The 144,179-nt window shown below is 41.3% G+C and overlaps 1 protein-coding gene, 1 long non-coding RNA gene and 1 pseudogene across 6 annotated transcripts; 1 reads left to right on the forward strand and 2 right to left on the reverse strand.

The window, feature by feature from the left end:
• Positions 1-41,955: 41,955 nt before the first annotated feature.
• On the reverse strand, positions 41,956-73,092 carry LOC104066617 (potassium voltage-gated channel subfamily A member 5). 5 transcript variants are annotated; one of them, XM_054050806.1, is made up of 5 exons: positions 69,982-73,092; positions 69,773-69,886; positions 52,659-53,517; positions 49,032-49,162; positions 41,956-42,714 (listed from the first exon to the last, which is right to left on the reverse strand). In XM_054050806.1, exon 1 carries the CDS (start codon positions 72,952-72,954, stop codon positions 71,239-71,241), a length of 1,716 nt encoding a protein of 571 aa, XP_053906781.1. In that variant the 5' UTR covers positions 72,955-73,092; the 3' UTR covers positions 41,956-42,714; positions 49,032-49,162; positions 52,659-53,517; positions 69,773-69,886; positions 69,982-71,238. The 5 variants fall into 5 exon arrangements, with proteins under 5 accessions (XP_053906781.1, XP_053906760.1, XP_053906770.1 ...); XM_054050785.1 differs by having other exon boundaries at positions 41,959-42,714; positions 69,773-73,092; XM_054050795.1 differs by lacking the exon at positions 52,659-53,517 and adding an exon at positions 47,790-47,936 and having other exon boundaries at positions 41,964-42,714; positions 69,773-73,092.
• A 1,623-nt stretch (positions 73,093-74,715) lies between these two features.
• Positions 74,716-95,955, reverse strand: LOC104066618 (elongation of very long chain fatty acids protein 4-like; annotated as a pseudogene).
• Positions 91,928-113,310, forward strand: LOC128849666 (uncharacterized). The gene is made up of 4 exons (XR_008447456.1): positions 91,928-92,406; positions 93,052-93,230; positions 103,815-103,899; positions 105,109-113,310. It is a non-coding gene; the product is annotated as an uncharacterized LOC128849666 (long non-coding RNA).
• Positions 113,311-144,179: the final 30,869 nt, after the last annotated feature.

Below are 144,179 nucleotides of genomic sequence, written 5' to 3' on the forward strand. Positions count from 1 at the left end.
CTGAAGACCTTAGACAACATCCTCTCTAGGAGGACAATGCCCTGGGACAAGAGATACCCAAATAAGATTTCTTCTCTAAATATGGCAAAATTATTATTTGATTCAGAGTTTTCAGTACATGAACTTCCTGCTACAATGCAAAAATCTGGACTAATAGGCTCAGGTGTCCATGGCAGCAGATGGGAAACGTTTTCCTACACTACTAAACAATTTTGATATGGTGATTTTTTTTTCCTGAGTTAAGATAAAACCCCAAAGATCTCAAGAAGGGTGATCTTTTGCAGGAAAAATAAAAAAATTACAGATTAAACTTGAGAAAATATTATACAAAGTGGTTTCAAGTGTGTGAAAAAATCCTCAAAACTGTTCAGTGACTGTATAGATCATCTTGAAACTTTTTACTCATAATATATTTGAGTCTGACATTTTTTCAGAAGCTAAACTTTTCTGTAAACATTTGAAGTTCTTATATCCGCATTTTTCAGAAACAAAGATAGAGGTCAGCAAATGTTCTCTAAAGTTTAAATTTGCAAGGCCAAAAGTGGAAGAAATATTAAGTGCTTACATGTATGCGTTCCCATGGCATGTACAGGAGAAATGATTCAGAACAGAGTGCGAATCAGAAAGAAGTAAAAAATTACATATTTGTTTGCCAAAATTTAGGAAAGCTTTGTTATTCACATTGCATCCTACAGAACTGGTTTTTTTTTCCTGCTTAGAATTTTACTTTGAAAACTATTTTTAAAGTTTGCATCAAGTAGAACGTCTCTAAAGATTATTTTGCTGTATTGCATAAGGTCACAAAATCACATTAGTGGGAAATCACTGGCCACTCAGGTTTCACCATACCAGCCTTTCTCCTGCTTTGGTATCCTGGAAGCCACCGCCTATTGGGGGGATGTAGAACAATCACTCTCCACTGAAGATGCCTAGATGCACATGCAGAATTTGAAGAACTTAGGAGCTCTAGTTACTTCTGTAATGTGATCTATTTAAAAATAAGTAAGTCACTCAAGAATTTAAGTTCTTTTTTTTATTATTATTAAAATCTTAGTTAAACAAAAAGACAAGCTTGACAAAGGTACTGTAGCATGCTGGTTTGCTTAATAGACTGTGGCAAATGTCCAAATTCCAGTCAGAATTGCAACAGGCTCATACGCTGTCAAGAAGTATGACTTCCCTCTGAGAGAACATACTGCAAGTTTTATGAGAGATAATTGAAACCAATTCTTGTAACATCCATTACAGTCCCTCTCAATTTGTCTGTGTGAGGTCTAGAAGAATGAGTTTTCCCAGCCAATTTCCCATATTGGTAACTAACAGCTTCCAAGCTCTCTGCTGTCTCTACCTTTTAAAAAGGCCTTTCCTCTTTACAAATCATTACTGGCACCTTTAAATCATTAACTTTTGTAAAGCTTTCCTGTTTGAGTGTCTAGCAGAGAGAAGCACAAAAATGTGTGCCTAAGACTATAATGAGAATAAGCTGACTTGATGCTGTATCTCACTGGGATGGGGAAGTGCAGAGAAATGGTGGAGATCTCTGTATATGTGGCTTAGGAAAGTATGATAAGGAAAACTGATCTTCACAATATTCTGCATTTTAACAGCTTTGTAAACCTCCTGTAATTAGAATGTCTTGCAAATCAGTTATGGGGCGGATGAGAGTTATAGTACAGACGTCATGAACAGCATCGATGGATGATCCAAGGACAGAAGTGGAAAGGTTTGCAGGAAATGAGGCTCTCCTGTATTAAAGAAGTTGATAGAATTTAGATCTAGCTCTGTTAATGTGTATGAATAAAAGTTATAATGGCTATAAATAAAAAATACACTGTCTCTGAATTGTCTCAGTATTCAGGTTGCAATTATACACCGACACTACTGTGTAAAGACACTCGACCTCTGTCCTTCTACTCAACCCCCTGAACAGCTTGATTCAGCTCTCTGTGTGGCTACCTTGTATGCTGGCTATATGAGACAAAACCACAACTTAAAAAACAATCTTCCATTTATCTCTGCTGAGTGGATGTCTTGTACCTCTGTCCCCTCAGACTACTCAGTAAACAAGGACACACACATCGCAGAAATGTTATAGTAAGTGTTCAATAGCGTGATGTGACTCAGGACATTACTACTGTTCTTGATGACATTATTGGTGGGTTAATACACATGCTTCAAAAAGACTCCCAATGAGAGGCACTACACAGGCCTGCAACTCTGAAAGTTACAAATTCTGATTTTAGGATTAACAAAACTGTGTTTCATTGTACAATATTTACAAATATGTTCTTCATATAAATGGCCAAAGAGGGTTATCGACTAAATCTCAGACTTTCATTACTAGAAAAGAAAGACTCAAAGGAAGGAAAGAAGGAAACAGCTGAGTGATCACATCTTTGTCGGTTTAGTTGTTTGAGACATGAATAATCAAACCAGTCTCACCATCTTCATTTTCAATGCAAAACTCACTGCTTTCAGGATTCTGGATCTCACAGTTTAGGAAGATGTCAAAACTAAAGTAAACTATAACTTATTTTGCAAGGAAATTTGGAAGTCTTAAAAAATGAAATAAGGACCATAGCTTTGTGACCTACAATGTAGTGTTCATTAAATCCATTAATTCAATCACAAAGACTGGCTGGAGGTTTTTTAAACTCAGTTGGCTGCAGAATCTGATTTTGTCCATAGAATCATAGAATCATATGATCATAGAATAGTTTGAGTTGGAAAGGACCTTAAAAATCATCCACTTCCAACCTGGGTAGGGGTCACCTCATACTAGACCAGGCTGCTCAAGGTCCCATCCAGCCTGGCCTTGAACACTTTCAGGGATGGGGCATCCAAAACTTCCCTGGGCAACCTTTGTGAGTGCCTCACCTCTCTCAATGTGAAGAATTTCTTCCTGATGTCGGAATCATAAAAAGGTTTTGATTGGAAGGGACCACGAAGGTCATCTAGTCCTTCAGTCAGCAGGGACATCTTCTGCTAGATCAGGTTGCTCAGAGGCCTATCTAAACTACTTGAAGTCTGGCATAAAAATAGAGCAGTGTTTGGGTTGTTCAACCTGGAGAAGAGAAGGCTCCAGGGAGACCTTATAGCAGCCTTCCAGTACCTGAAGGGGCTACAAGAAGGCTTTTTACAATGGCATGGAGTGATAGGACTAGGAGGGGATGGCTTTAATTTGGAGATAGGCAGATTTATATTAGACATTCGGGAGAAATTCTTCACGCTGAGGGTGGTGAGGCATTGGCCCAGGTTGCCCATGGAAGCTGTGGATGACCCATCCCTGGAGGTGTTCAAGGCCAGGTTGGATGGGGCCCTGGGCAGCCTGGTCTGGTGGGATGTGACCCTCCTCATGGCAGAGGGGTAGGAACTGGATGATCTTTAAGGTCCCTTCCTATCCAAACCATTCTGTGATTATGTGAGGAGACTTTACACCAAAAAGTAATAATTCTATAATGAGAAATTAAGAAGCAAGGGAAGAAAAAAACCACTCTTTTAGCAAACAGTATCTTCCTGTTCATACACTGGAAAAACAATAACCTTCTCAGAATTCGGGATCCTACTATACGTTCATCAGTCTGCCAGCAGCCGTAGAAGGAAGAACGGGCAGCTGCGCGGAGTGGTTTTACACAGTGTTTTTACACCCGGGAGGTGGCGCCGGTGGCCCGTGGCTGCCTGTGAAAGCCCTCGGGCACACTGACACCCACATCCAGCCAGAGCCTTTGGGAGCCCCAAAACGGGTGGAACTGCTTCATCCTGGTCTGTGCTGCCCGCTGTGCCTAACCCGCCTCCCGGGGACACTGGGGACATCTGCTCCTACACACAGGGTGGCAGGCGATGTGAAGAGGAGGCAGCTCTCATCCAAAGTCTATGAGCAAAAGTCTCACATTTCTACAAAAATCTTTACATCCGAGGTTTAATTACATCGAGGTTTAATTACATCAAGGTTTAATTACATCAAGGCTTATGTAAACACATAAGAAAAATGAAGGATGTACTAAGTTCCTGTCGCGAGGCTATTAGTGTATCCTATTATACATTAAGATATTAAAACATAATCCTTCCTCCTTTCTTTGACCTAACAGATATCATCTATGGAAAAGGACGTCAAGGTTTAATTCCTCACATACTACCTTAATCCCACTGCATTGTCCCAAAACAGAATTTCTCCACACTGCTGTTACCCTGGCTATTTGTCCCTGAACTAAAGTCCTAAACTGACAATATGTCTCTTCCACCTTCTTCAAACTCTTCTGCTACCTTCCTCCCTTTTACCAAGCAGGGTCTCCTCCTCCTCCCCGCTCCACATTCCTGCATCACCGAGACCGCTCTGACTCCCGCAGTATAAGCTGTGAGCACTGCCTGCTTGTGGTATTTGTGCCTGGCCAGCCACTCGCCAAGCCCTCAGGCCACCTTGTGCATCTGTCACCCGCTCCTAATCCTGTGCAAGCCGCACAGCCTGCACTCCAGGCTGCCGCAGCTCTGGCATCTGCCTCAGCGAAGGGATGCCCTGCACCCTCAAAGCAGAGAGAATAGCTACAAGATCAGAACCAGCAGAGCTGGGGCCATACTCCAAAAATACCTGCTGCCTCTCCATCTTTTTAGGGGAAGACACTGCATATCAGCCTGATCCTCTGAACACAGTGGTGTGTGGAACATGGCAGAAGAGGGAGACCCAAAACACAGGCAGCACAGCAGAAATGATGCTGCGTGGCTCTCGAGGTCTCCTGTTCAAAGGAATGTGTGCTAGCCTGTAGTCTGAAGTAACTCTCCATCTCTTCTTTCTCACAGAATCCAACCCCCCTTCCTAGCCTTATGCTTGTTTCCCATGGTGCATAAAAGATGAGGAGGGGGGCTGAAAACCTCAAAAGCCAGCAGGTCTAGACTTGAACATACATCATTCCAAATGGTAGGAAAATTAGAGGTATGGGCTTTACTGCTGCAGCCACGGAGTTGCTTTCAATCCCCTTCAAATCCCTTTGATGGGAAATACACGTGACTAAAAGGGGGCAGTGGAAGGTCTTAGGCAGCTTCCATTTCTACTTCTCCACCTAAAAAATCATCAGTGTCCCACGTAGGCTGGAATCCTGTCTCTGTCAACAGGCAGCATCAGTTACCTGACAAAGCCTATTTTGCAGTTCAGCCATTTCTGGTTCACAGTTAACTCTAAGCGGTCCAAGCGAAAGACCATATTTATGTCCTTTTGCATAGATGACATCTGTGATAGGTAAAGGAAAGGAGGAAAGATCATGTTTTTAATATCTTAATATCTAATAAGATACAATAATAGCTTAATGACAGGACCTTAAGACATCCTTGACTTTTTTTTATACAGTTACATAAAATATTAATCTTACTGAGTGCCAAATCTTTTCAAGTCCAGTCATTGACCAGCTACACTACTGCTTTTGGATACTAGCATTTGATGAGTTTTATTTTTTATGGCCAGCAGAATGTGCCCAATTGAGAGGAGATGATACAACCAGGCTACGTGGTGCATTGCCTGAACAAATCCAAGGTCAGAGCTACTAAACTACTGCAAGTCTGGAGCAGGCTAGCTGGCTCTAGCTTCTGGAAGCGCAGTCAATCAGAATAGACTTTGCGCATCTGGGAGCAAATCAAGTCATAAACTTGGAGAGATCACATATGCCTACATCCCCATGGGCAATGTTGAACTGAGTGAGGCAAGATTTAAAAAACAAAATAAAGAAAAAATAATCACACACACACTCCTTACACACACCTCAGGATGGCATAAAAAATAAAATACCATAAAAGGGTGGGTCAGGCCCTGGATGAGTGAGGTCAGATTATTTAAAGAAAGTAATAAAAATAAAATATTTATTTATTCTAATTGAAGGCCTATGAGTTCATGGCAAGATATGTGTTGTTTTCCCTAAGGGTTTCCTTCATTTATACAAGCATAGTCAGACCATCAGTATGATCCTAGATTAGTTTCCTATTTGTGCTTCAGTAAAACAAATGATATATTTGTTGTAAGAGAGATTGTTTCTATAGGTTCAGAAAGAATATTAAAAAAAGAAGAGATTAAATACATCAAGTCAAGGCAAATCTGTTTTCAACATTCTCATTTCCAGTTTACAGACTTTATATTTGGGTTCTTCTTATTTGTCTCTGTCCTTTTTCATTTCATTCAAGCAGCATTAATCATCCTATTTCAAAAACATCCTATTAGAAAAAAAAAATCAAATGATATTTGTATCAGATTTAACCTAGTTTTCAAATATTTTGACAGAGATTCTGTGTTTAATGTAGGCTGCAGCAGAATGATTTCTTGTTACCAGAGAAAGCAAGCTGCTTGCAATTGCTTACAATGAAGTATAGGTCAGGCTAGCCTGACCAACTGCCCTTTTAATCAAAGATTTTCTCAGTTTTGTAGGGTTTTTTTTATTAATTTGGTGCCAACAAGAAATATGTGACTGGCAGACTGTCAACATAGCTCAGCACAGGTTTTATTTCAGCTGCAGCTGGATCACACCACAGAGCAATACCAACACAATCCAGCACTGGCCAGGAAGACAGGCTGTTCAACCTCCTGCCCACCTCTGTTATGACTTTTGTTCTAGCAGAATTTCTGGCAAGAGTCAGCTTCGCAGACTATAGCATGGCTGCACCATAGAGTTCCAAGAGCACTGATTAAATCAATTTGTCTGGCCCAGAGATTCTTAAAGAAGCAACTTGGAGGAACACGGTGGTTTAAGGTAAGGTAGACCCTGCTCCAGACAGCCCTTCATCTGCTTTCAGAAACTAAAGAGAGTTTAACAGACTTGCAGCAAAACAATCTGCCTGGACTGCCACCTTCATCCTGTGCTGTGCACAAAAAACATAATTTGCCCTGATGCCTAAGAGAAATTGGCCTAAGAAATAGAATGTAATATCCCTTCTACAACATTCCTTAATAATTTTAAATAACAACTTGGGTTATTTATGTTATTGCCTATATCAAACCCTTTTAACAATATCCTATATCCTATTAGAAAAAAAAATCCTCTTATGATCTTTCCAATCTCATTGGCCTCCTCCCAGTTTTTTTGCCTTGTTTTGTGCTGTAAGTTATAATTTCTTGAATAAAATGTTTATTTACTTCCTGCTCTGAGGACCACACTTGTATTTGTCATTGCTTCTTTTTTTCTAGTGAGGCGTGGAGTAGATGGCATGGGGAACCTTCCCTCCTCCGCAAGGGAAGACAATAGCTGTGGACTTCAAAAAATGAATCATAGACTTGTTCAACACCTGGATACAGCTAGGAGCTGGAGGACACAGGAGCAGTAGAATTGCTGTCAAAGATGGGAAGCAAGGGGGAAATAGCGTAAAACGTACTGGGAACTAGTAAGAAACCGGAGGATGAAGACGAAGATTAAATGGTGGAAGAAGAAGCAGGGAAGTCTGAGAAGCAAAGTTAAAAGGTAGAGAACAATCTGGAGAAAGACAGGAATTTTTAGCCTCTAATAGAAGCATAGAGGCTAAAGTTCACTCATAATCAGTAGTCAAGCTCTTACTTGAAAGCTTTTCCATCCACAGACATAGCCAAGCTGTAAGTGAGGACAGCCAGAAAAAAAGGGTGAATGTTTCTAGAAGAGAATGAGAGCTAATGCTATTGCATGTGGTATGTCTTCAGTAAGCTTCAGAAGAACTAACAAGGGCCATGGTAGAGCGTTCAATCCCTTTGTTAAAATAGATACACCCCACCAAGTCCTGAGAAGCTGTTTCATTTTGACAGTATTAGGAATGAAAAAAAAATGAAAAAGCCCTATGTGATCACTTGCATCTATATCCCAGTGTAGCCTGAGTTTATGTGTTTGTTTCTAACACTGACTCCCATTAAAACTTGCCTGAAGGTGGAGTGCTTAGGTACAGTTTGAATCCAAAGGACCAATCAGACCTCCAGGTACTCAGGGTCTCAAGCTTCCCTCATCTAGATAGCTTATGAGTGATAGTTAGAATTGTATATTAAATACACAGAAAACCATCACTGTGGAAACTATCGTAGAAAATGCTGACAAAGAAAAACAACAGCAATCTCCAGAAGCATGTGCCCACCCTCTTACCCTACCACCTGCCCCTAGGAAAAACATGAAGCTTGAGGAAAACAGATATTTTCAATAAAATATCCTATATTAACTAATCACCAAAATTCCATTTGGAAACCTCAAGAAAATTCTGGAATTGTCTTAGTCTTGACTACTGTCACCAGACACAGATTCCAACTGAAATAACACCAGGCGTATGTGAAGCAATAAATGATACTCTATATGGACACGGCAGTGTATTGATGCTATGCCAATTCCCAACACTACAGTAAGTGTAGTAGATGGTATAGGCATGTATAGACATGACAGCATAGCAGGGTTGGTTCTTCTGGCGCATGAATAATGATCTCGGTCTCCCAGGACCTGATGATTAGAAGGATACTTTGCTACTATGGCAAACAGCAGACTTACCAGTTCCTGCTGCATTTCACTGCGTAACAGCAATGCTAACTATCTCCAACAAATGTACTTTCCAAATTTGCTCCAGCTTGGAAAAGAAAAAGCCATTTTGTCACACCACTTGATGAAGTCGCAGGCCACTATCCTACACTGACAATGCCTTCCTTGTAGTCCTTTTATAAGCATTTTATGTTTAGCACTATAAACATTCTAAGTTAAAAATAATAGTAATAAAGTAAATAGATTTATCTGATAAATTTACTTCATTATTACATCATGTTGTGGTTTATTACCTCTTTTATGTATTACTTTTCTTCCTCCGAAGGATGCAATGCCTGATCATCTCCATACACATCTACAGGACCAGGATAACAAGTGACAAAGCCTTCTCCTGGAGTCACAGGATTTAACAAACCTGACTGTATTGCTCTGAAAATAGCTGGCCAAATCTCAAGATATGCATTCATCTATTGCCCAGAATAAAAATATATTTAAAAAATGGCCAAACCTGGATACAAGCATGTCAGCTTTGATACTGGACACTGAAGTTCTGTAGAAATTAATCCTCCATTAAAACAACAGATGGCCCTGTGTGTTCCAGGGGCTCAGGGCACACATGAAGGGCTGGATGACTGATGGACTTATGAATGACTGGGTCTGCATAAAACTTAAGTTGGATTAGTATAAGCTCATGCATGTCAGAAATGGTTTGCAGTATTGACATTTTGTGTCAGCTTCATGGAGCCAGACTTCTTTCGGCCCCAAATAAAACTGTGTCACGTGTAGGGGACCATGTAGGAATATGTAGGAATAAACACATTCTGGCAGCTTTACTGACTGCTTTGATGCTTTCAGCCAGCAATGAATGAGGCCCTGCTGATTCATCCTTTAAATCAGTGACAGCTACTTAATTAACAGGCCCGAAGCCAAGCTGCTTAGGACTAGCACTGACCCTTCTTAAGGAATGGAAAGTTGTACAACACATTTTGAAGGGCATCTCCCAACAAACCCATGGTTTACTTTTTCAGTGAGTCAGGTGAGGTACAGTAGCAGAGACAGGTACGAGTCATGCCTGCACCTACTGAGCTAGGGAGGCTGGTTTGAACACAGACTGCTCATAACTGTTTTCAAACTTTGAGTCCATTAGGCGCACAGATATTCTTTTGTGTACAAAGCCATGATTCTCCACAGACTTGCACAACCAAATAATTGTCTATTACACAAGCGCTTTCGTAGTCCAAACAGTATTTACAGGAGTTGTAAAAGATCAGTCAGTTACAAGCTCTTCAAACACCATGAAACCTCCACCTTAGACCACTGAATACCCTCGTGACTACCTGTAAACAGTTGTCACCTAAAGAGTTCTTATATGACATATTCAAAACCTGGCCATTGTGTGAAATGCATGATTTGCGCCCCTTACAAGGACAGTTTGAGAGAGATGGGGTTGTTCAGAGAAGGCTCTGACGAACCTTATAGCAACCTTCCAGTAACTGAAGGAAGCCTACAAGAAAGCTGGGGAGGGACTTTTTATGAAGGCATGTAGTGATAGGACTAGGGGGAATGGCTATAAATTGGTAGATTTAGACTAGACATAAGGAGGAATTTCTTTATGATGAGGGTGGTGAGGCACTGGCACAGGTTGCCCAGGGAAGTTGTGGGTGCCCTGTCCGTGGAGGTGTTCAATGCCGGCCAGGTTGGATGGGGCCTCGAGCAGCCTGATCTAGTGAGAGGTGTCCCTGCCCATGGTAGGGGGGTTGGAACTAGATGATCTTTAAGGTCCCTTCAAACCCAAACTATTCTATGATTCTATGATTAAGGTACAAGCTACCCAGGCTTCAAAGATACCTTGCTGAGGGGGTGAAGAGCCATATACTTCATCTCAGATCTTAGAAGCTCCAGCAGAAGATCCACTGAACCTGAAGAAGTTTTGGAGTCAAATCATAAGAATCCCCTGTGAAGTGTGCATACAGGCAAATAAAGTGCAGAAAAAAATCCCACTGTTTGCACAATTCCTCATAGTCTGTTGCAGAAGAAGGCTGTTACAGGATGGATGGGGGCAGTAAGCACAAAGAAGAGGCCAGGACCAAAGCATGATGATGTTTGTTAGCAACATGATTCTGCATTCAGTCACGCACCTGTCAAGATCAGTAAAGGGGGTGAAAGGAGGCCTGGGCAGAATGAAAACAAATGTTTTGAGGAACTTTCTTTTTTTTCTTTTAAAAAAATGTAATGTTCAAATACTTTTACTTAGGATGGCTTGGAGAGAAACAATAATAACAACAAAAACAACAACAATATTAATAATAATATAAAGAAACTAGTATTTTTTCATGCAATAATGTTTGGCTGTTTCTGTACTTCATCAAGAAGAGCACAGAGTTAACCTTATCTTTTATGTGCACACATACAGATATCCCCACCTGCACTCCCACTCTTCTTGCTCTCCACATGCTTATAGGGCAAATAGAGGAAGGTGAGAGATAATAGCACTTTTCTCTACTAAATACATTGCCATAAAACACAGAATCCCACTTTCCTCCACAGTGATAAAGAAAAAAATTCCCTGTACCATCTCCATCTCATAAAATTCCACATCAAATTCCCTCTCAAGAACAGAATCCAAATCTGTTCCTTTTCCCTATCACTCTGTAAAACTAAAGTGTTGGCCATAGGTCAGTAGAGTACTCCAGTCATACCACATCCTTCACAACAGGAAAAAGAAGAAAGAAGGGCTGAAGCTGAAACTGGGATGTGAAGAACTTAAATAAAATAAAACAAAAAAAGAATGCAAATTCACAGGGATTTCTTCATTATACAGCAGCACTGTGTGTGCTTTTACTATTGCCCATGTAGATGTTGGTTCCAAGAGGTGACTAGGCTGCAAGGGTTTATTTGATGCAAGAGCATTTGGGGTTTCACTCAGAAGATAGTAAGTGAGTGAGCTGCTCAGACAATGCCTGCAGCCACTGCTCTGCCATTGGAAACTGCACTCAGCACAAGATGAAAGCCTTTGGGAGCTGTGTTTGTTAGCAATGTTGCAGGAAACATGATGAAGGGGAACAGGGTTGGTGTGCAGGGCCAGGGAATTGTAGTGCAGATGTGTGGCTCTCTGCCCTGCCAGCCTCACTTGGAACTTGTTTGCAGCTACTTTTCACACTGAGCTGCCATGAGCACCACGTGCTGCAGATATCCCACAATAGGCCTGTCATCTTCCTGGAATTTAGAGGGAAAGAACACATAGAGCAGCCCTTTTGCCATTAAATAGAAGGGAAATATAAGCTACCAATTTATTTGAAGAAAAGGAAAAAAAGAAACACACAAATTTAGCCCATCCAAAATACCACAGAAGGCAAATACCGGAGGACACACAAGCACCATCAGAAGGTTAAAGTTAGTCATGCCAGAGGCCTGAAAAAAAAGTCAAAATAGAGGCAAATGCTAATCCATTTGATGAACTAGCAGCAGAGTTTATTTTTTACTGCAAAGAAACTTGCTAGTGGCAGAACAGAGACAGCCCTGCTGGCTAAAGCCCACATATTTCAACATGAAAATAAGCTGTAGTTACCAAAGCAACCAAGTATCTCAAGACCTGAACTCTGGCTACACAGCAGTCACAGTGCTATAGGAGCAAGGAATGGTGGTGTTGGCACTGACAGCTGACCCCTCACTTGTATAGGCCAGGAGTCTGTTTCCCTTCACACTGGATATCACCCTAAATTAACTTCTGTGATATTCATACCTAAATGTTTGGGGAGCTTTCAAGCACTAAGGATACTCATGTGTAGTTTAGAGAGGACATATAGTACCTAGAAGCCCTGCTAGTTGGACAGCAAAACATACATATATTTTTCCATCAATGAAAGAAGTAGTTGAGGAGGATTTTAATCAGCTCATGGAGATTAGAGGAATAAAAATATTTTTTTAATCCATTATATAGGCACTTTAGTCTTTATTAATGGAAATCTCAAGCACTTCAGAATACTTAGTATTACAAAAGCCACCCTGGAAGGTTCATCAGATACTATCTGCTCTATAGTATCTATCAGATACTATCTGCTCTTCTATTTAACCTCATTCACTCATGTATTTATGGCAAAAAGTGGCATACAATTTAGGAGAAAGAGCAAAGCAAAGATACTAACAGCTCACAAAAATCCAGAGGCTGGAAATTATTTGGCTGAATAATTATTTAATGCATGCGCATGTTACATTCAAAGAGAATAAGATCCAGAATTATTTACTGCCATCAAAAAGAAAGAAATACAGATAACAAATCTTCAGTTATTGGTTTCACAGCAGATATTGATTCCTGCCTTTGTTCTCTGACTGTTAGAATGTATGGGAAAAGCTTCTAGTTATTACGTGAAGATCTATTACCATATCTTTCTTCTCATATCTCTTTAAGACTCTCCCACTGCTCTATCCTTTCTAGACAAAGGACAGACATCTGGTGGCTGCTCATTATACTAATCTTAATCAGTTCACAGCTACCGCACAGTCCTCCTGTCAGTTTGTCTCTCACTGTACATACACGCAGAAGGAGCTCTAGGGCAAGGAATATTTATTATCATATATAAGCACTAAGCCTAGCATGATGGACCTCTAATATCTATCACACGTAGATGCTATCAGATAAACAAGGAAATAATTTGACACAGCTTTGTAATTACCATTAAATCATCAGAGGGTTTTTAATTTCTAAGCAAGAGATCAGCAGCACAGTTCGGCTGTTGTCTCTGCTGTTTTTGTTTGCACAAGGTGCTTTGGATTAGTACATCAGAGGCACAGATATGCTCTACCATTTTCAGTGGAGTCAGCTCTCACATATCCAAGAGCAGGTGTTTGCAAAAAAACAATACTTGGCTTTCATTCATTTGTTTGTATGTTGGGATTTCACATGGAAGCTTAAAAATACACACACAGAGCAAAAGAATCTTGAAATAAAAAGAGAGAAGAAATGCTACAAGGGCAAAACTTTGAGCTAGGACAGGAATTCAAGCCCTGGTGGAAAGTAAAAGAAGATTCATTTTAAAGAAGATTCATTTGAAATTAAAACCATGTTGCAGCATGGTGATGGCAATATGCTTCAGTGTGACCTCTTCCCTTGGCTCAGACTCGCATTTGCAAAGGGAGCATTTGCCCTGCAGCCACTCATATTAGTTGTAAACCACACAAGAGCTCCTGTGCAGTGGCCGTAATCCACTGTGATTGTCTGGCTAGGGGACAGTTTGCTTAGATAGAGAGGCATCTACTTGCCTTAAAATTGCTCAATGGCTATGTCCAAGTTTTCCACAGCACGTGGTTTCAAAGAGACCAAGATTTTGTGTCCATCAAAGCCTTTTTGCCTGCTGGCATTAGTAGCCAAGCACTGCTGAGTGAAAGAACAGCTAACCAGCAGCCTGCTTTTACATAGTGCTGTTTCGAAGAAGGGGATCAGTAGATACTCCTACTAACTTTAACGGCAACTGAAAACACCATACAACAGTAAAGCTTCAGAGATGCAACTCAGCGCCTCCCCTAAGCACCATCATCAGCTCTTCAGGAAAAGCCAAAGCTTTTTGATCACTGTTAGAGGAGCAGCAGATTTACAGCACAGTTCAAAGCATGGCAAAGTCAGATCACAGTTTTCACAATAGCCCAAGATGAGTTTCTGGTCAAAATTCAAGCCCTGATTCATGGACTCACAAGTCTACCCTCCAAAATATCCCCTTTCTGGACAGTAGGATTGAATGCACCCTCAGCAAGTTTGCCAGCAACACCAAGCTGTGTGGAGTGGTTGACATGCTGGAGGGAAGGGATGCCAGCCAGTGAGACTTGGACAGGCTTGAGAGGTGGGCTTGTGCAAACCTTGTGAAGTTCAACAAAGCCAAGTGCAAGCCGGTACCTAGGATGGGACAATCCCAACTACAAATACAGACTGAGCAGAGAATGGATTGAGAGCAGCCCTGAAGAGGACTTTTGGGTGTTGCTAAGTGAGAAGCTCAACATGAGCCACCAATATGTGCTTGCAGCCCAGAAAGCCAACTGTACCCTGGGCTGTATCAAAAGAAGCATGACCAGCAGGTCGAGGGAGGTCTCTACCTCACTCTAATGAGATCTCAGTTGCATTCAAGTCTGAAGTCCTCAGCACATGATATGGATGTGTTAGAATGAGTCCAGAGGAGGCCATGAAGATGATGAGAGAGAGGAGCACCTCCCATATGAGGTCAAGCTGAGAGAGTTGGACTTGTTTAGCCTAAAGAAGAGAAGGTATGAGGGAGACCTTATAGCTACCTGCCAGTACTAAAAAAGGGCTACAGGAAAGCTGGAGAAGGGCTCTTTATCAGGGAGAGTAGTGACAGTATGATGGGTAATAGTTTTAAGCTGAAAGATTTAGATTACATATTAGGAAGACTTTTTTTCCCATGAGGGTGATGAGGTACTGGCACAGGTTGTCCAGGGAAGCTGTGGCTGCCCTGTCCCTGGAGGTGTTCAAGGCCAGGTTGGATGAGGCTTTGAGCAACCTGGTCTCGTGGGAAGTGTCTCTGTCCATGGCAGGGGGATTGGAACTGCATGACTTTTACTCTCCCTTTCAACCTAAACCGTTCTGTGACTCTACATCACTGGCTGATTCGGGGATTAGAGGCAAATGACTGCCAGAATAAAATCCGTAACACTGATACTATAGTTGGAGCAACTTTTAATGGATGCAATGCCTTTAAAATCAGTCTCATTCAAAATGTACAGTTGGCATTCAGTGGAGTGATAGAGAAACAGACCCTTCAGTTATTAGGTTCTTCTTGATAAACATGAAGTTTGTTTGCACTTTACTTGTTTGCACTTTACTTGTAAGAAGAACCACTCTGCAAAGTAATAAAACCCCCTCCGCATGCTGTTGCCAGGTCTTTACAAAGCACTGGCAGGGCTACTTATGTTTTATATTAAATAGCATGTAACCTTGTGGTCAAACTGAATCAAACAAGTTTCTGGGATCAACCGGGTCATGAGTCCCACATCATCATACAGGAAAGGGGAAGACACACTGTAGGGCTGGGCTATGTCTTTGCTGTGAATGGGGCACCTCATAACCCTTGTGCTCCAGGATCTCACCACTGGGAAATCATACTGAAAATGCACAGCAATAACAAAGCTCAGCTATTCCTTTTATTCAAAATTGCCTTTCCACTTGTCAGTGGATGTGAACATATTCACATTATGGTTTCTTCTCTCCTATCCTTAGACTGACTATCCTGCAAGAGGATGACTTTGTGTCCAAGCAAAAAGCCAAACAAGCACAGAAGGCAGGAGTATCATTTTTCACAACTAGGGATTCAGAACACAGGCCTGATATGGCAGAAGTAGATGCAAAAAGCAGTCATAACATTTCTGGGTAGGAGTTCCCACCAGGATTATTTTTTATTCCAAAAAAGAAATAAGCAAGGGAGGCTTCCTAAGAACAAAGAGGACACAAGTGGTACATCCTGTGGCCTGAGGGTAAAATATTTGCCTTTTGCCTTGAGATGAAATTTATAGAAAGAGGATTCAGACACAGTGACACTGCATTTATACACAACAACAGAGGCAACCACAGAAAGGTTTGTCATTTGTCATGTCTGTGGTTGGACTTTTGCAGTCCTGTGCTGGCTGGCAAATTCCAGTTCTTGTGGTGTAATGTTTTCAGCTCCATTCAACACCTTCCCTTTCTAGATTATTCTACCATTTTTTTTCCTCTTATCCCTTTCTCTTAGTTTTTCTTTTCAGTTTCTCAAAAGGAGCACACTTGTTTATCATAACACTCACATGAAGCTTCCTGCCAGCGTACTCTATTCACTCTGTTAGTGCTATTCATACTATCCAGTTTGGGAGCCCAGCCTTTTGCGGGGACAGGAGGAATAAACGCACCCCACAAGTACCATTCAAAACCACTTGAGAACTGAAACGGCTCTGCACATTCCTGTCCCCCATCAGTGACTGAAGAGGGGGTCTAAATGCACCAGACCCCCAAGGTGGTATCAGGGTGTGAAAGAAACAGGGCTGCTCTATGAAGGAAAGCAAGCAAAAAGCCAGGAGTGACCACAACGTGGACAGATGCAGCATCCTAATGACCAGTGCACCATCCCGCAAGTTCTGAGCAGGATGAGCAGAGCAGTCAGGTGGCAGCATCCTGTTCCCTTGATGGTGTTGTGACCATCAGACAGGTCAAAGAAAATTAAGCCCAAGGTCAGTCCTGAAAATCCACTCAGCAAAACAGGTCTAGGTGCTGGCACACCCATAATGTAGCTAAACCACAGTTCAGGCCTGAGCTCACATGGAACTCCTGGCAAAACAAATAGAAGAGCCCAGAGTGTTGCCTTGCCACAGGGTGTTTGGCTGGCTGCAGGAGCACGATGGCTGTGCCCTGTCTTGTGCCCCTCAGTGTCCTCAGTCGCTGACTACCCTGGCTGGTGTGATCTCAAACCTTCCGCATCACTACAATCCTGTTGGGTGATCACTGGATTGTTGACTGACCCACAAGTCTTGGTCACCATCATAGGTCCTCTCTGATCTTCTCGTTTGGATCAGTGGGACTGTGTCCTACTCCCATGGCTCTCCAGTTACCTTCTCTCCTGCCTTGCTGCTTCCTGGCAATGGGCAGAAAAAAACCCATGATTTCTGGAAATGACCAAGCAAAGGTAAATTCCTGAAGATTTTCTCACTCTATATCCAATTATGGCATCTGCAGGTTCATACAGACACATACAGAGACAATGATGTACACATTGTCAATATATTTATTTCAAGTAAATTGCATACAACAACGTCATACAAGTGAGCATTATGTAGAAGGTATGAGCCAATATGATGCCTTACAGGAAACTGGAACCCCAAAGGAATGCCTGAAGTGCTTTGCGGGAGAAGTTCTTCTGCTGCCCCACAATGAGGATTACAATTTAATGAGATACATTATTTATTTCTTTTCTTTCTTTTCAGAATTATGTTTTACTCACAACCCAAAGAACTACTTAAGAGGATGATAACCTTGCTCTTTTTTTTGCAGTTCCCAGACACTTTAATTACACTACCTTAAAGCCCTCAAACTCAGATGGAGTAAGTATAAGAAACAAAAAGAATCAGATTCCAGTAAAGCCTTCATTAAATTTTGCCCATCTAGGTTTCCCTCTGAAACAGATATCAAAAACTACAGAAGCTGAAAGGCTTCAGGTGATGGCTTACAAAGAGTTGCAGTTGGCATGGAACAGAAACTGGCTGAAAATGGTCCTTCCATATTCACTGTGAGAAAGCTGCCAAGAGAGAAAAATCGGAGCATCAGTTATCTTTACCTGACATTTTAAATTGGCTACTTGCATCACTTTCATTGACCTTCTTTTCAGATGCCACTGGCCCTCACTGATTCAGACAAAGCCTCACTCATCCAGGGAATGAGGTTTGACTACAAAAAGAGGAATGGATTAGTCACAGAAATTTACAGAAACTAACTGCAGGAAGGAACAACTGAATAAAATACAAAGGAACAATACATCTCAAAAAAAGTTAAGTGAGAACTGCAGGACTCTGAGAGTACACACTGATTCTTGGTATATGAAACATCCAAGTCTCACATAGTTGCTGTTGGCCAGAGTTGCAGAGGCTTATCTCCTCTGAGATCATCAACATTTGTACACACATTTGAGAAGGAAGATTTAAAAAAAAACAACATTTTAATCACTAAAATTTGTTCCATTTTTATGACAACAATGAGAAAGATCAGAAAAAATGTTCCTAAAATAGCCCTTCAAGATCTTCCATCCTGCCAGCTGCTACCTTTATAGCAACTAATGCTAGCAATTTTCCTAGCAATAAAGAAAATCATTTCAAGTTGCCAGGCCAGGTGGATTTCAAGATCATTTTTTTTGAGTGGAGAGCCCTTAAACAATATTGTGTGCAAAATTGCCAGAGGGAAAGGATGATAGAATTCAGTATTTTTAAAATTCCTAGATTTCACATTTACATCATATGACTATTGGATAATTATGAAAAAGAAAAATAAATTTTCTTGTCAGATTCCAGCAAATTTCCCATGCATTACTGTTGGAAAATATGTAAATCCTACATTCAGCTAAATACCTTACAAAGAGACAGGAGGGTAAATAGGCTTGAGGTTCACAGAAGTGATACTTTGCACTATTTTACCCTTTTTCTGTTCATTATAGCAATTGCAATGCCCTGTCATTAGAATCTGCAGAAGGAAGTAAAACACTTTCACTGATAAAACCACCAAAGTCCCTCCAGTATTATGGTGGGAAGTGAAGTTTCATCATGCTGTTCACCACAGGACAGAGCAGAGGGTTTCCTGACAAGCTGCTCTGCATTAGTGTCTCTATGATTAACTCTAATGAAAGAACGAGAACTATTATGAAACTCAGAAATACTGAGCAGGAATTACAGTTGACATTCACAGGACACCACCTCCTTCTCCAGACACTTCACTTTTCTAACCAGCACACACCTCAACCTTCACAGGCTACTGAGTCTGTAAGTGTAAATTGGAGTCATCCTGATCTACAGCAGCTAAGAAACACTTCTATCTAGTCCTCTTAGGTGCTATTTACATAGCAACAAAATCCCTTTTTTTCACATTTTACACATATCCCAATGATAGAAATTACAGCTGATAAAAAGTATGGAAACATGCTGAGGGTTTCTTCATCTGCAAAACTGGACAATAAACACATTTAAAACACTTGCTGTGTCTTTGCTGGAAAAGAAAGAGTGATTTATTCAATATTTTAAAATGTTTCACATCTGAACAGAATAAAGAGGGTTTGTAGCCATGGTAACTTCCACATTCATCCTTTAAAAAACTATAATATCTCTGAAGATTTGTGACATGATGCAGCAAGCATGTCATATTGTGTAGGCTTTTGTTATATCCTGAAAGCCTGAATGGCTTGATGTGACCTGGCATGATGCTATGGATACTTTAAAAATTTCAACAGGAATTGCAGTTCTAGTGGTAGGTGGAAGGGAACAATTTTGTGATTAGGATTAGAAAAAAACACAATCCAATTACAATCTTAAGTAATTCCTTGGTAAATATGTATTTGCAGAGTAACTTCACAACACAGAACATTGTTGCTGCATAGAAAAAAGGTCATCTAGTCCTCTGGGACTACGCAGATATTGTAGTGAGTAGGCAATGTCTTTTTTTCAGAAAACATAAAATATAACACTATTATTATAAAAACTTATTGCAAATTCAGATTTAAGTACTGGAAAAATTTTGCCACCACTAGAGCTTCAGACACTGGACCAGATTTCTGTTTTGACTATTAGACTAGACACAATATGTGAGGTCAAGTGACTGCCAGTTGAAAAAGATCATATAGTCAAGGGAAAGTCCAAAGGAAATTTGATGTATTTTTATTTTTTAACGATATCACCATGCTTTGCATTCAAGAAGTTCCAATTCAAAAACGCTCCTAGAGAAGGAATAGATTGTTTAGCAAGGGGTCCACAGGCCATGTCTGCAGGTGAAGTACAATATCTATCCTCTTCTTCAAGGGACAATCCAGAAGTCTAATGTGGGTTATTAGATCCATGCATTGCAATAACATGAAATACCTCTGAGAGAGACATAGTATTCCCAAGATAGCATTTGTCATTACATTAGAGTAGGCATCAACTTGACGCGCAACATTTTTTGTTAAGTTAGTGTTTTGTAAGTTGCCTGAGAAGCAGCAAGATATGAGAGACCATTTGTAACCAGTTCACATCTTAATGAAAGCAGTATTGCATAGTATGGACTAAAACTGCAGCGCTCTTACAAACAACAACAGTAGCTTTCTCTCACCAAACAGAGGGAAATCAGTTCTGTGAGAACTCTTCTGTAAGGGGGTTACTAGACAATCAGTTCCTCTACGAATGCCCACTTGGACACTGTTGTCATAAAAGGAGCTGTAGAAATTTCTTTCCTGGACATTCTGGCAAAACTTTGACAAAATATATTTAGAAAAGCATGCTCCATGAAAGAGTCTTGCACTAGTCCTGAAAGGATAACCATTACTTTTTTAAATTTCTTGGAGGAGTATGACTTTGAGTGTGTGAAACTATCAAATAATAGTTAGGAAGGATGATCCATTGCACCTCACTGTCCTGCCAGACTTGGCCGCAAAGATTAAGTCATCTCCGTTGTGTCCATAGACATTATTCTCTCTGCCCTACAGATAAGCTCCTGCCTGTGCAATGTGTTGTCTGTATTACAAAAAGAGCAGACTGCAGCAGTAGGGAGGGAGCATCAGGAAGTGACAACAAACTTCCTTTTGCTTATTTTGACAAGTTGGATTGCTCCAGATATTTCTCATCTGTGCCACTCAGGAGTGTTCAGCACAGCTCAGCCCATGTTTCTGTTCTGATCTGTGACTGGCTCATGCACTATAGGTTGGAGAATATTGAATGAGATAAGATTTTTTCTTTCACAAACCTCAGTCATATTGATTTGTCTCAGGATCTGCCAGAAAATGTTTATATCACCCACTGGCAATAGGTTCTGCCTTAACTGTCTGAGTGTATGACCACTTCATAACTACAAGCAGATTTCCACTCAATAGACTTTAATAGCTAATATTCGCTTGGAGACTTTTGTCTGCCCTCCACACTCAGGACCTACTTCCTTTTTGAGATAAATCGTAAAGAGACAAGCCATAACTGAGACAGAATCTGTCCAGTTAAATTTCTTTTCTTCATCTTGTGAAGCTGTGTAGAACATACCACATGCTCATAGACAATGACATACAGAGGTCTGAAAACATAATCTCCTCCTCAAAGACAAGAAAGTCTAGTCTCACATAGAAACTTCCCACAAACAATTATGACCTGAAATCTACCCAACTTTCTGTCTTTCCTCATGTACAACCATGCCCTGCAAGCCTTTCTCTCACCACTGAGAACCAATGCTCAGATGTAACTTTCTGTGATGCTACCACAGAGATTAAAAGCATTTTGATTGAAAAGGGATTGTTGGCATCATCTGCGTATCAAAAGCCTCAAAAACTCCTCTGAAACAGTCAGTGTTGTGCCTTGATACCAGTGATAGTTTATGCACCCATTGATAAGTCCCAACGAAGAAAAAATATCAAGGAGATTGCAATTGTTCCATAGGGGTTGCACCTGAGAACAGCAGCAGATGAAAAGACCAGTGTCTATTCATCATAAAGGCTTTGAGGCTTTTCTTGGCACTGCTTGGGAGCGTACCTGTTAAATAAACCTGTGCCTTCACAAATTTGTATTATTGTTTTCACTTCCCACTTCCTGTGATTTATTAGGCTAAATCCTCACCCACTGTGAACTGAATTGACTCACTCAATTGCTTGCAGCATTGTTACAGTATTTTAAAATCAATATAAGCTTGTATCTTGTTTGTTCTGATTTGCAACGAATATAGGAGTAAGTTTTAGATGTGCCCTTTGAGATGTTAGTTTTCTTTGGAATCTAAATTTAAACTGAATCAGTCTCTGGTCCCACCAAGGACAAATATTTTAAAGATCCTGCCAGCAATGCCTTTTAGCCAGTTGTCTCCCCTTTATAATATTGATGTTGGCATTATACCAAGAATCATTTTCCTGGTATATCAATAGAGTTATGTTTAATTTGACATCTTACTTTCTGAACAAAAAACCTGGTCTCAGTCATAGCATCAGTTTCAGGGGATATTTACAAGCAATAGAAACGTTACTTATGCATTTTAACAGCATTTTCTTTCCCTGATCTCACTCAGAAAATCTTACAATAATTCTCTACTAAGTGATTTCCAGAAACCAGGAGGTTATTTGCAACAGATCAAATCATGCTGAAAGGCTGAATAGGCCATTGATCCCCATAGCTTTTCAAAGTGAGGACAAAGGTGGATGAGAATCAGCCACTTGGGTCCTGCCTGAAGCACACTCTAAAAAGAAACACTATGATCTCAGCTTAGTTCATAATAGAAGCATTTGGCATCATGTTCCATGAGCAGAAAGAAAAGGCAGTCCTTTTCTTTCCACAGACGTATTCTGATCCTGTTCCCAGATTATGATTAGTTCACTCTACTATGCTATCCTGCAAGAATTTGGGGCAACAGCTGCATAAACTATGTATTAAAATTATATACATCAATGTTATACAGAATTAAATATGCAGTTCCTGCATTCACATTGTATCTATTCTCACCTGCCTGTTATCAAGGATGGGATGATGTCACATGCATGAAGTAAACCTCCTGGCACACCCTGGCAGTAGGCTTATGAGAAGCTCACTGCACAGGGGAGAGCTCTCTGAAGGAAATAATACCCCGCCAACTTCAAAAAGTAGCATTTTTGCCATGTACACCTGCTTTCTTCTCTGGCTGTATCAAGATGCTCTGAATTACTGAATGCTTAAGGAAATAGTTTCAAAATCTTGTTTTTATCTGAACACCCACTTTATGGTGAGAATAGGATGAGGTAAATGTCTCTGTTTTTGTCTCCTGTCTGCTTGTGCAGTCATTTTGCCATAGCCACCTTCAGGACATGAATTATTCACTAGACACGATAAGAATACCAGAGCTCAGTAAAAACCTGTCAAGTTTCTATATTCCATTCAGATGCTAACTTTAGCTTTCATCTTTCAGATAATGCATATTCAAATTCATTTGCTAACCTATTATTTGACAAAAGAAGTACAGGTCACATTAAAGTTGATTTATTAAATCACTCAACTGAAACCCCACACCAGCCTTTGGTTTTCACTTCTCAAAAATGCTAGTAGGCTATATCGCATATCATTGCAAATATTTTTTTATTAGAATAAACAACAAAGGTGACTACAGTGCAGAACAACAGCTGGTTTTAAGAAAAACAAGTCTTAGTCAGCTTAATTTCAAAGGCCCTTGAAACCTGTCTTTGCCATCTCAATGCTATTTCACAAGTCATGGTGTGCATCTGCATGGTGTGCACCTTGCTTTGAAGGCCATAACGGCAATGACGTATCCTAAAACATATTGAAGAAATGTAATCAGCTTTTGATGCAGCATCACAACAGTACTGTACTAACCAGTTCCTCTTGTTACTTGTCTGTATTAAAAACAGGATGGAAATCTGGAAAGCGTTCCTCTGTTAATGCTTTAAATTCACAACTATAACTTTCACAAAATACACATAGTCATGTTGAGATGAGATGTAAGGAAACAGAAACAAACTCCTGTGACCATAGATGCCAGCACACCTTTATATTCCTGCACACATAGTGAAAAAAACTAAGATCAATAGTTGACACAGCTCTTTGTTTTCAAGCTGCAAAATCAATATTTGTGGTCCAAATGAGCTAGTTTCTCCTGAACTTTAAAAAACTAATAATCTCCAATTTGAACAGCTTTTCTCATCACCCCCCCCATCTCACATACTCTGCCAATTTGACCTTCAATTTCCAAGGAATTCACCTGGTGCACTCACAGGACTGGTTCTGCATCTTCACCTTTTCTTCCCTGCAGAAGCTGCAGCATGTTCTTTCTATATTTGCTCATGATGTGCTCCAGGGCATCCTGGTGCTCCTCCAGCAAGACCTACAGCTCACGGTTCTCCCAGTGCAGGTCACGGATCTGCATGTTCTCCTGACGCAGCAGCATGGGCGGGCCACCCCTACATCTGCTGGAGAAGTAGCACAACAAGCTGTAAGCAATCCAGGAGACTCCTAGAGTGCATCAAACATAACATCTTAACACAGGTCATAGACAGCCCTACAAAAATGAAAGCAATACTGGACCTCGTGGTCACCAATGCAAGTGAGATAATTGGTGATGTCAAGACTGGAAGCAGCCTGGGCTGCAAGGATCGTGCACTGGTGGAGTTTGTAGTCCTGAGGTAGATGGGTCAGGCAAAGAGTAGAGTAAGGACTCTGAATTTTATGAAAGCAAACTTCCAGCTGTTCAAGGAGTTAGTCAATAAGATGCCCTGGGAAACTGCCCTCAGGGAGAAGGAAGCAGAACAGAGCTGGCAGATCTTTATGGATTCTTTCCATAGAGAACAAGAGCTCTAGATCCCCAGCTGTAAGAAATCAGGAAAGGAAGGAAGGTAAGAGAGTAGCATGGCTGAGTTGAGACCTGCTGATCAGACTAAAAGGCAAAAAGGAACTGCATAGGCAGTGCAAACAGGGACAGGGAACTTGGGAAGAATATAGGGATGCTGCCCAGTTGTGTAGGGATGGAGTCAGGAAGGCCAAGGTGCAGCTTGAGCTGAACTTGGCAAGGAATGCAAATAATAATAAAAAGGGCTTCTACAGGTATGTCAGCCAGAAAAAGAAAGACAAAGAAAGCATATCACTTCTGATGAGTAAGATCAGCAAAGGTAACTCAGCAAAGACATGGACCTGTTGGAGCAGATCCACAGAAGGGCTACAAAAATTATCAGAAGGATGGAACACCTCTCCTGTGAAGGCAGGCTGAAAAAGCTGGAGTTATTCAGCCTGGAGGAGAGAAGGCTCCAGGAAGGATTTATTTAAGCTTTTCAGTACTTAAAGGGGGCTTCATAAGAAAGATGGCGACAAACATTTTAGTAGATCCTGTTGCAATAGGACACGGGGTAATCATTTTAAACTAAAGGATGGTAGATTTAGACTAGATACAAGGAAGAAATTTTTTAATGATGAGGGTGGCGAAACATTGGAAGAGGTTGACCAGAGAAGTAGTAGTGCTTATGCCTAGAAACATTCAAGGCTGAGTTGGACACGGCTCTAAGCAACCTGATCTAGCTGATGTCCCTGCTCATTGCAGGTTGGGTGGACTAGATGACCTTTAAAGATCCTTTCTAACCTAAACTATTCTATGATAAATTTGTCACTTTCCCCCTTTTCAGACTTTTATCTAAAGCTTTGTCAAGCTCCAAATATAGAAATGGTCTTTTCCAAAGTAGGAAAAATTCATTCAAGAGAGTTCCAGCCTGCACATGAGCTTTCTTTCTTCATCTTTTAATGCATGGTGGACCATTACTACTCATGGAGGAGGCTGAGACCATTTCTCCATTGTTAAATACAGCATGTTTACAGCAGGATAACCTGTACCATCCTCTTGCTAGATAGATTATACTGTAAGCTATTTTGCTGCAGTCATGTTGCACCTGACAGATTACTTGCTGTCCTATTTAAGTTTGCCTTCCTGTGTCAGCATAGGAACTAAGTTAGCCTCACTGCTACTGAGGCATGACAACAAGCCACACACTACGTGGACCTCTAACTCCAAAATAAACTTAAACCTGATGGTGACGTAGCTGGTAACAATCAAGACTCTCAACATGCAGAGACTTTCAGAAGCAGAAGGAAGGATCACTGACTTGCCACATATTTTAAACATGCAGAGGTGAGTTTTGGCCTGCAAGCTGTCACTTGATATCACATGCACTACCATGGGCCAGCAACGTGAAATTCTACCTGCACTACCTTATGCTGGCTTACTCTAAAGAATTCTGAGGGCAAATACGTGACTGAGAAAGGCCCAAGTTTCCTCACACATCCACTGCCATAAGTTCAGTGTTTTCTACCTATACTGATAAATAATTTGGAACAGTAAAAAAGATAATTGCCAGGTACAATTGCTCCTTTGGTGTTTCCTTAGCAAGCACAAGGCAAATACAGCCCTGAGTTTCCCTAACTTCTGGGCAACTTTCTATTTCTTAATGAAAACTCGAGAATACTTTGAGTAGATAGATATCAGAGGGGATCCTAAGGACAGATATTTAAAGGAGCCAAAACCCAAAATTGAACAAATAACAACCAACCAACCAACAAAAGAAACAAAAAAAACCCACCACAAACCCAAAACTTTAAATCCATACAAAAATGCAGGAAATATGTGAAAGCCTCACTCAGAAAAGCCTCCCTGAAGGGTCAGTGGAAGTGTAATACTCATATGTAATTAGAAGAAACATTATATGATGAAAATATATTAGACACAAGTTATCCCGGAATTGCATCAGGTACATAATTTCTGAATTTAATTATCAAAGTCTTTCATCTCAAATGCACAGAAAGAGGGGAGTAAGAGTAAATCCCAGATGAGAATCTGCCTTCCTTGCCCTAAAGTGAAAACACTAGGTACCAAACCACAACAGAACTTGCACATAATCTGGCGGCAGACTAAAAATGGCTTTGACACAATATAGACCATAGAAAATTGAGAACAGCATAAGAAGAGATGGATATATAAAAGTTGCATAATAGATAAACATTAAAACAAGGTGGAAAACGTGCTTCTGGAAAAGCAATAAGCAATCTGCCTTCAAGGTAGTGAGCCATAAAAATACAAATAATTTTTGGTGAAACTTCTTGAAGTACTTTTTTTTCAATCTTCTCTCTCAAGAGAAGAAACACACTCCCCCACCCCACCCCCACTCCCAGCTCCATTCCCCAACATTAATTTTCTGGAACATACAAGAAGAGAGAGAACACCTGTTTCTTCTCATCACTAAACTAAAGATGGTTTCCTCTGTACAGAAGATTGCAGACCTTAAGATATTGTGACTTTAAGTATTTGTTATTTAAATGCAAGCAGACAAGAATCTAACAGGGCATTTCCTTTTAAAGTGAAATTTTATGAAAGAGTAAAGTTGCACTATCAATCAGTTACCTTGATTTGTTCCTTTAGCATATGAGACAGCGTAGGGGAGCAGTTCACATAATCCTCACATGATTTCAGCCTTATCTTTGTCTTTTGGCTTTAACAAACAACCTCTCCCACATGGTCAGCAGTACTCTGATTTAGTTTCAATCAGTATTTTGTTTTGTTTTCCTCCAGGAATACTAAGGTGACCCTAGGTATTAAGGCACTTTTAAGACACACAAACAGGCTCCACTGATAAAATCCTATTGGAAGCAAATGTACTGTGTGTTATGTTGATATGGTTTTAGATGACAAGCTCTTTCCTCTGCTGAGGATTGGCATTGCTAGGTTAACTAATTAACACAACACTAACTCAAGAGCAAGCCTGCTTCTTGAGTCTTGATTTTCCCAACTCTCACACTACTGTTAATCCTAACTAGAGGAAGTGATAGTCTGCATTCTGCCTCCTTATATTGTTCCATTCTCTGGAAATTTCCACAATTTCTTTGGATAACCTCTTTCACTGTTTGATGGGTTTCATGATGAGTCTTTTTTCCCCATGTTTAGTTGGAATCTTCTTTGCTGTGAACTAGGTCTGTTTCCCCTTAGCCTATCTCTGTGCATCTCCAAGAAAGAAGAATGTAACACCGTTCTCTGTAACCACCCAATAGTTAACAGAAGTTTAGCAATAACATCCCTCTTGCCTTTTCTTCTCCCTGCCAAACAAAACCAGCTCCCTTATCCTCTGCTCCTACATCATATATCACCTTGGTGTTCCTGTGCTGGTCTTGCTTCCATTCATGAGCATCTTCCAGCATTCATCTCACTTCCAAAATACCCCAAGGCAATGAAATCCTTCTCTTTGGCTGCCATCAAAACTCTCCTCATACTCATAGCTCTCTAAACTAAGCAAAGCTAACTCTTTCATTCTCATCCACAAGGCATGTTTTCTGATCCTCATTCTTGTTGCTCGCCCCCGGACTTCCTCCAATCTGTGTTCATTTTCCTTGACCTTGAGACACAGTGCGCCAGCCAAGGTTATGTTTATGCTCAGTACAAAGGGAGGATTACTTAAAGGATTCAACACAGTTATTTATACATCCCAGGGTAACTTCAGATACTTCCATTGAATTATGATTTTTCATAGTCATGGTCAATTTGCACACCAGTACAACTCTTTGATCCTTTCCTACAGAAACATTGTTTTATCAGTCATTTTCCATCTTGCATTTAGGTTAAAATTGGCAACTGTATGGATTTAAGCCCATGCACCTTTTCTTGCTTAGTTGCATCCTAACTTTTTGGTCTTTTTTTCCAGACCCACAAAGGTTACCTTGAATTCCAATGTGGCTACCCAAACTGCTTACACCTTTTCTGTTGTCTCTGCTTCTCTTGATTAAGACAACTCACGACTTTCACCCTATCTTACTCAGCTGCACAACTCAGGGATGGAGTGGTTCTCACAGGAAAGAAGTGTTTGTACAAAAATCCGCAATTCTCCTTTTACTCAAAGTTCACTATTCAGGACTGCAACAAAGAAATAATTTCTGTTGCTACAGAGGTAGAAACAGGATTTGAAACAAACAATTGCATTTTCACTGCCTTCTTACATCAACTCGATGCATAAATTCTGTTTGTTCTGCAATGTCAGATAGACCAAAACATGCACTAATGCTGGTGACCTTTAATCATGTACTTACTGGCATCATGTATCAATGAATTTAACACATGGTCAAATGGATAGTGTTGTTGGCCCTTACACTATGTATGCATGTCTCCTGGCATGATGTTTGAGAACTCCCACTCAGCTGGCACGAGTTAGAATAGACTTATCCTACGCATCAGAATGGACATCTGCATGAAATCTGCCTACATCCTGAAAATCAACAGGTTCTTCTTAGAGTCTTGAGAAGAAAGAAAAGAAAAGAATACCTTTGTTTTGTTTTCAAGAACAAATTATTGACAATTCTTCTTTAATAAACCACTTTTAAAAAAAAAAATAAAACTATGTTTGCTGGCATCCTAGAAGTATCAAAACTGCTCTACACATTATAACATCCCTTATCTGAAAAATAATCTTTGAACTATATCTAATAATTTTTTGGTATCTGCTTCAAAATCCATCAAGATCAGTGGACTTGGAGGAAGAAGGAACAATGCGAACCTACATGGGCCGAAAAGGTCCACTTATATTGATATGATTCCAGGCTTAAGTCTCAGAGGAGAAATTGGAGGAAAAAAAGCAGAGCCATTTTGCACTCCAGCTACTACTACTGAATACCCATTTTACAAAATATATTTGACAACTATTTAAAATAACAAAAAAAAAAAAAATAAAAAAACCCAAAATGGCATATCAGAAAGATGTCAGCCAATTGGGCACTCAGTCTGATTGCAGGTTACTGTCTCTATACTAAGCTTGACAGTCTGAGAATGATGAGAAACCTCTATGATTACAAGTCCTCCATGTATCTTACACGTATTTGACTGGAGAAATAAAATGCTTCAGAGCAGTCATTCCAGAAGATTTCCTGTAATCATGTTATTTGACTATGGGGCATTTTCCTCATTATTTTTTATATTCTGTGCCTAGGCAGATTTCCTTTTGCTGGCATCCACTGACTATGTGGACACTTTTACAGAGTAGAAACCATGTCCCCCATGCTCTTCTTTCTGTCTGCTTTTCTCATTGTATCCTCACAATTTGCACCCCTACTTTTCTGCCTCATGTAGCCATTACTTTCTGTATTCCCTCCTGTCACTTGGAGGTTAAGCTTACTAATGTTTTCACTATTTGTCTTCCAGGATTAAATAGTACCTTTCCTCTCCAGCCCATGTGAGAATTCAGCCTAAAATTGGAAATCAAATAAAAGAGCAGGCTTTTGGCTTTTGCCAAGAGTCATTTCTGCAGAGGCCATTTGGGGGGCCCTGCAGAACCTAAAATGGGACCTTTCAGGAACTCATTATCTTACTTGAAAGAGAAAAACAAACAAACAAAAACACAGATAACCCCCAAAACTTCCAAACAAACAAAAACCAAAACAAAGCAAAACAAACAAGAAAAAAGAAATTTAAAAAATAACAAAGTAGAAAAAAAACAAAAAAAACAACACTAAAAAACCCAGCGCTAGTAGGAGAAGTTTCCCAAGTGAAACTTAGGATTTAGAAGGCAAGGGAAGAAGGTTCTTTTTTAAAATATAGACTGCTATAAACTATAGCACTATAAACTGCTGCTCTGGAATTGAGATAAATTTAGTATGGATTCATCACTGAGGAGTAGCTTGTGCGGGTATGTGAGCTAACTGCTAGCTTTTGAAGCTGTCTTCAATGGACTTTATAAAGGAGTAAACAGAATGGCATGTATCTCACTTTATACATGCTTCTGCATGGGAAAATCCAATTTAATACCTGGAATTTCAGCTCTCCACATTCTGTTCTTAGCGAGGCAGATGCTTTTAGAAAAATCTTTTATTTTCAATGAAGACAAAGAGCAAACATTGACTGTAAGTTCTCTGAAGCAAAGTTTCTACTGCAAACACTGAATGCTTTGAGCTGTTACAAGCATCTGACTTCTTGTTAATAGTGTCCTGCGGGCAAAGGACAGTGGACAAGAAAGGAATGAGAAATTAGAGGGCTGATTAAAGATCTAAACAGATCTCTTGTCACAGAGTCTTTTTAAAGTCATTTCATGTTTTTCAAATTTAAGGAACAACATACATGACAAAACACATCTACTTTGCCAGATCAGCTCAATGAGTCAAAAAGTTCACATTTGTAATATTCATTTTCCATCTTTCAGTGCTCTGCTGGCTGTCAAACTAATGCACATTTCATGGTGCATGAAGCAAATCACTGGAGAGAAAGGGAAAGAGCCACTGAGGTCACTGATCCTGCAGTTAATGTAAGGGCAGGTTTTGGGTTGTCAGGTCAAGTTTCCTTCATGTTGTGATCAGTTCAATCTCTTTGGCCTAGAATCTTCCCCCATTCACCTGATATGAACCAGACTACCTTATCTGAAGACCAGCATTTGAGCTTCTCTAAGTGTGACAAACAAAAAGAGAGAAGTTTTTTCACTGGTCCTTACTTTTGCATTTATTCACGCTTACTTAGGCAGATTGAAGGCAGCTTTGTAGTCTTTCTCACTCATTTCATATTTGCACAGCATCAGGGTTGGAGAATAATCTAAAATTAAACCTGAGTGAATCTGGACAATCAAGTATTAGCAGGGACTCATGTTCATTCAATCTAAGTTTCACAGCAACAGATAAAAAGATGATTTTCTTAAACATCTGTGTGTGAAATACAATGAATAAATAAAGAACAATCCACAGAGACAGGGAAAGTACATATCCTATAATAAAATCACAATTTATGCAATCAGTAAATATGTAGATTAAAAAATTAAAAATTTTTTTCTTTACATTGTAAGAAGAAAGGATAATAACTACAATAAAAATAAAAAATTTTTTAAAATACTGTGAAGGACATTAAGTAGTGGAGGGCAAAAAATCTTACCTAATTTACCAAAGCACAGAAAAGGGAAGGCTGGAACTTTAGCAGATGGGTTTATCTACAAAAGCAGTGTTCACTATCCTTATCCTCATGCCAGATGGTTTTTACCTTAATCTGCATAAGGGGATGAGATCCAATCACCTAACTTTATCTTAATCTACATACAGTAAAGGCGTTTCTGTTGCTTATTTTGTGATTGAGATAATTTTTCTGACTTCTTAGAGCTCAAAGCAACATGAGGTCCAAATTGGATCAATCCTACTTAACGAAAATTATATTATTTCCCTAAGTAATGTTCTGTGATATCTAAAATATCAAAACAAAATTTGCAGTACTGATAGAAACCTTATCCTCCATTAAGCTTTCTGGCAATAGAGAAACAAACACAAGGGCTGTAATACTAGGGTGAAGCTCATCAGAAGCGTTACCTCAGAAGGGCTGGTATTTTTCTAATCCTATTCATTATTCCTAACTCTAACACAAATCTCGGCTGTTTCATACTTCTCCTCCTTATATTGACAAACACTCTTTGAGATATGGGATGTTTATTCACTCTTATTTAGGGTATCTGGGGAACTGTACCCCTGGAAGGGAACGATGTTATTCCCAGAACAGAGATCAGAAATATGAGAGTACTCACAGACTATTCTTCGTATTTCCACACCATTCTTCCATCACAGAGCTAGATCATCATGTTTGGTGCAGGATGTGCTTTTCTATGCTTTCCATTGAATCACTGGAGGTGCTTTGAGGCTAAACAGACAGAGGAAACTCTACGAACAGGCTGATGGGGATCGTGGGTGTAAGACATAGAAAGCTGACCATACACATCAGAACATATTATCTTCCACAGCAGAATAAAGACCCTATTTACTCTCATTTTCTGTCTTGAACATCATTACAGTTTTCTCAGTCTTCAACTGCTAACAAAAGGAAGATGTCTCATGCAATTTTGAGAAGTAGAGAAGGTAGTGAAAAAAATTAGAACAACATTCTGCTGGATAATATGGTTTGGATGAATGGAGATGTTTCATGCAACATAACACCAAAATTTTGTTCCATCTTCTTATCTGATTTCTGTGACACTTAGTACAAATAAGGTTATTTAAGTGTAACCATAATTCCATACATATTCTGTTCATGGTACTCTGGGTTTCATTTGAACTACAAAAAAAAACTACTAGCTTATCAAATAGTTCAGTTTGCGGTTTCAAAAATTTCAATTCCTTTCATTAAGTATTTTTACTTCTGTTTTAAATTTGGGACAAAATATGATGGGAAAAATCAAAATACAAGAATTTCCCAAGTGATACAAAATATGACTGTCTATAATAATTGTTGCCTCAGTCCACATCAAGAGAAATTCAAAAGTCTTTCTGAAACAGTTTGTGGTTTAAGTCACATACTCTGTGATGTGACTCACGATCAGAAATTTATGTTGGAATGGAGCTGAAATTTTACACTATTTCTCAAATCTCTTAAAAAGTGGTTACATTGATAACATGGCCTTTGAGGAAATGTGCCTTTTGTAATTTCTTTCAGGAAATGTCACAAAAACTGCTCTCACTAGCATGGCTGCTTGAGACAACAGATTTATGGAAACTTATGTTCCACTTTTTCACTTGAGATGTTTTTAGTACAATTCAGTTCAGAGATACTATTATAACTTGTACTCCGGCATTTTACTAGAAGGAAAAGGCTGATGAAATCAATCCACCCTATGAAAGGAAGATAGCATTGCGTTGGTATCAGGCTTTTAATTCACTGAGATCAGTTCGTCAGCTGTAACTTTGCCCCTAACTCAGTCTGCTGCGATAAATCCCAGCATTGTGTATGCAGCTCTGTGTTAGCTCTTGTTGGCCTGCTTATTTTAAAAGCCAGGAGGCTACTGTAGCAGGTGTAAGATTATAAGACAGTGTACACTTCCTTAATATGTACTGACGCTTTTTTCAGTAGGCAGGACCTGTGCATACTATAGCTCTACCTCCTTGTGTTTGTTCATTGACACAAGCTGCTTTGTTTGAATTAGATAACAGGCAGCTTCACTAAAAAATGCAGACTGATGAATGAGCACTTCTGTGTTTGTCTTTGCACATGGAAAGTTGTTCATAGGAAACATCTTCCCTAATAACCATCAAGCCCTAGATGGTTTGAACACCAGTATTTTTTCCCAAAAACTATGTTGAAGAGGTTTTGGAATACTAGTGGGTGCAAATTTTGCCACTTTCCACTTGTCTTGCATGTGTTGTTTTGTGACTAGCAGAGCCACATTTTCAGCACAAAGCAGATAGATGATGTCTGATTCAGACAATCTCATGAAAAAGGCAATTACTATGGCAGCATGGCAGGATATTAGTTGGAAATAGATTGATGCTACAGAAAACTGAAATTCCACAGGGTTTGAAATAGCAGCCTTAAACCCTTAAACCTAGAAATGAACAAAGTTTAAAGAAACACTAATTCAGTGTGATTTTCACTTCACCTTGTATCTACCTAGATCTTGGGAGGTTCAAGCTGGTCACCAAGAAGTGTTTCACCAAGAGGTACAGCAGCTCTGACAGAGGTAACCCAGAAAAGTGAGTGAAACTCCACTCTTGGAGGTTTTCAAGACTCGGGTGAAGGCAGCTGCAACTGATCTAATCTAGCATTGAGGGGAGTCCTGCTTTAAAGCTGAACTCCAGACCTCCACAGATCCTTTCCAGCCAATATGTCTGTCATTCTGTGGTACTTGCACATACACTTAATAGGAACTGTTTTACACCTTTGGTATCATACAGGATATCATACAGGAAAGGTAAGGCTAACTCAACAGTCTGCTTGCTGCCTTTCAAGGTGCCCACAAGCCCACACCATTTTTATGTTATAAGCCTGAGAGAAGGGAGCTCATTGGCCTTATAACATCATCTGTGAACTGCAGTATTAAACATCACTTGCCTATTTTTAAAATTCATAGGTTGGGTGCTTGACTGTTCCTTGTGGGAGACACCCATGACACAGTGCAATTCATTACATGGAATTTTGAGGGCTTCGTTTACTTTTTTCTTTTTTTCTGGTTATTCTCTATTACTTTCTTTTCCACTTTATAACCTTCTACAAGCCCTCTTCCTCCCAGCCTTTCATACATTCTTTACAAAGCTGTTAACAGCCTCTAGAGTTACCTGTCCCTTTAGGAATTTGGTACATTTGTTTGCTAAGATGGATTGTGCTGTCTTTGGTGCTTGCTTCTGCACAGAGAAAGGCAACTGTTAGGTAGTCTTCAATTTAATCAAAGCACCTTCTTTGCAAGAGTCCAAGAGGAGAACAGGAGAATATTCTTACCTCATTTTCACCTAATTTACCTGCTTATCATCTATCTCAATTTCTTGGCCTTCAGTCTTGGCAAAAGAATCTATTATTATCCTATATCCCATCTGCACTCATTCATGTGTTTCTGCTTTTAGACCATAGCTCTCAACAGGATGACTTTCAAAATATTTTCCTCTGTGCATACCTTGAACACTATGAGAATCATAATAAAAATTATCAATTTCTAATCTCAACAATCACAAGACGCTTCTAGGCCTAAGCATAATTTTTGGAGGGTGGGTCAGGAGATAATTGGCTAGATTTCATTCTTGGAATCTCCTTATATCATGAATAAAGAATGCTGTGTGGAGGGATCTCTATTCTTGTTTGTACCACTGCAAATTCAAACAACAATGCTAACCATGGAGGACGTACACAACTATAAGAGGGTAAGTGCTGATCTTAGTGGAAGGCAAGATATTTTGTTTGCCAGCAATTCATATAGACAGAGTCAGGGAAGTCAGTTTTAACTACCATATTTGCTTAGCTGCACTAATCTGGACTACTTTTAAAAACTAGTATTAACTGTTGCCTGTCCCTTTCTTTTTCCTGTCATCTCTTGTTCGTTTCCCAAAGAAAACCTATTAGATGATCGATAGTAAACGATAAAAGCTGCCTCTGTACATGTGCTGCAAACTGAATCCTGGTGTGTTAAAACACTTCAAACAGAAAAGTTCGGTTCGCTATGAACTATTGGACTCATTACCTTTATGGTTATTTGTATTTCAAAGTTTTTCAGTACAGGCTTTATTTGTGGAGATCTGCAAAGGCAGTTGACCTGGAAGTTCCAGTTTGGCAAGCAGTCCACAAAATGTTAAGGAAAAAATATGTCCCTCAACATTTAAATATCTTTATCCTTTCCTGTATGTTTTTTTGTCACTCTGTTGAAACATGAAGGGCATGGAAAAATCAAGGAAAGCCAAAGCAACACAGAAGCTCCCCTAGGTGGGGTGCTGAGCCTTAGAATTCTCCACCTGCATAGCCAGGCCGTGCCAGTGGGGCCCAGGTATGAACGGTGTAGGAAGGACAACAGCATTGTGAGGCCGCTGTTGGGAGAGTTTTGTTTTGTAGTATACCTTTCTCATAATGCACTACTGAACAAAGGTAATTCTTTCTGAAATTGGATAGGAAATGTACTGCTATTTCGTACTATTTGCCTTTCAGCCTCAGCTGTAAAAAGAAAATGAGAGAAAGAGTTGGAAGAACCTCGCAAGATATCAAGGTAACAAAACTAGCATAATCAGGTTGTTGTGTCAGAATTCTCCACTGATGTGAGGTTTGTCTTTTTTCCCAGCAGTCTTGTTTGTGACTCTCTGATGAGTTGTTTATAAGGCTACCTCAGCTCCAAACTATTCCAGATGATTGTAAAACTTGAGGAAGCTTGCATTTGTAACACAACAGCCATGATGTGCAACTGCCCATCTAAGTCACATGGGTCTTTTTCCTGTTACTCATATCTGGTTAACTTGTAAAATGTTAAAGCTTTTTCAAAATGGCCAAACCCCACCCTACTGCACAGTTACCTGACAAGCCATGCTAATAATGCCTTACAACATCCAGCTCTACAAAAAATCTGCATCACAGAAATACGTGAAGAAAAACAGATTTTGAAGTACTTTGGTGAGTTCACAGGAAAATAAATAAGAGATACTTTGCAATTTGGTCAGCTGTCCACCTTTTTTACACTTTAGGAGCATGCTCTCCTTAAAATGACATTTTGCATTTCTTGTTTCAGTGAGTGATCTTGTTTAAGTTAATCCCAATTACTGGTTATCAACCCCAGAGGTCTGTAACCTCTATGCAGCTGAGGAATGATAGCTGTGATCCATTTATAAAATATCTACCTACTTATAAATAGCATCAAAGCTGCTGTCACCTTTTCAGTTCCCCAAGGCTGCTCAGCTCATTGCTCACTCCTTGACACTTCTTCTCTAGCAGCTTTACCAAAGCTTCAGAGTCACTATTCAGACCGGAAACTTGCCTATGGCACAAAAGCAAGTCCTCTGCTGTGCTTCCTAAGCAAGAAGGGAAGCACTCGCTCACACTTCATTAAATAACAGAGCACACATCTGCTTCTAATTCCACATTAGCATGCTTTTCATTGATAGGACAGGAATAGGGCAGACCCCAGGGTTACCACAGCAAATTAATTAATTCCTTTCTCCTATCCCTTTTTGTTCTCCAAAGCTACTTCAAGCTCTACTCCCTATGGATAGAAACTAAGAGCCCTTGATTTAGCCAGGACTCAGGATGGTTCAATAAGATACCTAATCTCTCATTCCCATAGCTGACAGAGTGGGGAATAAGGGGTCTTGCTCACTACAGGACCCCTCCACAGGAGCACTGATCCTTCTGCTGCCATAGTGGAACAGATTTTGCCAGCCACTTGCAAAATAGCTCATACATGGCCATCATCCTCACAACCTATTAACTTAGCTTGACTCAAAACACCAGGTTCAACTGTAGCCTGAAAGGTATTTTTAAACCCTGAAGCACATAAGCACAGAGCTCCACTGCCTTGACTTAATGGGTGAGACAGGTTCAAGAGCCTAGGCAAAAGACTTTCCTCTAACCTTAAAGTGAAGTAGAATCCTCACTGCAGAACTGGACCTATAAATCTCTGCAGCTAGGAAGATTGCCCTGACCCCATCTAGCACCAAATAAATGTTTTCCTCCTTTGCATTCACAAATTACATAAATGGGGCATCCCTCTGGAGCCAGAAAAGAGGGCTGCTGTGGCTGCAGCTGCTGCTGCTGCTACCTATACAGGAGAAAGGGAGAGTGAGCAGAGTGGAAAGAGACTGGTGAAAGCAGAGTGGCTTTTGCTGCAAGTAAAGGCTCTCCAGCTGGGGCTACGTGGGAGGGAGTAGAGATTCTGCCACTAAGTAGAAAGGTAGAGGGTTTGTCATGATGTGGGCTTGTTTTTTTTAAACACAAGCTAATTTTATTCTCCTGCAGCCCCTTCTTTGTATAGTGCTCTTGAAGATGAGAGTTCACAGCACTTCAGGCCAAACTAAGGACAGGTTACTAGATAAGGCAGACAGGAGCTATATATACAACCTCAAGCATTTTAAATCAACAACAAACAACCCACTCAAAACCCTTCCTATCACTAACAAACCATGTTTGGTTGTTATCAGATTTCTCATCTAAGGGGACTCCTAATGGCTTATCTTTGTGGTCCACAGAGCTAGAAAGTGCACATGAGTGCATGTGTGAGAAACAGAAATGACAGCTGACATTTTAAAGTTGTGGGAATCCAACATGATATCAAGGGGTTTGTGGTGAGAGAAAAGAATGATAAAAAAACCCCAAACAAATCAAACTCCTTATGTTTCTTTCCACCCTCAGTTTGTCTGTACTCAATGAACATGGATGACTGCAGCTCTCTCAAGAGTGCTGCATCTGCTGTACCCAGGCAAAAATGCCTCCAGGCCTGCCCCAGCTGTACTTCCCTCACAGTGCAGTTCATGTGCTGAGGGGCACTGTTTTGGCCTACTAATCTTGTTTAGGCACGTTTCCGCTATATTTTATTTTCTACATGCCTGTGCATGTAGAATCTTATTTACCAGATTTTCAGCCCCAAAGGTAAAAAATAAAATGAGATACCAAGAACAAAAAAGAAAAGGCAGGAGGCTCACAGGAATGCCCTTGATCATATCACGTAGGCAGTAATATGCTCTTTCACTGCTGCCCTTGCTGCCACGTGATGAGTTGCATCTCTGTGCCAAGTGTTCCCTGTGTCCTGCCTATTTTTTCCAACTGGGTAGCACAAAGTAAAGAGATTTGTGGAGTGACAGTTAATTCAGATAACTGCATTTTCCTACTGCCTGCGTAACGGAAATGCTAGAGCTCTAGGGGCAGAGGATTCCACATGTGCTTGCATGCCTTATGTAGTACACCGTATGCCTGCAGCTGCCCTTCTCTATTCCCATCTGTTGATGTTGATTTTGCTCATCTTGCCTCCTAAAAACCCAGCAATAATAATGAATGAACTTAGTGTTCAGTGGAGTGTTGGCAGCTGATTTGGCTGGGTACAATGTGGACACATGCTATGCAAGGCTTCTTTGCTACAAACACATGCATGAGTCTATAGATCTAAAATCCATGATTAAACCTCCTATTATAGCCAGGTCTTTGCACCACATTCAACTCTGTGGATTTCAGTCTATCACTTTTCTTATTCTTAGAAGACTGTTATATTTTTTTCCTGCCTACCTTGGACTTTTTTGCTGTAATTATAGGCTCAAAGCTTTAAGCACAGGGCTAGAAGCTGGTTAGGGACAGAGTCAATTTTTTAGCAAACTCTTTTTTCAGGTTGAAGATATCTTCATCCAAATTGATTTTTTATTGTATATTAAAAGCTGATTAATAGAATCAAAGTGATTTTCTTAGCCTAGTCTGAAATTTAAGCTTTTTAAACCATGAACATATTTGCTGGTTTAGCTTTTTATCTCAGTCCAAAGTGGAAATCATCCTCAGAACCTCCTCATTCTCAAAGAATGTGTAAATCCAGTTCAGCTGTGTGCGCGCTTTGATCCCAGCATGCAACATTACAGTCTTTCAAGTCTACCATGGAAATATTGATCCTTCTAGATGTACAACTTCTATTAGAGCAGCCCACATAGCTAAAATTATATTTATTAAAATTGTTATAATTTTTTTCATTATCCTCTGCTTGAACCCCTGTACCGGTTTCTTCCTTGAACAAGAAAATCTGTATTAGAGCAAAACAAAATCTACTCACCCTATAGCAGATACTTAAGGAGGAATGTTAGAAACAGAACATATTCTTCTGGCCACAATCAATCAATTTTAGGGACATCCTGAAATGAGAGCTGCACCCTATGACAACTGTTTCTTCTTCAAGATTTCTATGCAGGTTGCACTTTGCTGGCTTTACTATAACAAGAAGTAGATGCAAAGTCCTGTTTTTTTACTGTGTATATGTTGCAATTACATGCATTTATCAGAATTCTGCAAAAATACAGTAGTAAATGAGTTATAAAGAGAAGTATTATGTTTTGATTACGACAACAGGGAAAAGTGGACTCTAAATAATGACTGTCCTGACATCATCTATGAAAAGAATTGACCAAGAAAAGGAATTAAGAGAAAGACCATTGGCCATACCTAACCAAAGCAATTTGTGAAAGTAAACAATTTCCTTCAGGAAGTCAGACCTTGTTTTCTACTCTCTAATAATGACAAGGAGAAATTAGAAAGAAATTAATGTGTACGCTTTTGGCAAAACAGCAGCAGCAGTTCGCCTGAATGAAAGATGTCATATAACTGGTAACCATAATTATAAGCCAGTCCCAGCTGATTGTTTATATGAATGCATATGTTGTTATTGACTGAAGATGTCCAGATGTGTATACTATTTCTCTAAGATGTAATAAAGTCAGAAACTGTAATTTGAGGTACATGAGAAAGGATGACTGCAGTCAACAGTCAGGAAGATATGTCTTGGTGTAGGTAAGACTACATAGAGTCAGACTAGTCACCTGACATCATGACAACTGTCATCCTTCGCAGTCCTCACAAATGTCACTGGAGGTCTTATTGCCCTTTCCCTGTGGCAAATGTCTTACGGTGTATCAGACTGAATTGGTTTAGACTTCATTCTGTTTAAATGGGGCACTTTTCACCCTATTTGATTTAAAATCCTGAAAATGAGCTGGGCATATGGCATTAAACAGACAAGGATAAGAAATGTCTTTCCCTCTTTGAATGCTTTGTACATAACTGTATTTGATGGAGTCTTACTTGGAGCAAGGATGTGTTCCAAATACACTAAAATTGACAGAAAATTTCCCATTGACTTCACTAAACTTTGGAGACCCAAAGGAATATTACAGCAGTAAAAGCCTACTGTTGTACAATGGCCTCAAGTTTCTTCTGGCAGCGAATGGCTTCTAACAAATATGCCAAAAAAAGCCGAATCCCCACAAAGCATAAGAGTCATTGGATGGTTTCATGTCCTTGCTCTGAGGGATTTTAATGTCTACAAATGCTCATAGCCCTCAGAACCTTTATAAGTTCACTCTGAGATCAAAGCCTGTTTCCAAGCTCTCAAAAATCTACTTATTAAAGCCTCAGTATTGCATTCATTTGTGCAGTCTGTTCATATCATCTAGGGCTACATTTACACACAGAATTAAGAACCTCACTAGATTTAACCAATACAAAAGAGAAGAACTGAAAATCAAATGAGTTGTAAAGAAGTTGAATATGCACATGAAAAGGGTGAAAGTCCACCAGTTAAAGTTCTAAGGCTTGCATCATCCCACAGATACCCGAGGTCAAGTTACTCTCTTCTTTTCCTTACTAGAGAGGACAAAGAAAAAAAAAAAAAAAAAACACAACAAAACACAGATTCCTTTAAAAAGGTTGTGTTTCATACAAACATTTTCAATTAAATGCAGCTAATATCCCAGGTTTATGGTGGTTGTAAATCAGAAGAGCTCCACTAATGTCAAAGAAATTAGCCTAGTTTACACCAGCTGAGACTGCCTTAAAGACTCTGAAGAGGCAGAGCCAAGTCTTCAGCATTCAGTTCAAAAAGTAGCACAGGAAAGTGCTGTCCTCACACAATCTCCTCAGAACATACTCTTCTGCGTTAACTTCAAAAGGTGGAGCAAAACAACTTCCATCCCTTGGATCTGCTTGTTTGGTACTCACTAGGCTCATTCACCAAACAGCCATTCATCAGAAGACACTGGTTTTGTCTGTTCTCTGCCTCAAATGTAAGGTTTATGAGCAAGTCAGCAGCATGTGGATTCTCACAGAAATTTCAAGCACGGTACAGAAATTAGTGCTTTCTAACTTCTAACCAAAGCTATATGCTTGGGTCTCATCGAATATACCTGCTCTCACAAAAAAAAAAAAAAAAAAAGCAAGCCATGGGGCGAACTGAAATATAGAACCTGCATCTTTAGGGAACAGAAAAGTCTACTTTTCAAGTCCAAATAGCCTTATCAAGAATTATTCCTGAGCTGAGCTTACTGCACCATCTGAAATGCTACATCAGAAGAATTTCAGGTTGTTGGGTAGATATAGATTAGATACAGACATAAATACAGATATAGATCAACCCATTTACAATTACCAGTCATTGTTATTAAAAAACTGTTAGCGTTGTTACCCACACATGATATGGTTCTGCAGAACAGCGACATAATTTTATTGAATTATAGATGGGAGAAAGGCATAAAGAATACAGGTAATGCACATTTTTGAAATAGCAATATAAAGATAAACAGAAAAATATTCAAGTCAGGTACATGAAAAATTAATCTTCAGATGCATTCTCAACTTGTATGTACAGCATTTTTATGCTAAAAGTAGAAAAACAAACTCCAGAGATGCAACACATCTCAAGAATACAAACTGAATAAACAAAGATGAATGCCAATAAAAGAAAAAGAACAAATATTTGAATCTTCTTCCAGAACGATGAGAAGTTTTGATATATCAGAACTATGGTAGAAGATGTCCAATCTATGACGAGAACTCATGTATTTCCAAACAAAATCTAAAGTACTAAAGTCTCCTTGTACCTGGGATGGAGTTCAAAGTTTTTAAACTTTTATAGGATCTCTGCACACTCCTTTTGTGGTGCTGAGTCATGCTTCTAGGAGAGAAACCTCCAAGCAGAACAGATTTTCAACAATTTGAATGAAGAAATCCAACTCACTGAGAATGTATGTTTGATGAAGACATTGCAGTTATTTATCCAGAAGTAATTTTTTCAGCAACTTCTCCTAAGATGACTTGAGAACAAGGAATAAATGGGTTTAGCTTCTGTCTCTGCAGCAGTGTCTTCCTAATGGTCTGTATCTGCAGGAGGAAAGAAATCAGACTTCTGATTTCTGTAATGCCAAAAAGATATCATAAGTATCAAAAGCAAGTCATTAAGCTCTACACTGGATACAGAATTATGCCTTAGAACCAAGTGAAAGATGCATCATTATTTCACTTTCCTTTCAAGGGTATTAATTGAGTGCCACCAGGCACCACCAGTGGTTTTCCTGCTGGAAATGTCTTCTTCACCAATTTGCTTTTTTAACCAAATGTCCGAGAGAAAAAACGGTATTGTTTCCACTTATACAGTTCTCGCAGTTTTGATTTTTATGGTAGATTTTTTTCTCTCCAAAAAAATAGGTCAGTTTCCCTGCAGTGATACACACAATCCAAGGCTAACGCTTCTGCTTGCAATAACTACAAAGAATGTAACTACCCCTTTCAAGCTGTGCATTTGCACATGCAACTGAGTACTTCAACTGATTAAATGACTATCTGCAACTGACAGATTTTTCCTGTCTTCAGAGCTGAACTGAAGCCTAAACACTTAAGCCTTTTTCTACTTCCAATCTCTCTCTCTGAAAATATGGACCATAAATACCCTCTCCCAGGAGATTAGCCCTGGAACTTTATTGGGCTTAAAGTTACGTTCAAATGATGTCCTAATAAAAACAGTGGCTATTGAATAGTAAATAAAATGTGTTCTAAGGACATCAAGTCATGATTACAATGACTTCCATTTTTGTATAATTTCGAAAAAAAGCACTTTTTTTTCTTTACGTATTGGAAAATAAAGACTTTATATACAAGACTAAGTTAAATAGATGGAAATATAAATGTAAAAAATAACAGGAGATTGACTAAGAACAGTATTTAAAAACCAGAAAATATATTCCCAAGTAGCTTCTCAGGCAGCCTTGTAAGAAAAAATAAAATTAAAAAAAAAAAAGAAAAAAAAAGATTTTTCAAAGTTGTTTCAGCTTAATCAGATCAAAGAAATTGGTTTCAAGAATACCTGAAAGGGAACAGGTATTATTCTGACCATAAATGCATACCTAAAGCATACTACTTTACAGACATATGCCTGCCTTAAATCAAGTGCACTTACATCAATCACTATTAAGTGGCGTATTTTTTTAGTCTATGTGCAAAAACTTTATCAGGCAGCCCTGAAAGGACAAAGAGAAGGGAGAGCTCTAAAAGACTGGTCGTCCAGCATTACAATCAAAACCAGATATGAAGCTTTAACAGCTGTAGACACCCATAAGCATGGTCTGCAAGGTGAAACTGTACCAGCTACACACAGTGGATACCATGAAAAGAAATGAGCAGTGGTCAGAGGAACAAAAAAGAACCAACCTGTTAAGGTGCACTGAGGCACCCACCTACCAGCCTGACAGGGAGTCACGAGAGCTATGCTGCCTTCCAAGACCTAAGATCTGAGATGCTGCCAAGAGAGGGCCACAACTTGTCAAGAGCACAGACTACTATCCATTGCTACTCTTGCACGTGGACACGAATGACACCACAAGCCAGAACCCGGGCAGAATCAAGGAAGACTACAAAGCCCTGGGGTAGCAAGTGAGAAGTATTGGTGCCCAAGTTATATTTTCCTCCATTCTACCAGTTAGAGGAATGGGTGCCGCCAGAAATAGATGCATAATGCAGATCAGCTTCTGTCTTCATGGCCAGTGTTGTCACGCAGATTTTGGCTTTTATGACAACAGGACATTCTTTGATGACTATAGCATGTTATGGAGGGATGGGACCCACCTATCTAGAAGAGGCAATGGAATCTTTGGCAGCAGGCTGGCTAACTTGGTGAGGCAGGCTTTAAACTGGAAGACTTGGGGGGTAGGGTCCAAAGTGGCAACATTCATACCATTGCAACCAGCCAGCGAATAACCCAGGACAACCAGAGCAGTGACAAATGTTCCTGAGCTGCCTCCCAAGATAAGACCCAGAAGCTCATGCACCTCAAGTGTATATATATGAATGCATGCAGCCTGGGGAACAAACAGGAGGGGAACTGGAGCTCTGTGCCCACTCAGAAAGTTATGATATTGTAGGAATAACTGAAAAATGATGTGACAAGTCCCATGATTGGAGGATCATGATGAATGGCTATATGCTGTTTTGTAAAGACAGGCAGGCAAGAAAAGGAGGACTTGTGCTCTATGTTAAGAAGAACCTTGAATGTGTAGAAGACAATTAGGGCAATTGTGGAATGCCTTATCCAATGCCTCTGGGTCAAGACCAGAGCAGTTGTCTTTAAGGTAGATCTTAAAACAGGTATCTGCCACCAAACTCTGATACAAGACAATAAGGCCAATGAAGCAATACCTGGGTTACTTAAGCAAGCTTTGGGTCAACAGAACCTGGGTCTTATGGGTAACTACAACTACCCAGACATTTGTTAGAAGAATAATACAGCAGCTCATGTCATCTATCAAGTTCGTGGAAGGCATAGAGGACTGCTTCCTCATACAAATGTTAGATGTGTCAACCAAGAATGAGGCACTGCTGGACTTGCTACTCACAAACGAAGAAAATCTGTGTTGTAATATCTCAGTTAGTGACAGTCCTGTCTGTAGTGAACACAATACTGTGAAGTTTGGGATCCTCTCGAGCACACTGAAGGTTAGTACTAAGACAAAGGTTTTCAGATTTTAGAAAAATAAACTTCAGCTTGCACAGAGCTTAGTTGTGAGGGATTCCATGGAAAGCTTCCATGGACGATAAAGGAACTAGAAATGATGGAAGCTTTTCAAGAACGCTCTCCTGGAAACAAAAAAACCAATTCATCTCCTTTAAGGCTAAGGAAAGTAGGCAGAGCAAAAGACCTCCTTGGCTTAACTGCATGCTTCTGAGTCTGCTCAAAACCAAAAGAGAAACACATCAGAGATGGAAAAACAAATACCTGTTAAGAACTACAAAGGCATTGCCAGGGTGTGCACAGATGCAGTTTGAAAAGCAAGATCTCAGCTCAAGTTGAAACTGGCCAGATATTTCAAAAATTACAAGAAATGGTTCTTCAGGTGCATAAACAACAAGCAGAAACAGAAGGAAAATATTGCCCCACTGTTACACAGGGGAGGTGAATTAGTCACCAAGAAAGCTGAAAAGATAGAGGTTCTCAACACTTTCTTCATTTCTCTCTTTATCAACATTGCTGGGCCCCAGGCCTTGTGCACAGAAGTCCAGGTTGATGCAAACACATACTCACCGTCAGTGAAGGAATAGTTGGTATGTGAACAATTGCAGGAGCTTGACCCCTACAAATCAATGGGCACTGATGTTATTGTCCACCCTAGGGTGTTGAGAGAGCTGGCTGAAGCCGTTGTGAAGCCACTCTCCATAATCTTTGAGAAGTTGTGAGGATACAGGGACACCCATGAAGACTGGAAGAAGGCTAGTTTCACCAATATATACAAGAAAGGCTTGAAGGAGGATTCAGGAAATTATAGGCCCATCAGTCTTACTTCAGTCCTGGGAAAATTAAGGAATCTTCCTGGGAGCTATCACAAATCAAAAGAAGCACATGATTAGGAAAAGCCAGCATAGATTCATGAAGGGCAAATTGTGCTTGACTAACCTGATCACCTTCTGCAATGAAGTACCCTGCTCAGTTGATGTGGGGTGAGCAGTAGACAACGTCTACCTGGATTCCTACATGGCTCTTGATATGGTTTCTCACAGACTCCTCCTAGAGAAACAGATGCATTACAGTCTAGACAAGTGATATAAGTGGTGAGTGGGGAACTAGCTGACAGGCCACATCCAGATGGTAAATAGCTCCTTTTCAAACTGACAGTCAGTCACACGTGCAGTTTCCCAGAGACTGATATTGGGACAAATGCTGTTTAATATCTTCATAAGTGATCTGGATGATGGGATCAAGTGTACACTGATGAAGCCTGATGATGATACCAAACTGAGTGTGGAAGTGGAAACTTTGGAAGGGAGAACCACTCTGCAGGAGAGACTCTGAATAGGCTGGAAGAGTGGGCTGACAAGAACCTTATTAAGTTCAACATGACAAGTGTAAGGTCTTGCACCTGTGAAAACATAATTCAGGAATGCAGCACAGGCGGGGATCTACCTGGCTGAGAAGCAGCTCTGTGAAAAGGGACCTGGGGGTCACGGTGGACAACAGGCTCTATACGAGTGAACAGTGTGCTGCTGTGGCAAAGCAATGCTACAGGACACTGGGTTGCATCAATAAAGGCATCACTTGCAGAGATAAAAAAGTCATCACCCGACTCTACTCAGTGCTTGTCAGGCCACACCTGAAAAAAAATTTCACAATGAGAACAATCAGCCATTGGAATAATCTCCCCAGGGAAGTGGTGGATTCTCCAACACTGGGCACTTCTAAGATTCAGCTGGAGAGTGTGCTGGGCCATGTCCTCTAGATTGTGCTTTTGCCAAGCAAGGTTGGACCAGATGATCTTTGAGGTCCTTTCCAACCTGGTATACTATGATTGTGTGGTCCTGTGGTTCACATTCTGTGCTGCAGCACGGAGACCACGCAGCCACCTCACTGCTTGACAGAAAAGGTTGCCCTGGCATTTGTTCGTATGCTCCTCCCTTTTGGCAAAGTTCTTCACAGTCCTGACAAAGCCTGAAGGTGACTTACATGAAAGCAAAGCAAAGTGAAATCCATTTGAAAGATTTTGAACTGAATCTATGTGAAAGAAAATAAACATTTTTCCCCATCTTCAAATAACAAATACACATTTCCTATCAAAGGAACTGTCTATGTGTTAATCTGCAGTGAAGACTCAGTGGTAGAGCTGGCACTCTTTGAAGTTAAAGGAAAAGCTTCTTCTGTCTTTATGATGCCCAGATTCCTGAGTGAACTGAAAAATAACATAGTAATAGGCTTTCCAAGCTCCAAATAACTCTCTGAAGATCACTGTCTTGTGATTGAGAGCAGCCCTGCGGAGAAGGACTTGGGGGTGCTGGCTGATGAGAAGCTTGATATGAGACCGCAATGTGCGCTCGCAGCCCAGAAGGCCAGCTGTATCCTGGGCTGCATCAAAAGAAGAGTAGCCAGCAGGTCAAGGGAGAAGATTCTTCACCTCTACTCTGCCTTCATGAGATCCTACCTGGACTACTGTGTCCAGTTCTGGAATGCCCAATGTAAGAAGGATGTGGAACCATTGGAACGGGTCCAGAGGAGGCCACGAAGAAGATCAGAGGGACTGGAGCCTCTCCCATACAAGGACAGGCTGAGAGAGTTGGTGTTGTTGAGCCTGGAGAAGAGAAGGCTCCGGTAAGTCCTTATAGCAACCTTCCAGTACCTGAAGGGGGCCTACAAGAAAGCTGGGGAAGGACTTTTTACAAAGGCATGTAGTGATAGGATGAGGGGAAATGAGTTTCAGTTGGAAGGGGGAAGATTTATATTAGACATTAGGAAGAAATTCTTCCTGCTGAGGGTGCTGACACACTGGCACAGGTTGCCCAGGGAAGCTATAGCTGCCCCACCCCTGGAAGAGTCCAAGGCCAGGTTGGATGGGTCCTTGAGCAGCCCGGTCTGGTGGGAGGTGTCCCTGACCATGGCAGGGGGGGTTGGAAATACATGGTCTTTAAGGTCCTTTCCAACCCAAACCATTCTATGACTCTATATGCTTTACTCAAACACTTTGAACTAGCTGACCTGAAAACAACAGGTTCCCAGAAGGGCTCTTGATTTTTTTGTGAGTGATCTCAGGATGAAGCTTATCCAGGACACAATGGCAAACTTTAGTAGAAAAATGCAGAATCACCTTTCAAATTTAAAGACCTGAACTTTATTCTAATTTCATTGATTCTCCTTTTTCTACTTTATTGATTGAGCTAGAATTAAAGTTGAATTTTATGTTAGTGTTTCACAGTATTTTTACACTTTTTGTTGTACTTTTCTCCTCTTCAAAGAAGATGAAGAAACAAAAGAAAGGTTGGCAAAAGGGAAGGACATTGAAAAAGATATAATTTTAATTTTTTAATAAATAAATTCATTCAATTCATGTTAAATTAGCTGAACTTGTTTTCATATAAAATATTGTTTTAAAGGTATGTTGCAGAAGTGGAATTTTGATATCTTTGATTATATATTTTCTATTGCAGGAAGTTCTTGATTAAGAATCTACCGCCAAATTAAGGGTGCAAGTATTAGAAGTCCCTGCAGTCTGGCATTCTGAGCCATAATCTTTCAGAGCAGCACAGAGAGATCTGTTTTGAGCAGTAGAGCATCTACGGTATAACATAGTAGTATATGTAATACAAGCTAGGATAACACAGGGTAAGAGATTAATATTCTGCATCATACTGTGCTCTGTTATTTTTATCCTGCTGTTTCTTTCACTCACCATCTCATGACTCACAGCCTCCCCACACTGGAATTTCTGTCTCAGTCTCGTGGCTCACTGGTGTGTTACGGAAGACGATGCCATGGAAAGCCATCTGGAGAAAAGCACGGCTGCATGAGCTCCTGGTCGTTCTTAAAAACATAGACAGACAACATCAATTACTGATTTATTCCATAACTATTCTGACTATGGCAGTTTCTTTAGCAAAGTGTCTTCAGTATTTGTGAGGGTTGCAGTTCTTCCTAATTGGTGACATTGCTAGATAGAAGGTGGCAAAAGTGTTTCACCTTACAGATATTCATATGGAAACCTGACACCGCACAAGCCTTTAGAAAAACTACAGGGCTCATCCTGTGAGGTGATAAATGGCTCTTGTGAGACAGGTTAATGAAAACCAACATCAGTAAAAGAGCTGTTCCTTACACACTTCTTCATTAACTTTACCACCACAGGAATATAGTCTTTGATGCCACATTAGACTACCACCAAAGTCGTATGCTTCACAAGGCCAAACCACACTTACTTCACGTGGGATAAGAAGGCAAGGTCACAAGAGGAATTAGATGCTTAAATTCTTAATAGTTGCATGCATAGCTATTGTGATCCAAAATGCAGAACATCAAAATCGCAGTTCAGTTGGATACTATACAACCCTGCACTCATACTTCTTAAGGGACTCAGTTTCCCACATGCCTAGGACCTGGCCTTTGTTGAAAACTATCATACTTTTAGATCCCCTGGCTTTCTGCTTTTCTGCTCTGTCAAATCTGGTTATACAGGTAACACTGGAAAAGATTAAGCATGTTTTATTTCTATGACTGCTTTGTTCTCCAAATTTGTGCTGGGGCAGACTCCACATCCTGTCACCTCAAGTCCTTCCTGTGGATTTCTGATGGTGACTTAGAGAGTAGTCAGTGAGTCTTTTGTTGGTGAAGTAGCCTATTCCAGCAGAGACACTTTGCTGCTCAGCATCCAGATGCCAGCCTATCACACCCTTTGCTCTCTCTTCTTGTCCATTGCCAACATAACCGTCTGCCTGTAAGGCAGCAGGTGTACATGGTAGAAGACTGAAGTCTTGCACATCACATCATACTGAAATGTCAGGTCTTCCCTGAATCCAGAGGCCAGAAACTTCCCTCATTCTCCCCTCAGTCTAGAAATGTGACTTCAACACACCACTAATCCCATTTCTCTCAGACAATTCCTTCAGCTGGAGGACAATCGATGTAAAATACGGAGGACAGCCTGAGGAAGATGTGATTAGTGAAGCCTGTGCAAACTGCAGTAGAAACTTCCACTCAAATCTCTTCCACTGGAGTCAGCACCTCAGGACAACAAATGCTGCTGAAGTCTGAAAGATGATTAGGAAAAAAAAAAAAACAAAACCCCCAAAAAACTAAAGAAAAATGGAGTAGCCAGAGAAAACTTTGTTAAAGCAGCAGTGCCCTGCTGTGAACAGCTGCGAGGCTTCTGTTCAAAAGACAGGGTCCTTGGTACTACTGACTTAACCAACAAGGTTTTGCTTGTCAGACTCACATCAGCAGTCCTTTAGAGTAATGTTTGTCCTGAGTTGCAGTCTCTTGTCCTGAACTTGTAGGTTCAGGACAGCTGTTCTAATCTGACTGTATGAATTGAGTGAGAGTCTTACAATAACTTGCTTTTCAGTTTTGTTTGATCGTCTGAGAAGCACAAAAGGCCAGGAAAGCAATTGCTCAGAACAGCAGGGAAATCACTTGTAAAGACAAGCTCTCCATTCACATGAGGTCAATATCAGGTCTCCGCTCATCTCCTCCAAACACAAGGAAAGGAAGACGCAGGGGCACAGCCAATTGCGCTCACTGGCAGTGAACTGGTATAGGGGACAGAACAAAACAAGGGACTTTCTCAGTGCTTGAAGGATGTTAGGTCCTCAAAAGAGAAATTTTTTACAGGAATATGCCTCTTTCAGTTTAGACTTCTCTAGGAAAGATTTCCTCAGTCAGATGGGAGACAGGCTTTTTACCACCTCTAGCAGACAACAATACACAGTTCCTACAAGCCCGAGCAGGCTAGTCTTGAAAAAATCTCTTTGTGCCTGCTGCTTGCATGTGGCTGATGGTCCACAGTGCCACTGTAGGCTGAAAGACCACATATCTTGGATGGTAACTGCACAATTTTTTTTCCAGATCAGCCTAAGCATGCTGCTGACTAAAACAATGCAAAGAATGTTCTCACTCAATGTGACTTCACAAGACAACAGCGAACACTATCAAACACACAGAAGATCACAAAAGAGAAACTAAAAGAGAGGCTTGCTGCGTCTAGCCACCTTCCCAAATGCAGCAGCCAGGAGACCTGTCCTACACTATTCTTTGACACATGTTAGGCACTGGATAGGATTACTTATGGGATAAAAAAAAGGGTGCAACAGTAGAAATCCAATGCTTTGACAGAATTCCCTTTGGAATTTTCAAAGGGCTAGTTCAAGCCTCAAGTTGGTACTGTTGTATACTAACAGCTACTATACATATATTGTTGGTAGTATTCTGATGAACAGCTTGAACCTGAGTGTCTAATACTGATTATAGACCGAGTCTCTCATGCTGATAGGGTGTGCAATCCTCCTGTCATCTCACAAGAAAAATCATACAGTTGGAGTATATAGAGAAAGAAAATCAGAAATTATTGGGTGAAACACAATACACAGTGAAATCTAATATAGGTCATCAAGGATTTTGGTCAACTGGCTGTCAAATAGCACAGCCCACAGTTTCTTCTCACTACTTCAAGCCTTCAGGAGGTATCATTCATTTCCCATAGCCTGAGACACCAAGACCAACACTCTTCCCCTTCCTCATCATTCAATGAGAAGATCAGTGAAGCTCTGATCCTTTGACTGTTGGTGTGTGTCAATACAGCCTTCTAGTTTGCATACTTACATCATTAGCCGAAAAAACGTCACTATTAAGCCATAAAGCCATGCATATGTTTTCTGTTTAGAACTCATCCCATTTTAATCCTATGCCTGGGAAGTTTCATCCTTATTTGCTAGTGGATTTCTGATACTAATTTGAAGCAAGACTTTTAGGAGGGATTACAGAAAAAAAATAAAACTAGCATGATATTCTTTCAGTGATTCAGAAGGAGTTGGGACCTAGAAGTTAAATGAAGTCCTACAATATTTATCGTCACTATAATTTCTGGACACCATTGGTCCAATTGCCTAACAGCTGTACACAGCATCCCTTGTAACTGTATCTTCATGGCAAAAGGAGGCCCACCGTTGGGTGCAAATGTTATCTGGCTCTGAAACAACAAAGAAGGATGTTAGTTCCTTGCTCAGAGCATCACTGAAAAGCACTTAAGGTTATTGCTACAAGATTAAAGCCTTAAAGATAAAATTGAATCTTTAAAGTGCAATAATTTTTGCCTTGAACATGAAGTATAACCAGTTTCGAGACAAGTATAGTACTATATTTGGAACAAGAATTAACAAGGAAGGAATGTGCAAAACCCAACCATCACTACTCGATATTTTGGCACCAGAAGTGTGTAAGATATTTCTTCATCTTACAAAGAGCTTCTGCCCTAAGAGGAAATGGTCACAATTTGTTTTCTCAAGAAACTACAAATAAGTTTTGGACTTACCAGCATTAATCGATTTATGCAACTTTTGTACCATCCATGAATGAATTAGTTGCCAATCTCACTATATTTTAAGTACAATCAGCACCAGATGGTGAACAGACAGACTTGCTTATTAAGGGGTTTTATCAAAAGAGTAATTCAGCAAATATACTTCTGAAACCCAAGATTAATATTGAAAAGTCTGAAAAACTTTCCCAAGAAATTATCTGATGCTGTAGCACCAGCTTTAAGTGATTGACAGAGATCAGTATCCTATCCTTGAAGTGCTCTGTCTAAAATAGAACAGAGCTCAATTCTTACTCTTGTGAAGCCAGTGGCTCAGTGCTAGGTGTCTTCAACTGCATCAGGACAAGGACCGTTGTTTTAAGACAGACACTGGCAATTACCTAAACTGCACACTTTGACTGCCAAAGGGTTAGATTAGCTCTTTCATTTCCACACATGCAGTTTAATTAGATTGGCCCTGATATGTTCAGCAATATGAGAACAATCATTCTGAGGCATCGCTTTTCCTCTGTTCATGTTTCCATGCAGGCTCTGTGAAGGCAGACTTTTTCTCTGTGATCTGGGAATGTAGACCAAGAACACATTCATATCAGAAAACCCACAGGGTTTGCTGAAACAATACCAGCTCCCTTAATACAACTTAATATCAGGTCAGGTTCCTGGTCCTGCAGCTACCAGCTGCCTATCTGCAAAAGCAAATTCATGCTGGCAAGGCAATGTTGCGTCTGACAGGATACAACTTCAACAGGTGTTGCTAGAGGCTGTAGGAGGTGTTGTCTCTCTGAGCCGCCCAGAGGCTGTCAAAACGAGCAGGACAACTTGACAAGGCAGTCTCACTGATGCTGTGGTAGTTCTAGAAAAAATGACACTATTCACAAATTTGAAAAAGAGCAAAAGACGAAAGCACATTTTGGGAGAGACCCACACACCCACAGCCAAGACACAGTTTTACTCTCACTACAACACCCCTCAAAAATAACATTATTACACTCAGAATGGCTAATGGACGTAGTCAGTGCTGAAGGACTCCTTAATCGTTCACTGTTGTCTCTTTTGACTTAAAGTAGGCTAGTTTGGCCGCCTAAAATCTACAGAAACAACTAGATCAGGCACAAATAGATCCCAGCAGGTCATAACTTTCTAGTTCATACTCAAAGGACAGTCTTCCAGTGAATGCGTTAGTCATTTCTTACTGCGAAGTCTGCATCTGCTTCAAGGAAAGCTGAACGCCACATCTGGTATAATCATGAGAGAAGACTAGGCAAGGGCTGCCAGTGGTCTTGTTTCACTGAATATTTGCATTTCTCTGGAAAGATTGAAGTGAGATATTCTGCAAATGACCAATTTATTTCTAGTAGTTGAAAATAAAGGGAATTTTGAAGTCCTTCGGAGAAAGACAAGACAGCTAGATGAATACACACCAAAATCGTCAGTGAAACTTGCAGCCACATAATTTGTAAAGAAAAATTCCTTACATGTATGACAGAGATCTAAATGTTTAGTATTTGTTCTAAGAAAGTCCTTGAGCACCTCCGGGTAAGTCTATACAAGCTGCTTAAAGAGAAGCTAGCCCAAATGTTCAACATTAGTATTTAAATTTGAATCAGCCTGACACTTGCCACAGTGAATATTCAAGAGACCTGATTGCCACCACTTCAGGTCAATGCTCTGCTTCAGTTACTGAGAAAGACCAGTATACACACAGCCTTGATTACCCACAAAGTGAAGGCCTGTGATCACTGTGCAAGCTACAGCCAAAGCCACAAAGATGCTAGTGGGCATACAGGAAGGAGAAGGAAGCTGAAAATGTCAAGTCATCTTTACATTAATGAGTGCATCAGCCCCTTTGGGGATCTTGTGTACAGCTTTATAGGCTGGAGCTCAAAACAGATGAGAAGGCTCACAGGGAACGTACTAATGATTCAGGGCCTCAATAACTGGATTATTTGCCTTACAAAAGATATAAATCAAACTCAGGGCAAAATGTCTACTATATAGAACCTGGTAAATCAGAAAGACTGGGACAGTAACCAGATTACTCTTCCCGGGCATCCTAAAGTAGATGAAGCCTTACAGCAATATCCAGTGTGCGGTCTTTCTCTACAGGAGGAAAATCGCTGTAATGTCCTGATTGTAAAGTCTGAAGAATCACACTAATTTCTCTGTTACTGACATTGCATTTTCCCCAAACAAATGTAGCTGTCATGAAATTAGGTCAAAATTCGGCAAAAGAAACTGCAAGATGATTCTCAGAACATACATCTATTGTGTGGCAGTGCACTAGATATATTTATGTTCCAAATACCTTACGATTTGTCACCTATAGGTATAAGAAAAGGTAAGGCCCAACTACTTGGGGATTTGCCTTTTCAGTTTTTGTCTGATAAATATGCTTTTGCAAGACATTCCTTTCTTCAGACAGTGTGCTTTTAGCACTATTTTGAAAAGCTACTGGGCAGATGGTGCCCAAATGTGAGTTAATAACTTGTAGGTAGCTCTTGGGGAAGATTTTTTAAATCCTTTCATGCAAAATGGTTTCACAAATGGCCTGTGTGCCATTGTTTGGCTATTCTAGCAGACTATTTCAAAATCATCAAGAGAAAATGGCAGATCATGTTCTACTTGTTTTGCAGCAGACTGTTATGTTTATTTTTCCATGGTAAAATAATATAAAGGAAAGGAAAATCATGCACAAGGCTTTTACTGAAGATTTTTCTAGAACCTGGAAGCCCTTACTGGCTACAAGGCCAGAATGTCTGGGCCTCTGCCCCTCTGCTGCAACCTTTCTACAACTTTTCTTACCATTCAAAACAAGCCTGGTTTTTTTGCAGAATAGGGCAGGCTGGCCATTCAACAATCATGACTCAGACTTCACAGTACCAAACAATTAATTTAAAAATGAGGTTTCAAACGAGAGGCTCTTGCTGTTTACTTTCGGATTGTTAGAGGTACTGTATTTTTTACATGGTATAAATTTAGAAATATCGCCAGTGTCTGATCTTTGAGCATCTCCCCGTGTTTTTGAACGGATTTCACAAGAAATCCATGACTACACTGATGACAAAATGCTGCAATCCTTCTTAACAATGGCAGCAGATCAAATGCCTTCTATTCCCCACACAGATCTGCCCATATGTGAACCAATCAAGTTTAACTGCCCTGTCTCCAGGGTATCCATAACTTGGGCTCAAGGTATTAAAAAAAAACCCAAAACAAAACAACAAACCAGCTAAGAGCTCCAAGTTGATAGTTACAGTGAGTGAATTTCTCCTTCACAGCCCTCAGGAGGAGAGGCTAAGAGAACATCTCTTATAAAATCATTGGAAGAGTCTCATCCACAGAATTGGTAATGGACATGGTATAAGAATGAAAATAACAGAGATTGCATTGGTTAGACAGAAGGATGAAGTCTAGTAAGTAGATGATTCTATATGTGGGCAAAAAAATGTGGCCCTTAAAATTAAGGTATTAGTCTCTCCATCAGGAAATGCACCCTCTGCTGCAACCCAGCACTGTGTGATATTGGGAAAGTTGCTTAGAGTTCAGTTATGCTTTTCATGGAATAGGAGTATGCTTTGCTTTTCTTCCTGTCCATTCTCAAAGCAGGCCAAAAAGTCCTATAGCAAATACCACTGGTGGGCATAGTATGTTTGGATAGTTGATTAACAAGTAGGAAGATGCCAACCAACCCTTTGAAGAGTGTGTTACGCTTAGAAAAACAAAGAGGATGAGCCATTACTCAGCTCCAGGAAGTAAAGGGATTGCAACCAGTACTGTTGCTGTGCAGGGGCTGCTAAGTGGCATGCAAGCCAACCTACGAAAACCCAGCTTATTTAAAGTCCACTAGTAAAGAGACAGTCTTCTTGTAAACTCTCCTCTTCCTTCCTCCTACCCCTCCAAGCTCTTCACTGCAATGCAGCAGAAAAGGATAGGAGCCTTAATTTCAAGGTTTTGCTTCCCCAAGTTGTAGAACACCAGGATGGCAAGAGATGGACCACAACAAACCTATCCACAAACTTACTGAAATCAAGAGGTCTTTCTCTTTCCCCTTGCATGCCCAATTACAACAGACTTTAGCACAGTTAGAAGTCTGAAAAATGTTCTGTAATTACTGCTAGAAGGTAGGAAATCTGTCTCAATATATAACTATTTGCCTTATTTCTAGCACAATTCTGCTTCTCACCCTAGTTCTGCAAATACCATGTAATCAGTGTTTGCTATACTTTGGAGAAGACGAATGTGAATATACCCTGGCTGACAGTGTATTTCATTCACCTCTTTTAATAGACCAACAATTTAGGAGAGCTAATTCTACAGTTTTTCCCTACGAGAAGTATTGATTCAACTCTTTCTTTCCTTCATGCAGTCAGCTACCTTTACAAAAGTTGTAATAAATAAATAACTAAATTATTTTCTTCAAGGCTAGTGTCCTTTTGCCAAACTTGGTTGAAAATAGTTCAAAAGTTACTGACAAACATAATAGAGTGACTAAAAAAACCTTTGTTTCCCTTAGAAACCACCATACCCTTCTCCAGAATAAAGTATAGTGAACCCAGTTCAGTTCAACTTACTGTTTTCTGTGAAGCTGGTATAATCTATCTCTGTGGTGCTCCACACAGCAATCACAGAGCTATCCCACCAGAAAATGATGCTTGAAAATAGCTGTATCTAAACTTCCAATGCCACCACTATGCCACACTGTCCCTGTGTGGAAAGCCACCCATAACATGAGGTGGCCCAAGGAGTTGGGTCAAAGCCGTAGAAAACCAGCTGATGTGTGCAGTACCAGGCACAGCCACATCCACTGAGCACAAGGTAAACAGAAGAGAGATGAAGATTAAAAAGAGCACTCTGGACCCTTGGGGACTGCTGACTCTGCAGAACGGAGACAGTGTTGGGAGATCGATGGTGTGCAAGACAATGCTGCAAGCAAGCATCCTGCCACTCATCACAGGAGAGTGGAGGGATGGTTGTGTGTGATACGCCCACCGAAGCACAAAGAGAGCAGCTGCTCCTGTTAAGCACTGACCCATGGGGCAACTCAGCAGATTCTGCCTCTCGCAGAGGTAAGATGCTGTCAGTCAGCAGAATGGGATCAGCACTGAGCTCAGCTGGAGCTGCAAGGCTCTGCCACTCACTGAGCACTGTTTTGCCTCAGTGAAAAGCACCAGCTCCTGGCTCTGGGCTCCTATTGAGATCCAAACTCAACAGAGCCAGCAACTCAGTGGGAGCCGGCTGAAACCCTGGATAAAGACATGCCAATCTGTTCTCAGCGAGCACTGATACTGCACCCTTAAAGCACAGCCTGCACTGGTTTAACCCCTCTACAACCCTCTGTTCACTTAGGATGGTCTGCTTCTCTGCAAGTGAGAGTAGCATTTGACCTGCACCATGTGAAAGTCTACTATCTGTTAACAAGACATTTGCCCTGCTGAGGCAGTTAAAATGAGCATACAAAGCCTATAAAAAAGATTGACATTCATAGCACCATCAATAAGCAGGACTCGTCCTTCAAATTCTACTATCTCGTTACGAAATGGAAAGCTGCAGGCTCGATCCAATGTAAATCAGCTCCACTCTACACTGTTTTGCCCCAGTCATGTCAGCACCAAACTGGAAGGAACAGCCATGGATCAGCAGGAGATATGTCTGAACCTCTGTTTGTTATCCTCACAGTTAAACCTTGGAAAAGTCATTTTTTTGTCAGGATCTTTTGCTGTAGTTGTTCCTCCCTTTGGGAAAGCTGCTAATTGGTTGTTTATCATCTGGCCAGAAAGGGGAATTGAATTTCGCTTGCATGAGTCAGAGCCTTCTGGAATTTACTCCTGTCATTTCCTTAACCTGAGAGAGCATGTATGGCACACACCTGAATAGAGACACTTCATGAGTAAGGCTTCTTTTCAGTAAAGGTACCTGGCTCATGTTTCCTATTCAACAGACACTAAAACTTTACAGAACCAGCTGTTGGCAGCACTCCCAGAATAATTTTCCATTCGCACATATTTCTAAAAATGTCAAGGCCAGTCTAACCATTCTCATCTGGGAAGCCTGACATCAGATGTATATTACCCCAGGAAAAAAAAAAAAAAAAAAAAAAAAAGTCCAAAATGCAAGCCCCTTCTAAAAAGGAAAACAAATTCAAAGAATGTTACATCAGCTCCTGCCCCTGGGCTCTGTGCAAATAACAAGAGGGAATTTTACAGTGCAATTTTACACCCATGACAATTCGATCAGAAAACTAAAGGGAACAGGATGAGCTCCAGGGATAAGGAGTGGATGGCATGTGAGATTCTTACTCAGGCCCGATTCTGGTATGTTTGGGTTCATTATCCAACAGCAGACAAAAAAAATCCCAGGCAAAGCCTTAAGAGCTATGCTTTCTTTGCAGTCCTGGAATTAAAACCAGGCAGCTAAACACTACCTCTGACTGTGGGAAAGCTTCCCCAGGGAGGAAATATTTTGGCTTGAGAATTTTGTTCCAGTCATCAGTCTCCGATTACTTTCTTTTCCAAATTTGGGCCCTTTAGACACCTTCTTAGCAACACCTGCTTTGCCTGAGAAACTAGCATAGATGAACAAATTATGCTAATTTTCAAGCTGAGCTCAGGCAATAAGCAATATTTTTCCACGCTCTCTTCTCCCCACAGCAAATACTGTCAGCATGCTATCATTGTAAGAGAGATCTCTATTTAATTCAGTCTGTCACTACTCAAGGAAAACAAAGGATATGAATGCAGCCCTCAAGTAGTCTGAATCTGAGTAGGACTTCTGGAATGGAACAGAAGTTGACTTCAGTAGGACTAATCCATAACTAAAGAGTGAACATGATGTGCTCCCGAAATATTTTAAATATATATTTCACTGCCCATGAAAGCAGCAATAATGACTTTACAACTTTCCTGTCTAGGGGAAATAAACAGAAAGGTCCCCTCCCATTATTGGCTCCAATGGTGATTTTGTTCGCTTACCACCAACATGTGTTTGGTCTTGAATTATACTTCTACTTTCTTGCAAATCTACATTTTTTATACATCCATTTTAAGTATGAATCCTGTCTCTAAATACTGAATACATGAATATGATAAACAGTTTTTAACCTTACCCATTTTTTAAACAGACCTTAAAGACTGATATTCTGATATACAAAGTTTCATCAGACTTTCAAGTGGTAGACCTGAGCCTTCTAGACCCCAAATCCTGGTGGTCTTTCCTATAATCATTTAAGACATGACTCCCACACTAAGCCATCTGCCTACTCATCTGCTGGAGGAAACCCCCTTCTACATCAGAAATTCCTCAGCCAGCAAGTTCTTTTGTCCAGAATACTTGCTATCATCAAAAAGGCCTTCAGCACTCCAAAGTCTTGTTCTGCCACTCCTACTGAAGAAGACCAACCTCTGTCAGAATAGTGAGATGAAGGAGAAGGGAAGGACTAGGTTCAGTGCAAGATCATTGGGATGCTTGTGCATGCAAAAACTAAAAATGAAAGCCCGCTCATAGGTTCACCTGTCCTTATTGGTCCCTTCAGAGAGACTTGCTTCTCACCCACTTCTTGGGGTGGTTGACAGCAGTAACACATTAAATTATCACAGTTAGAGCTGTCAAGATCCATTAATTAGTGTCAGAGAAGATCTGAAGTGGAAGTTTACTTCCAGACTCTTGTTTTTCAGTCTAACTGAACTTTACTAATGTTCCAGTCCTTGGGGACGACAGCAGGGCAACTGCTGGCACGTAGATGCAACTTGAAGTTACAGAAGAATTCTAGTAGTGGTCCAATGCCTGCCTGTGCTGGGTAGTACATGATTTCTACAGCACTAGAAGCAGTAATTATTACTACACATGCTTGTAATCATTTTGCTTCCAGTATTACACCCAAAATCCCAATCCTTTGTAAAGGAAGCTTGTTGATGCTTTCAGACCAGTCCTTACTTTCATGCACATTTTTATGAGGCTATCTCAATAGATTTAGAGAAGTCAAAGCCATTTGGAAGCTGACAATGCTCAGAAAGTACATATTTGTTTTGACCTTTAGTTAGTCCCCTTTTGGGCTGCAACTAGTTTAGGATCAAATTATCCTTTTAGCATATATGCAAGTGGAAGTAAACTTAACTCACAATGTTAACACCATGGACGAGTACAGAAGGGCCTTGTCCATGTCAGGTACAGGCCAGGCAAACGTTTGCAGAAAATCAAGCAGGTGAGGCTGACCATCTCTTTGGGAAGGAGGCTGGCCTCAAGTGAGATCTCTGCAGTTCCCATCCTGCCCGAATTTCTTTGCATGCAGTTAGGAGTGTCTCCCCATCCCCTTCCTTGGTAATTTATTTTAAATTTCCAGTTATTCACAAGAACAAGGGATATGCCTGACCATCAGGCCTCAACTGTATCATGAGTTCCCAAGCAGAATTACAGGATGAACTGAATGCAACACAAGGTATAGCCTACACCAGGGCTATGCAAACAAGAAAATCAGTCAGTCAAAAACCAAAGCAACAGTGACCCACTCTCACTGTCAGATTCACTTGTGCTCCTATATTTGCAATTAGAAATGTTGGGAGGTTTGTGGTGACTTTTAGTATAGTCGCATACACGGACTCAGGTGGAAGCAGAATTAAATAAGAACAGATTTCTGCAGAAACAGTTGTGCTCAATGAGTACAAACAGATCATTGTTTAAGGTAAGGAAGTACCAACAGGGAGAATGTGCAAAGCTTTTAAGACACTCCAAGAAATTGCCTGAGGGCAAGATGCCATGTAGCACCAAAACAGTGCAGACTTCTTAGCCCTAAGTGGGAAACTGAGCAATAGCCACACTTGTCAGTTAAACAGCTTGAGGAAATGTTCCTAGGCAATTAATTACAATCAGCAATACTGTTAACTGCTCCTGTACACTTGTAAGTCTGTACCAAAGAGCTCTCTCCCAAATATGCCCCAGGCACAATCTAGGAATGAGCACAGGCCAGGAACTGAGCCGATTAGGCAGTGTGCCTCTGGCCACCTTGTTTTAGAGGGAAAGTCTTAACAGGGGCTGTTGCATGCCAGTTGGCCTCGCTACCTGGGAATGGAACTAGGCACATTTTGTTTTCTAACATAGGTGCAATCAGGATGTCTATGTGAACTCATATCTCTCCTTTGTGGAATACCCAGCTTCCTTATTAAGAACAGACAAGTTTGTGAGCACTCTTGTTATCCAGCCAAATGAATTCTGCTTTCAGAGCAAAACTATTAGACCAGGTTAGAAAAATAATTACCATCTAATAATAACTTTTTTCCACTGTGAAATAATAATATTTAACATTACTGTTACAGTTTACCTGTTGCAACCATTATATGTGAGCAAACTAAGCATCCCTATAAGTGCTGCTCTGTGTTTCATGAGTCATAGAGGTAGACAGGGTGATTGAAGAACTGGTGCTGTTCTCAGCTCCAGAGAAATCCAGACTGAAATGCCTTGGGTAGAGAGTCTTTGCCCATAGGGACGTTTGGGGCATCTCTGAATAGTCAACACACTGGCATCAGAGCCATGGATGTTAGCATTTTAGCCAAGGAACGGGTCATTTAGATATAATCTGTGATAAACATGGGTTACAGAAATCTGACTAAAATTTTGCCATTTACTGGGGCTTACTTCACCACGCCTGCAGGAAGATGAGAGCGTCTGCTTTGGATCTGCACTTTAGAGCACTATTCTAAAGGCAGGTACCTGCACCCTTTCTTTTAAAGCACTTAGCAGACAGTTAAAACATGATCCTGAGAGATATTGTGTATTTTGCTCAGTGGCTGAAATCCAGAAACAACTCTGGGAGGCACCATCCCTTTCTTAAGCAAATATGCTGATACCTCAGATAGAGACTCCTGCTCTTCCCTTTGCTCCTCATTTGGCTGGAGGAATGCTGTCTCCTTCAAAGCACAGTAGCTAAGCTTTAGCAAGAGAGTATTCCTTCCCAGGAAAATCTTTGTCATCCTCCAGACTGGCTGTTCCTTTGCATCAGTTCTCTTATGTGGCCACAATTTCTCAGCACATCAAAGATAACAGTTCCAAATTAAAACATTTCTAAAGTAATCGTGTACTAATAAAATAATAACAACATACATTTTCACATTAACCTTTCTTGTCTTTGAATCTTATGCAGCACTGCCTTAAAAATGATAGTGTTTTCTGAACTAAGGAATTCATAAAATCTGCTCTGCAAATTCACATTAAATCCTTCCCTCAATTATACCCTCTTAGACTTTCAAATAATTTTAAACAAGATGGAAAAATATTATAAGGCTACACTGCTTAAATAATGCAAATAATTTTCTGCTTCCTATTCGCCTCTCCCCCCCCTCCCCATCTCATGCATTTCTTACAATTAAACAAGGAGGAGGGAGACGAAGAGGAGGTAGAAGAGGTTTTAAAGTCATTGAACTTGCCAGAAAGAATTAAGTACAGCAGCTTCTAACTTTAAGTATTGTAAATCTAACTAATTCCCACTAACTCTGTAAGGAGCAAAGAAAACCCTGGTATGGATTTGTGAGATTTCCTTGGTGAATAACTAAGTGCTAGGGCACCACCACTGAAGTGCAATCATGCAAAGGAAGGAAATTTAACCTTACTAACCCCTGGTCTCTGTAGACACCATAGACCCTTAGATAGCTATGCTACTAAGCTAGTACATTTTAAATTGCACAGCTTCTTCTAGTATCTTCACACAAAGTGCTACCCTGAATTTAAGTATTTGTTAAGCAACTGTGTTCTTATGAGAAGAGTTGAAAGGTTTAATTGTACTCCTCACTTGCAGGCAACACAGAAACCATCAATGCCTGGCCTGTATTGGCATCACAATCAGACAGAAGAGACCATATAATTCAACAACATTTATCTCCAAACTGGCTTTGTCAGAAAACTGGAGAAGGGTACAATTACCACTGTCCTGAGAGGGGAGTTATTATGGTTTCCCATCCAAGGTGGCAACATGCTTTCCTATGTCAATTTCAATACAACAACTTCTACCAACACATGCATCTGAAACTGGAAGGAAGCAGATGTAGAATACCCAGCACTAATCATGTCTACTATGTACAGCAGCAGAACACTCTGCCACTCACTGCTTTGCAGTAATGACTGCTATCAGTATCAAATACACTGTGTGATAAAAGTGAAGGGAGGAAGTGAGCAGTGAGGTATTAATCCAAAGGGTAAGAGCCAGGAAAATCCAACAACGAAAGAACTTCAGTTGGAAGAGGAAGCAAAAATGCTCCTCTTTTCTAAAGCAACTCTTCATCTTGGATCTGCATCTTCTCAGATAACATCAGTGAAGCCTGAGGAACCCTGAGTCTAAGTCATTGCTCATATGAGAAGAACTGCAAAGGGTGACATAAAGTGACAGAGGAGAAAACAACGCAGGATGGTTTTTAAATAGCTGCTTAAAAGCTGTTTCCCACAAAATCACAAATTATTGTCTCCGTGGCACACTGTAGTTGAAATACAGAAATGAGATACATCTTTCTTTTTTGTCTTCTACATGTCAGACAAGTGTTACAACTTGCACTGATTTCTTTGGAAACATCCTCCTGATGACAGTGAACATGAGCAAATTACTAATACAGAAGAGAATTTGCAAATTAATTTCAGTAAATACTAAATTCTGTCTGGAAAATGATTAATTGTGCAGTAATCATAAAGATTATGTATGCTGGGAAGCCTATGGTCTAATGGAAACAGCTTGTTGCCAGCTATGAAGGTTATTAGTTTTACTATTAGATTAGGTCATTTCTGGAAATCAGGTCAATTAGTTGGAAATTTAAAGTAACATTGTTCCATCGGAACCTTATTTTCATGTCACACCAAGTGAAACAAGGAGAAATCCACTGAAATCACACCATGCTACATCTCCTTCAGAATAATGGAAACAAGATTGCTGTCAGAGTCATTGAATTTTAGCAGTGATGTTTTGGGTTCCCTCAGGCATCAATAAGAACAAAATTCAGGTGTCTGTTTTGAGCACAAAGTTCTTAAAGAAAACTCCAACACTGGTGATGCAAAACTAGTCCTAAATTGGACTACTCCCTGGAGTGGGATTTTAGAGGCCAGAATGGCAAACTCTTTGCTGAGTCAGATTCATCACATCATTGGTAAAAAGACCTGATTACCTTACAAAGGGCAGCTGAGCTGTGAGTTCAAAGGAAAGTAGCACAGGAGCTGATACAAGCACAGAATCAAGTCCAATGCATTTACAATACCGGGGAACAAAATAAAGTTGGCATAGCTGATACCGTGGTGAGAATCTGGTACTGTAGTTACTGGATTCCATCCTTAGATGATTCAACAAAGCTATGCTAACTATACAAACATGCTTCCTTGCCGTACTTACTAAGTGAGAAAAGGGTTTTTATTGCATCAATTTGCATTACTAAGAAAATAATAAAAAAAGAATGCTTCCATGTAAACAAGCCATCTTCAAGGCACTGGTTCACAACAGTTCTGTGTCTGACTCTGGTTTTACCTTTTTCAGCCCTGGTAAAAATACTGTACAGATCCCAAAATATATCAAATAAGGACCTACATTGCTAGATTACAAAAGCAAGAAAGCACTGCAATATATATGCTAAGTCTGTATGAATGCTGTTCTTTTTCTTTAAACACGTTGGTATTTATCTTTGCAACTTCTACTTCCAATTAATTCTTTAGTTATATCGTTGTAAGCTTTACTTCTCTCCTGTTCCAATTAACACAAAGCTTTTTATTTCATACAATTTTCATGATATCATACCCGCATTTTTCACAAAGTTTCATCATAAAGACATGGGGGCAATGGACCCTCAGGTAGTTACTGAAGAATTGTCTTTATTGATGAGGTGACACGCTGAGGTCAGACAGCATGGCCCAGGTTCACTGAAGTATATCAGGACCTTAAGTCCCAAATTAGGGCAAAACAAAAAACAACCAACCAAAAACCTTTACAGAAGCTACAAATACATTAAACGGCATGTTCTAAAAATATTTGTGGTGCCAAGTATTACATAAGTCTTGCCAGAACAATTTTGGAACAACGATTTTGATTTATAGGCTATATTATTGTAAAGATCTTCTGTATTTCATTTTTTAAGTGTTTCTATTAGCTTACAGAGGGAGGTTAGTGAAATCGATGGTCACAAAATGGCAGCCTAAAGCTGCACCAAAGACAGGCAAATATTGTTATACTTTATCTTGCAGTTTCCTTGCTGCCCCTCTGTCCTGAACAGGATCAACCTCGTTATTAGCGAGGTCTTTCCGACACTCTCACTGCTAATAACACACTGATCCGATTACTGGCCAAGTAGCAAGACCAAAGACTTGATTAGGTCTTTAAAACCTTCCTTTCATTATTCCCTAAGCATGGCAGCAATCTGCCTGCAGGCCCATGTCAAATTTCACCACTGGTCATGACATTTTGCCAAACGACCTGAACAAATCAGGTAGGGAGCTACATTCCTCACTACAGCCAAGTGGCATTGTTGCATGCTGCTAAATGGTCTCCCTGCTTTACCTCAGAATTAGCTTAACTCATAGTTTACGGAAGTGTAAGGCTTTTTGCATGCATATATCTATCTTCCATGAGACTAAAAGTGAACTGACACTTGCTTTGTTACCTTATTAGAAGTGAACGGCCGTACATGGGGAAGAGAAGCTAATTCAGAGCAGTGCTCAGCGTGCTGCGCATCAAGACCCCACATCAACAGAACAGCAGTGTTTGCAGCACAAGAGGCCAGGGAACAGCCAGCAGAAGTGCCTTTTTTTCCTTAGAGTCCAAATAAAAAAAGCACGGAAAAGAGGGGTTTGTTTGTGCTGCTCATAAAAGCCTTAACTCTCCCTCTGTGTTCAGCGACCCCACCAAATGGGTCACAGTGCACAGATGCTGGCATACAGCCTTTGCCTGCAGAGCCACCAAGAGCCATGCTAGAGACTAGAAAAGAGACCACAGAGTGAATCTTCTTTTTCCCCTTCCCTCCCTCCCTGCGATTTCAGGTTTTAGATGTCCCAGTCCAGACAAGACAGCTCATTTTTGCGCCTCTCCTAGACCCCTCCCTATCTGGCAGTCTCAATCTTCCCTTCCACAGCCTTTTCTTTGCTACCTTTGTATAGAGAATATAATTGTACTTTGTTGATAAAGTGCTAGGAGATGAAAGGTGTTACATAACTGCTAGTTACTGTTTTATCATTTTGCCAAAAGATGGAAAAGTAAAACGGGAATATAGACTCCCCTTGAGGCCAGGCTAAGCAAACTTAAACTTATATTATTTGTGACCTAAAAGAATATTCACTTCAGGATCCCCAAAAGGGAAGAATGGAAGGGTAATGTATTTCACTATATACTGCCCCTCACAAAACAAGCCATTAAAACTACTGCATATAGGTATGTGCGAGGTGAGAAACCTTCTGTGATGTAGCTCCTAGTCAGAAAAGTCTACAAAAAAGTGTTGGGTTTCAACTTTTTTTTTTTTTTTAGATTTGCTATAATTTGCTATTCATTAAGCTTTAATACCTTGTGGCTTTTGATATTCCAAAGAGGTTTTATTCCACTTGCTTTTCATTCCAGGCCAGCTAACATAAAATCAATAACGGTTTGGACAGATTTCCTTCTTGTAATGAGCCTAGAATTGTCGTGCATAGCCTAAACTCTCTTCCTGTTTCACATTTATAGGAGCTTTCTCAGACTGATTTGGTTGTCTCTTTCTCTTGTATTCTTTTGTGGCAGGAATTTGCATTGGTATGCTATGAGGCTTCAGTACTGTTTGTATCTCAGGCATAGATACATGCTGACTGCTGAACTCAGTGAAGCTTTTTGACACCAGGATCAATGACAGCCAAAGCACGTTCTCACTGCTGGAAAGTGCAATTACACTTTCATCCAGGCCAAAGTTGCAATTCTTCATGCAGACAATCCTGGTACTCAGTTTGCAGCTGAACATTTCAAGAGGACTGCCCTGATGAGCCATGGCTGCAGAATAGGCACTCTTTCTGTGGTAAGAATCTGGTGTTCTGATTACACTGTCCTGCAGCATCACTTGTTTTTAGTCTCACAAATTGTACCACATACCTAAATATCTGCACCAGAGTCCATCAGGAACTGAGGGCTCTAAGGTTTCAGCAGGGTTCATCTTTAAGTTACAAACTCAAAGATCAGTGCATCTAAAATACCTGCTGAATAATGCTTCAGTGAAGCATGTACTTAAAGCTGAGCCCATGCTAATAAGCACTATGCTGAACTGTGGTCTAACCACGTTTCTGGTGGTATTACTCAGTGTCTGGCAGCAGCGTCTCTCACTAGAAAGCAAATCCTTTCCTGTCTTATAAGCAAGTAGAAATTATGCATCCTTGTAAAGAAGGTGTCAAAGCCCAGTTTGCCTGATCTGTGCTTGACAACTGGTTAGAAAGCCAAGCCAAACAAATATTTTCAACTATATTTTGAGAATAATTTGTTCTCTTTTTATTAAGGAGTTCTGGGGGGGTTTATTATATAAAAAATGCAGCCTGCTCTGCCTGAAGGTTGAAGAGTTATTTTCAAAATTTGCATAGGTCTTGATCTTGATTGGGACAAATCTTACTCGCAGTTTTTAGCAAGGCATACAGACTGTAATCCAGCTTTGCAGGCTGTCTCCAGTGGGAAGTTAAAGGCCCACAGCACCTGGCCTGTGATATCTCTGCAAACACAAAGTGGGGTTTAAACAAGCAGTTATGATAACCTAATTCACTGCCACTGAAGGCTAAGGATTTCACTCCTCCCTGCATCCTCACTTACCCACACCAGTAACCTTCCCCAGCTCTTCCTTATACTCGTCCTGGCACCCACTTGCTTTCCAACTCACTAAATTGACAGAAAAATATCTACTTTGTTGCTGTTGTTTTTGCTCTGTTGGAATTTCTGCTAGATTAGTGAGCTATAACAGCTCCTGGAAAAGAAGACAGCACTTGTACATGACACGTACTTGCACAAGAACAGAACAAGTTCAGCAATAAGAAGGTGCACAATGCGAGGAAGAAATCTGAAAAGCAATGAGGAAGATAAAGCCTTCTCGTTCTTGTCAGCAATGATCTTTTAAGATCAACTCAATCCACTCCCCAATCGCCTTGATCTGCTTTCACCTGCATCAGTTTTACACCACTGCCTTACTCTATTAATTGCAATAATTGCTGTTATGCAATTCATATCCCTAATATCCAGAAGCCCAGGCCAAGGTTCCACTGTTAAACAAGGAACTGTATATATACACATTAACCCTGCTCTGAGGAGCTGCCAGTCTAATTCAGCACAATGCGTAACTGGAAGAGCAAACTATGGAAGATGAAAGTGGTCAGCAAGGTGGGGGTAATAGTTAGAGGATGACAGAACCAAAATTTGATCCTGAAAGACTCACTGAATTCTTTGGTACTTAAACAGGTAAGCCAAATGGATTCAAACACTGAAAGAAAATCAAACTAGTTGCTTGTGCAAAAAGCTTCACTCTAAGTCCACCAGTGATCTAGATCTCAACATGTACAAGAGGCGATTAATAGCACTTCTTTGTTTCATTCTAGAGTCAGGCTCATCAAAGGGCTAATTCTGCACTTCACCTTCATGCAAAGACTCTCGCTAAAGCAGACAGATCTGCCAGCGTCTGGAGTGCAGCTGGACTGCGCATTTTGTCTGCCAGTCTCGTCTTGTCAGACAGTTTCTCTGCATATTACGACATCATTCCCCATCTAAACAAACAAGTAAACCAGGCAAGAAACCAACATTTTAAAACTAATGTGAAAGATCCTGTTCTCTATTATCAGATTCAGCCTCCTTCCCCATCACACCACAATTTGGGCTGAGCCCTGTGTGACAGTCTTTTACATGAAACCTGAAAAATACTACTTGCTTAGCACTTACCATGCCTGTTTTACTGAACAGGAAGGAAAAAATACGATGCGTTTGGCCATTATCATTAAACAGTATGGTAAGCGCCAGCCAAGCAGAATTTGTGTCTAGATGAGAGAATGTCAAAGCGCTGTTTTGCAAAGCTGATTTAAATTTATCACAGTGCATATATCTGAGATACTTGCATAAATTACAATCTTGATTTAATATTTACTTAGTTGTATTTAAAAAATTGTTAAAAACAAACCTTGAGCATTGAGAAATCAAGACTTCTCTTTCTGCTAGTCTTGTTGTGCACTGGTAAAGGCAAGAAACATCCTTCAGCAATAAAACAGAAGTCTGAGGGGAAAACAGAGATGCCCTTTGCGAGAAAAATGATAACACAGATCTTTGATTCAAAGTAAAGAAGCAACTTTGTGACAGTCTTCACTAGTAAGCTGTATAGTGCTTTGTTACCATGATGAAGATAATGTCATCCGTCTTTCAACATCTCAACTGTAAAATCCACAGCACTGAAAACGTTTTGTTTGGAAATAAAAGAGAAAGGATGTGTTTTGATGAAAGGTGACGCTTTCCATCCAAGTCCAAATTATAAGCCACACAATGGTGATTTAAGTAGCACGGCATGCTGTGTTAGACTACGTGCCATCAGTTTCCAGTCTGTGACAATTAAAAGCAGTGAACTGTGTATGCAAATGGCATGGATACATAAAGGTGTCTGATAAATGTGCCAAAGTAATCTGGAGCGTAAAGTGAAAACAGCCTTGAAGATATTGCACTCGTATTCTACTTTCTTCCTATATCTATGCACTCTGTAATGCTTCTGATCTGTTGTGCACTTGGATCAAAACCAGTAACAGCAGACAATACTTTTTCTTTCAGTCTCAAAAATATAACAAAAGTATAAAACTGTAAAACTACAAAAAAAAAAAAAAGCTGCACATACATTTTTGAGAGGGGACGGTAAGCACAGGACTGAATTATTTAGAAATTCTGAAACATGAAGATAATAAAATTATTCATAAAGAAGTATATCTACAATATTTAATAACTTAAGGCTCACAAGAGACTAACATATCAATGACAATAAAAGTTTTCTGCTATAGGGTTAAAAGCACCAAATTTACTTCACATGCTAGATAACCAGATCTGTACTGATCACAAGTGGGAAACTCTGAAAGTGCTGATCTGCTAATGTTCCTAGTGCTTTAATGATGTTGTATTTCACAGGAATAAGAAATCCCCTTTCAACCATAAATACAGTTATACAGATATAAAATATATTGGAATAGTTTTAGTTTCAAACTACAGTACAAAACCCCTCAACCTCCCCCAATCCATTCATTTTCCACACACACATACTTCAACTCTTTAATACTAAACTTGGAAAGACTGAATTGATTACAAATGACCCATTTAAAACCAACCACCATTTGCTAAACCAAGTTTCTACAAATTAGAATTTGTAATGTCATGTTTTACTAGCTCCAGCATCATGGAGCGTAGCTTATTCTTAGTCTATTTTAAAAATAGGTGACCCTTTGTGTCATGGAAAAAGAACATAAAAACATGTATTCCTGGAGGACTGTTCAGGACAGTGATCAATTTATAAAATATAACCTGATTTAAAAAACTAACTGGTACCAAAAGAATAATTATATCAGTAAGTTTCCGACATCAGCAAATCCTTCTGCATCTCTAACTCTCCTCTCCTTACAGGTCTGTTTCCCTGTTGGTGTCGAGACAGAGAGCATAGAGGGATTTTCTGAGATCTGTGTTACTTTTAGCTTTGATATTGGTTTTCTCTAAGGAGCTGGTGCCATTGTTGAACCCTTCACTGTTTTCCAAGTGCACAACAGATTTGCTCAGAGAGTTTCTGCTGGAGTTTCTTCTCTTTGCATCTCCCCCAGCTGTGCTGCCCTGAGCACTACTGTGTTCATCCTTGAGGACAGCTTGCTCTTCATGATCAGTCTCTCGGTGGTAGAAGTAATTGAAGTTGGATACAATGACAGGGACAGGCAGGGCAATAGTGAGCACACCTGCAATGGCACACAAGGAACCCACTATCTTGCCCCCCACGGTGACAGGTCGCATATCCCCATAGCCCACGGTGGTCATGGTCACCACTGCCCACCAGAAAGCATCAGGGATGCTTGAGAAATGAGACTCGGGGTCATCGGCCTCAGCAAAGTAGACAGCACTGGAGAAGAGTATCACTCCAATAAAGAGGAAGAAGATGAGGAGGCCGAGCTCCCTCATGCTGGCTTTCAAAGTCTGTCCCAAGATCTGCAGACCCTTGGAGTGCCTGGAGAGCTTGAAGATCCTGAAGACTCTGACCAGGCGGATGACTCTGAGGATGGCCAGGGACATGGCTTGCTGCTGGCCCCCACCCCCATTGCTGCCACCAGCCCTGGGTTCCTGCTGTTCATGGGCCAGCTCAGTGCCCAGGGTGATGAAGTAGGGGATGATGGCCACGATGTCGATGATATTCATGATGTTGCGGGAGAACTCAGGCTTGCTGGGGCAGGCAAAGAAGCGGACAAGAAGCTCAAAGGTGAACCAGATCACGCAAGTAGTCTCAATGATGAAGAAGGGATCAGAGAGGCTACTGGGTGGCTGCATGGGTGGGGAGTCCCCAGTCGTGCCATTCAAACCTCCACTTTGTGGTGGCAGAGGCATGGGCATTTCCCTCTCATCCCTGAATTCCGGTAGAGTCTCCAAGCAGAAGGTGATGATGGAGATGAGGATCACCAGCACCGAGACAATGGCGATGGCCCTGGCCGAGCCGGAGCTCTCAGGATACTCAAAGATGAGCCAGACTTGGCGCTGGAACTCATTGCGAGGCAGGGGCTTCTCCTCCTCTTTGATGAAGCCCTCATCCTCACGGAACCGCTCCATGGCCTCCTCTCCCAGCTGGTAGAAGCGGATCTCATCAGCAAACACGTCAATGGAGACGTTGACGGGGCGTCGGAGCTTGCCGCCTGACTGGTAGAAGTAGAGGATGCCGTCGAAGCTGGGTCGGTTCCGATCGAAGAAGTACTCGTTGCGGAGCGGGTCAAAGTAGCGGATGCGCTTGTCGGGGTCCCCCAGCAGTGTGTCAGGGAACTGGTTGAGGGTGCCCAGCTGGGTCTCGAAGCGCAGCCCGGAGATGTTGATCAGCACCCGCTGGTGATGAAGGGCGCCCCGGTTCACCACCGCCTCCTCCTCCTCCTCGCCCGCCGCGGCCATGGCCATGCCCCGCCGGTGCCCCCCTTCCTCCGGGGGCCCCATCTCCGCTGCGGGAGCCCCGCTCGTCTCCTTCCGCCGCGGCGGGGGCTGCGGGGCTCGCTCCTGCCCGTCGCTCAGCCGGTCCCCCCGTGCCGCGCCATCCTCGCCGCCCGCGAGGGCCGTGGCGCCGCCGTTCCCCAGAGTCACCAGCGCGATCTCCATGGGCAGCGGGAGGCGGCGGAGGCGGCGGGCATCCTGTGCTCGCTGCCGCGTCCCCGCCGCCGCCGGACACCTCCTGCCCTGCGCTGCCCTCCCTCTCCTTCCTTCTCCTCCTCTCCCCTCCCCTACACTGCCCTCTCTCCCCTCCTCTACCCTGTGCTGCCCTCCCTGCCCTGTGCTGCCCTGCCTTGCGCTGCCCTCTCCTGCCCTCCTTTCCCCTCCTGCCTTCTGCTGCCTTGTGCTGCTTTGCCTTGCTCTACCCTACCCTCCCTCGCTGCGCCGCTCTCCCTTCTCGCGCTGCTCTCCCTGTCCTGCCCTGCGCTTCGATGCTCTGCCCTCACTGCCCTGCCCTCACTGCCCTGCCCTCCCGCTGCTGCCCTCCTTGCCCTGCCCTGCGCTGCTCTCCCTCCCGTGCCGTGCCGTGCCCTGCGCTGCCTTGCCCTCTCCTGCCCTGTCTTCCCTGTGCTGCCCTCCCTGCGCTGCGCTGCTCTGCCCTGCGCCGCCCTCCCTGCCTTGCGCTGCCCCCTCCTGCCGCGCCTTGCCCTGCGCTGCCTTCCCTGCCCTCCCGCGCCTTGACCCGCGCTGCCCCGCGCTGCCCGCCCCCTTTTCACTGCGCGGCAGCAGCGCGCATCCCAGCGCATCCCGGGGAAGCCGCGCGGGGACCCGGATATGAACGAGCCATCATTCTATTATGGTCACTTGACGTCAGAAAAAAAAAACCAAACAAAACACCGACAAACAGGGAATCCCTTCTCGCCCTCCTACCCCCCGTCCCCGTCCCCCCCCGCACCGGGAATGGGGCGCATCCCCTCGCTCCCTGGGCAGAGCATCCCAGCCTCCCCCCACGACCCGGGATACCGCATGCCCCTCCCGCCCGGCCCCTGGGTGTCCCTCAAACACACGCAGGAACAGCAGAGTGAATGAAGAAAAGTCCAGAGGACAGGGAGCAGGCACAGGTGTCAGCAAACCCTCTGTGTTATCTTAGCAGTTCTATTCGTATCGCGATGAAAGCGCAGTTGAATGTGAATGCCTGGGACTGGCCTTGGGAAAGGGGCATACTGAGCACAATCCAGAGGTGTTTGTTGGGGTGGCCAAGTGCCACACTTGGCTCTTTTTCTGCTCCAGGACGGTGCATCCCAGCAGTCGGGAGCGCCCTGGTCCATGGCGGGGATGCCTGCGGGTACCGCTGCGCCCAGGAGGGTGCGGAGTGGGAAGGGACCGCTCTGGAGAAGGAGGATGCCGGGCACAGGGGCCACAGCCTGCTGCCCAGCACCCCCCTCTGCTGCCCAGTACCCCCTCCCCCGCTGCCCAGTACCTCTCCCCCGCTGCCCAGCACCCCATACGCCGCAACAGGGGATTACGATGCAGCCCCCAAGCGTGGATTATTCGATAAAAGGATTTCGCGGCGAGAGGGCTCTAAACCCCCACTCAGTGGCTGTAAAACCCCACTCACCGATAATGAAAACCATCATCGAAAGCCCCGGGGATTCCTGGCGCCTCTTGACGCTACCGCCCCCCCACACCCCCAGCCCCCCCCCTACTCCCCCACCCCCTGTTTAATCATGGAATCGCTGCAGCTTCTAAAGGCAGGAGACATTTCTACCAGTCTACTTTCACGTCAATGTTTGGAAACCCAGACCAGGGTTTCCCTTTGATACATTCTTAAACCCACACCCAAGGCTGATGATAGATTTCAGTAGATTTTATTAGAGAAAATGAATTGAAGCAGTTTTACAGAATTACTTCAATTACAGTTCAGTAATACAATCATTGCTAAGATCTTATTTTCTATATTCAAACCATGAACTCATCTATTCTATTCAACGTCTACAGGGGAATTTACTAAATATGTATACAGATACTGTAGGATTAAAAAACTATGTGTATATATACCACATCACTCTTCTGGAGTTTCTGTGTTTCTAAAAAAATCAAGTACGGAAAACACTAGATTAAGTGAAAAACTATTTTGCCTTCCAAGTGGCATTACTACAGTGACATTTTTACTGAATCCTTGTGGTAGTACTCACAGCTCCAACGAATTGTTTACCTAGATTCATTTGGATTAGTGGTTTTTCGCTTCATTTAAAACATTTGCTCTGTGTATAAAATATGGCCAAAGATATTAAAAACTGCCTAAACAGAAAACCATAATTATATTAAATGGTTACTGTATGTGATTGATTTGCCCACAGCACAGTTGTGTTCTGTAATATACCTCTAAGAACTAAGCACAGAATTGCTGACCTGTTTTGCCATTGTGCTGGTGAAGTAAAGGACCACTTTATTCACACGATCAATTCCTAGAAGCACAATTACAGATAAGTTTTCTAGAGTAGCCCTTGAAAATAATGGTCCTTTGATTCACTATTTAATGGAATAATGTATCAAACTTGCAAAATGTAGTATAATGCCATTTGGAACTAGCAAACTCTGCAATAAATACAGACATACCTGGGCATTCCAACAAACAATGGCTGATCTGTTACTAGTCCATGTCAAGGATTATAACCAGAGGAAGGGCTTGCACACTGGAAAATTATTCTTTTTCCAGCTCTGTCTAAGGCTAGATATTCTCCCTCCAAACCTTGCCTCAAGAATAATCATTTATTTCAAGAGGAAACATCTCTAGACGAGTTTATATAGATTTCCCAGAGACAATGCCTGTCAAAATTAATAACTTGCACCCCAGGAAGTGTGGCACTTGGCCATCACAACAAACACCTCTGGACTGTGCTCATTATGCCCCTTTCCTGGGGCCAGTCACAGGCATTCACATTCAACTGTGCTTTCATCTGCATACAAATAGAACTGCTAACATAAAGCAGAGGACTTGCTGACACCTGTGCCTGCTTCCTCTCCTCTGGACTTCATTTTCTCTGCTGTTCTTGTGCGTATTTGAACATACACGCCCTTTCCCCCATCAGCAATCCCCCTTCCAGGAATCTCCTCCCACACGGGCTACAATTAGCCTTCACTTGCAAGCACTTTGCATTTATGGAACCTTTCATTGCATTAGACGAGTGCCCCAAAAACAAACTCCAGCTCTCTAGAGAGACATATACACACCTGCCAACACAGATCTCCCCTTTTTTTTAAAGCACCCCTCATAAAGACCCCCACCCATTCTCATCTCTCTTCCTGCACTTCAGTTTCCACTCCTAGAGTTCAAAAATTCCCCTTTGCAGTAAGTGTGCTCCAGACTGTGCCAGACAGCTTTCTGGGGACACAAACAGGAGGGGCTGAATGTAGGTGCTGTACAGATCTCACAAAAATGCACAGAGGACTAGCAAACTTGCTGCCTCTCCAACAGTCCTATCTATTCTCCTGTTCCTCCACCAGCAACAGTCATGAGCGCTTCTCTGATGCCTGGGAGAGATTACACTGAATTGAAATCCCCCCTTGATTAAACCCCAAGTTTCTAGCTCTTCTAAATGTTGTATTGCAGTGTTCACATCCTGCGTTTGCAGGCAGACGGGATTATGCTGAAGCGCTGAGCAAAAGACAGACCTGCCCACATTCATCTCACTGAAAGCCTGACTGAAAAACCTATTAAGAAAATGTACATTGTTAATTGATATAGGAGGAAAATGCAGCTGCTCTGTATAGTGTTTGAGTAGAATATAACTACTTTCTTTGCAGCTTTAACAGTTCTGAGAATCTAATATGGTATCTGTATACGTGGGTACAAAGGAAGAGGGAAGAAATGGGTAAGAAGACAATGTTGGAGTGTGGTAAAGAGACTCTGAACACTTTGTTGAAGAGCAGTCCTACCAGCAGAATACCAAGGTACCGGAGAGAAAGGATGACATGCAGAACAGTGGGACACATCAAGTGCTGAGATGCATTACTAATGGCTTAACCAGGCACTCCCTAACAAAGAATTTCTCGTCCCCATACTTGTAATATAGCAAAAAGTATGTTCTACCCTGAGCAAATGCATGCATGCCAGCAGTCCCATGCACTCCAGCATATCCACACCAAAACTTATGCTCTGCATCTCCCAATGCCACTCAATTCCTCTAGTCCAGTTATAATGCCTGTTGTTATCCCCTCCATCCAGGATGTTACTTTTTTTCCCCATCTGGTCCACACTGCACCAGTAGTGACTTATCCTGCAGCCTGCAGGTTTTCTCCTGAGGCTGTAAATGGGGCTCCCCAGGTTAGGTAACATCAAGTGGCTGCCTAAATGCAATTCTTTTAGGATTCCCTACTTTACCAGCTAGCAACTATGAGAGGCTTGCACAAGTTTTACAGAAGAAGGAACGCTGTCCACTTTAGAGATTCTGTTATCTTTGACCTGAAGGCAGGTCTGTGTCCCATCCCCAATGCCCCTCCATGGGAAGAATAGAAGAACCGTATCCTCATGCCCTTTACAGCATCATGCCAGGGACATGAAAAATACATGTATATTATATACAATAATACATGTAATACCTGTGTAATCACGTGCACCACCACATACAAAACTTCTGCAACTGCTCTTGTCTTCTGCTGCATTTTCAGGTTCTCACTGAACTTCTGATCTTTGGTACTGGGACAGATGCAGCTGGCTGATCCAGGCCATAATGAGGTGATGAGCAGCACTCAAACATGCCATTAATGCAGCAATGGGAGTGGTGTGGCTGCTGAGAGCTGACATTCAGTGGGACACTCCCACACAGCGAAATGAGTGACCCATCACATTTTCATTGAGAAATGAGTGGTGGGGGTAGTCTGCAGAGGTTGCATTCATCTACACTTGCTCTGGAATACCTGACTAAGAACACCTTGGGGACCTCCAGTCTTTTCACAAATACTCCCTCTTGGGCACCGACAGCCCTCTTGGGCTCCCTCTTGGCTGTGGAGCTGCAGCCTCAACAAAATAAAAATATGATACTGAGATATGGAGAGGCATACACCAGCATCTAGAGGCTTCATCTGCCCACAGCCCTCCTACTCGGTCATAGTGGGACTAGACATGTCTGCTTAGACACATTTTCTGGGGAAAGCAACCCCACAAATGCTCCTCTTGGGATAACACTGGTGACTCCTTTTTTTCTTTTCCATATGTTAACTAAATAACCATCATGGCAGATGATGAGGAAGTCAGTCTGAAGCCAAGAGGAAACTGAAGGGTTAAAGCAAATCCATGCCTCCTCCACTTGGTTAATTCCCCAGCAGCCTGATCCTATGTTGAGATGATTCAGGCCAGAGAGAGAAGGCCACTGTCCCCAAGGGAGACCCCAAAGAAAAGACTCTTATTTCCTGTTCAAGAGGATTAAGTGCAAGCCCATTGACAAATCACAGTAAACATCTGGATGTGAGCACTCCATCTATCAAGCCCTAATCCCTGAAGTTATTCATTAATGAATTCAGCAAATTCACACTGTTCTATATATAGGGTCAGCTGATCCTTAGCATTCGGCTTGGAGGTGTTTTGCGTCGGTAGCAACAGATTTTTTACTGTACAAAGTGATCTACCACATCCTGGTTTTGCTTAATTAATTGTTTAGATTAATTCTTCTGCTGTATTTAAAAAAACAAACAGTATCATATTTTATGATAGTATATATTAAAAAAATTCCTGTCTTCAGAACCAACCATGTTCCTGCATTTTATATTGGTTTGCAAGTTTAATTTCCTCTGGAAACTTTCCATCACATGCTGATGGAAAAATAGCATTAAATAGTAATTGATTTTCTTTTCTGTATTTTGTTTTGATTAAAATGAGAATACCTCTCATTTATCATCTGAGAGAGAATAAGCATTGAGTAAATGGTCTGGTTAATTCAAAAGTAATTTGATCAGAACATCCATAATTTACATTGACTTGAACAATAGCAAGGATGCTGAGCACTACCAGATACTAAGCTTATTAATTTAAACAGAATACTTGCATTATGCTTCACATCTTGTGAATGTAAACTACTGGAAAATGCATAATGATCCACATTTTATAACGGGGTTGGGGGGGGGGCTTTCACACAACTGTGCCCTTAGAAGTCATGCGTTAAGTTTAACTGAGACTCCGATCTGCTCACAAAAAAAAAACAAACTCAAAAATGAAACTATGTAGCTGGGTGCATGTTTTTTCACACAGCTGTGCCACCTTATTTTCAGCGAAATCTGGAGGGTTTGTCATTGATATTGTTGGAATCAGCGTTTGGCCCAGAGGTTTTTGTAAATCTAGCTGTGACAGGATATTTTCAATTCACCCTCAAATCTTTGAACTTCACCAGACAGCATGAATCATCCAAACGTGCAATTTATAATTTCCAGCACTTTTGACTTACAGTGCATTGCTGTGATTTCATCTAACTCCGGGGACCTGGTCTTAAAGGGGAAATCTCTTTCTGTGTCTTTATTATTTTCTAAATTCCAGGAGCATGTACGTCTGCTTTCAAGGTTTTGTTTGTCAGAGAATCATAGAATCATAGAATAGTTTGGGTTGGTAGGGACCTTAGAGTTCATCTCATTCCAACCCCATGGTCAGGGACACCTCATAGAATCAGAATCATAGAATAGTCTGGGTTGGAAGGGACCTTAAAGATCATCTAGTTCCAACACTCCTGCCATGGGCAGGGACATCCCACTAAATCAGGCTGCCCAAGGCCCCATCCAACCTGGTCTTGAACACCTCCAGGGATGGGACATCCACAACCTCCCTGGGCAACCTGTGCCAGTGTCTCACCGCTCTCACAGTGAAAAAATTCTTTCCAATGTCCAGTCTAAATCTGTCCCTCTCCAGTTTATACTTATTCCCCCTGGTCCTATCCCCACAAGCCTTTACAAATAGCCCGTCTCCAGTTTCCCTGTAGACCCCTTTCAGGTACTGGAAGGTCGCTATAACATCTCCTCGGAGCCTTCTCTTCTCCAGGCTGAACAGGCCCAACTCTCTCAGCCTGTCCTCGAAGGGAAGGTTCTCCAGCCCTCAGATCATCTTTGTAGCCCTCCTCTGGACCCATTCCAACAGCTCCGTATCCTTCTTACGTTAAGAATTCCAGAACTGGACACAGTATTCCAGATGAGGTCTCACAAAGAGAGGAATAGAGGGGCAGAATCACCTCTCTCACTCTCCTGGCCACGTTTCTTTTGATGCAGCCCAGGATACGGTTGCCTTTCTGGGCTGCGAGCACACATTGCCGACTCATGTTGAGCTTCTCATCAAACAGCATCCCAAGTCCTTCTCTGCAGGGCTGCTCTCAAGCACGTCATCCGCCATTGCGTACTGAAAATGGGGATTGCCCTGACCCAGATGAAGGACCTTGCACTTGGCCTTGCTGAACCTCATGAGGTTCTGACAGGCCCACTTCTCCTGGATGACATCCTGTCCTTCTGATGTGGCAACTGCACCACTCAGCTTGGTGTCATCCGCAAACTTGCTGAGGGTGCACTCAATCTTCCTGTCAATATAATTGATAAAGATATTAAACAGCACCAGTCCCAGTACGGACCCCTGAGGGACACCACTTGTGACGGATCTCCATCTGGACTTTGAGCCATTGACCACTATTCTTCGAATACGACCATCCAACCAGTTTTTTATCCACCTTACCGTCCACCCATCAAATCTATATCTCTCCTATTTAGAGAGAAGGATGTTGTGGGGGACGATGTCAAAGGCTTTACAGAAGTCTAGGTAGATCACACCCATTGGTTTACCCGTGTCCACTGCTGCGGTTACCCCATCATAGAAAGCCACCAAGTTGGTCATACAGGACTTGCCCCTGGTGAAGCTATGCTGGCTGCCATTAATCACCTCCCTCTCCTCCATGTGCTTTAGCATAGCTTCTAGGAGGATCTGTTCCATGATCTTCCCAGGCACCTCCTCCTAGACCAGGCTGCTCAAGGCCCTATGCAACCTGGCCTTGAACACCTCCAGGGGTGGGGCATCCACAACTTCCCCGGGCAACCTGTGCCAGTGCCTCACCACCCTCATGGTAAAGATATTCCTCCTTCTGTCTAGTCTAAATCTGCCCCTCTCCGGTTTGTACCCATTGCCCCTGGTCCTGTCACTACAAACCTTTGTAAACAGTCCCTCCCCACAACACAATTGTCACAATAGGATGCCTCAAGAGGGCAACACGAACTGTGATATTCCAATCTAAAACTGAAAACTGAAGACAAGTGAGTGCAATCTGAAGGACCAAAGAATCATGACTTGCAGAGCTACTCAGGTATACCTATACATTTTTATCTTCATTGCTAGTGCAAATACTCTCACAAGTGAATTTTCTTGCTGTTGATGCTTCTGTAATGGTTGTGCTTCATACCAATATCTGTTTAGGTTTGCAAAGCCTTGTGTTTGTGGGTAAACTTGATACCTCCTTACTACCCAACTGAAAATACTTCATTTTAATCCTATGGCCATTGAAGTTACACTGACAAAAAGTTCTTCCATGTCGAAAGTGCAAGATCAGGCTGTGAGGGACAGGAATTGATAGCTCAGAGGTTGCTTGTCTAGCACAAATAGTTACAGTGTTGTGTGATTTAGGTGATCAGTCACTTACCACAAGTTGTCAGATGGCTAATTCATGCTTACGTATTCTGTTACCAGCTGTGTGGCCAGTCACAGTCCAGAATCCACTGCCGTAAGCTCATGTCATGCACAGACACAAATTAAGCTGCATAGACAGCTTAAAAAAACACTTAATGATGTTTACAAATTTATATGTTATAAAAAGGAGTGGATTTGCAAAAACACTGAGTAATCTCACCCAAATATCCTGTTCATTTCATTAATTATGCAGTCATGAATTACAAATGAATCAAGGAAAATAAAAATATTTGATGTTTACTCTGGTATAAAATTATTAGTGTAGCCTTTAAAATTATTAATTACAATCTGAAAAAGCTTACGTGAGGGGGAACACAGCTTGAGACCTACTCATGATCCCCTTACATATAGGAAAAAGAGCTAAATTCATTTGATTTCTTTGTAAGCACAGATAATCTAGCCAGCTGCAGGAAGGTATGCTCCACTATGAAAACAGCGGGGCAAATGTACTGATGGTTTAAGCAGGATAGGGCCATAAGTGAATTATTTAGTGGATAGGACTAATGAAACAGCTTCACTTGCACTAAGTCTTCAGTGCTGGAGAGGCCTCTGGGGAAACCCTTAACGTGAGTACAGAATTTTAGATACACAGCAGATTTTTTTCCTGACCTGCTATATAAAGGGAAGAATAGAGGACCTACCCAGAATTTTATTATTGAAAACATTAACAAAAGTAGCATTCTAGTATGTAAAAGCAGTGCAATTTCTCTTCAGTGTGGAGAGATATTTGGCTTGAAGAAAAACAGCTAGCACATAGTTCTAAAATAAGCGCTGCTTTGCTTTTCCTATTTACCAGTGAAAATCAGAAGAAAGACTATTCAAGTCAGTGAAATGACATTTATGAAGTTATCATTGTGATACTGTAAACAAATTCTTTGTGTATCTGTGTGGAGGGGAGGAAGGCAAGGAGTGGAAGAATATTGTTTTATCTTGTACGTGTGCATGTAGTAGCTAAAGGAAGGGTTTGGCATAGGAACACAAATTGGTGATGAACACATTGCATTCGTTTTGCACAGCCACTAAACTCCAAGCTGGTGTAGAGCACATGATTTTTTTGGTATACATCCATTTTCTAGGTTCAGGCTAACATCAGTCCTCTAGACATTCCCAGAGGAATTGGACTTCTTCACATATGAGGTGAATTTAGCTTGGAAATGGCAATGCATCACATCACTAATTCTAATTCTCTCCTTCAAGAGCTTTGCTTTTCAGCTGTGAAACGAATCACTACTCCATAATAATTTTTCTAATCAACAAGGCAGAATGCAATAAGTAAATACAACTTAGTAGTTTAAGATCTGAATTTAGGGCTTTCAAAGCACTTAAAAATAAAAAATTTAATAGCATTTAACTATTTGTACATGAATCTAAGTGCCATACTCTAGTTGTAATCAATTTAGGAGTAAGAAAGGAGCCAGTAAGTGATGTGATAAAGTCAATGGACATGTGCATCTTTGCACTAGTCAGTTAACGGACTTTACATATTTTGTGTTAATACTTCTACAATTAGTTAGTTGAGGTGGTTGTTTATGGTGGTGTAAAGCTGTATTTCATGAAAAGCAAAATTTTAAAATATTAATAACAATAAGAATACCTAATAGGAGGGGAAAAGTTATGAATAAGGAACCTTAATCTATTCTTTCTGTTAAAAAATATGGCATCTGTAAGGAGCAATGCCAAGTACTCTTCACGCATGAAAAGTTCTCTGTTGTTATGAAAGCAACAAAGATTAATAAGCTTTCAGCAAATAAGCATTCAAAAAAATGGTACATGATGATTCTTACTGCATTAGTTTCCTACTTAGGATGAAAGTGCTCATAATGCCTTCTTTATCTTCAGAACAGTGAAAGAATAGAGATACCTGTCTAGTTGGACAATATAATATGCTATTTACTTCGTGTTTATGCTTAAACCGTCCTTCCTGATCTAGAACGGTAAGCTGAGGTAGTGTGATGAATGCAAAGTAACCCTCTATAGCCTAAGAAATGAGCCAATGATTCATGGTTGGATGCTAGACCTTGCAAACTGAGCTAACAGATGGAAGGGAAGGAGGGGATCTTCTGGTGCTAATTTCGCAAAGGCTGCTATGTTGATGACTACTTGGATTGGCTTTGCATCAGTTTCAATTAAGTGTGCTCCTCAATATCTTAATCCCTGATTTTATATCATTCTTATTTTCTTCCTAACTTGAGATATTTGAAAGCAACCATGAGTCTGCACACAAGAGCCTCTTACACACTCCCCAAATGTATTTTCTTCATGCAATCATGTTGGAAGCAGCAGAGAATGTGCAAGATCATCAGATTGTGCTCACTCTCCTCTTTGATTTTCTTTAAGTTAGCTTCTCCTGCTTCCCTCTAGTGTAGGTCCGATAGTAGAAGTGTGGGAAGAGACCAATGAGGCTGAGAATGTAGATGAAGACTGCAATGTCGAAGCCATCAGGGAACGGGCATTCTGTGAAGAGGTTGTAGGAAGAATGAGCAGCAATGGCTAAAAATTGGCACTGGAAGAGGGGGAAAAAAAGAAGGAGCCAGATTAGGGATTCTACATGAGACATACCCCTACTGATCATTTGGTCCCTCATAAAGAGCACAAGGTACTAGTAACGTCCTTAACGCAGAGTACCACTTGCATGCTTCTCCTGACATCCCTGACAAAACTTGTCTTTCAAGTCCAATGGTGTTTTCCCAATACAAAAGGGAAATACCTGTCCGTCAAACCTTGAGGTTTGTCCGCTGCTGCAAGGAACGGATTTGGAAACCAGCCTCACCTGCCCAGAAGCAGACTATTGCCCTTGTGCCACCTCTCTGCCACTGGCCTGAGGTCTTGGAATGTGGAGACTAAAGGTGGGAGACTACCCTTCCCTGAATGGTAATCAGATTATTACACCCATAATGATTTTGATCTGCTTTTAACTTAAGGAGAGGAACTACAGATGTTACTTCTATTTATTTAAACGTTAATTCTTTCTTTTATATTTTACTAAGTTACCTGTTTCAATACTCTGAAGCAATGAGTTCTACATACTGAAAATACATTAAATAAAACCTGCTTTCCTGTGCTATATTTTGCATTACAAATATCTTCTCATTTAATGCAATTCTTCTTTGTTCTGCATTTACCATGCAGTATAAGTAAGAATTCTGGACCAGTCTCCAGTGCACCACTATTTTACACCTTACCTAGCTCTTCCCTCTCTTCTCTATTAACTACATACTTTTGTTTTGCATAACCTCTCTTTGTTTGAAATTAAGTCTCCTAGATGCTTAACTATAATTATTGTCCTTGTCTGGAATATTGCTTTTATGCTGAACCTTTGAAAAACCACAGGGTTGGTAGGATTTTTCATCTCTTCAGAGATGAGGGAAAGAAAATCCAAAGAAATTCTCTACAGAAAGTAAAATTCATGTATTTTTCTTTAATTCATCTATTTGCCGGCAGTTAGACATATTCTTCCTATTCAAAGAAGCAGAATGAAGGCTGCTCAATCATGTGCCCTACTGAGAATCCAAAGTTTTCCCAAGTTGTCACCCCACACCTCTCAAATTCAAGCTGTGTTTTCAGGGCTCAGGAGGAAAAAAGGCTTCTATATTCAACAAAAAAAGGGAGAATATTTTTTTCTCTCCTTCCCATTACAAAGGTGGAGACTGGTTAGTAGATATGGTCACTGAAGGTTTCTTGCTAGTTTTGTGAGAGTACCATTCAAAGAAGGTCACCAATCAGTTCACCTCTCACAGTGGCACATTAGGGCATCTAAGGACATGGTGACTTCCATCAGCAGCAAACATCAAGACTTGAGCCAGTGAGGGGACAGAGACAGACAGTAGACCATCACACACAGGACACAGAAGTGCAGAGGTGAACACATGGAATTAATTACCAGGTGCATGATGGTTAGGTAACGCTTCCACCACAAGTAATGGTGCATCTGTGGTCCCAGGCTGGCCAGGGCATAATAGCTGTACATGAAGATGTGTACAAAGGAGTTTAGCATCCCAATAAAGAAGGCTGAGGAATAAGGAAGTCAGGATGAACAAGACACACAAACTATTCAAGGCTAACAAACTATTCAAGACTAACCCTGTGATGAGCTCACAGCCACTGTAATGATGCTTTCAAACTACATCATACCACCCCATGCATGAACCTTCAATCCAGACACCACCTAGAGAGCATATAATATTCTCCCTTCTTGTTTCAGCATATTCATATCTCATATCTGGTGTTTAGAGACAAAGAAAGAGTTTCAAAGGCAGAGGAGAGAATTCTTCATCTTCTGGCCTAAGCATTTCATACCATTCTGGTGTTGTGACCATATTCTGGTGCTACAACCAACAGAGCTTCCCAAAACGAATACCCAGCATCTTGTGCGGGGCCTACCTGGAGTGATCTAGTACTCAGATGATTCTCTTTAAGTGGAGCAAAAAGGAGAAGCAGTCTGGATACAGACCAGAAAGGGAGCAAGGACTAGGCTGGACACAGTCAGAGCAGGAAAGAGAGAGACAGAGCTTGGGCTGCTGCACCAGGCTCATCTGAATGGGGCCGGAGGGACTGCTGGTCTGGGTGGAGATATACATAGACCTTGTATAGGTCATGTATGTTTCTGTTTGGACAAGGAATGACTGGTACAGTCTCATTCTGGACAAGACAGTGAATACATCAGTCTAAATAGCCAAAAGAGCTGACCAAATGGTATCAACTGAAACACACGTGTTTTTCAAACCTTTGGAAATAGGTGAGCTTCCTACCTGCCAGTGAGCTCATCTGCACTCTTTATGCTATCTCCACAGCACAAGAACAGCTGAATCATAAGGTGTCTGCAAAAGCATACCTTGCCCTCCAGGGACATACTTGACACCACCAGTTGAACAGCATAGTGCCATGATGGTACACATGCAGGAATGTCACCTGTTCTTGTTTCTAGCGCAGAATAAAGAAAACCTGAAAGAAGCCAGACAAAGGAAAAACTTGAGTTGATGTGTTTGGACAAAAGAGTTCATGCTAAAAGTGAAAAGAATGTTAATTTTGATTCTGAATCTCCCAAATCCATTTCCTCTACTGTGGATAAAAACTGGTGAAGTTTGACACATGCAATAGATCTTATATTATCTGGAATGGGAAAGAACTGGAGGGCAGGATTTCTTCCACAGAGCCTCAACTATTTTTACGTTTGGATTCAGGTCCCCAGGTCCGAAAAGGACACATCTGAGCCTCTGGCTGAGCTTCTATATGGTTTTCAGTTGCTTGGTTCTGGTCCTTTTCAGGACATAGGATAGATGTTTACTGTTGCTAGAGGATGATCTGCAAAAAAGTATGACATTGAATGCCCAAACCCTTCTGGAATTTGTATTAGGAACAGTGATTTTGACAGACGAATACATGTCTGGTCACTGTATTTCGGTGTGTACATACTCACACACAACACAAGAAGTAAATCTGCTTTTCAGAGGCTCGGACCATCAAAAAGCTGCTTTTGTTGCCGATGGAACCAGAAAATTGGTCAACATACTGGCAATAGACCTAGGAGGGCTCCACATACTGTTCCAATTTTTAGACAGTGTTTTGTCAACTTGTCCCCCTAAAAGCACCAGAATGTGAAGTCTTAGACAGGCTAAGATAATAGCTTACTTCTGCTGACCAAGCAGAAAAATGGAATTCCCTTGTTAGTTCAGTCAACTTATTATGATACAGGGGGAGACCTTAATACAAGCTATAAAAAGGTACTGTCTTCAGGTGAGCTTTCAGTTTCACGAGACACAAATATTTAACCCACAGCTTTAGGATAACCTGTGGCAGTAAAAATACCAGGACACATACTCGTACATTTGCAGTTTTTTTGCTCCCCAAGTAACTGCTAGTATTCAGTCAAATAGGCAATGGCAGATCTTGTTTCAGATTTAATCAACTAGTAGCTAAGGTTTTGGGAGACCATCTGGAAACAGCCATGGTTAAAGCTTCTCCCCTAGCACTGTAGTTAGAAGGGAATGCCCACACACAGGGTAAGTGCTGGGGTATTAACATGAGCAGCCACTGGGACAGAGACTGGCAAATGAGAGAGGAGTGATTATTTGGTTCTGGAGAGGCACTTTTGAGGACGCCTAGAAATATGATACGCAGTGGCAGTGCTGGAATCTTACAGACCAAATGCTGTCAATACTCAGCACACTGAAGCTGAGTAGTTAACAGTATCAGCCTTATTCCCACAAACAAGCTGAAGAGAAGACATGAAAACAGCATTTACTGAAAAGCATCAACCAAATCAATATAGGATCAACTGAGGGCATTAGCTTTTGGCACCCTGCCCCTTTCTGACAAGGGAGTGATTTATTCACGACATCAGCCCCGCTCTGGAGCCAAGCTGAGCCCTCCTTACCGTATCAAGCAGCTCGATGACTTTGGAGAAGAAGAACCACCAACACACTCTTGCCATCTGCTGGGCAGCAAAAGGAAACGCTGTTAGACTTCAAAATCACTACTCGACCTCACTGCCTAAGGTTTTCGACTGTGTATTATGTGAACGCTGCCCGCCTGGGACCTACGGCAAAGGGGAAAAACTAAGGGAATCTAAAAGAGCTGTTGCTTTTTCAAGGTGGGAGTTCAGGAAGGAGTGTCGATCTGGGGGGGCAGAAAGGCATTTGTAGTTTCTTTGGCTAGCCAGACTATTGGTTCGCTCAGTTGCTTGCTTTTTGGCAAGGCAAGGTGAGCTGCTCAGAAACTGTTTCTACCCTAACAGCAAGTATATGAGTAACTAAACAGATAATACCCATACTTGCATGTGTTCCAGCCTGGTTATGTCTGGAGGCAAAGCATAATGGCTCTGAATTCAATCAGAAAAAACTCATGCAGTGTTTGGAAAGCTGAAGCTTGTGGGACACCCTTTCCTCTCGCTGTGATTACCAGACAAGTCAATTGCCTCTGCTGAAAGAAATGTCAAGATTCATGTCATGCAAAATTGAGGATATAAATCCTGGTTTTCTTGTTGATAGCAATCACCCAAAATCTTTATATAATAATAGCAAGAGTCACATGTATTTCAGAGGTTATTTGCAATGTCTATCTTGGACTTCTACCTTCATCCTCTCTTAGTGACCAAAGAGGAAAGTTAGATAGCTATGTTTACTGACAGGATTAATTTATAGAGAACTAAAGCAAAATACAAATGGTGAAGCAGATAATACAGTGAAGTAGATTTGCAAGCAACAGACCGGAGTAAAAGCCTTCTTAGGCATGCAAATTTCTATTTATGAGCAAAACAATCTGCATAGCCACATGAGGAGCAGGGCCTAAGGAAAGCTTTGTATAGAACTGTACCCTCATTCCTAGTTCACTTTGGCTGTAATCCACTGGCTGGCACAGGTAGCTGTAGTCACCCAAGATCGAAGTTACCAGAAACTGAAAGAAAAGAAAACCAATAGTGATGCATTTTCTGTTCAACACCATCTGTTCCAAAAAACAATGTGCATATTAATACTGATGTAATAGGGTCTCAATCTAGTACTCACTGACAGAAAATCCATGTAATTTATACAGCTGAACAAATAGTAAAATATCTAAGTACTTCACATCCTCATTAGAATCTGAAAAAGAAAATTTGGTCTGGGCATATTTGTAACTCTTTATGTAATGACTAGAGTGCTCAAGAACACTTCTACTGGAATAGTGAATTCTAGGCTTCAGAATCTTTCTGAAAGTAGAAAAAAAATTGGACAAATTAACCTGTATAAATGAAACACCAAGCACAGAGAGTTATTTTCATACTTGTCCTCAAATTGAGTGGTATTTGATAAAGAAAAAAAGTGCAATTTGCTTTAACTAGCTGTAACAATTGTCTTATAAACTGAAAGGGAAAATTTGTGAGCATCAAAATATTTTTCAAACCTATTTGGCCATACTCCCTTGAAGACTTTTCAGTCACCTGCAGAAACTAAGGAAAGGAATGTAAAAGGTTTACACATTTAGAAAAAGCAGAAAATAATGATGTCATCAATACTTTTGGCAGCAAGAAACTATAGCGTACTTGCTGCTCTTTGAGAGGACTGTATAAGTTTTAAAAAGCAGTTCTTATTCTCAGAGATGGGTTCCTTACTAGCCAGATCTGAGACAAAATGAGGAGGTTCCATGTATTCCATACAGTCTATGCCTACTGGGGAGATCTCACCTTTCAACTCCTTCATTCAGGAACCTTTCAATGTTAATTGTATGAATGAGAGGAATATTGAGAAATGGGAGGAAATTAGGTATGCTTTGGAAAAGACACTTTCAACAGAAGAATACTGCCCTTTTTCTCGCAAAAACGTAGACATGTCCACGTTGGCTCCCACTCCCTTCATTGGAGTCCACCAGCAAAAGTTATTGAAATGGCTCTGGCTTTCAAAGGCTTCCTGAATGCTTACCTAGGGGCCAATCTTCTCTCCTCACCTCATAGAACATGTAGCTTGATAATGTCATCGTGGCAAGATTGTAGGCAATCAGCAGGCCTCGCAGCTTCAGCGATTTCCGCTTCTGCATGTAGAGAGGACCCAGTGCCACGGCAAAGAGGTAGAAGGCAAAGAGAATTGTGTTTGGAAGTGGAGAGTGCACCATGGGCCACGGGTCTGTCCTTGGATCTGAAAAGCAAAACAAATAGCCAAAGTTGGTATATACCATACACTCTACGGCAGATATATTTCATTACTTCACCATGTTCCCTGCAGCATGCTATCTGGCAAAAAGAAAACTGGTATCTCATGTCTGTACAAAGCAGTGCCATGGTCCTCATACCCTGGAGCTCCATGTGCCTTCTCTGCTAAAAGGCTTTAACTCGGCATTTGGGTTTGGACTGTAGTTCCCAGAAGACTGCTTTGCTGAGCAGCAGTCTTCTGCAGCAGTAGTGGACAGGCTTCAGCTGTAATGAGCTGGAGCCCTCACCACAGGCTTCAAGACTATCCCACACATGGGCAAAAGAAATAGTTCAAGACATGCAGCAAGGCTGCACAGAACAAACCAAAGAGTTTCTAGCTCTTCAGAAGCATAAAGCTTAGCAGCTAAATATTAAAATAGTTCCAATATCTGGTGCTATTTGCCCCACAATGCTCAGAACTTCTGAAACTCTCTACTCCCTTCATTTTTCTATCTACTCATAGGGCACACTCTCTTAAAAGCATGCCATTTCAGTGGGAAATGGCAAAACACTCCTTGCCTGCTATAATTGCTCTTCAGTCTTGCAGCAAAGAGAAGTTCAACAGATTTTCTGTCATGCCATCTCCTCCTAATTCTACCTTAGCCCTGACCCACAGAAATGCAGAATACACTGTGTCTTCAAAAACATCCCAGTCCCCATTCATGCTTGCCTCTCTTATTCCTAATGTGGTCACTGCTCTGCTAAACTCCTTCAGCATTTCCCTTTGCTTCCCAACCTGCCAGTACCAAGCCCCAGACCCTTTCCCTATTCTAGCCCTGAGATCCTTGGTGAAGGTCCTCTATTGAATTTTAGTCCTTGGCTCCATGGTGAGCCTGTTGGCCTCAGGGTATTTTTTTCTTAAATTCCATGCCTGTCCACGTGATTCTTTTAATCCCCATCCCTTCTAAATCTCCCAGTTCTCTACTATTACTCTTGTGGACTGTGTCAAAAGCATTTTGATAGTACACTTCTGGATTTAATAGTCTGTCAGAAGTCCTGAATCCCAATTTAGACTGAAATTCAAGTCCTGAAATGTTTACAGTCTGAGCACTATGCCCCATGTCCTTCCCCTGTCAAAGCCACCACACGGGCCTGCCATTCCACCTTCATGCCAGTTTGTGTCTTTTCTTTAAATTTAACTCTGGGGATCCAACAGAGCCCTGTGGCAACAAACTGGAGCTGCAGAACCTCTACCTATTGAAGATCTGAAATCTCCTAACTGCAAAATGTCAAATCTCAAACAATGAGGAGTGGTTTCTGTCAATATTTCAATTGATAATAGGTTTTACTGGCATCACAAGAAGTTTAAACCTTGAAGTATTGACTCTTTGGTCTACTAAGCTTTCCCATGAAACATGCATATGAATTAAAAAAAATTACTTTACTATTCCAGATATAACAAGTAATCCTAAGCACAAGGTGCTCATCATCTGCTCAAAGCCAGTTGTGCATAGAACAGAAAGTTGTTGAAAGTTATCCAGAATGGGCAGAGGAAATCCCACATCCGTTCAGTCCTTACATCTGGGGTGTCCCTGAGTTAAATTTTAAGACTCAAAGGAAGTTCATAGTTATGGGGAAGGAAAAGTGAATATCTGCCTATTGAAAAAAATGTGGACTCAGATGAGGATCATATTCCTTCTAGATTTCTTCTTCATCATCATGTTATTTATGTGGAGATTCCTCTTTAAGACAGCAACTCTACATACCTCCATTTTCAAGGATCCAGTTGTAGAATTGCTGAGCTTTCTGCCAAGTTGAAGCCATCACAAGTTCTGCAAATAAATAAAAATTAGCATCTCCAGGATCAAATTAACCCCATTTATCCTAACCTGGACTGAGTCTTAAGTAAAGAGGCTCCTAAGACAAAGGCTCAGGCCTATAGCTAAGAAAAGGAAAATAGTTTGTTCTCTGTAGAAATTGAAATTTTGGACCAGGATTTTTCATGTTTACAAAAGGAAGGAAGAGATTATCTCTTTAAATTCTATTCCCAGATTTCAATATTTTGTTGCGGTTTCACCTCTAGAAATACTCTGAGTAGCTGCATGTGAAATACCAGAGCCAGGAGCTCTTGGTACTATGTTGGGAAATCAATCACGTGATATTATTTTCTAAAGAAGTGTAGGCATGACATTCATGCAAGGACACACACCAGGTGGCATAACTGCATTCTTCTGCAGGCATTCTTGGAGATTCACAATGCTGGCAGGCAGTTTGAGATTAATTCAGTACTGCTGCAACTCCAGAGATGCTAACAGAGGTATGCTGGTTATTTGATTTTTCTGAGGCCCAGTTTATACATTGTTTGTCTTGTCAATCTTGTATATGTTCTATAATACAGTGTATTAAAGTAGCATACTTGTATATAATATGATGCTTACCTCTTCCCTTCTATCCTTCAATAGGGAGACCTTTTAAATGACAATGTTTGCCAACTGTACTTTTAACTTTGGACATCTGGGCAAAAGCTATTAAAATTAACAAGGCTTTGCTGTATCCCAGTTGTACATAGATTCACTGTGGTGAAGGTAACACGCAACAAAATGTTGCTATACCTACATCTCCCTGTCTGCAGACCTGACACGCAGCATCGTGTTGGTGACTGAAGCGTGCTTCCATGTATTGCTCTCCTGCAGTTAATCATTGCAGTCAAACCCCATTTTGGTGTGTTTCTCTGACACATACCCCAAGACCCTCAGTACGAGAATGTCTCATATGCATCCTGACACAGAGACACATGGCCTTGTAATCTGGGCAGAATCTGCCAGCAGAGAGATTAGTCAGTGATTATCAGCTGGCTGAGATTCAATCCAGTAGGGATTTCATACCGTTACATGAGCTCAGACAATCCATGCGCAGTCCAGCTCACTCCACTCCACTTCCTTTCCTTTCCCCAAACCCTCAGCCTGAAATAAATAGGAAAAATCAGGACGCAGGAGCACACTTACCCCAGCGCTGCACAGGGGTGTCCTCAGTAAACAGCCACTGCTCCTCTCGCTCTGGATGAATGCAGCGGGCAGCAAAATAAGAAGCTCCAAGAGCATTAAGCAGACACCGTGCTCAGCTTTCTTCTTCACAAGTGAGGTGAGTACATCACCTGCCAGGTCTCACACAGATATGATGAATCTTGACGCCTCGTAAGTGCTTCTATGGTTCAAGGTCTCCCAACAGTACCCACCATAAAAGCACTGTGAGCTGCAGCCACTACGATGTTGTCTCATAACTTTTCTGGAGCAGAGGTCAGTTATATCACATACTCCTCTCCCTCCCCCTCTTGCCTCTCCCCACATGATTTATCAGATTAGGGGACTGGAAAGAGGAGGAAAACAAATGCAGAACAAGACTGGGTGGGATTCCACAGGAGTGAACCATTGACCTTTTGTATCATGCCTGGGAGCCTGGCCAAGCAGGAACCATGCCAGCATTTCTTCTGCAGGTTTCTTCAGGACATGTCGCGACATCTTTTCAAACAGTAGAAGGACAAGACCCTAGAAAACAATCTGTTTGTAGCTCTCCTTCAGCACATCATGAGTGGCTGTCAATGAACCTATTGTGTGCTCAGAATAAATCCAAACCACAAATGAGGGAGCGGAGAATGGTGGAAACACCACCCACTCAGTCAGGGAAGGTAGACCAAATTTAGCTGGAGCCACACCTCCTATCCAGCCTTTGTCCCTGGGGCAGCCACACTTATCTTTCTTAAAGATATATGAAAAATATTTTGAGGAGTTTGACAGCGATACTGAGTTTGCCCCTTTGTGATTTCCAGCAGACGTATCAAAGAAAGAAATGCAGAGAGCCATAGACAGCAGTGACTCAAGTTAATAGATGCAGTGCGTGTGATTCAGTCACGTGTAGAAATAGCAATTCAGAACACACATCCTGGCCCCATCCCAGCAAAAAACAATGCAAAGACAGGTGATGGGCTTCTGCTTGGTTGCCTGAAGTGTACCTGCACCTAAGGTTAGATATGACCTCTTATTTTTCCAGTGGGCTCAGTTTATTAACAGAACTCTGAAAAAATGATGGAAGCATCATAACTTGATGACATTTTGTCTGTCATCAGATCATCATGAGCACCTCTGAAGGGCAAAACACCAAAGATTATCTTTTGAAAGCAGGATAATTAGACATACTACTTGATGGCTGTTTTTTGTTGAAGTGTCACTTGCTGATGCTGCTGGACTATTGTATAACTGTACTGTGCAACTACTGTTTCCGTTACTTGTGGAAACTGAAAGAAATTAATCACTTCTGGAAAAGTTGATTTAGGGTGTAAGCTTTGCATTTTGTGGGCAGGTGGTCAGAAGTACAACCTAGTTTATATGACTGACCTTAGATACCATAGTGCGAAGGGGTTGTTGATCCAGGTTGTTGTTCAGGTTCAGGGAGACATTTATGACAAACTTTACTTACTATTTTCTTGCAGAGCTTCTTATAAAGGCCCTTTCTTGGAGTTCTTAATTTCTCATTAACCAGGTTTCATTTCTAACATTTTGATGCCCAAGGCTTTAAAAAGGTTAGCTGACTTATCTATGTGATTCAACGGAGGTAATGAATCAGATCAGCCCTTCCTATCCATCTGTCATGTGTCGATGGGGCTGTGTTTTATTACTCCTATTTGTTAACTTTAAATAATGTTTGTTGAGCTTATAGTCATGTATAAGACTCAGAATTACAGACACAAACTTTTCCATCAAAAATTTTTAGCCTGTGTGGTGGTGCAACCCCACCTTGGACAACTTGCTTATCCAGAGTAAGTCAGGCACTTTGGGGGAAAGAATCTTCCCCATTATAAAAACGCCATGACTCTGAGTGCTAAGGCACTGCCTAAATGCACTTGAAACTGCTTTGCTTGGGAATGCTCCCCTGTGGACTGAGAGAGGGACTGATTGTCAATCACCTCCTGGCAGCCCGGTATGCCCGCTACCTGGATCAGAGCAATCTGGAAAGTACTGGAATCATACAGTTGGTGGAGAGTACCATGGTTACCAAGCATGAGCTATGGCAACAAATACTGACCAAAGCCAATCATCCGCTACTCTATAAGACCTTTTGAGCTCTCCAGAACCACAGCATCTGCATCCAGCATCTCCCTCTGAACTGAGACACCTTTGGGGATCATCTACTAACGCAAGACTGAGGACTAGGGTGAGAATACACTTCTCACAACTCACTGATTGCCTGTTGAGGATGCTGATGCATTGAGGATGAGTATTTCAGTAATCTTGAGAGTGAAATTTTAGCCAGGTCAGCCTCTGTGTATTTGGATCCATCAGCCTCTGTATGTGTGTGTACATATCTGTATGTGCGAATAGATTAAACTTTGTAGTAAGGGTAGTGTGAACCTTGCCATTTGAACCATAAACAAGTTGCTGATCTCATTCTACAAAATCTTGTTAAATCACTTTGAATCATGTAGCTAGTCAACTGATCATTAAGTGTTAATAGAAATTAAATACTTCAGTTTGGTGATTTGCCTCAATAAATCTTAAACTGCTCCTAAATCAAAGCCTTGAAAAAAATTCTATCCATGCCACCCTGGTAAAAAAAAAAAAATAAAAAAAAAATTAGCTGAAATGAATTTTCATGTATTTCATTTGGGGCAAAGTATTTCATTGCTAATAAAATTAAAACTAATTTAAAGAAAAGTACCGCAAAGCATGTTTGATTTTGTTAAACCTGCCCTGTTCCCGAACTATTCCTAATGGTACTGCTGCAGATGTTCATTACCATGGCTGGCAGATGGAAAGATGATATCACTAACACAGTACTTTTGCACTCCAAGAATGGATGTGCTTTGATAGATGTTGGTACAAATATGAGGGCAGATCTGTAGGGATCACCAACAAAAGATGTTGGGACTTTCAGTTTCAGCAAAAACCCAATAGAAAAAAATACATTTCTCCTTCACAGAAATAGTATTGGAGGAGCTCTGAATACCGAAGTGAATTGGATTTTTCAGTCAGTGACTTCTCAAGAAAAAAAGAGTATTGCAGGAACATGGATTGCAGACGTAGTAATAAACAACTAAATTTTGTACCATATGTGACAGCTTGGAAAAGTCAATCCCAGATTTAAAAGATTGCATATTCTAACTGTTTTAAAATCTGCCTATCTCCTGCTCATAACATGGGTGTTTGTCACAAAATAGCCATCAGTAACAAATAGCAACAGTGAAACACCTTTGAGATCTTCTAGGCAACGATGTTTTTGTTATTTGGTCCTCTTATTCCTGTTCCTTCCAAGCAAAACTGTACTGAAGCCACAAATCAACAAAACAGACCTGTTTCAGTACTTGAGAAAGGCGCCATAAGATAGCTTTTTCTGGATATCCAGACTACACCATGGTGATGCTCTCAACACCACAACACAGGCTTATCAGATCTGTGCTTTGCTTAACCTACCTATACTTCATATGAAGGAGATGTACTGTGGTACACATCTGAAGTTCAAAACCTAATGGTTCTAATCTCATCTCTTGTAGCAGTGTCATTTGTAACTGTGAGCAATTAAACTCATTCTCTTGCAAAACAAGATCAAAATTACCTACCCACCTAAAAAGTTTCTTTTAACATAGATAAAATGGCTTGAAAAATAGGAACTACTTCTTGCTATAAATCAAGATGTTATATCAAATCTAATTTTTATTCTCCAATCTTTAAATCATTATTATGTTAATATTTCTGTTCTCCACTTAATCCAAGCCATGCTGTACAGGGCAGGCAAGTCTCAGATTTGATACCCCATTTAAGTTCATATCCACAGTGTTACAAGGGTATAAACTACACTCACACAATAAGCAACAAAAATCTGCCTGAAAGAAAGGATTACTCAGATAAGTTTACTAATCAAACATACTGACTTTCTTTAGCAGATCTGAAACTGCAGGGATACAGAGGGTGATAGTGAAAATTATGATCAAGGCAAGATCTCTTCTGCAGTGGAACACGCCTTCAAGTGTACTTGCCAGCTTACTGATGTCAACACCAAATAATAGCAGGAGGAACTTCAATCTGGGTTGAAGAATATCTAACCAGTTAAGGCACCACAACCTTAACTACCAGCACACATTTAGAGGTCTCAGGTGGCCAGACACCTTGTAAAACTTGCAGATATCTGACCCTCAGAAAACTTGAATGGCATCAAATTCACTTCATAAGCAATTCAACTGAACCAAGCCTTTCAAGTGTTTTCTGTACACAGATATTCATGTGCAGTATTTTATATGCAGATATTTAAAATTACTTGTCGCTTATGTATAAAACTTATGCCACCTGACCAGGGATGGAGTCCAAAGGAAGATGCACACTGGTGCTTTGCCCCGGGAAGTTGTGGCTGCCCCATCCCTGGAAATGTTCAAGACCAGGTTTGATGGGGCCTTGAGTAGCCTGGTCTGTGCAAGGTGTCCCTGCCCATGGCAGGGAGTTGGAATTAGATGATCCTTAAGGTCCTTTCCAACTCAAACCTTTCTACTATTCTATGATTTTAAGTGGCACTTTCCTGACCAGCTTCATCTGGTGTGGAGGGTCCTGGAGCTGGAGAAAGGCTTCAATGAGATGTAAATGTCAGAGCCACGGATGCCACAGCATTGGAGGGAAGGCAAAAAAGCCCAGATCTCTCATTCAGCTCAGATTACATCCATGCTTTTGCTAAATAAATTCCACAACCTATTATATGGTATTGTACCTCTTAGGGTAGTTGTACCTAAGTTCTGAGAAGTTCAAGAATGGAGTTAGATTGTTGATGCTACCAAGAAATGAAATACTACATTTCTCCTTGGCAAGACTCTCCTCCAAAGAAAGCTCTGAATTTCTGAAATGGTATCTTCATGACCATATTTGTCAAGAGAGGTTTGTGTAATCCCCCTGCTTTGTGCTCTTTAACAATCACATCAACTTTCAATTGCTAACTACAGAAATAAATAACAGCTGTTTTTAAGAGTATTCTTTCAACAATGGGTAACATAATAATAGACATTTTTACAGCAATAGAACTTCCTACAGAATAATAATTGAATGACTCAGTTTGTTTTACTAATATGTAATTACTACCTCAAATATGTTTCTGGAGAAATACATGCTCTGTATTCTGGATTTTAGGTGACAATCAATCATCACTAAAACACTTTGAAAGCCCAAGCAAACTTTTCAGTATATTTGGGTCTAGCCCAAACAGCTTTTATGAAAGAAAAATTCCGAGTTCATGGCTACTTAGAGCAAACAAAAAAAAAAAAAAAAAAAGCCCTTGTGATGCACAATGAAGCAGTTGAAAGAAGCTCCTTTTGGCACAGGGATTCTGTTCCTTTGTTGCCTCTCTTTTACACCATGCAACCAATTGCACAGACCTTGGAAGTTTTAGCACAGATTACAGGAAGAAAGATTTTGGCAGAGGTACTGAGCAGCCTGTCAGTGTGCATAGGACTGGAAGATTACAGCAACTGTTGTGTAAACTATGGTCTTGAAAACCAGAATTTTAATTTTATCAGCATAGATTTTTCAGTATAATTATTCTGTATGCAATATATGAAGCATACTCGGTGGTCTCAGAAAAGTCATTCACTCTCTCTATGCCTCAGTTTCCAAATCCGTGAGACAGAAGGAAAACTTGTCTATCTCACAGGAGTGGGGTGAAGGTGATCTGCAGCTAATGTACAAGCATTGGCCATATTCTGTCAGTTTGGGTGCCAGACCAGGGTTCTTCTTGTGGCTCTTTGTGGCCTTGGGCAAGTGATTTCAGGTGAGAATCATCTTACAAGATACCTAAATTTAGGTGTCTACATGTAGCTGTCTACAACTGATTTATCTTCTACTATAGTTAGGGGATCTTTAAGAACTGATTCAGCTGCTGATAGATAGGAACCTATCGGCATTTGGAGTGCCCTAATGTGTCTTACCTGACCTCCCACCACTCCATTAGGTAAAGGATTCCTGCAGGTTCTGTGCCATATCTGTAAGCTCCATGTGGATAGCAGACCTACCTTAGGGCACCTCCAGCAGCACTAGATATCCATGTATTACCACCTGAATGGAGTCCTCTTTGCTTCTATACTCATCTTTTGTCATTCTTGCCTGCTTACTTGGCCAGTTCTTTGAGGTAAGAATCTTCTCTCAATAGTCTTGGCTGTGGGAGCCTGAAATGGCCCTGTCTCCAAAAGTGCGTTCTCAAAAAACATATATGCCTAGAGAACTCAGAAACCTTTGACTTTCATCTCAAAATCCACTGACCATTCATGATGGCTTGAATCAACATTGCTCCAAAGTTGGGCTGTGAATGGTAAGGAAGAGTAATGCTGATTCCAAACATCCTTCAAAAAACTCCCAGAATTTAGCTGAAAAATATGTCTTGATCAGTTGTGTAATAATGACCTCTTATAAAGAAAACTGCAGACTTCAGGAATGGTGATAGCAACAAGGTTTTTATGCTAATATCTTGGCCAGAAGTGAGAAGCCAAAAGAAAGAAAAGGTAGAAGCAATCAGCTTTCATTTAGACATTAGTTTGGGGATCATCTCAACTAGATTTATATGCTCAGTTCTGAACTGGTGACTCCAGAACCCAAGAATAATTGCACAGTGAAATATGATCATCTAGTGTCTTACTTATAACTTGAATGTCAGTCTTAGAAAGGAGTTGCCCTCTGGATTTGCCCCTCTCTCTCCATATGTGGTAGAAGGAATCACTGATCATGAACTCTGAATCAGAGCAATAAAACTGAAGGGAGGAATCTCAAATCAATGAATGTTTTTTCTCATGCTAGAGGTCTACAAAGCACACAGAATGAACTAGGTTATTCAAAGCCTCTGATATAAGCTGCATATGGGTCTCCAAAAACCAGACCTTATAGAATTTACAATATGTATGAGTCATGAGCAGAACGTTAACAATTAACTACTGCTGCCACTTCTACCATATCCACGTTATAAGAATACAGTGCTGAGGCTGTCTGATCTGAAATGCTGAACTCTGTCTCTTGTTTTCCCATCTGAAATCAAGGGAATACAAAACCTTTACAAACCTCTCTCTTCTTTTGAGAATCTTCCTCTTCCATTTCACTCCCACACTGAACCACCACCAGCACTGACTGAGAAATTAATTCTCACCAGCTGTTCCTGTTGAAGGGAAAGTACATAGTAACACTTGACACTGAGCATCCTTTGCTACTGGAGAAGGGATATTTTTCTCTGACTGTACCCTGCCTTCTGGTATTCCTGCACTATGTGCACCAACCTCATCAAACATGCCAGTTATGCTAGATGTTACTTCAGAGGCTTAAGAGAGCTATAAATGTTTCACAGATTTTTTACAGGCCACTTATAAATGACTTACAAATGTAGTGGGGACTAGGATTCCCACTACAGGAAAGGTGATGCAATTAAAATGCTGGCATTAGGAGCATATCATGTGTATTCTTGATTTGAAATCAGATGCTCTGAATTACCACACCAACATCTGTCATCCTCATGGAGATTCTTAAAATCTAAGACATCTAAGGCATTGTCTAAGGCTAAGGCATTGGACAATGCCCTTAACAACTTAAACTTAAACTTTTAGTCACCCCTGAAATACACAAGCAGTTGGACTACATAATCATTGTAGGTCTCTTCCAAATGAATTCTATTCTATTCTATTCTATTCTATTCTATTCTATTCTATTCTATTCTATTCTATTCTATTCTATTCTATTCTATTCTATTCCATTTCATTCCACCCCAATCCACTCCACTCCACTCCATCCTATTCTATCTCTCCCACTTCTTGTTCACCTGGCAGATATCCATATCATCTTCCCTCTGCAAAGATGTCTACATCAAATTAGTCTTACCTAAATCTACCTGTGATGATGCCACCATGATTTCATCCCTTTCTGTTTCAGCCCTACGCCTGGAGAAACTGCCCCTCAAAAACTGGTATGGCTACTGTCTCACTCCTTTTCCTCTTCACATCTTTCCCTCCAATTACACCTGCAAATCACTGGCACGTTGTTGTCAACAGAAAACCGCCAATCCAGGATGTCTCCCTAACTCTTACCACTTTACTTTCTATTCCCATTTTGCCTACTTATACCTTTATCCTGCCCATGTCTGCAAAACACTTGATTGTGTCTAACGTGCAGACTGCAAGCTCTGCAGGGTCCAATTCCCCTTACAGTGACTGCCAAAATACTTACAGTAGCAATTAAAGCAAAGGATGCAAAATCCTCTTTCCTTTTTTGTCTGATACAGCTGCTCGCAGAGAACTGGAAGCTAAATAGAGCAGATATTTGTAGGAAACAGAAAATTAACAACTCAACTTTCCAACTTCTAATGCTGGATTGAGTAGCTAATAGGTATACATAATGTTGTGATCTCTGTCCTTGTGACGCAGTTATGACTTGGAAAACAGCAGATATCTTCCTGAAATTGCCTCACATTTAGAATAGCAAAAAAGATTCAGTTTTGTTAGGGCCCGTTCTTTATCTCTGCATGGCCTATGTGAAATAGAAGTCTTTGCCTTAGGTTAATATAAGGCATATATAAGGTTAATACAAAAGGCATAAGACATGAAATCTTCACTGGGGCAACATTATTTCCTTCAACTTGAAAGAATGGCAACTTTCTTACTGGGGAGTATGTACTTTTGTAATATGCAAACTTCACAGCAATTAAAACAGCATGGATGATCACTAAGGGGGGGAAGTGCTATTTCCCTTTCATTTATTGCAGAAAAAAATGCAATTGTGACTCTGTTTCTGGCAAACTCTTAGACTAGTGGCGAATAAGTCTTTAACTGGAAAGGCTACATGCAGTGAAACAGCTGCAGAGCTGCATCATAGAAGTGAGTGACGTGAATCCTTTCTAACCCCCTGAGGTGTTATGAAGGTTAATTACTGTTTACATATGCTTGAAGATCTACAGATAAAAGACAATATGTTCCCGGGAAGCATGATTAATATCACTGTTGCTGCTGGCTAGTACAGTCTTCATAAAGGTGACAGCAAATTAGCCAGAGTAACATGCAGGAATTTTGCCTCCTCTTGCTGCAGTATTGCCGAGGAATGGGAAACCTACTGCTTTCTATTCCCCTGCAGTAACATTGCATACTAGTTAATCTAACCTAGAGTCTTGTCATATTTACAGGCTGTAAGTGAAATCTTGAGTGATGATGTGGACTATCAATCTCGCTTTGCTAGCCCAGTATACTTCAAGCTGCAATACACCTCAGCCTACCTTCCCATCTTAACTACCACAGGAAGTTTGAAACTGATCCACTCAGGATTGTACATGCTCCTGGGCTGGTCATTTTGTCCTTGTTGCCCTCCAGTGCTTTGGGACACCATTTTCTATATACGAGTAGAGGAAAAACAATCTTAATGATAGCGTATACCTCTAATTGGAAGTCAACACACTACCCTCCTGAGAGGAATATGCTGATTTTTGCCAAGGAGATACAATACAGTACAGAGCAGACACTGACACTGGAAAGAAAGACCATTTCTGAGGATGCAGATCGCATATCTCTGTCTCATTTTTTTTGTTAAAAATATGGATGATGTACAACTTGTTCCCTTCTTGTCTAACTTATCAAGAAAGTCTCACAAATAACCTTCTGTCATGAAGAGATTTAGATAATTAAAAAAATTATATAATGACTGCATAGCTAGCAATTTCCAAAGTATGATATAACAAAAGCAGGCAGAAGAACAAGGACCTGTTTTTGCAAAAAAAAATTCACATGGCTCATGGGCTTCCTTAAGACTAAAGAGATTTTGCATTTAAATTAGAATAACACGCTGAGCCCCAGGATGATAGGCCCATCTCTGTACTAAGTAGGTAATGCAGAAGCACAGATTTATCCCTGCATAAGCATATATAAAGGATTCAGGACTCTGGTACAAGAAAACATGCTGCTACTATAAGCAGTCATCAGGCTGTTTTTGTGCAATGTCATAGTTGCTCTCCATATAATTCATCAGTAGGTCCCTCCCACCCAACTTACAAATAGATTTGCTTTGGGATTTTACAGACTCATCTGCTCAGCCTTGTTTCCCAGGAGTAACAGCTTAGCCAAACAATAGCCATCACAGCAAAATGTGACATCCACGTGCTTACAGTTGTATTTTGGGAAGCTAGAGATACATCAAGAGAATTCACTCAGCAATAGAAGGGAGGCAAGAAGGTTTCCACCCCTATGAGAAGCACTGGTTAGTCATAAAGAGGATAAAACAGTTGTTGTCCTAAATTAATAGAATAACTCGTTCCTTGGCAGTATCAGGGAATCACTTCTGTTGGGTCTCTTTTCCATCAGTTAAATGGATTATCAGAGAGATCATGTAGATCTCAGGCACACATTCGTTCCCTGTGAGCTACCTGGAAGTCAGCCATGGATGACAGGGCTTAGTTGTGGACTAGGGACTCATGCCAGTTATTATATTAGCTGAACATTTTTTTTTTGCTATGTAGCCATGAGCTTTGATTTGTCTCATACATCACAGTCTACTTCTGTACCTGGGAAATAAAGCAACTGCATCTGCTGCAAAAATAATCTGTGAGTTGGCTTAGCAATAACAGCAGCATGCCCTGCAACTGAACAAAGGAAGTTTTTTACCACAACTAGGTACTACTTAATAGTATGGTAGGATTTTTCCCATTCCCCACAGGATTTTTTAAACTGGATGTGATTTCCTGTAGGTCACTGGATTTCATCTCACTGGACAGCAGCTGAAGACACTGAACTTGCCTTCAAACATAGCTACAAACAGGCATGTGAATACAGGTAATGCAACAAGTGACTGTTTCCAAGCTCATGGCTGCAGATCACTAGAATTTCCACTATGAATCATGAGTGAGAATGTTTGAGAAATTTTGGCACAATTTGTACCAAACTCATACAACTCATATATCACCCAGACAGGATAGCAAAGTTCAACACAGAAAGCCAAAGGAAAGCAATAAATGAGTGTATGAAAACTTCCCCATCTTTTCTTCACTTTCCCAATCTTTTTTACTTCACCTGACAAACTTCAACAAGGTAGATACTTCCTCCCCTGCCCGATAAGCAGACATAAGAAGGTGTGAAGAGGTTTAATCACAAGAGGATACAGCTTACAGTAACATTCATTTCCAATAATATGGTCTTATGACTTTAATGCCTACCTCAACAGAATTTTGCCCTCTTCTGACATCACTTCCATGGCCCATGGTTACACAGAGATTTACATGTAGATTCTGCTTACGTGTCCCCTCAGTCTCCTTTCTTCCAGAATGACCTTTTCCACTCTGCTTAAGCTTTCCTCCCCAGCTCTTTATTCCCTCAATACATAGCATTTCAGTTGCTTTCTTCTGAAGCCTCTCAAATTTGCCGCCTTCTTCACTAAAACACAATGACCAGTGATGGATCCCATTGCCCAATAAAAAACACCTAAGTGGAAAAAAAGAATGGAATAATTTATCTAATTTCAATCACTTCTGATACTCTTCACTTTTTAATATTCAGTACTCTTATCAACAATGTTTAATAAGCCATCAACTCCCTTAAAAATGTAGTAAAATGCTCAGATTGAGACATGCTCTGTTTGGGGATCCAAGATCCTGATTACACCATGTCAGTTCAGTCCACTACAGCCCACAGCTCTCAGTTATTCCTGTGTAAGCCTTTGCTCTTTCACTGATATCACTCCTACAAAATGAGGATAACTTCCTGACAGGCAATCAGTGAGCCTTACTACCTCCCTAACATTTATGCCGTATTTTGAGGTCCTTCCATTTAGAGACACTGTAACAACCGCTGGCCTTGTTGCCATTGGTGTTTAATATATGCACGTATTCCTATTGCTGTTCTACCAAGCAGACATAATTCTCTCTCCTTCCCCCTCCAGTCATTTTTTTTGTTTCATTATCACTTTCAATTTAATAGCATCTAAAACACAGAAATAATTATGTTCATATCCTACAAATCATGTCTCTTTCTGTTCTTCACCTGCAGTAATCAGCTCCTTTTGAGGACAAGCTTGAGAAGAAAGAAAGGAGTGGAAATGGTACAGAAGTCCAGCCTTGAGAAGTTCATATCTTGTTTATCTTAGAAATGAAGCTACGTTTGAAAGTATTATTCTTAATACTTAATGAAAATTTTTAATTCTCAAAAAAAACCCCAACCCAAAACCAAAACAAACCACCAAACAACCCTCTGGGAGTTGATAAGTTACTGTCTTGTACTTAGTGCAAGACAAATATATTTATGCTGGGACATTTAAGTGTTAAAGGCTACCAGATCAGCCTGGCAGGCTGGTATGCTCCTTAAAAACTACTGAAAGGAGGGTCATAGAATCATAGAATAGTTTGGGTTGGAAAGGACCTTAAATATATAAAAAGATATATAAAAATTATAAACATTATAAAGGTATATAAGATAAAGAGGATGCTGCAGCACAGCTAACACCTTTGAATTTGACAGGGATGTAATACCAACCAGGCAATGGCCAGGTTCTGAGATGTACTGGCTGGCTTCTGTGTGCACACAGACCTAGCAGAAGAAGTGGTGGTAAAGCCTGGGAGTAAGGCTACACACCATGAGCTTTTCTCTTTTTTAATCTCATTTACTTCCTCATTGTGGTTTTCAGACTAAGAAAAATTGTCACTGACATCTCTGACCTCTGCAGAATTTCCATTTCTCTCAAGTGAGCAAAGTAGTAGGCCAAATCTATAAACAGAAGTCATTATGCAATTTATTAAGACTGGAATAAGTATCATCAGGAACTGTTACAGGGATAGATCCTTATATATATATATATATATTTATTTCTACCACTAGAGGACTGTAATGTGCTGTGTATTTGAGAAAATCCACATTATCTCTCAGTGAGTGGCACAACAGTACCCTGAGGTCAAATCATAATGTTTTAAAAGAAGTTTCTACATATTGAATTTCAACTTCCAAAGACAACTCTCTGCCAATAGGAGAAGAAATTCAAATAAGCAACTATTCCGTCATTTAATAAAATCATGAGAGAGGACACTTAGTAATCAAATCAGATGCTATTTATGCACATAAGCAACTTTCCTCAGCTGTCTTTAAAACTCATAGACTGTTCCCTTGTGTAATACTGCTGAGATTGGGGTCTGCTGAACAGACACCAAGCCAGCTAGTTTGAAGTTAGGAATGAATATAAAGTAAAGAATAAATAGTCACCTCTAATACGTTTGCGCATTAGATTTGAAGATACAGCACACCTGATATCTCCTCTGTTGTTGGTAGTCTGAAAAAAGAGTACCTCACTTATACACGAAGGTTATACTTAAAGCTATTAGAGAAATATTTTTTCTTCTAAAATAATCATGAGATGGATATTTCCAAAACAATAGTGCAGTTTACAGTGTTTGCACTATTTTTATTTTTTCTCACGTTGATTTGGCCATTTGGTCACTCTGCTTTCTCTGATATGACAAAGTTTTTCTCAGCTAGAAATGGAACTTTTCTGTGGATTTCAGAGGAACCATGAAGATCTCAATCTATAACTGAATCTCTGTGGGTGAAAACAAATGGAGCACTCAGACTGGTGGTTTTCTACTCCTGGCATCCTCCAGGCTGCACTCCAGGTCTAACAGTTACTCCATTACGAACTGATCATACTACATGGGTAGACCCACTGATGTTTCACAATACTCATTTCAGAGCACCTGCTTCATCCTGAAGGTCATAATTCTTCGTAAGTCAAAAGCTTCACTGGAAGTGTTTGCAGGGGAAGGTTAGCGATGGCAGCAGAAACTGACTCCTGAAATAAGATTCATCTCATCTAAGTTTACCCACCTGGAAGTTAGATGTCTTCAGCAAACTCACAGCCAGTGGAGACATACTCTGTTATTAGGACGTGAGTCACCATGCCTATCTGTCAGATCTACCATAGGGCAGCATGAATCACCCATTAGCCAGTGCCTAGCTTTTTTATTAACAAAAGAAAGAGCCTAGACAATTAACTCAGACTGTATGCCTAAGTATTAAGTAGACCAAATCAGGCAAAATGTCCCTTTCACTGCCTCCAGTCTTGCATAAAGACAGCAGTACCGAAAATACACAGGTCTGAAGCTCTCTGCTTAGGGCTCTGTGCAGTAATTTCTCTCTGTGGAACATAATGCAAAGCAAAGTCTAGTGTAAAGAAATGGAGAAGCTTTGATTGGTTGGTTCTTCTCCCTTACTTCTGTGGGTGTCAATGACTACACAAAACGTGGGAGAGTCAGACTTACCCACAGCTCCTAGGCGAGTCCTCTAGCAGCCAATTGAATGCATAGTAAAAAGGTATGATTTTGAGATTCCCGCAGCAAACGCTGTGCTTTTTCCCCTGCTTTGCTTTTCCCACTTGTGTGGAACATCCACCATCCCTCTGTGAACAGTCTGAGAGCAGAAAGGGAGTGATAAAGAAAAGCAAGAGGAGTTTGGGAGGTGGAAGCTTCTCCCTCACCACCCAAGCCAAGGCCTGAAGGTGACTCATCCTCCTCTGCACTAGCTCTTACACAGTTCCTGCAACGGGGGGCTTCACTCGCTGTTTTTCCCTTCCTTTCCTTTTCTCTGCCCCCCTCCCTTACAGGAGATCCAAAAAGTTCCCCTTCATCCTGTGAATGACTTCCCTCATGTTCTTTCCCCAGAAAGTGATCATTCTTGATTGGTCACTGGGCTATCCAGGTCCTGTTGTTATGCATTGTTCCAGGCACCGTATGAGCCTTTATGCATTTATTGCAAAACAGCGTAGTAAAGCTGACAGGCTTGATAGAATATGTGTTCGAAGTCAGGTTCTCAGACCTGTGGCTCCAGAAAAAAAAGAGGACCCTCAGTACTCACTTGGTCACTTGAGGCAATAAGTACAAAATGCCCCTGTAAAGACTGAAAGCAGACTGACTTTAAGTGGGTGCTCTTTTGCTGATTTTAAAACTGTGCTGCTTCCAATTCACACCAGCATGGGAATGTTCGATAACAGCCTTATTGTGCGCTTCAGCACAGAGCAAAACCCATCTTCCTACGCACAGAAAGGAGGTGTCTTCTAAAATTAAACGTCATTCTAGCTAGCATTGTAATATGCTGAATTTTCATATTGAAATATGGCATATTGGCACACTGAAGAGCTGATAAACAAATCCTTAAGGCTGAAGCTTCAAACAAGAGAATGCAGCAGAGCAGAATTATACTTTATAATAATATAATATATATTATTTCCCCTACTGTAGATGTGGTGCAGTAACTCTAGGGCACAAAGACCATCTCAGTTTTGTGGTACACTCTTACAGTGGTGTACTTACTTGTTTTGACAGTGCAGAAGAGATAGAGGACTCAGTGACCCTGGGGAACTAATCAGCTTCTAACTCCGAGAAATTCTCTCTACAAGAAGCCAGCATCCCTTTTCTGGGATTGCTAAATGATATGTGCACCATTAGAGTCATCAGGGGTTCTCCCTTTCTCAAGACTGCATCAGTAAGTTGATGCAAACATTGCAAAAAAATATGTGGGAAGTACACAACCATCCATTCTCTCACCCTGAAGCAAGTCCTTCAGCCTAGCCAAGGCAAACATTTTGTTTAGGTAAACAGCTTAGCTTTGCATAAGAGAGACCCGCTCTCTCAGCTGATCTAAACAGGTGTTGTTGGTCTGATGTCAGGGGACACCACCTATCAACAAACAGGATGGAAAGTTTGCAGATGAAACATAGGTGTGCAGGAGCCATCTATGTCCTGGAACATAAGCATAGTCAGTGCTTAAACGTTGCAAGCCAGGAAATCACCAACTGCTTCTAACCCCAGTTTAGCAAATTATTGGGGAAATAAAATAAACAGCATAGCTACTCCATTAAAAATGCAAGCATCCTCTGCTTGTACGTGAAAAGTGGCCCCATCAAACTGTAGTTATGAAAACCATCAAGTCTTTGAGAAGTATCGTGTACCTTTACCAGTGCTGAAAATAATGTCTCAAGCATGGTTTGCCACAACGAAGTTTTTGTGCAAAGTATGATCATTCATCTGCCTCATAAGAGAAATATGGTGGGACTGGTGGGAAAAACATGCACACATACAAAAACGCTCACTCTTAGTATGTACAAACATAGAGCATGTTATTTAATAACAGGAATCCACATATCCACATAGTAAAACATATGTACAGTTGAAATAACGATGAGTTACACTTCCCCACCCCCATTTAAATTTGTTAACTTATGGATATAAATAAGAACAATTTTTAAGTTGATAGAGGTTCTTCTTCCACCAGCTTTCTGTTCAGCACACACAGTGGGAAAGGTATAGCTATTGAACAAATCAGGCATGTAAAACACAAAGATTCACTGCACACAAACACAGCTTATGTCTTTCATGGAAGTGCAAGCCTGCATGGAGCAGTGACAGTACTCCCTCCACGATGACAATCTCCCTGTTCCCCTCTGGGAGCAGAATGTGTAGCAAAGATTTAACATCCTGCTTCCAGCATCTGCTCCCAGACCGCATGGCAAAGTCAGTGAGGTGAAAGGCTTGTGGGGAAAGAGGGGCAGGATAAGGGGAGTGGAATGAGGAAACAAGTTCCTACAGGGCTTTCAAAACTAAATGCTAGATTTAAAACTTGTGAGCAACCATGGGCTCATGTATTTGATTTGAGAAGGCACATGCTGGGCAAGCAGCCTCTGCAGTGTTGTTAAAGTGCTTTGTTCCTGAGCTGCATTTCCTTAACATCTTGGAATGTGTGGACCGCTCTGGCATCTTCTTCACTTGAAAATCACTACCCACAGTCTCAATGAACCCAAGCCCTTTAGGATTCTCATTCCTTTTTCCCCTGATATCCAGATTCAGAGGGGAGACAATGACAGCAAGAATAGAATAGAATAGAATAGAATAGAATAGAATAGAATAGAATAGAATAGAATAGAATAGTTCAATTCTGTTCAGTTCAGTTGGAAGGGACCCACAAAGATCCTCCAGCCAAACTGCCTGACCACTTTAGGTCTGACGTCTCTTGAGGATCCAGCCGAGCAACTTACTCTGTATGACACTTTGCCCCTATAGACTAATAACCTATTGACCCTCTCTAGATATCAACACAAAACCTTCTGTCTAACCACTTCAATAGGGGCTTGCTGGCTGCCCATCCATTCAACTGCTTTGCATAAAGCACAGTTAATTCCACTTGTTGTGTGCTGTAATTCTGATGAACTCTGGTTCACCCTAGTACTGCTATCTGTTTTCACCTCAGGGCTGTGTTCTTCCAAATGATATCTATTGACTTGGTAACTTAAGCCTGGTCTCCCTTCACATGATTATATCATTCCTAGAAACTTCAGCTGACTTTGTAATGGAATAAGTCCTCTCTGCAGGTTCAACGGTGCTTTCTAGGATGCTGTGATGTTCCTCACAAACTCCCCTGCACTCCATTTATCACCTGGAGTATTATCAGGTATCACTCTGCTTGGATGCAGAGTGCTGCAGCACCCTGTGGATTGTGCGTGGTCACAAGAACAGAGAAGCAAGTCCCAGTATCAATAAACCATTTGCTCATTCCTCTGTTGTTCATGAGAAGGACAGAAATCATAAGCCACAGCTGTAAGCAAAATATCTATGCTATGTTCTAATGTGATTCCTATCAAAACAGAACAGAAGAACTTTGTGATCTTTGGGGTAAAACCTTAGAAGCTCAGGAAAGAGCCATTCTCCCACATATAGAAATTGAGGCACAGGATGCCTTCCAGTTTTCAGGTGAAGATAGCAGCTTAGAGTCTCAAAGGTATGTTATATGCAAGGGTTTTCCACCCCTCAGTCTCTTGAATGAGCTCTGCTGAGAGAGGCCAACTTGATCTGCTGGCTGGATCCTGCAGAAACAGAACAGGCCAAGCTGTCAAGTGATGAGCTGTTGGTAGTCATACTCTCAGAATGGCTATCAGCTGCCACTTTGACAGGAATGCAGCATTGTTTGGTGGCATTCACCTCAAGGGACAGACATTCTCTGCATCAGGGAAAGCAATTTCAGTTTTCAGAACTCTGTAGGTATGTATATTGGGGTTTTATGTATTCAAGAATTGTTCATGTCACACTGTTGTATTCTGACTCAGTTTAAGTAGCATTGTAAAGGTCATCTCTCAATAACTGAGGCAGATGAAGTACATGAAGTGTTATACCATTTCCCTTCCTTGCTACAGGAGAGAAAGTCTGTGTGACTCTATGCTTGTGCTTGGCTATGTTTTTGATCCATGGAGATGCCATTATATTACCTGTGATTGTTTAAGATATTGCCACCACTGATGCTGCAATCAGAGCTTAGTTTCTCTACCACAGGGGAAACAGAAGAGAACATATGTTGTCTCTTTGGCTGCCATTGCTTATATATTGTGTGTTAGATTAAAATATCGATCATTCTTCACTCAAGTGGTCAAAAAAAAAGGTGGTGTGTAGATGTGAGGCTTCTGTAAATTGAATACTTTTACCAGTAGCCTGAAGAGTAACCTTCTGAAACAGTGGTTCTACTCTTTTTCTGTGGCTATGCAATGTGAAAATGAGTTGAAGCCACTGAATTAGATAGGAATACTGGCTCTCAGGCAGTGTGCTCCTGGACACATCAGATTTAGTAATGTGTATTTAATAGTATGCCATTAAGTTGATGTCGAGTTTGCTTTACGCTCATAAATCACATATCTCATTGCATGACCTAAATGGATTGTTCCACTTTTGTTTCAATAATATTTCATAGCCAAGGCAAAGCTATCCCTATATAGAACAGGCTGCCTTTCATATAGTTCATGTCAATCTCTTACAAGTATAGCTTTGCCCAGTATTTCTATGTATCATCCAGAAGCTCCCAGGTTAAGTAAATGTAATCAATTGCTATTTATATTCTTCCTAGCAACAAAAGGAAGGTTTTACCTGACCATCCTTCCTGGAACTAACACCCTATAGAAATGTTCAATCTCATTATTTAAGGATTAAGTTCAGCATTAAAACCTAACTTTCAATCAGGAAAACTTACTATCGTTTGAGAAAACTGGATTAAAAAAACAGAGGATGGACTAGAGGGCTTGATTCACTGCTACTGGTATGGCAAGGGCCTCAGACTCTTTCAAGACTAGTACAGACAGGCACGACAGTCAAAAGGTGCCCAGGAGACTAAAGAGGCAAAGAGTACTTTCAATGCTAGCTGTGCCCAACAGAATTATTCATTCTGCCAGCTCCAATGCACCTTCAAGTAGCACATGAGCATATTCACAGTGGCACTTCTGCTATCTGGGCAGCCCATCTCCATACTGAGAAAGAGACACATCATACAGGAAGCAAAAACTGGTGAAGTGGGAGTGAAAATGCTAATCGAGTACCTTTTGGCGAGTGCAGCACTTAAACAGCAAAGCTAGTTTGCTGGCAAACAGGATAATTTCTGCAAGCAAATTGAAAGTTGAGCTGTTCCAACTAGATGGAAGTCAGTTTGGGGGATGATCTGAATATTCTCCTCTTGGGCTGGCTATGAAGGTGGGATGAATTCAGATCACAAAGGAAAAGACTTGACATGCAAGTTGCTTGGGTGTTAAGGCTGCGAAAGAACAGTGGAGAGAACCAGATACCTATATTTACAGGCACAGCCTCAAGCCACAAGCTTCCATGACTGGCTGACATGACATGATAGCTAGTGAAAGCAACAGACCTCCTCTTAAACACTGAAGCTGACCCTTACTGTTTGGTTCAGTATGCCAAGGGAAACGGACTCACATAGCCACCTCTTTCACTTTCTCCCTTCTCTCTGGAATCTAGGGGTTCCTATTAATCTGAGCAACACATTATGCAAGCTTTCTGCCCTTTATTTCTTAGAGGAACTCTTTCTAATCTAGTGATTCTCACATTCTCTGTGAATACCTGTCCTCTGGCCTAACGATATGCTCTATGCACATTTCAAGAATTGCTTATGTGGAACAATTTGCAGTTTATAACGATAGGGGAGTCACTGGTAGCAGAGTATAATGCAAGTGGGAGGCATTGGCTGGAATAAGTCCAGGACCAGAAGAGTAGACTCAGGAAAGAGCAAGCTGCAGACAGGCCCGAGAGCAGAATCAAAGGCAAGCTGCATGAATGGCAGCGTTGTGCAGCTGCTTCTCAACAAGAACTGCATGATGGGCTCAATGAGATCATGCTGAGACATGGCAGGACAGTACTTCAAAGCAGAGGGGTTATCTCTCTGTGCTGGCTTTCCTTCATTGCATCACCTCATAATCATATTTACCTCCTGAAGCTACCAGCAGCATGTTCCCCCAGAAACATTTCTCTTGCATCTGTTTCCATCAGCACACCCCTGGATTTCAGCAAGACTGTTCAAGGGAGAAAGCAAGCCACTGGAAATTATTGTGCTCAGTGGTCTTAGGATGCAGCTTACTATGTGTGTAAGCATGACCAACTCTTGCATTCACAGTGATACATAGTTCACCTGGGGCTAAACCCACTTTCTTTCAAGTGTCTGCTCAGCTGATGCTCATCTATAGCTCAGGATCAGACTGAAGCATGGGGGCGGCGACACATGCTTGGAGGCACTTCCAATAACACATACACATATGCAAAAGAAAATTCAGAGAGGAACAACTGCCACCCACTGGGAGCCACCTGCAGCACTACAGTTACTGTGAATGCCATCTCTCTGCCATCACAGAGCATGTTCAAAGCAGTGGGGTTGCCACAGGTCAAGAACACAGTAGCAAAAACAACGCAAAGATAATCTGCTGGGGATAAGCCAAGGGATATGTGTAATAAAAGGTCAGCTAGTTCAAGAGAAGCCCCTTTGATGTTTCAGATCTGCCTGACATCTGAGAAGTCAGCTGCCTTATGAGATGGCAGCAGGAGCCACTGTTTTTCTCAGGCTCTTTACCCCATGCCTACTGCATGCAAAGCAAGGACATATTCAGCTCTGCCAGCTAGTCAGACCTGACTTAAAAACCCTACTTGTTGGGACAAGGGCACTCCAAGTCCTGCAGTCAGTGGTAGGGAGACAAGTTTTAACACAAAGAGCCCAGAGCTGTCCTCCCACCACCTAACCAGTATGTACTCTTCTCCAGCTAGCGCTGGCATCCCAGAACACAGACTCAAACCAGCCTTGCTGCTGGGCTACTACTGCTTTCCCTCCCTGGCTCTTCTACTCAACAGCAGCTACCACAGCCCCAGCCTTGCTAAGGGGGTTTAGTGCCTGAGGACTTTTGCTGTAAGCTGCTTGTGGATCACAACTGAGAAACAAAGCTAGCTTGGGGAGACATCCTTCAGATGGGAGATGTGGAGCAAAACCTTTGCACTCCTACTTTTTGGACCTCTAGCACAGCCTTATCACTGCTAACTAAGTCAAAGACTGACTTCAAGGAGTCAGGGCTACATAATAGCCAGGAGACTGACACCTCAACCCCTGACCTGATTTTATTCAGTGAGTATGTCTTAATACGCTTTGGGTATGACTGTATTTGTGTGAGAGAGGGGCACCAAGCAGCATATATCTGAGTGCAAAGTTAATCCCTCATTAGAAAGGCACTTGCTGGCTTCTCAGCTGGTAGAAGGGAGGGACACAGATGAAGCCCTGACATTTGTCTGCATAGAACTGGAGCTGCATACTTCCATAGAGAGGAAATGGTGCTGGATGCTGCCAAGAAAAGGGCTTTGCTGTGTTCAGGTTTCTCTGAATTAGATCTCTTTGGGGATGCAGAGAGTGAGTTGCTCTTACAAAATCTCTCCTATCCATGGAGCTCTCGGTGACATTTTGCTCATGGTTCCCAAGCTCCTGTTTCTCTTATTTTTGACAGAGAGTAAAGAAAAACTCCCACTGACTTTGAAATACAAATGCATTCTCTCTTCGGCCAGCTGCATCAATCCCAAACCTTTCCAAAGGAAATCCTTTTTGAGGAACTCCACTCAGAACATGAATACACTGTCTTGTTCCACTGGGAAAATTGCTCCAGTCCTGCCCTGAAAGCTGCATCGCAGCTCACCTCAGGTCATTTTGTGCGCAACACCAGCATCTGCAAAGTCATCTAGACCTGGCTGAAATTCGCTGTGCTGAACTGAAGTGCAGCTCCGCAGCTCCACAGCCAGTGCGCATTAGTGCTGGCACAGCAGCAGAGAGCATGGTGCACAGGAATCAAGGCAGCCTTGCCGTGACCTTACAAAGTCAGTGAGCTCACGTTGAGAAGGAGCCAGCCTCTCGTCCTTCCCTCTTTTGTAAGCCAGTTTCTTACAGTGGATCATGGTGAGTGGCAGCTGTCACAGGCTCCATTTTCAGTTCCCCAGTTGCTCTGCTCTCTCTTCCTCCTCATCTCTGATGAAGGACAGGAGAGATTACTGGATCACCTGGTCATTTTCAGCTGTCATCATGGTCCTGACTACTATGATTTAATTCTAGGGAAATGGACATAGCTCAGCTCCAGAAGCCAAGGACTCAAGTCTGATATTAAATAATTTTTGTCCCCCAAAACTCAGATTATGGGCCTTTGTAACTCAGGCAAACATCGCTGGGTAGCTGAGACTACTAGTCCGCTTCTTTACAGATGGCTGTCCCTTGGCCCTTAACAGACGACTTGACTTTGTAGGATTTTCCAGGTAGAAATTTCTGAGCTGAACCACATCACTATAATAATCACACAATCCTGAAAAATGAGCTACAGTGACATTTTATATAAACCAAAAAAAAAGGCAAAGAGAAAAAAAAAACCACAGTAATCACATCCAGATTCAACCATGATGTCACTATTACACTGGTAAATATGCCAAATGTCTACTTTTTTAAAAAAAAAGCACAAAACCAGAATATGTTCTTTAATCCCTCAACTCTTCTAACACAAACTGGGATGAAAAGGATGTCTAGATAGATCTGTGAAGCCATTTCACATAACTGTAAGCCCCATATCTTGTGTCTATAATACTCTTATGCTTACATAAGGGAAAGGGGTGAAAATCTCTGAAGTGACAGCTGCAATATAACAGATTACTTTTTCCCCTTCTCATATCGACACAGAGTCCCTATCTGCTAAACTGGGAACAACACTTTCACTGCAGAAATGCTGCTCTGATGGGCTCCAGTCAAAAGTCAGTGCTGATTTTTTTCTCTGAGAAGGATGCAGAAGCCTCCACTTCAGCAAGCTGCGTGCTTCCCATTGCTGGCAAAGGAACAATGAGCTCAGGGGTTACATGACAGTGTTTGACAAAAAAGCTGGAGAAAGCTACCCCTGCTGTGAGTGCAGGCACTGTTACTAGGGCAGGCTTTCTAGGGACACAAGGATTAGCCAGGACAGATGAAAATCACAGTAACAGAAAATGAAATAGAAGCCATTCATTGCAAATTCGATTCTCCTCTTGGTGATGCACATCCTTTTCATTTGCAAGGCTAAGACTGTCACCAAGGTCAACAAGAATGTACCATCAGATGCAGGAAACTGGTGGAAAGCATAGTATTTCTGAATGTCCCTAGGATTTTTGATGGCTTCTGCAAAACCAGAGAGCTTCATTATCTTGTCATAAGGTCCACTCATACAGCTAAAGAAATGTTATCCATTTAGGGTAGAGAAGACATCCTCTCCATCCATATGGTCTGCCCTCCCCCTCAACCAAGACAAACTTTGTCCATACAGTGCTAATACAGAGGGTTTGCTGTATTTTTAGAAGGAGTAAAGAGCATTGCTCCTCTAGTTCTCCTCTCTTAAGAGAGCCCCTGTAGCTGAGATGATCTGGTTTTCTTGTCTATAGCCCAGTTCTCACACTAAATCACACAGCTGGTCCAGCCAGAGCAGCACCAAGTCTCTATCTCTAGTCTATGCCAAAAGATGTGCAAGAAGCTGTGGAAAAAAAAGGTGCCAGAGGAGATTACTGGTAAAATAACACTTCTGAGACTAGCCTGTTCTCTGAAATGTAAGAATATTGCTATTGCGTTGTCTGCCAGCACCACGACACTGCAAAAAAACATACTCTTCGTAGGCAAGCTTCAGAATGGGTGGGTTTCACCATCTGTCTCCTGCACACTGTAGTGAGCACAACAACTCACTCTGCACATGCTCTGGCATGCACCAGCAGATAGTAATGTCTCCAACTCGGGCTCAGAGTGGGCAGATGCAAGCAAATAGGATTTGTCAATTCGTCACTGTGTTGCTTTAGATTTGTGTTGGTATAACTACACTGAATTCCACAGGGCTAAGCTGTTCCTTTCCCTACACCCCTACCGCCTTCACCACTCCAACTACAGCTTTCATACAGTGGCTTATGGACAGGTGGGTTTACAAAGCAAAATATTTTAAGAATGAAGCACTGGCAGAGAAGATGGCTTGGTGAGTTTCGTTCTCAGTGCAGCCACCTATGAAATGTACTGGGAAACCAGATCATCAAAGACCAGTGATAACACTTAGCATCTAGATAGTGATTTTTATCCACAGAACTAATTTAATCTTATAGCAGAGGGTAGAAAGTGTTACCTGTAGTTATTGAATGGACCAAGGAGAGTAAACAACAGGATCCATATTCCCAGACAGGCTCTTCCAATGCCTTATAGACAATGTAATTATTTATGAAAACCAACATACAGACAGTTTAAAGAAGATGAGACTGGCCACCAGGTCTTCTTCTCGCCTTCAAACTCCTACATTTTACCCAATGTAATGTGATCAGATAATGTCAAAGACATCAGATTTACGAATGCTGCTGCTTTTTCTCTTAGCAATCCTGACAGCTGCCAGGAAACGACGGCTCGCTGTTACTGCAGTGAAACAGGGTACCAAAGCCACATGCCACACAACAGTCACCTGAAAAAAAAAATGGGAGAATTTATCACCTTGATTCTCCCATTGTGCAGATGTGGGTAAGGAACATGTCCATTCAAGTCGCAGAAATTACAACAGTGTAAGCCACACCTAGTGTTCCTGCTACCTCTGCTTGAAAAATGACTTTGACCACCTGGATAGATCACCAGTACGCCTTCTATTTTACTGCATCCTGCTAGTGCTCTGGAGATATTGCTGGGAACTGACAGGAATGCTAAGCATGGTCATAAGTTTCATAAGGGCTGGCAAAAGAGGCACCTTGTGAAATACAGGACAGCAGAGATATATGAAGCTCTCCAGAAACACCATCACTGAAAACCAACGCATAAAGGAGAGAAGAGAAGCCCCATGCTTTGGCTGATACCATAGTGTACTGTATGTGGAGCAATAGCAGTGAAAGGACAAGACACTTTTCTCTTCTTTGTCGTTTACTTGGCACATTTCAGGTCTCAAATAGTGCCACATAAACCTACAGGGCCATGTAAGTACCAAGTCATTTTAAGGGATCCACTATTCAGGCTACAGACTGAAAGAACCAGTACCCTGGACAAGCAAAACCAGACATCCTGCTTCAGAATCATATGGAGGACTGTCTGCCTAGCCCAGCATCTCACGGTTTCCCACTGTGCCACCACATTAGCACAGAAAACCAACAGGATGCCATCTCCTTGCAAAGATGGAAAGGAAGTTGCCTACACTTCCTCCAATCTGTTCAATGATTCTCCATACTGTGAACCTGTGGCCTTATGCAGAACAGCTAAATGATTCCAGCTCTGACTTTGCAAACCTGTTAACTCTGCCTTCTCCTGCTCAGAAGAGTCCAAAAGTCAGTCCAGACAGAACCTTTTGGGAGACTGAACTACCTATATCTGCTAATGGGAGCTCTGAACCCTGACACAAACATACATTTCCGTCCTCTCTTAGTAGAAGTTGATTTTCCTTTCCTTATTGTAGAGGAAAAAAAAAAAAAAGGTCTTAGATGTTTACCTTCTGGCCTAAAATTGGTTGACTGTACCTCACATTCCGAAGACAAAATAGGTGGAACTGAAGATAGAGGTGAGGGGGAACAAACCCGCAGACACACCTACTCTTACACATCACTAGCCTAAGCAAGGTAAACAAAGAAAAGCATAGTGTTCTAGCCAAATGTATGGTGCAAAATCCTCCCCTCCTGCAGAGGGAACAGCAGGGGATACTTTGCTTTAGCACAACTCCTTACCATACGGTACCTAGCAGGTGAGGTCAAATACTACAAAAGACTTCAGACCTGCTACTTTGCCACACACCATAGCCAAGAGGATTATTTCAGTAAAGGCAGATACTAAGCTCTGATCATCTTGTTCTAGAAGTACAGATTACTGCAATATGGGGGCAGGGCGGGGGCAGGGGGAGGGAGGAGACAACAACAGGAAAAAAAACAACAAAAAAAATTCAACCAAACTAAACTCAACCACACTAAACCGATACAAACAAAGCATAAAAACCAGCTGACCACAAGTCAAGCCAAAACATTTTGCTAAAAATAGGAAACAATACCAAAAATTACTTTTTTTTTTAATTGGTTCAAAGGTTAGTTAAAAATGTTTCATTCAAAACTCTTAACAGAAAACACAGGCAAGATATTCTCTGTAGAATCTAAGCACAAAGGAGGCATTTGATCTCTTTGTGTTCCAAAGACTTTAATTTCATCCATTCATTTCTTTGACAGTAACAAGGAAAGATACTCAGCTAAAGCTCCTACATCCTAAAAGCCATCCAGTTTTGAAAACATCAGGAGGTGGTGATATTTCCCTTGATTGTTTCCTCCAGGTTGTAACCTCCTGTTTCACAGCAGTCCCTAATTTCGTGTGAAAAGCACTAGATCATTTAGCCCCAACCAAGCAGAGGGCACAAACTTACACCTATACCGACCAGTCCGTTGTATTAAAATTATGAGCACATTTCAGAGACATCCATCACTGAGGCCATTTATTATTTAACCAGCTCTGGAAAGTTATCAGCCCCCAATAGCAGCTGAGATATCAGAGATGTTCTTCCTCCATTCTAACTGATTGAAGAGCAATGGAAATGTTGGCTAGGCTTTCTGACTGTGGGATCCATGCCAGTTGACCTCACTGGATGCTTCCAACAACCCTATTTGTGTAACCACACAGCCTTCCTCTGCCTTGGGGCAGCTGGCCAGGAAGCTAATGGGTAGTCTGGAATTACAGTAAGTTTGGATATGAGGTAAGATTAGTGTTAGGAATTGGGAGTGTCTTCTTTTGGCTGAAAAAAAGCAGATCTGCATGTTAAGGCCAAACCTCAAGGTTTACAAAGTATAATATTCTAGATGGTCACCAAAGAAATCAAAGACTTAGATTTTCAAGAGAGACAAAAGAACCAAAATCTAATTAAAATTAAATGAGAATGAAATTGCTGCCTCTCCTTGGTACATCCCAAGCTGAATAGAAAAACTCAACATTTAACTTGAAACTTTGAATACCAACTAGGGGATGGTGGAACTGGCATTTATATGGTGACTTGAGCTTTTTCTAGGATTTAAGGCAGACTCAGTAAGGAAAAATTCTCTTAGAGAGAAAAAATCTTGAACAGATTCCCTGTGATTCACTGTGTTCCTTGCTCCATCTGTTTCCCTTAATATCTAATGCAGCTACACATTAACCTCACATTTTAAGAATGAATTATGAAAGCTATAGCCAGCTTTATACTCTGCAGTGAACAGTCTCTGTAAGGCTAAGCAAAAGAAGTTAACACTTCTAGGTGGTGTCTTTCAGGGCAAACCTGTCAAAACCTCCCAGCAGTACAATCTTGGAACACTAACCTGCTTTTAAACACAATAAGCTGTGTCAACTGTTTGCTTCTAGCGTTTCTTTGCTTTTTGTTTATTTATCCCCAGTCCTTATTTTCTACGTGTAAGCTAACCCTCAGGTCCAAATCTTTCATCAGCCCTACAGTCCCAAAACTCTGCTATCAGAAGCTCTTGCCTCTCCCTATTGCACAATGCCAACCCTTCATATCCAAGCCCAGCCCGAAGCCCTCTCAGCCACTGGCAGCCGGAAGATGCTGTAAAAGCAATGGTCATCCTTTTGGGGCTTAAATCAGCAAGTGCAAGCCAGACCTGACACAAACTGCTACAGAAAGAGTCATCGAGGTGGCTTTATAGCACAGTACAAACCTCAGGAGAGTTTGCACCAGGGGCAAAAGCTTGCAGGAGGTGTTTTTAACAGAATCCTCTGCTACATGGATGGGAATTGGTTCTAGTGCAGCCCTGACCATCCAGGCCACTCTCTTTTCTCAAACCTGCTTCTTTACCTCATGCAAACCCAGAAACCCCTCACGCTCCCAGCCAGTGTGGGAGGTAATTCTGTGACATTCAGGTATTTTCTGCACCAAAAAAATCTTGTAGTTAGGTCAATAAACCAAGATTTAGGCTCAAAGTTAATTTTCAGAGGAAATATCCTCTCCATGATACTGTGTGGTTCTCATTAATCCAGTGTAATGGAACAGAATGGAATATCATACAGGTACCTTCTTTAACAAAGATGATGGACTGGGAATAAGAAGAAAAGGAAGGCCAAGTTGTGCTTGCCCCTGCGTACCTCCAAATTACATAAGGAATAAGTTGAATTTTGGTAAGCAAAGTTTCAGTTTTCTATCAGTAAGCAAAGCATAACTTGTGTCATTTGAGTTACCATATAAATAGGCCCACCAAGCAAATTTTTATTATCTTTAGCATTGATATTTGTGACACAATCATGGCGAGGTCCGTCTCTTAACTTCAGGGATTTGATGGGGCTGTCTACGCTTCTAGATTTAATGGACAGAAGCAGAGACTTCCAGGATGTATTTAATCTCCACCACAATGCGAACAACTCCAGACAATGGACCAGACAACTATTTTTTACTGCATATCATAAGAGTTGAGATAGCTTATTCAGAATTAATGTCTATGTCTCTGGTGTAGATGCCTACAGTTAAACAAAATAAATTTTGTTCTGGTTGCCTCTGAGATTGTACAGGAGTATTCTGATCAACCTTGTATCTGTGGACTTATAAAGTTTAATGAATCATGGGCTGACAGCCATGGCTACTTGGAGACTTATGAATTTAAGGCTCTACCCATGGCATTTCATATCTGCCCTGACTAATGCCCATCTCAAGATAAAGGTCAAATTGCCAGGATCAACTACTCCATAATAATTTCTGCAGGAAAAAAGTATCTCTAAGTACTCATTTTAGATTACTGTTACTATTGGGCTGCTGTAGATTTCTCCTAACTCTTGTCATACAAATGTGACAGATGTGTTCCACCTGACTTTTAACCAAACCAGCAGCACTCTGGTTCAGGGTCCAGAGAAGGTGAAGGCCTGCCCACAGCCGGGCCAAGAACTCCCCTAGGAAACCCATAAGGAGCAGAGCAACACAGTGAACACTGAGAAGGAGCCTTGTGTATAGCTCTATTACACGCAAATTAACTATGAGTCAACCACTTTCATTCACCCCATAAATATGGCAGCTTAAGTGAGCCTTCTTTGAGCTTTCCCTTCTAGGTAGCACGGCTGCATGGCGATGATCTGCCCTTGCTCTGGGACACTTCTCTAGGGTGCTCCTCAAAGGAATGTGAACTTTTACTAGCGACAGATCATTGGCGAGTCCCATTTGAATCCTTCCTGAATGGCAGCTGGACTGCACACCAGGACACTCTCCTTTTAGCAGACATTAGTTGTTTAGCCTAAATAAGTAACATTTTTAATAGAATACATCATTTAGACTTATAATATTTGTTCCTGTGTATGCTGTTTGCTCAGCTTTCTTAGCATGAGTAGCAAGACTTGCTCTGAAGCACAAAGTCACAAGCTGAGCATTTCCATTTAAAACCTTTCCCAGGGCATTCAACAGTTTCAGTCAAATCGTGACCTTCAGAGTCAACAGAAGCCAGGAAAATACAGAGGCTTCAAGAGTACGGATCATCAACACCAGCTGCACCAAGACAACAAGCTCTCTGAAAGACAGCAAAGGAATCCAATGAGGAATGAGAAAACTCCATAACTAATCATTAGTACTGGACCAAACCGTTGTGTGAAGGGGCAAGTAAATAGTCTGTAAGAGCATAATTGCCCAGGGATTTCTTGGTTCATGTCAGCCCCTCTCTGCAGAGTCAGCCTCTTTGCCCATAATTTACTATGTTGCTTTATCCCTCTATTAAATTATTTATTTTATAAAATCTGATGCCTGAGAGTCTGCTTAGCAAAAACTTGAATTTGAACTCTGGAGTGAACTCATGCTGGATGCCCAGACAAGAATGTAAATGAATTGGGGGTAAGCATTATGAAACTTTGAAATCTTAGATAAATGACATAGGGATTTGGGTATGCACATATAATCCTTTGTCTATAAGCACATAAAATCCTATTTTCCCTCATATACTTCCTCCATGCAATAAGTAATAACATGAGTTATAATCAAATTATATTAAATTACACATTTATTTAAATGCAAGTTTTATCTAAAAAACTAATTCACGACAATAATGCAATTATTATTGTTCTGGCAATATCTTCCTTGAAATCTGAACTAACAGAGTCCTTGAGCAGAGCCCAGTATCTGCCTGCCATCTTGTCACAGCTGCTGCTGATGGATATCGATTATTTGCTAATTAGCCAACTGACACCCTATGAGTTTTATTGTTTTGTTAAGGAGTATATCTTGAGATCTGTCAGACAATCCAAAAGACTTCATTAGCATAGCACTAATAATTGAACACTTCAGATGAATAACAAAATACAAGACAAATTTCTTACCACGCATTCTTCCCACTTCCCTCCTGGGGTGACAAAGCAGTGGATGATGCCTCACGAATCTGTTTCCCTCCTTCACCCCAGAGACTGTATCTGATTGTATCTAATTTTGATAAAGAAAACATTGCTAGAAATAAAGCTAGAAATTAGAAGAAACATCCTTGTTTACTGGTACTCTGAGAGCCAGTCCATACCAGTCCTTCAGTAGTCTTGAAATGTGTCAATCAGAAGAGTTAGCATTCTTGCAGAACTATTGTGCAAGTATATCTTCTTTGCCTCCAGTGTGCTACTGGCTCATTTTAAGTGGATTATTCTTGATCAGGATGGCACCAGCTGGCCTGTAAGTTGACGTTGTTCCCCCTTCAAAATAATTAAATGTATTTCATAGACTTGAGATGTATCTCATTAGTTTTGAGATATTTGAAACACAACTCGACTAGGTGCTGACCACCCTGCTCTAGATTTGAAATCAGCTCTGCTTGAAATAGAGTTTGCTAAGATGACCTGGACAGGTCCATTTAAAATAATTTTTGCTACAAGTCTCTGTGGGCAAGAGTAATTTTATAACTTTACAATACATAAGCAAGTGTGAAGTTCTACATCTCCAACAAACTGTACTGAGCTTTTTAAAAGCAAATGTCTTGGTGGAAAAAGCTGAATACATGCCAGCACAGCATCCTTGCAGTGAAGAAGGTTAACTACATAGCAACCAAGGAAGCAGAAATCAGGTCAAGGAAATTGCCTGTTATCCTCTGTTCACCACATTGGGACCACTGTGTCCTGTTTTGGGTTCCCCAGTTGTCGTAGGTGAAAAAATAGCTTACACTGTGAATGCTAACAGGCAGCAGGTTATTGGTTGCATACGTGTGGGCTGGGAACATCTGAAATTGAACTTTTAAACTCAAGCACAATTCTGCTACTCAGTAGCTGAAACCATTAAAGGATAAACATAAATTAGATCGCACATGGAGTAAACGAAAATGGCCCGAGCCTGAATCCTTCCATTAATAAAAGCATAAGACAGAATCTCCCATTAGGAGGCCGTTCCTGTCTTGTTGTTCTGTACATCTGCTGCTTTTATTGGAAAACACAGGGACCTATTTTCCAGAAAGAAGAGGTGCCACTAAAACTAAATTTTCCAAAAAGGAGGAGAAGTCTCAGAAAGAACAAAATTAAGATCCTGATTGGAGGAAAGATCCTCAAAGTAAAGGAAAATCTCAGGAATCAGATTGCACAGTGGAAACTAATCCTGGTGGATGTTCAGGGACTTTGAATGGCAGCCCCTGAGACTGGCATGTGCAACGAGCTGCGTAGCAGGATTTTAGCTTCCCAGACTAGCAGTGACATCCTGCTGAGAATCAGAGACCTGTAGCACTGTATTGGGGGGGAGTATAGAAGTGATAGTGTGAAATAATCAAGGATAAGAGTGCTAGTGTCATTGGTTATTAAGTAAACCTCAGATTAGGGATCTTAGTTTGCAAAAGAGGAGGACTGAGAGATCTGATTGTTGCTTTTCACTATCTGTTGTCAGATTAGAGAGTACAGGGAGCCAGACTCTTCTCAAAAGTGCACAGCAGATAAGAAGCAACAGTCACAGATGGTAAAAAGTCAAATTTGACTTAGATATAAAGAAAAAAATCTTCCCCTGAGAATGGTTCAGCACTGAATCAGATTGCCTACAGAGTTGTGGAAGAAATAGTCAAAGTTCAGCTGGACAAGGCCTGAAGCAATCCAGTCTAGCTCTGAGTTGGATCTCTAAAGCTCACCCTACTTTGACAGATGGTTATACCAGGTGACCTCTACAGGATACTTCCAACCCAAGTTACTCTATATTTTCATAGTAACTTAAATGTATAATCATCACACATAAGGTTATAAATAACATAAAATATAAATAACAAAATTTGACATAAAGCCAAATGGAGAAGTAAAATGTTATCAATGTACTTAAGACAAAACTGCAGCATACACAGAATTTCCATTCTCTATAACTGATACCAGTACAACACACTGGAGGAAAGCCTGTGTAACACACCACAGTGTACGCAAGATGCTTCTCCATGTCTTCTCCCCCTCAGCAGGGCACATTTTTGACATATACTACACAGAGCTAATGTACATGTGGCATTTTTCCATGTCCTCCTGCTCACCCCTCAAAAGGGATGGTCTCAGACAAATAGTATTGCATGACCTCAAATTGTTACCCTTCAGGGCTGAGGATGACCATGTTCCAGATCAGTATAAGACACTGTGACTTGTTTGATTCAATAGTCAAGACAAAACCCACTCTGCTTTAGCTTTGTGAAACAACCTTAGCCAGGTGTGACTAAGCTTAGTTCACAGGTCAACAAAATTGAATCCACACACTCAGAGCACAAACTTTTGATAAAACCCACCAAGAAATCTTCTTTTTAAGTTTTTCCTTTGATTTATTCCTTTAGGCCAAACACACTAAAATAAGTGATGATCTTTAAGCAACCTTGAGCAAGAAGGATTAAAATAATTTCCAGAACTCTCAGAGTACAAATGAAGAACCACCCTGCCTTTTTCTCTAAACCAGGACCAACTAGTTACCAACTTCCCTACATGATGAAACAAAGGCAGAAAAGTGTGCCACTGAAAAGGTGATGCAAGATGTAAAGTACTAGGAAAGTAAAAGTCAATGTTGTGTAATTATGTTGGTACAGCTACTGGTTATCATAGAACATCTCCTTACCAGGTACCCACTGGCATGACTTAACCACTGGCTCAATATGCAGAGCACAAAGCAAAAGTCCATACAAGCTAAAACCACTTTCTCATACACGGTTTGCAATATTTAAATGCTAATAGAGATGTATCTGCTCACGCAAAGGGTGAATATGGCCAAGGTTTCTGTCAATGTTGAGTCATTTCTATCTGTCTCTGTTCCATGTGGGCAAACATGGATCAAGCTGTCCTCCCAAATGGTTTTAATATGGTAGCAGTTGTTCAGTCTATAGGAATTCCTATATGTTTATTTGGTTTGGAGACTTTAAATAACTTCTTTCCAAACATATAGGAAATGAAGTCTTCTGAAATACAGACAGTGCAGATTTGATTTTCGCCCATGGATTAAAACTCGTTGTATTCAATTACTACCTCCAAATTTGCTGTAAGCCATAGGTAGGTCCATATCAAAGAACAAACAAGCATCAACCAATTTAAGCAAGATTTAGCATCCTTCACACTAAAGGGAGGGGAAAGTTTCAAAAGCAGAGTAACACTTTGCTGAACCCCTCGTGAAATTGAAAAGATTTTCCTCAGGCTAGCCACTGCTCCTTCAGAAACCTTCTGATAGATAGTAATACAGATAAGAGAAACACACATTATTCAAATTTCTGATAAAGATATGCCAACAGATAAACCTTACAGTCCTCAAATCACTGCTGGCACAAATGCCCATGATGATTTTGGTCTCAGTAGAACTTTTTTTTCCCTGCTCAAAGTCTGCTTAAGTAGTTAAGCCAGGTTGTGTATCTGCAGCATAAATCAAAGAACTTCTTGTGATGCCAAATCTGATGCCTTGACAAGACTGGCGTAAGAGCAAGCCTTTTCTTCTACTGGAGAGAGCTTTCAACATGGACAAAAGCTTCTACCCAGTGAGAAAGTAAAAAGCTGACTGAACTAAAACATGTAAGCGATGAGCCCAAATCTTGTGAGGAAAAAATATCATCTTGAATTGCACCATCATAGTTTCAACTCAATATCAAGAAGGTTAACCACCTCCAAAATGTAAAAATCTCAGGATGTAACTTAGCATTGTCAGTGTTTTGAAAAGTGAAGGTCTTGAATCAGGCTAAGATGCAGCCGTGGTGGTATCAGTCACACAGAATCAGTGCCTAAAGACAGGCATATATATGTGTGGAGTAATCCCATGCTTTTTCATCATATGAGCCTATTACAGAAAGACTAATGAGATCATTTAAATGTGCCTGCTTCTGGAAAGACTCACTGATGTTTTCAACTCTGCTTTCTAAAAACTGCTCATAAGAGGTAGCTTTTTCTGTAGAGAAAAATGAAATTGAAGCCTGATTTATCTGATTGAGATGGCATTTATAATTCTTAGGGAAAATGGGTGTGTGCAGTAAATAATATAGGAACTGAACTGATAAAACACTGGGATTTGGGTTGGAGTTTTTTCACCATTTATAGGATAACAGTCAAGAAATAAACTGTCTTTGAAGGCATCCTTACTTTTATTAAGATATCAGGCACCTTACTTTATTATTTTCTATTTAAATTCCATCCAATGAAGAGCAAAATGCTTTACAGGCAAGCAACAACTCATGGTAAAGGACTTTGACTAAGGTCAAGGTACTTTAAGATTCTCAAAGACGTCTAATTAAATCAATTAGCTCTAAGCAACCTTTTAGCAATCATCACAGGCTTGAAGCACCTGAGAGACTTGGAAAACTACAGATAGGACTTGGGCAGTTTGAAATATAGACTTCGTTGTCTTTATTTGGCTTTTAGGCTCTTGGATAAATGAAACACTTCAAGACCAATCTTACTGATGCCTTTAAACATTCAAAGGGCAACAGAGCCATTGGGTTTTCAGAAAAGTATCCTTTATTTTCTCCATACCACCATTTCCTACCTGTAAACTGAGGGCAGCAGTAGGTTAAGCCTACCCTGTGGACTGGGGTAACTACAGTAATGACTGTTAGATGCAGAGGTTATACAGGGATGGTGAGCTTGACCAAGGCTTCTGATTCGTTCTGATGCTTTCTGTCCAAGGCAAAAACTTTGACCTAACCCTGAAAGTGAATGGGCAAGACCGTCTGCTGCCTAACAGACACTACTTCAGCAGTAGTCACAGTCCAGCAGCCCTGCATAGAGTAACAGTTTGCATAGGCCCCAGTGAAGTTGCTGGTAGTACTCTAGTAAAGACAGAGGGCTATACTAGTGTCCTAAACCACACATTATTTGAGCAAGGTAAGGGTGGGCTCTGGTCTTCTGCTATTCTCGCATCTTCAACAAGGTTACCTGAGAAGTAAGATCAGATGCAGACCACAAACATCCTTCCCTAGTTCAGGTCCTGCAATCTAGAAAAGTTATGGTATAGGAGAGGTGCAGGGGAACCAGAGCCTTACAGACCAACAAGAGAAGCTACAGGCAGGGCATATGCCCAGAAACCTTGTTTTCTTTCCCAGTCTGCAGAAGCCTTCCCCAGGAGGGAATGAAGACTGACCCCTTCTGTTGAGGTCAATGTGACTTTAAAGGCAGCATGTGAAACCCTCACCCGTTCTGGTAAATAAAGACATTTTCAGAAGCGAAGTCATAGTTTCCTATCTCCTTTACGTGTTTATCCTGCATGTAGGATGGTCGGGTGTATGATATTTATTATCTCCCTTTATTTCCTCCCATCTAGATGGCCTGTCATTCAAAAGGGTGATTAGTTCAGCAGAAGAAAGAAGGGCAGTCCAATCTGCCTGAAGAGAGATGATGGAAAATGTAGTCCTTGCTGACAAAAGCAGTAGGACAAGGGTCACATATTGGTAGAAGTGATGAAAGGTCCTGAAGGTCTATTCGGTCTGGCTGTTGTTATGAGATGAAGAGATTTGCTGGACCTGAAGCGGGGAGAGGACACAAATGCTGTTTTGTTCCATATCGGTTACAGATTCTGATCACTTGAGTAAGCTAATACTCTCCCAACTTCTTTTGGGCTCATTACAGCTCTTCTTATGTTACAGCTTGGCAGCACAGTGCTACCTCTCTTTCAATACGGAAAACACACTGCCGTCTGCCCTTAACATAGACACATGGTTGTAAAGGAGAAATTTTAATCTTTCAAATTGCATCACCAGTACTATCAGCTCCACTCGTGTAGCTCGGGTTTCTCATCTATGTGGGAGAGAAAGACCACCACCCTTCATACACCTGCTGGCTTAAAACCCCTTCCAAGCCAGCATAGTCTGAACCTCCAATTGTGCTGATAAGAACGTATTTTAGCATCACTGTTCTCAAGAGGGCTTGTGTTTGGTGATATCCAGCCATGTACTGCAGTGATGGAGGTTTTCTACTGAAAACCATAATGGGTATACTGAACAGGGAATAAGCACTTGATTTTCTCTATCCAGATAAAATATAAAGACTGTAATAGTATAAAACAGCTCAGTTCCTGGTTCTGTTTAACTCTTTTTGGAAATTTTGCTCCTTCTGCAATTAGCTACACTTCGGCTGTTGTTTTCAGGGTTATAGCATCAGAATCATTCCCCAGAGCATTTCTCCAGAAATTAATTCTATTTCAATGATGACAACAGGTTTTGTGATAACAAAGCAAAGAACACAATGAAGTACTGCCCATTCTGTCTACTGTTGTGAATACTATATTATGTGTATGCTTAATCAATTGTAATTAAGTGAAAATGGTAAAAACATGATCTCTGCTTTTCTATTCAGCTCTTATGAGGCACTCTGGAGTATTACATTCAGTTTTGAGCCTCCGGTACAAGACAGACAGCCACCACTGTAAGGGTATATGGAAGGTGAGAGCCTTTCTTCATTAAGGTAAACTAGTCAATAATTCTTTCAGTGCAAAGGGGATATTAAGTAAAGAAGGAATTAATAAAACAAGAACATTCAGAGGCACAAACCAAGTGCACAAGAGATAGAGGCACTGGCAAAGATCGAAAATCTTCAGCTACCAATTGATGGGCTATCAAGAAACTCCAGACAAAGCTTTGGAGAGGACCAGTCTGGACATTATGGACAGACAGTCCTTCAGGGCAAGGGAGCCTACGAGGGCTGGGCACTCTTAAAAAATGAAATCCTAGCAGCTCAGGAGCAAGCAATCCCTGTGTTCCAGAAAAGGAGCTGGCGGGGTAAAAAGCCAGCTTGGTTGAGCAGGGAGGTTTTGGGACGCATCAAAAATAAGAAGAAGGTCTATGAGCTTTGGAGGAAGGGGCAGGCATCTTGGGTGGACTACAGGGAGGAAGTGAGATCGTGCAGGGAAAAAATCAGGAGGGCTAAGGCCCAACTAGAAATCAAATTGGCTAAGTCTGTGAAAGATAATAAAAAATCTTTCTACAAATACATCAACAAGAAAAGGAGGACTAGGGAGAATATTCAGTCCCTATTGGATGCAGAAGGAACAACAGTGACAGGGGATAAGGACAAGGCTGAGGTAATTAATGCCTTCTTTGCCTCAGTCTTTAATAGCAAGGAAAGTTGTTCCTTCTGTGTACAAACCCAGGAGTTAGAGGAGCAGAATGAGGCTCCCATGATCCAAGAGGAGGCGGTTAGAGACTTGCTTGCCCACCTAGACACCCACAACTCTTTGGGGCTGGATGGGATCCACCCAAGAGTATTGAAGGAGCTGGCAGATGTCCTTTCCAAACCCCTATCCATCATCTTCCAGAGGTCCTGGCTGACTGGGGAAGTTCCACTAGACTGAAGGCTGGCTAATGTTGTGCCCATCTACAAGAAGGGTCGCAGGGAGGATCCAGGGAACTACAGGCCTGTCAGTCTGACCTCAGTGCCTGGGAAAGTCATGGAACAGGTAATCTTGAGTGCTATCATGAAGCACATGCAAGAGAACCGGGTGATCAGGCCCAGCCAACATGGGTTTACAAAAGGCAGGTCTTGCCAAACTAACCTGATTGCCTTCTATGACAAAGTGACTCGACTACTGGATGGGGGAAAGGCTGTGGATGTAGCCTTCTTGGACTTCAGTAAAGCCTTCAACACAGTTTCTCACAGCATTCTGCTTCAGAAACTGTCTGCTTCTGGCCTGGATGGGCGCACACTCTCCTGGGTCGAAAACTGGCTGGATGACCGGGCCCAGAGAGAGTGGTGGTACATGGAGTTAACTCCAGCTGGAGGCCAGTCACAAGTGGGGTTCCTCAGGCTCGCTACTGGGTTCAGCCCTGTTCAATGTCTTTATCAATGACCTGGATAAAGGCATTGAGTGCACCCTCAGCAAGTTTGCAGATGACACTAAGCTGGGAGGAAGTGTGGATCTGCTGCAGGGTAGGGAGGCTCTGCAAAGGGACCTGAACAGGCTGGACCGCTGGGCTGAGACCAATGGCATGAGGTTCAACAAGGCCAAATGCCAGGTCCTGTACTTGGGGCACAACAACCCTGTGCAGTGCTGCAGACTGGGGGAAGAGTGGCTGGAGAGCTGCACGGAGGAGAGGGACCTGGGGGTAATGGTTGACAGCCGACTGAACATGAGCCAGCAGTGTGCCCAGGTGACCAAGAAGACCAATGGCATCTTGGCTTGTATCAGACACGGTGTGACCAGCAGGACCAGGGAAGTTATTCTCCCTCTGTACTCAGCACTGGTGAGACCGCATCTTGAGTACTGTGTTCAGTTCTGGGCCCCTCATAACAAGAAGGATGTTGAGGCTCTGGAGTGCGTCCAGAGAAGAGCAACGAAGCTGGTGAAGGGGCTGGAGAACAAGTCTTATGAGGAGCGGCTGAGAGAGCTGGGGTTGTTTAGCCTGGAGAAGAGGAGGCTGAGGGGAGATCTTATTGCTCTCTACAACTACCTGAAAGGAGGTTGTGGAGAGGAGGGAGCTGGCCTCTTCTCCCAAGTGACTGAGGACAGGACAAGGGGGAATGGCCTGAAGCTCCGCCAGCAGAGGTTCAGGCTGGATATCAGAAAAAAAAAAAATCTTCACAGAAAGAGTCATTGGGCACTGGAACAGGCTGCCCTGGGAGGTGGTCGAGTCACCTTCCCTGGAGGTGTTCATGGAACGGGTTGATGAAGTGCTTAGGGACATGGTTTAAGGGAGTGTTAGGAACGGTTGGACTCGATGATCCAGTGTGTCCTTTCCAACCTAGTGATTCTATGAGTCTATGATTGTAACTGATGAGGAGGGGGAAACAAAAGGAACAGGAGGACTCAGGATATTTGAAGTGGGCCTGTGGGACAGAGGAACGTTTAGGGGCTGGATTATCCGGGCAAAATGAAGAGAGAAAAGAAATGGGTAGAAAGGGGCATAAAAAGAAGCCAATCACATGTAAAGCTTCGCTGGTCCGTGCATTCCTCTGACCAAGTTCTGCACTCAGTCACTACAGTCTGTCCTATCTGCTTATTAAAGCCTTTTTTAACTCTTTCTGTGCTGTCTCTAGTCTGTCCATGTGGATGACTGCTATAAGGACAATATTCCCATGAGTTCTCTTACACCACAGGCCTCAATGAATATACGTGGGCAAAAGCCACAGTAGTAACAATTTCTCATGTTCCGAGAGGTAAATGAGTATATAGGAAGAACAGCTAGGTTGTCACTATGAAGTTTGGAAAAGCTATTCCAGGTAAGCACAGTGTGGGCCTACACTGCCGATTTCATATACCCCTGCTTTACTCCAGTGTCCTTCTTATAAGAAACCCCCATTTTATACTCCAGCCAGCCTCTCTGTACACGTGTTCACCCCAAGACTTCACACAGGAGCAGAACATTTTGCATCATGAACATGACAAAGAAAATATAGTTCATTCTGGTGCACACCCCTGAGGCTGGGCAGGTACGCACTGAAATAAATTCTAACATGAATTTTAAATTGAATTAATTTCATTAATAGAAGACACAAAATTCCTCATAGGGATCAGACATGCTTATCAGTCAATCGCTTACAATTCATCCATGTGTTCAGTCTGGATTTCAGTCTGGATTTTCTCATCACCATCTAAGTCTATACTTTTGTTGTTTGATTTTTTTTTTCCTTCATGAGAGAAAATAAGGCCAACCTCTTTGTTTATCTAAATGTTTTTGTTATGATTTTCTGCACCGAGATCCTGTGGAGATAACAAGAAACCTTCACACACATTTATTTACTAATGCCAGAATCAATCAGTAACCACATTAGAAAACAAAACCTCTTCCAATACGTCAATGCAATAAACAGTGATCCAGTTCCACTCAATGCAGGCCATGAAGACTTGCTTGTACTACTTAATGATTTTTACATAATAGCTGCTTAATTCTAGAGGAACTGTGCAGCCCTATTTCTAAAGAAAATCAAAGAACTGTGGGTGTTCAATTAAATAATAAGGAAAAGGAATTCCTTCTCTCCCCAGGGACAAATGGACAGCTATATAATCTATAAAAGATAAATCTAATTTCTAGGTTTGCTTGAATTTGCACAGCATGGACCCAAATCCAGCAGTAAGCAGGCCCAGGCAATGACTGTCGTTTTGTGAAGGAACAATGTCTATGCTTTGCTGTAGCTGAAGGTAGATCAAGGTCTCTCTATTTCAGCCATGGACCACAACTTTTCAAGAGTGACCACCCAGCCAATTCCTTATCGACTGAGTGGTCCATCCATCAAAACCACGTCTCTCCAATTTAGAGACAAGAATGTCATGCAGGACAATGTCAAATGCTTTGCACAAATCCAGGTAGATGACATCAGTTACTTTTTCCTTATCCAACGATGCTATAGCCCCATCATAGAAGGTCACCAAATCTGTCAGGCATGAATTTTCATTTAAATACATCTGTAACTAGCCAAACCACCGCTCAGTGAAGAATCAAACCATTTCCATCAACATTTAAGAGCCATTTCCAATAGTAGTGTTTGCCTCCTACTTTCTCTCTGAGAAAGTTTATATGGTTCGTAGTCCAGCAGATACTGATTTCTTTTGTTACCATAAGCAATTGTAAATCTGAGCCTGAATCTCCCAATACACTTCTGACACATACTTCTTTTGACAGCATTGATGCTGTCAGTCATTGTCAGTGCATGTTATGTTGTCTTAGAGATTTTTAAAAAAAAAAATTGGGACATCTTTAAAACTTATCATAGGAATTTCCTGATGACTACTAGATATGTTTAGTTTATGGTGATACCACTAGCTGCATTATATATTATTGTACTCCTGTGCATTTGCACCTCTAATTTTAGAAGTGTTTTTTCTTGTTTAAGAAAGAGTTTTCACTGCTTTTTGTTGGATATGTAAGAGTCTATAGCCTGTTAAGAAGAAGGATGCATGAGGTACAGTTCTCAGAAGTTCAGTGTTCAAGTGCTGAGGGATGCAAAAATGAACAGGGAGAACCTACATACCTTTAAAGGATCACACGGAACACAGTATATTTTTCTGTTAATAGTAAGCACTTACTTATTCACAGTATTTAGAGCATAAATAGGATCTACATTGTAGCCAACTCAGGTTTAGAAGCACTGTTAAAATCAGTTATGTTCATGGTGTAAAACAGACCAGAGGAAGGACGCTAATCAAATAGGCAAAATTTACATACTAGGATGCCTACCTTAAATCCTGATGCAGTACCTGTGTGCATCCTTCCAGGGAGCTGGGCATTTGATGGTGTCATTTAAGTTGATAGGAATCCTGTGATTTTCAGGATAAGGATATAAGAATGATACCACCAGGGTGGTGTCATTCTCAGGATACTGAGAATTATATGAACCCCATGCTTGCCATTCCCCAGCCCTTGCTTTCACTTCAGAGAGAAGTTTTGCTCAGACAAGAATCATAGGTAAAAAGCTGGTGAAATCCCAGATGGAAGAAGGCCAGTGCAATTAGGCACAATCCTTCTTCGTAACTCATGATGTTTTCCTTAATTAAATTATTACTAATTTGATATACTAAGAAACACAGCTGATGCTTATGAGAAAAAAACCCCTCTGCTTATAAAGACACGGTGCTACAGACTGCAGAAAGACTAAGCCATGTTTAAGTAGCAGCAATATCAATGGATAATTAGAGTAGCAGAATTTTTGCCATGATGATAGCTTTGGTGCACAAGACAACTAGCTATCATAGGGGAGATGAACGGATTGACAGAAACAATAGCAGAGAATGTTTATTTTATTCTTTAAATAAAAAAGTGGTATGACTGTTAGTAGAATATTTTCTTAAGGTTACCCATTAAAAAAATATAAACAAATAAAACTCATGTTAACAGCATATACAGATATACAACCTAGATGGCAAGAATACAAGAAGTTTGAGAAAAGACCACATTTCAAGCTTTACGAACAGCTGTTTCAAAAATTGTTAACTTGTTGGCATTAACCTCATAGCTTCAAAATAAAAACTGGACACACTCACTTCCAGCTGTGGAATCAACAAACTCAGTATATCACTTAATTGGAGTACGCAGAAGATCACTTTTATACGGAAGCTTCTGCCCCCTCACTTCAGACCAAATGTTCCACTCCTTCCTCATCCAAGTTTGAGATAGATGAATTCATCTTCCTTAGTCCCTGTTGTGTAGAACAGGTTGTTTGCTAAATGGAAAAGCCTTCTGGAGTCTTTATTAAGGAAAAATAAGGGAGAATAAGAAGCTCACAATTAATAACAGTCAACTCCTGGAGTGACAATAACTGTGGCTTGTCCTCTAAGTTATTGCTTTTGCTCCATGCACACAGAGCTCTAGAAATCATGGGACTTTTTGCATGCTTTTCATCTCTTGCAAAGACTGAAAGAAGGAATACTCTACATGCATGAAAGACACATGAGAAAAGTTGATATATGTGTATTTGCTGCACAGCAAAGTCCAAAACTTTCACTCAGGTTCAATACCTACTGAACCAGGTTATCTGTCAGCACAGAGGACTTCACCTTCAATATCATGCTCTTTACGTCTTCAGGCTCTGATACTGCAAAAGCTAGTGTAAATGTCTATAAAGTATCAGAGAGAACACAACACATTTTCCTGTGAATGACAAGCACTTATTCATAGTATTTTGAGCATGAGTGGGATCTTGTACTTATAGTATATGTATTAGGATTCTTAAGCACTCATCAAAAACCTAAAGAGTTACGCAGAGACAGGGACAACGTAGCAGACAGTTTTCATCTACCTGTATGATATAGTGTTAACTTTTTCCAATAATCGTAGCAGTATGAAATGTGCCTACAACTTCCAACTGTCTTTCAGGATACCCTGACTAGCTTTTGTAGAAGAGAATGATCTGGAGTAAAATCTTAAGAAGAGTGACCCTAACAACTGGGCTAAACCCATAAAGGATGAGGTGTAAAAATTAGTTTCTCTTCATTAAGCTTTTGCGGCATCCTTTCCTCCCAACAAGTCCTGCATGCATTTCCTCTTCTCTTTTAAGGCAGAGATAAAGCATGGGAAAGCAGAGCGGTTTAATTTCCGCTCGTTATATAGGGGTAAGGATGCTGCCAGCATCCAGCAGACCATCTTCAGTAGCAGTAATTGCTGGGACAAGTTATGCCATTTTCTTTAGAAGGCTCTAGGTTTCTCACATGACCATCTTGTTGCTTTCCATCGACACAACAATGCTTAGAAGGAAGAGTGGCTCCCACTGACTGCTCTGGGTCTAAGCAAGGAAAAGGAAATGCAGAGCAAGCCCATGCCTTCCTTCCTCAGACAAAGCAGTACAACCTCCAGCCAACTATCAGTACCTCTCCTCCTCACACTTCCACACTATCTCTGTGCATCAGTGAGGGAGACCAGCATTTCTGACTACCTAAAACCCCCTTTATTTATTCCACACACAGCGCCCTTCTTTTCCCTAAGGCCGAAAGAAAAATAACAAGCCACCCACCAGCTTCACATCAGTTACTGACATACCTTGAAGTTAAAGGATAATTATTAGTTTATTTTCACCAGTGCCATAAGAAGGGAAAATCCTGACAAGACCACCTGGATAACAGCACTCACCAAAGCAAGCATATGACTTTAAGTCACAGAGTCCGGAATATCAGAGAAATACTCATTTTCCATAGAAGCATTGAAAAGATCAGGAAGCAGTTGCCTGTATCAATGTATTGTATATGTTTTGGTAGATAGGGACTGACTACAAAAAATTATTTGTAGGAAATTCATTTTACATAACCAGAAAGTCCAAATTTTGTTTGTCATATACATGAATGTGTCTCTGGTTGTCAAATAACATCCAGCACTTATACAACTTGCAGTCCTGCTTGGATTAAAGAACTTCAGACTAACCTTACTGGCTATGATGGTGCATAAGGATGACACACACTTAAACGCATTTTTTACTGGTATTTCAGTCCTTCATTATAAGATTAGTACAAGCAACTATTCTAATGTCTCTATTCATCTACAGTAATGCCAACCATTGCATACATAAGCTAGCCCATGTGGCTACACTTAGACAAATATTGCCTTTCATATAGTGGCACAAATACATTCTGGTCCTGTGGGTGCTTGCTGCTATTAAATTTCAAAGCATTAGTGGACTTCCCTCCCACTGACCTATATGTGACAAAAATACTCATTTGACTCATTTTCTAAAAAGTGCTCTCATTCACCTCAGTCTGGAGTATTTTTGCTAAAGCATTAGCTTAGCCTTCCTGTTTTTTTTCTTGGTAGACTCATTTCCATGGAGTTCTCTGGAAGGTCAGAGAACACTGCTATCTTATCTTCCCTTCTACTATCCCCACTTTTTTTCTTTTTTCACCCTTTCACTTGTTGCACTTGTGCTTGACTAGAAGTTAATGTTTACTACTACAGCATTCTCCTGAATCACATAAAGTGTGAGATCTAGTATTACTACAATTTATGACATGACAACCAGAGAACAAAGAAAACTCACCACCTTATCACCTACTCCATCTCAGGTTATTCTGTGACCCCAGTTAAGTAGTAACTGAACACTGAGGTATCTATCAGCCAGGGGTTCTATCCTTACAATACTCCATGTAGCAATGCATTCATATATCTTTTTAGTTAGTGCTATGAACCATTAAGTATGACCAAAAAGGACTCTGATTTTTACAGCTAGACTAAAGGAAACAGGCCTAAACCCAAAAGCTGATTCCAAAATCCCACTCCATCACTGTATCACAAATTCTATAGATGTTTCAAATATTGGGTTTATGTCATATAGCTTCTCAGGTGCTTAACAGGTCATCTGGGCCTGCTCAGAGGCATCGCAGTCTTCATAAAAATGAAAACTTGAATCAAACCCATATCTAATCTCTAACAGGTTTTAGAAACTAGAAGTAAGATTTACCCTAGTTATCACTAGGAATTTACAGAATCACTATAACAACTTAGCTAGTAACCTGAACTTCCTTTATAGTTACTGGTGTCAAAAAGGCATTTCCACAACGTGATCCACTTCTTGTAAGGTCATCATTTAAGGTTGTCAATGAATCATACCCAGCAATTCCTTTTCCTCTCAACTGATTGTAAAGGGAACTTAAAGTTAGCTAAGTGCACCAGTTATAGATGTCTAGAAAAGAGATCTTCCTCCCCTGCCAATGTGAATGTTTCTCCAGTCAGATGTGCTAATGTGAAGGGTTATCTTACCCATGCTGTAAGACCACTGCAGTGCAAGAATCACAAGTACAGTTTGCATGGTTACAAGAAAATTCATTGTGGAGACAAAATAGATGGTATTTAGGATGAGAAGCTCTATCTTTGTAGTTGGTCCTGCTTTGCACAAGAGACAGTAGAGATCTCCAGTGGTCTCTTCCAACTAAGACTCCTCTGCAGTTTTATGAAACTGATCTAAGGTCAGAGATTGTAAGATTGGAATGTGCAAATAGTGTTACAGAAGTGATGACAAGGTGATGAGAATGTACTACCAGTCATCATGTCCAAGTGCCAAAGCCTGCTAGCTAACTACCAAACAACAGAAAGTATCAGTATTAAGTAATATGAATAGATCTAACAGTTTATCACTAACTTGGAGTCTGTCTTCATTATCATTCAAAATAATGATGAACAGATAGCACTCACAGGGCACACAAAACTGGAAAGCCCAAGAAAGGCAGTGAAGTGATACAAAAGGGCCTTCAGAGACTAAATTATAGGTATGAAATATAAGCAAGATCAATGCTTTTTCTGTCATTTGTTCTCCCAACAACAAAATCAATACGACTCTGCTATCCCGGCCAACTCAGACTCTCAAGTATTGTTTACTAGCTACATGCTATATACAAGTAACTCTGCACCCACGTTGCACCTCTGATTGTGTATGTAGCTCTGGGTTTTTTTTCGGTTTTGGGTTTTTTTTCCTTTTGGCAGCCTTCAAGAAGCCAGAATTCAGTGAACGTCACCAAATGCCTTACAGGTTATTTTAACAAGCCTGCAGCTGCCTTCCAACATATTTAAGACTTAAAAATGTAGATATCCAGTGGGAAGAAAAGAACTGGATAGCAGTGCTGCTGAAGAAAGGCAGTGAAAGGCAAAACCAGAAATACATAGAGTAATCAGTAATTGTTGAGGACAGTATCATAATCTAATCACTTCTGAAAACTGAAAACATCAGAAAGGTACTAAGCTATACCCACACCTACCTACCTACCTCTTTCATCATTATACAGTCAGGCAGACTATCAAGTCATGAAAAAAGAAAACGGTAACCATCTTCAGGCATTTAGGATTTTCGTAGGACAGACATACGATGGAGAATTAGAATGAGGGACTACAACTAAAACTGACGGATTTAAGTTGAAAAAGGAAGTGATACGAGTGTTGACAGAAATGTCCTAATGGTAAGATCTGGAAAACAACCTCTTGAAAGGAGAAAGGCTAGAAGTAATTCCAGGTCAGTTATTAAAAAACTGAGGGAAACCTAAAGGAATTACCCCACACTATCTGGGAGATGGACTCCCTAGAGCAGTCAGGTCTTTCCAATCCCAAACTAGAAAACTGTTGTAATTCAGTATGTTTCCCTTAAGTATGTTGCTAAAAAGCAGCAGGTGGAAAGCCATAAGGCAGTACATTCAATTCTCAACCCCAGCTGGGCTAAACAGAAATCCCTTGGGTGTAACTGATTGCAGCAAACCAAACAGCATGACCCACAGAAAAGAAGGAAATGCAGATCCTCCCAAACTGTTCTAGTGCTTCCCTCCCCATTAAAATTAAGAAAATTTGCAGGACAGTCCGAACCATCCAACAAATTTTTACAAGCTTCAAAACCAGGAGGCAGGGAGAAGAAATACAAGCTGCCATCCCTCACCAACCTATCGACAAACGGATAAGAGAAGGAACACCACCATACAGGGATCTTGTTAGGTCACACAGAGAGAAAATTAGAAAGGCGAAAGCCCAGCTATGACTCAGCTTGGCCACCACCGTAGGAGATAACATTAAATGTTTTTACAGATACATTAACATCAAAAAGAGAGCCAAGGAGAATCTCCATCCCTTATTTGATGCAGAGGGAACATTCCCACCAAGGATAAAGAAAAGACTGAGGTACTTAACGCCTCCTTTACTTCAGTCTTTAATAGTCAGACCAGTTATCTCCAAGGTAATCAGCCCTCTGAGCTGGAAGAGAAGGATGAAGAGCAGAATAAACCCCCATAACCCAGGAAGAGGCAGTAAAAAACCTGCCATGACACCTGCACACCCACAAGTTTACAGGCCTTGATGGGATCCATCTGAGAGTGCTGAGGGAGCTGACAGAGGAGCTTGCCAAATCACTCTCCTTCATTTACCAGCAGTCCTGTTTAATAGGGGAGGTCCCAGATAAGAGGAGACTTCTCAATGTGGTGTCTATCACAAGAAGGGCATCTGGGGAACTTCAGGCCCGTGAGCCTGACTTTGGTGCTGGGGAAGGTTATGGAACAGTTCATCTTGAGTGCACTCACCAGGCATGTGCAGGACAACCAGGGGGTCAGTTCTGGCCAGCATGGGTTCATGAAAGGCAAGTCCTGCTTGACCATAGAATCTTACAATGGTTTGGGTTAGAAGGGACTTTAAAGATCAACCAGTTTCAACACCCCTGCCATGGGCAGGGACACCTCCTACTATATCAGGCTACCCAAGGCCCCATCCAACCTGGCCTTGAACACCTCCAGGGGTGGGGCATCCACAAGTTCCCTGGGCAGCCTGTTCCATTGCCTCACCCACTTCATCATGAAAAATCAACTTGATCTCCTTCTATAACCAGGTGATCTGCCTAGTGGTTGAGGGAAAGCCTGTGAATGTTGTTTACCTCGACTGCAGTAAAGCCTTTGACACTGTCTCCCACAGCATTCTCCTACAGAAGCTGGTATCCCATGGCTTAGACGGGTGTACGCTTCACTGAGTGAAAAACTGGCAGGATAGCTGAGCCCAGAGAGTTGTGGTGAATGGAGTTAAATCCAGTTAGTGGCTGGTCACAAGCGATGTTCCCTAGGGCTCATTTTTGGGGCCAATCTTGTTTAATATCTATATCAATGATCTGGATGAGGGGATTCAGTGTTCCCTCAGTAAGTTTGCAGACAACCCCAAACTGGGCAGGAGTGTTGGTCTGCTCAAGGGTGGGAAGATTCTGCAAAGGGATCTGGACAGGCTGGATCAATAGATCAAGGTCAGTTGTATGAGGTTCAACAAGGCCAACTGTCAGGTCTGCACTTCAGTAACAACAATTCCATAGAAAGCTAAAGGCTTGGGGAAGAGTGGGTGGAGAACTGCCTGTTGGAAAAAGACCTGGGAGTGTTGGTCAACAGCTGGCTGAACATGAGCCAGCAGTGTGCCCAGGTGGCCATGAAGACCAGCAGCATTCTTGCTTTTATCAGTAACAGTGTGGCCAGCAGGACCAGGGAAGTGATCATCCCCCTGCACTGGTGAGGCCACATCTTGAACACTATGTTCAGTGTTGGGCACCTACGAGAAGGGTATTGAGTTGATGCAGTGTGGTAGATGGTTTGGAGCATAAATCCTATGAGGAGTGGCAGAGGGAACTGGGATTATTTAGTCTGGAGAAGAGAAGGCTGAGAGGGGACCTTATAGCTCTCCACAGCTACCTGATAGGAGTCTGTAATGAGGTGACTGTTGGTCTCTTCTCCCAGGTGACTAGTGATAGGACGAGAGGGAATGGCCTCAAGCTGCATCACTGAAGTTTCAGATTGGATATTAGGAAAAATGTCTTTACTGAAAGAGTGATCAAGCATTGGAGCAGGATTTCCAGGAAAGCGTTAGAGTCACCATGCCTGGAGATGTTAAAAAAACATGTAGGTGTAGCATTTTAGGACATGGTTTAGTAGACACAGTAGTGTTGGGCTGATGCTTGGACTTGATAATTTTAGAGGTCTTTTCCAACCTTAATGATTCCATGGTTCTATGGTATTCCAACCCTGCTCTCCAGGGGTAGCTGCAGACTCCCCAAGCCTTTCATTCAAGGCCTCCACAGTGGCACCCTAAGGCCCAGCTTCCCTCTTACATGGGACCAGACCCCACAGCATTTCCCATTTGCTAAAGACCTACAGCAAACAGTAACTGAAGAGTCCAAGCCTGAAGTTAAAATCTGCAGCCAGTTATTCTTCTTTATTATCCCTTTGGTTCACCTAGAGGCAAATAGCGGTGCTCATCAGACATAAAAAGCAGTCTACGATCTAGTCTTTTCTTAAAAGAAAGAATACAGATTTCAAGAGATGTCTAATACAATAATATAAGTCATTCTATTACTTATAAGATGGTGATGCCTGTCAGTATTTCTACCATATTCCTGAACTTTATCTTCCATCAATGGCAATAACCAAGTGGCACAAGAGATAGATCTGTACAGAACAATACTAAGGAAATTCAAGAGTTAAATACCAAAACAGTCACTCTCAGCAGAAGCCTTTTGCAGATTGGACCCTCTCTCAATACACTGAGAAGAAACCCATTGGGTTATTTTCACTATTTTCACTATTAATCACAGAATGTCTGAGGTTGGCAGGCACCTCTGGAGGTAACTGGTCCAAGCTCAGTCACACTCAGAGTAAAACCCAATGCTTTTCCTGACTTTCAGGAGAAACTTTCTGGGTTTCAGTTTGTGCCCATTGCCTTTGGTCTTGTCACTGGGCACCACTGAAGAAAGACTGGCTCCATCTCCTTTATCCCCCGCCCCCCCCCCCCCCAAAGGTACGGTTGGGCTTGATAATCTCAAAAGTCTTTCCCAACCTAGGGATTCTATGATTCTATGGTCAGATAGTTATACACATTGGTAGGATCCCCGAGACCTCTCTTCTCACAAGTCTCAGCTCTTTCAGCTTTTCCTCACAGGAGGGATTCTCCAATCCCTTCATCATACTCATGGCCCTTCATTGGACTCTCTCTAGCATGTACTGGGCACGCAGAACTGTAGACAATGCTCCAGGTTTGGCCTCACCAGTGCTGAACAGAGGGGAAGGATCACCTTCCTTGACCTTGCTGGCAATGCACCTCAGGACACTTTTAGCTTTCTTTGCTAGAGGAGTGTGCTCTTGGCTCATGTTCCACCTGGTGTCTGCCAGGTCCTTTTCTGCCAAGCTGCTCTCTAGCCAGTCAGTCCCCAACATGTACTGGTGAAGAATTTGAAAAAGACTGGACCCAGTAACTGCTAGTTAATGGCCTCCAACTAGATTTCATGCCACCAACCACCATCCCCTGGGCCCAGCCATTCATCCAAAGTTCAGTTTCACCGTCCACTTATCTAGCACATACTCCATTAGTTTTGCTGAGAGAATCTTATGGGAGACAGTATCAAAAGCCCTACTGAAATCTAGGTAGACAATATTCACTGCTTTCCCCTCATCTACCAACCTGGTCATTTCATTCACAGAAGGTTGTCAAGCATGACATCCCCTTGGTGAA

The sequence above is a fragment of the Cuculus canorus genome, chromosome 1 (assembly GCF_017976375.1).
Source record: "Cuculus canorus isolate bCucCan1 chromosome 1, bCucCan1.pri, whole genome shotgun sequence".
NCBI lineage: Eukaryota > Metazoa > Chordata > Aves > Cuculiformes > Cuculidae > Cuculus > Cuculus canorus.

Excerpts from the sequence above, each read along its gene's own strand:
- LOC104066617 (XM_054050806.1), bottom strand. The coding sequence starts at position 72,954 with ATGGAGATCGCGCTGGTGACTCTGGGGAACGGCGGCGCCACGGCCCTC.